The sequence below is a fragment of the Pyrgilauda ruficollis genome, unplaced genomic scaffold (assembly GCF_017590135.1).
Source record: "Pyrgilauda ruficollis isolate IOZ18807 unplaced genomic scaffold, ASM1759013v1 scaffold39, whole genome shotgun sequence".
NCBI lineage: Eukaryota > Metazoa > Chordata > Aves > Passeriformes > Passeridae > Pyrgilauda > Pyrgilauda ruficollis.
This window is the reverse complement of record NW_024525378.1, coordinates 87190-231263: the sequence shown is the minus strand read 5'-3', so window position 1 is coordinate 231263 and position 144074 is coordinate 87190. Positions and strand designations below refer to the sequence as shown.

Genomic DNA, 144074 nt, shown 5'->3' with positions numbered 1-144074 from the left:
TACCTCCATTTTCAGGCTCAAAAAATCAAAGACCCTGCTGCTGACATTTATTTGTTAGCTGAAGTAACTTTCCATGTTTTGTAAAGTAAGCCATTTAAACACAAGGAAAGCATCTGCAGTGCAGGAATAATGGCTTACATGAAATGTTGTTGGAATAAAATTATTATTTCACTCAGAACATTAGCACTGGCTATTCCAGGACATCTTTCAAGTACCATTGTCCTTAGAGACTTGAGAATGATGCCTAAGCATCCATTTCAGTCTGTCAAAGGCATGTGGCAGGTCAGGATAGGAAATAAAAGAATCAGTGGGAAGCCCAGTGTAATAATGAAGGCTTCCTTGAAAGCAGAGAACAAATGGAACATAACTCCATGTTTGAGTGGTGCTTCTGCTCCTGGTTCCTGTGGTGCTGCTTTTGAAGGGCTGAGTCCTGATCTGGGTGAAGGCTCTCAGCTTGAGCATTCAAGGCAGGACTACTCCCTATTTTGCAGAGTCTGCTTTGAGTAGGGTCTCATTTTATATGTTTGGACTATGGAGTAGAGTCCTGGATAAAGTACAATGTCAAGAGTGACTGTGCTCTCCAACATAATATTAAGGTCAAAAACAGAGGTGCCACTGTGGGGTATGATCAAGTCAGAGGGAGCTCTGAGGAGCACAGGCTGGAATTTGGATGTGCAAAATGGACATTAATAATATTTTTGCCACCTAACTCCATTTAAGGCCTAAACTTAGTCTTCCCAGGCTACTCATTCAAAGGCTTTTTTCTGGATTCCCAGCTGGAAGTTCTGTAGAATTTTAGCTGATATGAATATGCAGTGCATATAGATGTTAAATGTGTTAAGTTGCTTTTTCATAGCACACAGAATTAAAACTCACAAGACTATAATTTTCTGCCCCCAAAAAGAAAGCCACCAGTACAACTTTGTGATTTGTTTCATCTGTAATGCAGGGATGATGGTATCTTGCTCTTGGCAGGTGCAAATAATAAAATCCAAATGAGACACATACAACCTAATCCTTAAAAAGGATGACATAAGAAAATGTTATATTAATTACCTGTTATCTTCTTTTTGACGTGGGTTATAAAACTTCTGGGTCAATCACTTCCCAGTCTTTTCCTGGCTACAGTAAATTTTGCTAGTAGAAGACTGATAAGTTAAAGGAAGTGATTCCTCCCTATGTTACACGCTCATGAGTACAAGTACTCATCTCTACATTTGAAAGACAGATAAAGACCATGCAATTAGTAATATATATTCTAAAAAGAGCTCTAGAAGTTCTTGAGAAGCATTAGTATTTATTTCTGAGCAAAAGTGATTGGTTATACAATTAGAGATTGACTAGACACATAGCTAAATAAAGTTAGAAGGTAAAATTCCTTGGATATCAGAGAAGTGTTCCTACAATCCTCTGATTTTGTAAGTTAGCAACACCTTTTTAGCTACTTATAGCCTAATGGTAGGGTTTTAATAATGAGGGATGTGAAGAAGGTGAAGCATCTCCTTGGAGGTGCATAGATAAAGGACAACAACAGACATAATTTGCAGAATTCTGGCTAGATACACAGGGGAAAAAATATCACTGTATGGGTGGTCAAATAATGGACCAAGTTCCACAGAGAAGAAGTGGAATCACCATCCGTGGAGATACTTAGAACTCAACCAAGTGTGTTTCAGCAAATAACAGGATAATTCCCTGGCTGGACTGGATGATCTCCAGAGCTTCCTTCCAGCCTAAATTTCTGTATGATTCAATGATTACGACTACATGAAGACCTCTTTCACGTTCACATGAATCAAGTGATGTCAATGCATGAGCTCGTATCAGCCCCTTGATATCATAATATCAGTCTTTTGGGGTTCTTTTCTGTTATTATTTTACACTGTGTCAATCCTCACAGACACTGGGAATTTTTAAATCACATAATTGTGTTTGCTGACCTACCCTAAACATGGCGATGTTCATATGTTAAATGTGATTTCAGTAACTGGTTTTTTTGTGAGACCTTACCTAATAAGAATTGATAGCCAAGATTGTCAATTTTTTCATAGCAAATGTGCCTTTATAACTAATGAAACTAGTGCTACCTGTATTGTGAAGAGTTTTGCTATTTTTGGCCTATCTAGATGGCCTCTTATTCTGGTGGAGATACTTTGGAAGTGTCTTGGAATATCTGTATCAGTTATAGGCAGCTTGCATGTATTTCTTCTTGGGTGAAATGAAAAATTTAATTATACGAAAAAAATGCAAATTGCTGCCAACTGTGTTAACTGTGAGAGAGTTGCATTATCTTCTAACATAAATTGTCAGTGAATTGAAGAAAAGACGTTTTGGAAGCCGATCTGATTACTGTCAGGGAAAGTGCTCAAACTCAATTGTTGGCAAATGTCCAGTACCCATCACTGAACGATCATCACCTCATCATTCAGTCTTCTCAACTGACATGCAAAACAACATCCAAATATTCATTGCACATCTGTGCTGGACAGATTATGCATTAGCAATTCAAATCAATTCAATGTACAGGCAGTTTCTGTAAAGGCGTCTGTTTGGGTGAGATGCCTTGTTGTCTGGGATGGATAATAAGGCAACTCTGTCTAATCTTGGAGAACAATCAGCCCATCTTGAGAAGGTGACTGACTACGTATGCTCTTGCCCTGACAGCGCTAGAACAATGCCCCCATAATGCACTTGACTCAGCTGGTAATAAAATCTACTTTTGATTAGCAGCCATGGCTTGTGTCAATCACTGCATGATGTACCATTGTCCTCTGGTCCTGAACACAGTTTATTTACAGGGAAACAAAAGCTTTTTGGATATGGCTGCTGCCCAGAGATTGCAAAATAGATTGAGCTGTCAGCCTCACACACTAGATGAAGATTAATGAGTTGTGCAGACAATAAATATGAAGCAATGACCATAAATATGCTAATAGGTATTATCCATATACACTATAATTGCTACAAAAATTAAAAAGTAGTGTAAAGGAAATAGGTCAGAGGGTGACAGATAGATAATCTTGGATGCTGAAGATCTTTGGTTCAGTCAGATTCTCTACAGGTTTATTTCCTTCAATTAGACCCTTCAAAAGATTAATTGTTTAAAAGCTGTTTGAATAATCTCTTTTGAAACAGAGGTTTATGGGAAAATGTTTATGAAAAAGTGACTTCAATGAACATGTTATTGAAATAAAAAAGGTGACTACCAAACGCAGAGATTAATGCCTCCGATCAGCTGCCCAGCTTCACTGTGAGGTAAATATTTCCAAGTGTCACCCTAGTGGGGACTGCAAGGAAAACATACCAAAGAGACATGTCAGTTTATATCCACAAACACAGGAGATTAAGGTGCTTCCAAGCAAAATGTAGAAGAGTTGCCTGCACATTTGATTGCATTGGTTTGTTTGATGTTTTAAGCTTAGCCTATTTTTCCTTTTTTTTTTACCTTTTTTCCCCCTTTTTAATTTAAGAAGAGAAGAATGCCCACCACTCAAATTTTCAGAGTACTTCCAATTCAGCCTCTGGCTTTCCAATTCCTTTCAAAGAGCACATAGTCTAGATTTTTGGCACCTATGGTTTTTATTTGTACTTGAAACTCGGAGTTAAACTGTTAGCTCTGTATTCAAGTTCTCCAGCACCTATGGCTACTGAAATTGTAGTGACACAGAAAATAAGGGGCAGTCATACTCTTGGTATTCATGGCTTTGACTCTCTGGTCTCTCAGGCTTAGAAGTGCCACTGGATGCTTTTCAGGTCAGCTCACACTGCCCACCTCCTCGACAATTTTTTAGTTTCTGGAATGGGGAAGCTAACTTACCCAGATATTCTCCCAGGTAAAATTTACTGTTATAATGCCAAGCTCTGTGACAAAAATAAATTGGTTTGGTTTGGTTTTTTTTTTCTTTCCATACTTTACCTAGAAGTTGCATCCATTTAGCTCTTAAAGTATCACTGCTTGGGTTTTGACAAATAGTCCACAAAGACTTACAACTGCCTGACTGCTTCCGTGCCAGTCTCCTTGAAAACACAGCTGAACATTAACTACACTTGCCTAATATCTTGTTATTTACCCTTTCTAACTATAAATGCTAGTAAAACAAAGCACAATAAATAATTAAAATAAAGGTAGGGAGCCATTTAGGAAAATGTTCACACAAAGCTGCTCAGTCAAAGGAGAAGCACACCTTTCTGGAAGAATCAATGGAGAGAGAGAACCTCTGGAAGCTGCAGGCTCAAAAACTGTGTTCCTGTTCCCAATCCTACCTCAGCAGCGACACTGTGTCTTTCTGAATTGGAGGCTGTGATGTCAATGTCACATGTTGCCAGGGCACAGCAAAGTGCTGTCCCACCAAGGGAGGTGAGCACAGCAGAGCCAGAGATGATAAGGCAGATTGAACCAAGAGTCCAAATCATCGGGCAAGTTTGTAGGGGCAAGACCAAGGCTTCCCTTGAATCCCTCCACTGGCTTTCCTTTCCTTATTACACTGAGTTTCTTCATCTTATTTTCATGAGGCTTCTAGTATTTTCTTCTTTCCTTGCTTATTTGCTGATGTCTCTGCCAGTCTGAATTGCCTTGAGACACTTTTTTTGCAATAAAATTTTCATTATATCTAGTTTTAATTATTTTTAGTTAAACAACTTTTTGTGTGTCCATCATGATTTGTGGTTTAGGACTGGGTAAACTGACACCTCATGCAGAGTCTCTGCAGCTTGTAAAGCCTTCATTTTCCTTGGCTTTGCCAGACTTTACCATCATTTCCTAGTGGGGTGTTTGCAACATTAAATAAATTATATTAACAAAACACTGAAAGTTTTTACTATTTTTGAAGGAGGGATCTGCAGCAATATGTACAAAGAAACTGATATTTTTGGGTTTTTTGTGACTTTGAAGAAGGCCTGTAGCATTCACTGTCCTCTTCTTATGTGGAATTTTTACCTGCATTTAAGCTTTAACTTTAGATATTTTATAATAATTTTATATTGTTGTATTATTTTAGTATTTTATCATAATTACAGAAGACCTAATGCAAGCAGAGTAGAAAACAATAACTGACATTATAAGTAAGGAAACTAACATACATGAATTAAAGAAAAGTTGAATGAAAGAGTAGAGTTAAAAGATCACTGCGGCTTAGGGGTACATGAGCCAGATATCCCACTGCCCGGATAAATAGCATATAAGAGGAAAGGAACAGACTTCATAGCCTTGTTTTATAACCCACCATGTACAAGATATAGATATCACACTATTGTGAAAACACTATAGTTTTATTCTGTATATTCCCTCTTTGAGAACCATTCCTGTGGTAGTGTGACTTAATCAGATATTCTTCTTTACCTAAGGGAGGTCCATGGACTTTTAATGAGCCTTATTTAAACTCCTGGCTAAGAAAGGCTGTGGAAAAAGGTGTGCGTGCCATTTGCAAAGGCCTGTTCATTAAAGGCAGAGGCTCTGCTTTAGAGGGACTAGCATGCAGAAGAACAAAGCATCTGTGTCAATCTGCTCATATGACACAAGGTCCCCTCATGTTTCCTTCCATGTAGAAATTAATTCCAACCATCCATTGTTAGCTGGGTTCTGATTTCCAGCTCTGTGTGAACCAGTGTTTTCAGGGGTAGCTGTACCACAGCTGAACTCTGGGTGTGGTAACCAACCCTCCTGAAGTCTCTGCATGCCACCACTTTACTGCCTTTTTGTCTCTTGTCTTTACTCAGAGTTGTAGGAATTCTTAAAACAGTGCAGTACCTTCTACAGATGCAATTCAGTGCAATAGGGTGCAATGCAAAAGAGTTAAGCTTTCAGCTGCATCAGTTGCCAAGCAATGACTCCTGCACCAGTAATTTGTTTTAGCATCAGAAGAGAAAATTACTTGTTTTGCCTAAATTCCATCCTGGCAACAGCAACAAAAAGACCTATTGATAAAGTCCAGTCTCGTTTCCTGGCTGAGAATAAGTTTCAGTTTCTATTCTTCCTTATCATGGCAGCAGTTTCGTTTCCTCACTGTCAGCTGGAGAGTGTATAAAAAGATGGGCTGAGCAGCCTCTGAGTGCTTCCCTGGAATTCTCACCAGCAGAAAGCAGCATGTCTGACCAGAACGTCCGCAACGCTGGCTTCACTCCCTCTGGGATCACAGGAGGATCCCTTGCCTCATCAATGATGTCCAAAGAAGCCAGAGCCTCTGGGGGAGGTGTGCCTTCTGGAGGCCCCACTTCTACTCTCCAGGAAATGGGTATGAGCAATTCTGTGTGTGACTCTGTGTGTGGTTTTGTGGTTCAGTGCATAGGATCAAACAGCTGTTTCTCCTTGAAAATAAGCTTGACAAATAATCTCTTCCTTCCTACATTTCTGTATGGCACTGAAGAAAGAAGATTCCTCTATTTAACTGTGTGCTATGAGCAGGATATTATTGAGGGTGTTTTCTGTGGGTGCACATACCATGCATGAAAGAACACACACATATTATTCATGAGGTTTTGGACAGTGTTTATTTGAAGTTTGTGCTATCTCTCCATTCTGCCAGGAATCATCAAAAATATGAAGAGTCGTGGTAGCAACAAGCAATGATGCACTTATGCAAGAACATGATCTGTGTAGCTATATTTCATATAAATTACCAGATTTCCCTTGCTCTTTACTCACACACATCCATACAGGGAGAACTCCTAAAACCTTATGCAAACTCTGTAGAGGAGAGAAATTAGTTGCAGTCCAAGAGACGAATTCACTAAGGGAATGTATACACATCCTTGACATCCCCTATCTAAGTGCTAAATAAGGCAAAGCTGCCCTTCACATGAGCTAACCCTGCAGGTGTTTGCTGTTCTGCTGCTGGCTGGGAGCAGTCCCTGACCAGGCGATTCTTACCAACCTGGCACTTGTTTAACCCCAGATCCCATGGGATTTGTGCACAAGGCATTCTCCTTGTCAGACCTGCCTGTGTGACCTGATTCAGCAGGCATCCTCTGAACAGGCGTGCTTCCACAGAACTGTGCCCCATGCAATCCTGCTTTACCCAGCAGCTCAGTATTAGCTTTCTGACCTTGGATAGAGGCTTCAAAACTCCTTCTGCCCTCGGGGTCTCAGACACACATGTCCATGTGTCAGAGGTATGCCAGCAAGCAGGCTGATTGTAGGTAGGCATCTCTGCCATATGGGTCTACCACTGGTCTACTACTTCCATAATCAGTAGGTAGAAATCCGAAAGATGGAGCTGAATGTGATTTCTCCAGCCATAAAATGGGTGGTTGACCAGGTAAGCTGGCCAGGGTTCAGATTCAGGGCAACTTTTAATAGCCAAAAGTATGTTAAGCTTGATTGAAAGCAAATAATTTGGATTTTTTTTTTTTTAAGATTGCCAGTATTATTCATAGAGTGAGGCCCTCTAGGCATTGAGTGAATAGGTGACATAAGGGTCATTCAGAGACATACTGCGTGTGACTCCTTGTGGCATTTTTAAATTTTCACATTGTATGATTTGAATTTAGGTTGCTGAATACAGTGTTTCTTGAATATTCGGTAGGAAAGAGCTTAAGGAATAGTTGCAGCCAAGGGCAGAATATGAGAGAAAGTCAGGAGAGGAGTGGGACAGAGATAGTGAAAAGCAGAGAGGAGAGCTGCTCTCAGGCACCACACTGCCTTAGCAGCAGAAATCCTGATATGCAGGAGATGCCAGTTGCTCACTGTAGTGATAAGTTAGTCAGCTGCACAAGCTGCCCTCTGTTACAGACCAGGGTGGTACAGCACACTCATAACCAGTGGCAAACTCTTCAGTGGAGATGCCCTATAGAGAGCATGAAGCTGCCAGTTCTAAACTAAAACACTGAAGATTTCTATCTCTCTGTTGTGCTGAGAATTTTTATAAGAAACAGAAGAAAAATAAGCATTTAACTATGCCTAGTTTTGTTCTTGCAACCTCTGTGTTAACTGTGAACTTTTATGAAAACCACCATTTTGGTGAAGAGAAGTCTGCATGACTCAAGGAAACCTTAGCCATGCCGACAGGAGATACTCCAAAAGAGCTTTTATCCATGTGGAAAATGCTAGCTCTGTAACATTGCCAAGACAGGTGTGAGCTTTGGCTCCCTGCAGCAGGAGAGCTTGCCACATATTCTTTGCCTGATTGAGAGCTAAAAGGGCCTGATTTCATTTCCGCAGGTGCTCACTGAAATCTCTCCAAACACATCTTCTTAACCTTTTCATTCAGACTGTAACCCTTCCTCCCCCCAGAACAAACATGCTCGAAGGAGCGGCTGATTCTGCAGTGGGGCATGAGTATTGTTCAGTGTCACTTTACAGAAGATGTTATAACAAGCTCATCACCAAAATATTTGAGCATCCTCCAGGAATGCTTTAAGCATTATCACTAGCATTTGTCGTCAGGAATGCTTTGCTTCTCTCCAGGAGAAGAGGAGTTTGCAAAGGAATGTTTTGCTTGGGGCTTATTTAGACTGAGACAAAGATATACATATTAATTGGCCACTGGCTACCACAACTTGTGGTACTTGAATTTTACAGGTATCTATTACAGGTTTATGTGAGGGAAAGTGAAGTGAAAGGAGCATGTTCAACACCTGGAACAGAAAGTGCAACAATTCCTAGTTTCTACAGAAGTTTGTTCCACAGTCCTCAGGCAGCTTCACAGAAAAGTGCAATTTTAGCAGAGGCAAATTGTGCTGAAAATATCTTGGAGATCCAGGTTTATAAAAAACAGTCTGTGCAAAAGCCATAGATTTTCTTTGTGTTCTGGGGGCTCCTCAACAGCACTGATAATATCCTTTCCCCAAGGTGGCAGCTAAAAAGCAGCAGACTGACAGAACACATCAAGTGATCAGCAGACACCTTGTCTTTTGATACATTTGCTAGCCTTGAATTGTTTTAAAACACAGTAGTTTGTAATTGTCCTGTAAGGTTCCTTCCTTTTTTGTCAGTAACATATCCTTTGTAACTGTTCTAGGTGCCAGAGGCACAACCCACTCATCAGGGTACACCAGCAGTGGGATCTCTGGTGGATCCAGAGCCTCCAACACAATGTCCAAGGAGGCCACAGCTCATGGAGGTGGAGTTCCCAGGGGTGGCACAACTTCCACTGTCCAGTCCGTCAGTAAGTGAGAGTCCTCTCGATAAAGATGAATTAACAAATGACTTCTGAGCAGTCAGCAATACTTCGGTTCATTTTCTGTACATTTACTAGATGAAGGGATGCAAGCAACAGGAGTGGCTGCTTTGTATTTGAAACAATATTTCTAGTACTTGTATCTTTAACCTTTGTGGGTAGATGAAACTGGGGAATTAGTGGAAATAATTATGCCACGAATTTGCAAAGGTATGAGAGGACAGCAGTCAGAAATCTGAATCACAGTGGCAGAAAAAAAAAGCCCAATGGACTTTTAGATTATGCTTTCATCAGCACCACAGTGGCAGTTCAATAGTTCTTTTTCAATTACACATTTAGGATGGGCTAAGGGCTCCACACTTGAACATGCAAAGCAGATATAGTGGGAAAAAAACAGTGAACCATGAGAATGGAGTTATCAGACTGACAGACAGGAATCATTAGTCTACTTCTTGGGGCCTTTCAGAACAGCTTAGCTTTCTTTCCTTTGAAGGAAATTCATTGGGCCAAAACCACAGGAATCTGCCTGCACTTACCAGCTCAAAGCAGAGAACAACAGAAATCTCCCTCATCACTCTGCCAGGTTAATGCAAACCAGACCAGATAGAACAAACCAAATAATGAGAGAGCCTAGTCTATACCTGAATGCATCGGTAAGGGTGATAATTGTGTTAGTAGGATCCTGTGGGGTTAGGAAGAGCCTTGGAGACAGGATTGAAGTTCTTAATTTCAAAATGTGTCTTCCAAATAGTAACAGAGACCTTTGATTTCTGACCTGGGAAGGTTAATGCTTTTATGGTCTGCATATTTTCCTGTGCTGCAACTTTGCTTTTTATTGTCCTCACAATTTCCCTGCATTTCTCCTTAGCCATGGGTGGAAAAGGAGGAAGACGCTGAATAGAAGAAAAACATCAGTCCAAACATCAGCCCAACTCTGCAAGCAGTTCATCCTTCATCATCAGCTTTGACAATTTCTCCCCTTCTATGATCTTCCTGTTATGAAAGGCAAAGCCTTCCACGTGCACAAATAAAGTTTCTGTTAAAATGATGGATTCTTGCATTAAATTAATGGGGACAGAGATGAGGGGCAGTTCTTTCCATGATTAAATATTTTCTGAAGCACAGACAAATACAAGCCAATAGAAGTTAAGGTACTTGGACCGTAAGGTTACCTTAGGAAAATCCTGGGTTTAGCAACACTAGGCTCTTCAGTTGCAAGTAGCTTGCTATGTTTATTTTACAAAAGGTAATTACAGTGCAAAAGTCACCTTCTTGTGAGAGAGAAACAGAAACACTCAGTACAGGGCAGTTCCTTCTAGAGGTACTTCTAATAGGCTATCAAATTAAATTCTACTTAATAAAATTCTACTTAAATAACATGAGCAAACAAAAACAGGTCCAGTATACAGCTCATTTGTATACCTCTAGAGCTTTTAAGGTCCCTTTCACAATAATTTCTAGTGCCAGTTTACTTGCAGCAAGGCGTTAGCTCTGTCCCAATCAGACTGAAACTTCCCCTGCAAACTTATGATAGGTGTGAACAGGTAAGGAAGAGAGCCCATTTTCTGATGCTGGTCTCACTGTTGGGACTTTTTGCTGTTCCTCACACCTGACTCCTTTCCTTCATATATGCTCATGCAATGATGTGTCACCAAATACACATAACATTGTGCATTCCGTATGCAAATTCCCACATGCAAACTACCCCACACTTTAATCTTCCTTTTGTCTTTCTGGCTCCTCATCCTCCCTGCTCTATCACCCCTCTCCCTCTGTATGTCAAACAAAACCACACAGCACAGCTTCTTCTTCCCTTTCTCCACTCCAAGATGGAGGGAGAGAATGTCACACCTTCAGGCCAGAAGTTAAGAGGTGCTGGATTTGGGGAGCTGCAGTCAGTGATCTTCTCCAATGACTCCTGTCACCCTGCTTGAGCATTCTCATCTCAGCTGCATTTCTCTACAGGTGGGAAATTTGTTTGCTCCCATGCACCTTAAGCTGTCAGATAGGGATTTCTCCCTGCTGCCTGGGCACCTTCCAGAATGCACACGAGAAGTCAGCATTTGCCTCCTCCAACACTGAAGCAAAGCTGAATTACATATTGAGTGGTGAAATGCTAGCATGGAGGAGAGACTAATGAAGAGGAGAAGAAATTTATTTTCACTTGCTGTGCTTCCCAAAGCATTAACAGGCAATTGAAAAACAAAGACTTCATTTCATAGGCTAGAGCTGCTGTCCTAACAAGGAGCTATCTTGGGCAAATGTTTAAATGTAACCAGGAACTGAATTAATAAAATTATAAAAATATTTAATTTCAAAGAGACCTTGGTGCCAGGAGAATGAGGGCAGTTCTCTAATCTAAACTTTTGTTGAGGAAGGGTTAACCTTAATGTCAGACTTCTTTGCTTAGGACTTTGTCCCATCAGATTTTGAAAATCTTCCAGAAGGATCCATCCTACACTTTCTTTCCTCGTCCAATGCAGCAGCCTGGAACTACTAAAATACATCTGTGATCTACCAACAGATCTTTTGGATCATAGATCCCTCTATGCCCTTAGCACTGGCATGATTCAAAGCCAGGAGGTCTACTCTGGGTTTTTCCCATCAGAAGTTTTTCTCCATGTGCAAATGACAAGTTATGGTCCCAGAGAACAGCAGGGTCCTTGATCCCCACAAGGTGACAGTCAAATAACTGCTTAGCACTGATGATGATGATAAATGAGTCATAAGGATGAAACAAGTGTAAGAATGACAAGAAATAATAGAAAAAGTCAAGTACATACATAACTCATCAGACAAACTGAAGCTGTATTATCTGAGAAACAATATGTGACCATTTCAGGGCAATTAAAGACCTTGTTTCTTATTCAAAGGGGGGAGATTTAAAAGTGGGTTTCAACTTTAATGTTGTCATTAGTTGACCTCAGGTATTTTTGTCTTATTAAAAAATGACTCACAATAATGAGAGCTGACAAAGAGTACTTATGCCTAGAAGAAGGAAACCAAAGCAAGGATGCTTAATCACTTATCATTTCACTTTTCAGCTTTTATGTAATTCTAGTGTAAAAGTTTGAATTATTTTGCCATCTTTAGATCTTGTGTTGAGAACTAGCTTAGACAGCTTTGCCAAAGCAGGGAGAATTCTCAGCTGCATTTAAAAATCCCTTCACTGAGTCAGCTCTAATAGGTCTGCAGGAGAACAAAGGTACAAGCATCCCCCTGGAAGCCTTCCTCGCACACTGCTTCAGCTAATTCCTCTGTACAGAACTACCAATGAACTATTTACATATTTAACAGAATATAATTGGAAAGGTCAAAAAACAACAAATATTGCAATTTGAATCCTTCATGTCTCTCAATCAATCTTTGCACAACAAATAGACGGAAAGAGAGAGAAAGCAAAAGAGGCAGCAGCGTGTGATTACCAGAGCAATAGCACTGGAGCAAGACACTGCAGAGAGCACATAGCTCTCTGCACAGAAATCGATTTCTCCCATGGGATGAGATCAATAGTTGTCTGACAGGACACTATGCAGGCAATTTAATAGCGTTTTATCTAAATGAATCTATTCCTCCCCCCAACTGGCCTCACAGTTCATAAGAAGTCTCTCTTAGTAAAATAGATTTATTTATTTTTTATAATACAACAGGCAAGGGTTTATCATTCTGAAGACACTTCCATTGTCTACTAAAAATCTATTAAAAATCATTTATCCTGGTTAGTTACTCATTACCAACAACTCTTTCCCAACATCTTTATTCTAATTAGCTAACTCATGGACACAGCCCATAAAAATTACTTTCAGTTACTCAGGAATAATTTTTCTTACCCCAAAACATTCTAAACTAAATATCAGCCTTTCAAGAAAAATATGTTCACATAGCAGGCAAACTCAGTTAACTCAAAGAAGTATTGGTATCTGAAACGACATTTTTATGCAACAAAAAAGTTTATTTATTGAGGAATTATTTACACACAGAAATTGATTGTCCAGTGGATCTATTTTAATAGTGCTTAATAAATAATAAATAATAAAGTCAATCTGATCTTATTAGTGGATATCTGTGTGAAGTAAATGATAATGAATGAGAAACTCTAATAAGCATAATTCCAAGGATGGATCTTTGTCACTCTGGGAGTTTGGTATTGTGCCCCAAAGGCTCTTGTAAATCCAGCTGCAGTTCTTGCTCATCATTTAGAAGATTAGGGGCTGATAAGCAACAGTCAAGCCTTATTAGAACAGGCTAAGGCAACAGGAAACATTAATTGGTAATTTAATGCACAAGGAGACATTAAATGCCTGCATTGTGGTTCAGATGCTGTTTCCTCTATTGATTTCTCCACGTCTTGTTCTATGAAATTCTCACAAATTCTTGGTGGAGAGGGTGTAAGACAAAGCCTAAGTTGAAAAATACCAAAATACTTTTGTTATTTCCTGGGGCTTCTCTTTATTCCTTGTGTTAATGAGGAGCCCATCAGTAGCCCTGCTTTTGCAAGCAGAAGAAAGAAGACTAGTCCCTTGTTAAAGGATTCTTTCTGCAAAGGAGGGGAGAGATCCAAGGTCTAGTAGCTCTCTGCAATGAAATGCTCTCTCACCACCTCACTTGTTCTGGTTTTCTTCACAGTGTGTGCATAGAGCAGGAGCCCTGCAAACCTGGGAGGGAGCTCAGACACTCTTCCTCTAGAAAGCTGGGAGCACTTAATAAAACCCTCTTCTCTTGCTCTGTTTGGGAGGAGATGTAGAAACAGTTGGTGGACTGATCTTCCTCTGGAAGTAAGGAAGGTGAGAGGAAGGTCTTGAAATAGCTGTTTCTTCTCTGACTAAAGCCAGAATGAATCCACTTATATGGATGGATTTGCTCTGTTCCCTCAGTGGTGGATATTGGTGGCTGGAACACCAAAATCTCTCCATTACATACTAGGTCCTGATTTGGGCCCCATTTTAAGACTTTCTTCCTAAGACATCTTTCCCACAGCTGAACAGAAATGAAAGGAGGTGATCGGACAGTGTAAAAAATTCAACATAAAAAGGGGACAGCCTATCCTTTACCTCACTGACCTAGGCACTCTTTGTTCCTCATTTTCTAGTACTGCAGCTTGGGTGATCAAGGGTGATAATTCATGGACACTTTTTTTTAAATAATTTACTTCTGCAGCAATTTAAATATTAAAATGCATTTTGAAGACATGCAGGCCTCATTAATTTCAAATAAACAGTGTACATTATGCTCTGTTTAACAGCATTCAATCCCACTCTTTGTAGCCATGGTCTCTCCCTTCCACCCAGCAGCCTGGCACTGTTCCTGCTGCCAGCAAGTTTCCCCATGTCCATGGCATGGGCTGGGAGGCCACTGTGGGCACAGCACCCCTGCTCTTCAAGATTCCTCAGGACTGTCACATTTGAAATTGGTGTCTTCTTCATACCTCCCCCTGTCTTAAGGGAGGAAACAGCCTCTCTGACTTCATTTAGCATCACTGCAGTCATGGAAGCCTTGGTAGAAGAGGCAGGGTCCACCTACAGCCCCACACATCCCCTCCAGCACTCCATTAATTGGTGCTCTAATTGCATCTCCTCAAGGATTGATCCAAACACAGTAATCCAAGACTGACCACTGGACCAGAAACCTGGAACAAGACCAACACATTCCTTTCAAACCAGTGACTGGGTGTCCAGTGGCTGGGTTTCACAGGGCAGTCCCTTTCCTCTTCAGGAGAGGAAGAGTCCCCAGTACTCCTTCTGTGGGCTCTCATTCCACTGAAATTCTAAGTGTTGTAACTGTTGTGAAAAGCAATAAAGTTGTGCTGACTGCCCAAAATGGTTTATATCCTGACAACCCCACACATTAAAGAGACACAGCTAATAATTCCCTTTTAATACTCAATAATTTTGAAAAAATCATCATTATTATGATAGTAATTAACAATAAATCATTCCCCATCCTTCTCTGTATCTCTTTGGGGTAATACTGAGCATTGAAACATAACCTGGTTTTGTGCTTATCTAATATAAGTAATATTTTATGCAAGCTATCTTCTTTTTACCCATTGTTCAGTGGGTGTAGTTTGTGGTGTTTTTTAAGGAATACCTGGATGTGAAAGTAAATAAACACACATAATTTCCTCAATGTAAAAAAATTTCATAGAAAATACTGTTGCTAAAGAAATTATGTATGCCACAATACCAGTTCTTGAAATTCAGATGTTGCTTTTTGCAGTCTTTTGCTATTGGAATTTCCACCCAGCCAAGATTTTTACTGGCCAGTTTTCAGCTACCTCTGCAATTTATGTTTATACATAAACAGCTCTGATTTTAATTGCTATCAACTTCTTGTACTTGATAGATGGTCTTAAACATTTTTTGCCTCCAGAGACTGCTTACTTTGCCAAGTATTGACACACTTTCAAGATTTATACTTCTCTGAGGAACAAAGTTTACAATAAAATGTAATGTATTCCGTGGCTGTGAATGGTAATGTTGCTAAACAGTCCAAAGATATTTCACAACTGATAGTTATTTTCCTCTCACATCCAGCACTGCCCTCCTTTAGTACTACTATAGATTAAGGCTTTTAAAGAAAAATCAGATCCCTAATTTGCCTAATTTAGTGTTTCAGAGATCCAATATGACTTAATTTATGTTTCCTTCCACTAAAACCATTACAGAACTAATGATTACACTTTCATTTTTCCCAATAATTATTTTAAGAGACTAACTCTTGTGGAAGGGATTAATTCCCTTCTGGGATTGGAATAACCCCTTTCAGAGCTCAAATATCATACTGCAGCCAGAAAAAGGAGTGGTTACAGAACTGTAGACTACAATGTCAAGCATAGGAGTAGTTACTAATTATTGGACAGACAAAACTCAGTAGATGATTGAAGTCACATCTAGATTTAAATATTTGGATTGGATCCAGTTTCCTGGTAGCAATCATGGGTCACAATGCCCGGAGAAACCCCAGAGGACAAGGAAGCGTTCTTAGAAATAATGCGTCAATTTGTACCATCTCCATGAAACTGCTGTGGCATTGCAGCAGAAGTAGCATCATCAGGCTCTAGCAGGAGCTCTTGTAAAATCAGCTGAAAAGTTCTTCAGCATTGAAACAATTCACAGATGTTACTTTAGCAACAAAGCACACCTCTCAACCTTCTAAGAGTACACTTTCAAGGGAGATTTAATTTTCTTGCTTTATTTCTTTCCCTGCCATTTAATCTCTTTAATGCAGTTTTTAATATTAATCCATTTTGCAAATAGGTTGCACAACTCCTTTGCATAGGCAAAAGAAGACATCTCTGAATTGCTCAAAGGTGAGCAAATATCCCAGCCACAAAAGGAAACAATCTCCAAGTGTTGCACCACCCATCTTCCTCACTGACCAGGGAATGGAAAGGATGCAGTCCAAGAGGATCTGTAATTTCCTTGGGATAAGTGATGATGCAGCCTGTATCAGATGAATCTGTTGTGAAGTTTTGAATTTAAACATCCCAGCCATTGGTGATACCACAATTCCACATTACTTGGCTTCTGTGCTCAAGATGAAGAAGACATTCCCTACATTTTTTATAAGAAATACTAAAAATTCTAGGAATAGTTTATTTTGCCAAAGTGACAATTTCTATAATTTCAATTTTCCTTGCCCTGGTTCTCCCCCTCCTACCCATCTTACAGAGCAAAGAATAGCTTAAACTGCAGACAGAATAAAAACTGAAGAAGGCATAAGAATAGAATTTTATAGAGAGAGAAACAAGCAGTTGCTTAAGTCTGCTAATAATCAAATATAGTAACAATGAATGATAATGATCAGAAAACAGAAGAGACAAAAAAGGAAAATATCTTTTAAGATTTCAACCCTGTAGAAGAAAGCAATAGAAACAGAGATCAAATTTAGTATATGATTCAAAAAGCATGTAAGTGCTAACTTATGCACTTACAATCTTACTTAAGCATTTATGCACAAATGCTTCAGAAGTTCTTCGTGTTCTGTCAGCAAGAAGTTAATTTTTTTTACTTTGGTACAGTAGTCTATGTTGCAAAGACTATTTTGCGAAAGCACCAGTGAATTTTCAGCAAAAATTTTATTAGGGAGTAAATTAACTCTAGAAACCTGTTTCAAGATATCTAACCAATAATTCTTCTGTAGTGCATTTTATTTACGCTTTTTAGTGCTAGGATATAAATCTGAGGGTAATTTTGCACCAGTCCAATAGAGGACTTATGAAAGACAGTGGATGAGATAATTCATTTCTGATTATTCATGATTATTTTATCTTTAGCATAAATAGATTATGAAAATAATCTTTTCCATGGCTGGTGCTTTTTTGACAAATTTTAAACTGTATGTGGAATATTCTTAAGCAGAAATATATTGAAAATATAAATTTATTGTTATTTTTACTCCTCTTGGCTCTGTGCTTAAAAATGTTATATACACAATGAGGTTAATTGCATTGTGATTTTCAGATAATCTGCTTTTAAACTACTGACTTGGAAACTGTGAGATTAATAGCACTGAGAACATCTAAAGGTAATAGGATTACAATTTAATATTAACTAAGTGTTTCTTGAGGGTCTGCTGTAGCGGTGCCTCATCTCTGGGATCCACTAGAGTAATTAGTCTGTAGTGGCATACAGTGGTGATGCTTGATAACTGCAGCTTTTCCTGACACAGTTAGGATTTTCCATTCACTGGCAAATAGTTTTTATTTGCAGTATCTCATAAACAGACACAGAGCAAGCTTGCCATGCTTTTGTCATAAATTGATGCTGATTAGGGAGAGACCAGTTCTCAAAAAATCACACCTGAAGCTCCAGTCACAGCTGATCAGGGCAGTCAAGTGAGGGGTTTGGAGGCTTTCCTCCTGTGTCTGGAGGATCAGGTTTTATCTGTAAACAGGGCAGTCAACGGTGGGCAAGCTCATTAACATTGGAGAAGGTGTTGTTTACATCAAGATCAGAAGTCTGATGCTGGAGTAAGGCTGAAGTACAGCTAGGTCAGCTGAGGACCCGCATGGAAGGATGGCAAAAAGACACTTTTTACCCGGCATCACTCTCCCTGCTCTCCCAACAGGAAGATACACTGTTATCATGGGGATGCCAAAATGAGGAAACAGAAACAATGCATAGTAAACTAATGTTTGATATTTACAGGGTCAGAGGGTTAAACAAGAAATACTCAGAAGCAAAATGCTATCTTATACTAAGTACTAATCCTTAGGAGCTCAGACAGACCCATTCAACAAAGCGCTGCGTGACAGCCAGGCCCTGCCAGCCCCTGAAGTGCAGTGACCTCATCCTCCAGGTCACACAGAGGGACCTCTGCCCACACTTGGAGGACATGTGCATCTCAATGCTGTGTGCAGACCTGAGTGAGCCACATCTAGGAGAGCTTTGTATACCGGGTAGCAAAATGAAAACATTTAAGCTGGAAAAGTAGGCTGGCAAAAAAACCCAAACCAAACCCATAATCATTTGAGGGGGGGATATTTTACTGATCTTAGTTTGCAGGATGTCCCCACAAAACATAAAACTCGAAAATTTGATGTACTTCAAGAGCAGCCTCCTGCAGAATGTTAGTAAGGTTTAAATGCTGCTACTTGTGCATTTTTGAATCTGTTTCAGATAATGAATAACTTCTGACTTTGATTACAAGGATCCATTCACCTAGAACATTCAGATCTACACAGGAGCTCATGTGCTGTTGCCTCCACATCAAAGTAGTGTTATGCTCAGTATCAATCCCTCCCACACTTTCCTTCAGTTCCACTGTTTAGATTAGATTTCCAGCTATTTCTACCAATAATTTTTAATCCTCTGCTTTCTAGGAAATGTCTTTATACCAGTAGGAAATCTGATAATTATGGAAAAAAGATAATGAAATACAAATAGTGAAAACCAATAACAAACCCATCAATGTAATACACAGAAGATAAACAATAAAAAAAGATCTAGTCACAATTTCTTTCCATTTCAAGACCACTGAATCTTGATGGATCTCATTAGATTAGGAAATAAGAGCCTCCCTTACACTCACAATGCTCCCATGCGGCAGAAAGTTTTATTTGGGAGCACCTGAGTGCATGAGAAACCTGAAGAAACTTCACAGCCATTCAGCAGAGGAGGGACCTGGGATTTATCTGGTGGCACTGACATAGAAATTTTTTCACAGAGGCTCAAAATTTAAAGTCATTTAAGTCACATCCAAGTCAATTAAAATTTCACCAAGATATTTTAAGTTGCTCACCTGATAAGAGCCACTGACTATCGCCACTGCTTGACCCTGTGCTCCCTCCCTGGTGTATCCCAGGGTCTGTAGGTGATCACTGGCAAAATCAGCTCTAACTGTGCTGCACTCATACACAGGCTTCCCTTGTTCAGAGTCCTTTGTAAGGATCTCAGTCCCATAGCATCAGAGACACCCAGAGGAAATAGAAACAAGTTGCCCATATTAGTGAAACATTCAGTAAAAATTTGTAAGCATCTGCCAAGAAACACCAGCAGAGGTGAGAGAGAAGGTAAGATGTGTATTTATGGGTGAAAAAGCAATGGCATTGGACCTTTGGACTGAAAAGAACTCCTCAGCAAGGGGCAGTCAATAAGCCTCTCCTTCTGAGAAAGTACAGCACCTGGGCACAGAGCTCTCCCTGTAACCATGTCTTAACTTGTAACTGGGCCATAGAAACGCTGGCCAGAGGGACTTCCAAAGGTCATGTCCCACACAAGGTGGAAGTAGAACATGTCAGCTTTGCCCAGCCAAGTCTTGAAAACTTCAAAGGATGGAGAGACCACAAAATATTTTCATGTCATGGCCACTTAGTTCAACAGAATTCAGAAATTTAGATGCATACAAAATCTGTGTTTGAAACAATAAGACTAAACAGTTCTTCCACTGTTGGTAAAATTAGTCACTGCTTTTTGAAGCTGTGCTAAGTCAATAGGGGCAATCTGTATTACAGGATTATCAGCATATCTTGTAGAGGCCAGCCAGCTCCTTCTGTCCTATGCCAGGCATAGAAGCTTCTGTAGGTGCATTTTGCATCTTTCTTACCCCTTGAAAGCAGCAGCAGAGCAGTGACAGGGAGCATCCATTACAGGACTAGAACATGTACCTGCAGTGCACAAAGAATTGTTTAATGGATCCCTTCTCATGATATTTGCAAAAGCAAGCAGGCAGGCATTCTTTTCATGCAGAGGGAGAGCAGCACAGCCCACCCAGGAGCTGTTTTTGACCATTGCTAGTGGTGGTTGCCTGCAGTGAGATAGCTAACGAAGGTATTAAACATTGATACATTTCAGTGTGCCAATTGACTGTGCATTTTAAACAGACTCTGGTATTCTCTCCTAGTGAAAAGATTTATTTTACTTTAAGAATATATAGGGCTGTGCATTCAGTACTTTTTCTTTGTTTAACAAGCAGTTGTCTTGCTGAAAACCCAGTAGACCACAAAACCAGTCAGGGGCTTTTATCCAGGATGTCTGACCCATCGCCTGACAATAATTAGTTCAGGTTAATTACAGCAAATCTGTAGATTTGCAGCCTGAAATCATCTCATCCCCTAAGCTGAACCCTCCAGAGGTTTCTTTTATGAGCTCTGCATCCTAAGGGTGGACTTAAAGTAATGAATTTGTCTCTAATAAGATTCATAGGTTTGTTCCCTAAGCAATGGTGTCAATTATAGAATCTAACTCTGATGGCTTATTTTGCTGAAAATAGAGATATTGAGAGTTTTTAATGAAGCATACAGGATTGTTAACGCTTTTGTTTAACTCTTTGCATTGTTGGAAAGCATAAAAATACAATTATGCAAAATATCATACCACTTTCTAAGTATTTCTGTGTGTGCCAATAGCTAATTTCCTTCTGCTCTATAATGGAAAAGGTTAATGTAATGACTCTGAGATTTCATTTGGAAATGTTCCAGAAGAGTGTCTGAGTATTTGCTGCACTTAATGGCAGGAAGTAATAAGTGAGGTTATGTATTGGTGGAAAATATTTCATGTACCGAGAAGATTAATACTGGAGAGAGGCACATGGGGCACAAGCCTGAGGCTTCCTCCTCAATTCTGGCACAATATAATATGTCCATACTTGATACGTGCCCTTCTGTAGTTAGCTCTTAATCATTAACAAAGCAGACAGTGAATCTCTGGGGGACGTGGTATCGGGAGAAGAGAGGGAACCAGATGTAGGATTCTCCGCTCTCCTGCAAATGAGTGGCAGACACCTCCACCTGGGAATGCCGGACCAGATGGTACTGGTACCAGCAAGGTGTCTGCATGGCAAGATAATGCTGTAAGAACCTTAAAGGTTTTGACTCTACCCTGACTATTCCAATATCCACACTAATTTTTGGGCATAGTCATTGTACTTAGGAATATGAACCACCATGTCACAGCTTCATTTCAGCAATTTATTTCATATGAAACTGCTTACTTATGAAAAATTTAACATCATTGCATATGAAAGATTTAGCCCTTTATTTCAAAATTTTAAAATTTACTTTTAATTGAGATCCTATTCCTGCTTTCAGAGTCAGTGCAAGTCACAAAATTAAGGTTTCAAGCTGGCAAGAAATAGCTCCAGTCATTGATTTTACTAATTCTAACAATTAAATTATTATTTTGCTTTTAATAGTGACTTTTTAAAAGGACATCTAGTGATAGGACATGGGGGAATGGCTTTAAACGAAAAGAGGGTGGGTTTAGATTAGATATAAGGGTGGTGAAATAGTGGAACAGGTTGCTCAGAGACGTTGTGGATGCCCCATCCCTGGAAGTGTTCAGGTCCAGGCTGGATGGGGCTTTGAGCAGCCTGGTCTAGTTGAATATGGCCCTGCCCATGATGGGAGATTGGAATGACATATCCCTAAGGTCCCTTCCAACCCAAGCCATTCTGTGATTCTATTCCATGATTCTATGAAAGAAGGGGCATTGTTCAAGGACCCTCTCCATCACTGGAATAACATTTTTGAGGATGGAACTGGAAGGGGTTAAACATGGCAGTAGTCATCACTGAGAGGGTGGATATGTCTAAGGCAGTAACTGTTTGCCTACAACAACTCCTAAAACTTAAAGCACAATTTATTTCAACAAGGTGAATTGCTGGAAAATTTGAGCTGACCCGCCACTGCTGGCAGACTGCCACAAGAGCTTGTTCTTCCTGGCCAGGGGTAACACCAGCAGGCCAATGCAGGCTACTTTTTCAGAAAGGCTTTTAGATCTGCTGTGGTTTCTCTGCACTTTCAGCTGAGTCGATGAACTGAGAGGCTGTTGGGTCAGACTGGACAGGCTGCCATGGTCTGGCTGACACAGGGAGTGGGGACTGAGGACTCTGTCCCTCCTCACCTTCCCCATGTCCACGAGTCTGCTGAATTCTCCCATTTTGCTGACTGCTATGCATAATCTTTCACTGATCTCCTCTCTGAAGGCTGCTTATCTAATGAAGTCTATTTCAGTGCACGTTTGAAGAAAAAGGAAAGGAGAAAAAAAGAAAAAAGAAAAGCACTGGAGATAGAAGATTAAAAAGAAAACTTTCTCTAGGTTAAGCACTGATCAGATGCTTCCAGGGACACACATTTTTTGGCTGGAAAAGGCTGGAGCACTGCATTGTATTTACATGTCAAGGCTCTGGATAGAATAATCTCTTCCTGTCCTTACCTTGACCTATAAGATTTTTGTCCTATTTTCCCCTCACTCCCCTTTCTCAGCAAGACCCTTGGTGAGGAGGGGGAGTGAAAGAATAGCTTGGTGGGCACCTGATATCCAGCCAAACTCAATCCAGTGCAAGCACCAAGATCTTAACTTTTAATGGAAAAATTATTTATCCCATCTTTTCCCAGTAAGGTCTGGGATTGTGTTTCTGGAGAAGGAAACTCTGAGAGCCCAAAAGGATTGATTGCTTGTCTCAAATGGCAATGCTTCAACATCAGCTTCTGTTCTCTGTTTCAGGGCAGGCATCTGAACCTAAAAATTCAGTGTTTTACATGGGTGTCCACTCTCCTGGAGGGAAGGGAGGGTCCACATCAGCCTATCTGTAAATGATGCTGCTCTCTTATTCAGGCAAATAAATAAAGACAAACTATTGAAGGCTGTACCTGCAGCCTGGTGATTCCAACATTTGTCTTAAACAAAACTTGATCCTGGAACACATTACTGGGGGGATGTCAGAGTAGGAGGATCATATCAGGAAATTTTCTTCTGATATTGAATGAAATAAAAGTTCTGCAAATGCTCACAACTGTCATAGAGCACAAAAGTTGTTTTTCAGGTGGCCCTGTGGATTGACAAGTGGTATTAATTACATAGAAGGCTGCTTTGGCCATCTCTGAAAACATTTCCATTACAAAGTTATCAAGTAGTGGTTTAGGTAGAGGAGACACACAGTGTGCTCTCTTCTGTTAAACCTGTTAACTCAACATTGCAACATATTTTGCCACACAACAACTCTTTCCCGTGGAAAGACCACAGGAAAGCTCAGGTGTGCAGACTAGCCATTGTTCAATCCTGTCTTGCAGTCGGAACTCTCCTCACTTGGAACCTGTAACCTGTTAATTGCCTTACCCTCATTTATATGATAAGTGGTTCATTTCCTTTATTGTGATTGAATCCCCTCCCTATATTACAAGAAAACTGGAGCTGCAGAGAGTGCTTGATTGGATTTCATTGCTGTAGGCCATTTCTTAAACAGGTTACAGGTTGACAAACATAGAAGGGGGATCAATATCCATCCTTTGCCTCATTGACAAGCTAATCTTTTCAGTAAACATTTCATCAGTACCTGCCATTTGTATACACACCTGCCTCGTGAGGATGGAGAAAGCTCTGCTTTATAAGGTTTAGGTAACTAATAAATGAAAAGACAAGAATATAAATTGGGCAAATCGTTAAGATAGCATTTTTAGGAAAATGGCCTTTCATTGCCTGCAGAGTATAACCAAACACATTTCCAACCACTCTTAATTTTAATTAGGTTGCATTACACTCAGACCTGGTGTCAGGTCCTGTTTCTTTAACTCTCTAACTGTACTGCTCTCTCCGAAAGGTCTGTCCCTCAGTCCAAAATCTCACACTTGCCAGAGCTGAAGATATTAAATGAGCTCAGGGGAACTAAACTGTCTCTTTTTCAGGCATGTGGCCTGCCTGCTTTTTTCCTGCTTTTTCATTCCAGTGCAGATAAGAAGGGCTGCCACACTCAGTAAAGTGACATCCTCCTCTCTTATCAGAGGTAACAGGGCTCTATTTTGAGTTGGGATTGAAGTTGGGGCTCTACTAATCATTTAAAACCCATGAGTCATACTCCAAAAGAAAGCAAGAGCGTTGTGTTAAATGTGTTGGGAGACATTTTTTTGTTTGCTTTTGTGTCACATGTTGAAGCCTCCTTCCCCCACAATGATGTGGGCTAGAAACTGGCATTGTCTCTGACATAAATAAGGGCCAAGAGAATCACTGTATTTAGGATCCTCTTACAGTCCTGCGTATTAGAATTGCATGTCTGGATGACAAATGCTGCCAAAATTGGTGATGCTGGGTTTCAGTCTAACCTAAGATGGAGCGTGAGCGCATTCCCTGGAAGGTCTGGGGTGAAAGAAAATGAACTGCAAATATGAAACTTTGCGTTGACAAGAAAATTAAGTAATTCTGATGTGGACACTTTTGTAATAAGTTTATTACTACCATACTATCTTTATTATTAACCAAAAAGTATATCTTATTGATGTGAACAGGCTCTGCAGCATGGCAAGTAATTTAATTCTTTTACTAGCCCTTCCTCTGCTGCCATGATCCAAAACTACTACTAGCTGTGCTAGAGGACTGCACTATTTCCTCTTGCACTTCTGAAATACCACCAGCAGAAGGATGTACGCATGAAAAATACTCATTTCCAGGTAGAAAAGCCTCCCTTTAGTTCTCACCAAGGCTAACAAAAGTCGGTCTGCTGGGGCAGCCTGGCCATTGGTGCATGTGCTGCTTTAGCTGAGCTGCTTCTGATCACAGCTACAGGACCTGATGTTACTCCAGCTTTAGGCAACGTTGAGGGCTCTAGACCATCTGCATAGAGAACTGCCAGTGGAGGCTAGGATGGGAGGTACTGGTCCTCTGCAGTCATAGCAATACAGGTAGGATACTGCACCAGCTCTGCTTATGGTGTGTTTGTTTCTTTGCACATCTTTAACCTGCCACGTCACAAAATCATGCAAACCAGGAAAAGTCCCCTGCAACCATTTCGGAGGCGAACTCTTTCTTCAATTTCTCACTAACTTTCCTGTTTCTTTTCTTCTGTGACATAAAGAAACTCTGCAAAGTCACACAGTAACACCTTCCAGTCAAATACATTTTGCAGAGTAGAATATATTAGAGGGGGAGAGTTCCCCAGGTGTAACTTCACTGGCACCACTGAAGTAATACTAGAAATATTTTGGTGCTGCATCTCTCTTGTGAAAAAGGAGGGGATGCCACTATTCAGTGGCATCATTGAGAGTAAAGGTCAGGGGAACACACACACAGCTCCTTTTCTCCCCAAGGGAGTATTCCAATCAGTATTATTTTAAAATCCAAAGTAAGTAAAAGCAACACATCTCAGATGTCAGTTCTATCATCTATATAATAATAGGGAGAACAAGTAGAAAGCAAGAGATCAGGTAATGTTCAGCAACCTGAGGAAGTATTTAATGTAACACTTTCCCAGCATATTGGATGCCCTCTTTTCTTTTATCAAGCTGGTCCATATGGGCCTGAGAACTTTTGTTTTCTAGACTCTTCAATTAGCAAAAGCAGTGTTAGGATACATCTTTTATTTGATGTGCAGACTAGAACAGAAATGTAATAGCAAAAAAAAAAAAATCCCATACTCATAGGTTAATTGCTAGCAAATGTTGCTCAAGTGGTCCTGGGTATGTTGATTAATGGCCTCACTGAGCAGCTGAAAAATAGCTGGGCTGCTGGAAAGATCATTAACAATTTTAACTCCTCAGCTATTGTGATGGCCATAGAGAAACAATTGCTAACATATATAATGTATTTTTCTGAGTACAGAGGCACACTGAAACCTGTTATAGCAAGAGAGAAACAATCACTGAGTTTTTCTTGAATTTAATTTTATAGAACTTTACAGGACAGCAAAAGAAAATAATTTTTTTTCTTGTTTTTCCAAAGCTTTTGGACACCTCCTTGATAAATGCATGGGAGGTTTTATACATAAACACAAATACTCAGCTCTGCTCATTAAATCCTATTATTTGAAGGAGGAGAGGGACAAAGATGCTGTGTGAAAGGTACTATGCCAGCAAGCAGACCCTGTTTTTACTTGTAAAGGCACAGCAATATTAAGCAGAGCCTTGTGACAGCACTAAGCTGGCAGTCCAGGGGCTGAGGAAAAAGAATGATGATCTTTCAAGCTGCCTCTGATCTTTGAAAGCTCTGAATACCACTGCCTCCAGGAGATCGTGATCCTTTTGGGAATTCATGACAATACCTCTCCTTACTCAGAGTGGCTGCAGACCCTGGGGGTGCCACAGTGCCAGCTGAAGTTTTGGGGAGGAAATTTCTCAGCAATCAGAAGAGGGGAATTCTAAGCTCTTACAGACCACTCCTGGCTATTTACACCACATAAAACCAGGGCAAGAATCCCAACATCCTCCTTTGGACAGATGCCCAGCTTCACAAATACAGTCATAAATTGCCTCTTTGTACCTAAGTCCCCAGAAAAGAAGGAAACACCACCTTCAGGCTGACTCTTCCTAGTGAGGCTTCTGCAGGCTAGAGCATGGCCCCACAAAGACCTGAAGCACTGCACACAGGAGGCTGGGAAAGCAGGCAGCTGAGAAGAAAGCTCCATAGAAACATGCCTGGATACATGGCAGTGAATGCTGCTTTGTTCAGGAACAAAGCAGCCTGCAGAAATTATGACCAGTTCCTTGAAATGGTGTACCTTTCAGCTGATTGTGTGGTAGGCAGGGTGTACTGGTACACAGGTCAGTCAAAACCAGCTCTGTGCTGCTGAATGGTGTTTCCAGTCCTAGGAGTCCTCAACTCACTTCAGGCACAGCTGGGGCATCTCCTCCGTCTGCTCCACTGCATGAACCTGACGTGCACAGAGCAATCCTTGGAAGTCCTGCTGACATTTCTGCCAATCCTCCCATATTCTTTGAGCCACCTGCTCTTCCTTCAGCCCTTCACAACGACCTCTGCCCACCAGATCATGTCCATACTGGAGAGTAGCATAAGGGTGATAGACTCTCATGAGCAGTCATCGCTGTCTCCTGGACTGTCCTTTGGTAAGCCCTGGTCTAAGATATAGGCACTGTATAAACCCTTTATGAAGCATCCCTACTGCTCAGAGCCCTCTCTTCCTGACATTTTTCTGTGCTAACCCAGACAAACTTGTGACACCTACTGTCAGAGACTCCATGATCCATATTAACACTCAAATCCCAGGAGAGGCAAATAAAACAATCCTGAAAGACAAGAGAAAAAGGGTGGCAAGAAGCTGAAGGCTATAACTGGCTGATAATTAGACAAGTTCAATTGTAGCAGGCTCCTGGAAAGCTCATCAGGAACAATCCCTCACATGGTTTCAGAAAATATGCAACAGGAAATTACAGCCTGAAGGCACTGTGTTCACTAGCAATTCCCAACCAAGGAAAAGAGAGACGACACAAACCAAAATAATTGCATAAGACTCTCTGAGCTTTCTATGCAAGCTCTGCACTTGTCAAGGGAAGTGGGCAAGCAGCCAAAAGGGACACAATATCTCACTAATTATCAAATATAGGAGAGAAAAAAAAGCAGGCTTGTTTGAGAAACAATTTATAGAAACAGATGAAAATAATATCTTTTATGATGGAAAAAACCTTTAAGACTATCAAATCCAGCCATGAGTCCAGCACTGCTAATTCCAGCACTAAACCATGCCCCTAAACTCTAAATCTTTAAAACATCTCTAGGGATGGTGATTCAACACATTTCCCACAATTTAGCTCTGTCTGGAGCAAGGCATTTGGTAAGGTATCCATGGTGGAAGACCAGGGGGAAATCCCTTCATGCTCCTTACACTTGGCATAACTTTTGTCTTGAGGCTTCTAAGAGGAGAGTCAGCCGGTGCATGGCACAGACACAAAGCATGCCAGGCACTCTAAGCAGCTTTGGGTAAGAAATGGACAGGATAGGTAATTTTGCACAGGAGTTTGTCACTGTCATAAGGCAAATGAACCATTCTTGGCAATCCCACAAAAAAGCCAGGTCTCTGTTGCAGGGGGTTTCTTCTCTATTTTGCAGAAAGCCTAACTAAATAGGGGGGAATGAAGAAAAGTGGAGGTAGGAGGAGTGAAGAAGCCTTCTACATCCCCTATTGCAGCCTGGAAGGACACTGCTTTCCCTCAGATGGGAGAAAGTACTACAGGTCCAGCCAAGCAGTGCTCCAGGTAGTGATTCCCTCCGTGTTCTGCCACTCCCAGTGCATCGACAGACACCCACCAGTACACGTACAGACATCCAGCACCACCTTCTCCCCGTGCCTAAGGCCAGACAGGGCGTTTAGCCATTGAATCAGGACTACAAAACAGCACTGAGAACTGTGTCAGCCGGGACACTTCAATAAACGCAAGCTTTTTGTGAATTTCTATATTATTGCTTTGTTTTCTGGCAGCTTAATGTGAATTTTGGATGCAGGTGTGGGTGGACCTGCAGCCCCCGAGCTATAGCTACAGGTGCAGACACTGGGCTCACCAAAACCAGCACAGAATATAAATCCACTCCCAGTTCCCAACACTTTATCTCACTGTATATCTGGGTGGGCTCAGTTAAACCCCTTCCAAATCGCATCTGCAGTCAAATTCGTGCAGCAGAGCCCCAGACCCCAGCCTGAGCTATTCCACCGGCTGCCGCGGGATTAGGAGTACACTGCCGAGGCCGGAGGCCGGCGGGAGCGCCGGCGGGAGCGGGGGCCGGGCGGGGCCGGGCGGGATGCGCGGGGCTCGGCTTCCCCCTGCGGGCCGCGCCGGGAACGGCGGCCACGGCCTGCCGGGAAAGGGCCGGGACACCGGGCACGGCTGGAGTTCCAGCGGGAAAGGTAAGCGGTTAAAAGCGGCAAACTATGCGCTGGACTACGGGGATATCTGATCATGGAATCACAGAACGGTTCGGGCTGGGAGGAAATCTTAGAGATATCTATCTATCTCCTCGCCTGCCCCATCCGGCCTGGCTTGGAACACTTCCAAGGATGGGGGTACCCACAGTTTCCCTGGACAGCCTGTTGCAGTGCCTCACCATCCCCAGAGTGAAGAATCTCTTCCTAATATCTAATAGAAACCCACCTTCTGTCAGTTTAAAGCCATCACTACGTGCCCTCGTAGAAAGCCCTTCTCCAGCTCTCTGCAGGTCCCTTTTGCACACTGGAAGAATGCTGCAAAGCCTTCCAGGAACCTTCTCTTTTTCAGGCTGATCAGCCCCATTTCTCTCAGCCTCTCTTCACAGGAGAGGTGCTCCAGCCCCCTGACCATCTTCATGGCCTCCTCTGAGCTCAGTCCAACAGGCCCACATCCTTTCTACACCAGATGCTCCAGGGATGGAGGCATCCGAACATCTGGGAGCAGGCAGAGGGTCTCCCCAGAGCAGAGCAGAATCCCCTCCCTCACCCTGCTGCCACACTGCTTTGGATGCAGCCCAGGACAGCGTTGGCTTGCTGGATTGAGAGTGCCCATTGTCATGTCGTGATGAACTCCTGGTCAACCAACAGCCTCGAGTCTCCTGAGGAAGAGATTTTGTCCATTTGGGAAGGTCAAGGAGGGAGGCTGGTAATTGAAAATGCTTGGTGCAGACTTCCTTTTTCAGCACCTTTTAAAGACCAATCCCAGTACTTCCCCAAATGCTCTATTATGATTTAACCCAGAAGACTAGAAATTAAGCCTCAGACCAACAAGTATTCCTCCTCTTCTTCCTCCTCTTTCTCCTCCTCCTTCTGCAAAAAAAACCTTAGAAATCATCTGCAGGCTTCTAAAAATAGGTATTTTTCTCAGCTTAGCCTATTCTTTGTTCCCAGGGCAAATGTTACTTCTACCTCTAAAACTGTCTGAGGAACATCTTGTTTTGCTCTAACCTGACAGGAGATAACCTTTCTTCGCCATCTCCCAACCTCCACAACTCTCCAAGATATGCCAGAGAGTGAGGCAATACACCAACACAGATTCCTTTTAATACTGATGGCTGGCAAGTCAAGGTTCAGTGTACAACTCCCAAAAATCATGTGGCTTCTGGATGTGTCACATCAGCAACATTACCTTTCCCTTTGCATTTGGACTCCTACATGCACCATTGGTTTGGTGCACAGCCAGAGTTCGTTTGCAGAAGGTATCAGCATCACAATCTTGGGTCAAGAAGAAATAAATTAACAGTTTGGGGTTTTTTAATTGTTACAGTCATACTTACATGGACTCTTTGTGGAATGCATGCAGCAAGCACTGAGGCAATCTGAGTGGCTTTGTGCTCCTTCCATGTCCAGCTTCTTCTGATGCCCCCTCAAAATGGTCTGTCTAAAAATCTCCACAAGTTCATGTGCCGTTATAATTTTAAATAAAGATAAGTAAAGTTTTGGGTTTGTTTTGTTTTCTCTCTTTACCTACTTTCCCAGTTCTCTCTGAACTTAAAATAAAACCTAGGTGGCAGCAGAGAAAGATTCTGACTTGACTCACTCAACTACAATATGTACAGTTTTGCATCAATCTTTCAAGGAATTATAGGGCCAATAGCATGAAAGTCATTGGGAAAAAAACAGAGTATTTAATACTGCCAATTTCTTTAACATCAGCTTTTAACTTTACGTCAGTTGCAGCAAGCCTGTTATTTTTTATAGAAAGTTCTGTTTTCATTCCCATCTTTCTTGTCAGCTGAGGGCTGAGGGGAGGAAGGCCCCAAGGCAGCAGTTCCTGAAACACACACACGCACACCTGAGTGGGAGTCAAGTGGGTTTTCTTTAATGACAACACGTCAGCTGAGAGAAACAAGGTGCAAAGCAGGAGCTCGGGAGAGAAAGAGGTGTGGCTCTTCAGCCTCAACCCTTCACTCAGCCTTTGTGTGAAGTGAGGACTTATGATCTGCTGCATGATTTAGCTTCTCTTAGAAGGTCTCTTCTTTCTTTCCTAGACTAGAATAGTTGGTGCTTTTATTCCCCCCGTGTGTTACAAAAGTAATAATATCATATGTTAATGTCCCGAAAATAAAATTGAATGATTATTTGACAAAGAATCAAGTAACAGCAAAGGCTTGAGTAGTTCATATTCAAAAATATTTATTTTTCAGTTGTTCGTGATATGTGTCAAATTCTTGGTTACAGCAAAAAAATTGTAACAAACAGCATCACAGTGACATATAATCAAGCCATAAGAGTGCAGTTTATTATAACTGTGTAAACAAAAACAAGTATTTCTGTAACGGCACTGTCCATGAACCAGATTATGGCATATAGAATCCCAGCAAAAGTCTAGAGAAACTTTTACAAAGAAAACAAACCCCCAAATTGAAGCAGAGTATATGAACCTGGCCAAAATGGCCCAACCCACAATTAATCAGAGAAAAAAGTGTCCCCAGAATTTTTGCTTGGCTTGTTCTTAAGGAAATTATATCTTTATTGTTTTCAAGGCATCAATCCAGCACATGAAATAGTACTATTATTGAATAATATGAATAAAGAGCGTACATCCTTAATTATGACCTTTGTGAATACCCCTACTCTTACATTATTAAAGATGAGATGATTTGAGAATGTTATTGCCTGTATAGCATGACACCTTTAAAAGATATTCCTTAAAAATAAGTTACTGAGAAATAAAATTCAAAGTACACCATCAAAGAAACTTTTTTGTGCATAAATATCAAAAAAGTAGAATCTTATTTTTATGCAATGGAAGTAAACAATTTGATTATAATACAAGGTACATACTGTAAACTGTAGGATGCACTTTGAACTTTATATATACTAATCTCAAACATATTTTACATATCAGCATCTAAAATGGGATTAAAAAATTATAGGGTTTTTTAGATCATGCATTAGTTACAGCTTGCTTGATGGCCATAATTTTGCCAGCAGCTTTTTAGTGTTCTGAGAGATCCATCCTCTTAATAAAAACACACAGGTCTGAATTCCACTACATTTTACACATGTACCTTTCATACGGGAAGTTTTGCGTGTGTTCCATCTGCAGAGAGTAGGTCCCACAACAGCAGGAGGTAAAGACAGAGCAACTAAGGTACAGTTATTAAAAAGGATTGGACAGCTGGGAGCATATAATATAATTACAAGCTGGTATATTCAGTTTACAGAAAGCTATAAATTTGTTTGCTCAAAAAAAAATAGACATCCAACATGTGCTTACTCACATGCTGACACAGAGTTCATGCAAACAATTTAAAAAAATCTTACCCATTTTATCCTTCAGAAATGCTGCTTATAGTTCATCCTCAAATAAACTGAGGTCCCCCCAGAAACAGCAGGGGCCTGATGTGCAGATTGACTCAAGCAAAATGTAATTGGTTTCTCCACACTGAGATGTGAACAGAAGTATCAAACAGATTTCATTGAACTGGGCTTCATTTCAACACTGTTAGGTCCAAATCCAGGTTCACTTGTCATTAAGCAATAAGACTACCTTAAAAAAAATAAAGTTATTTTCTTGGAGGAAGAACATTTTCTTCATAATAGCCTGGATTTACTACATTTCCAGCTGGATCATATCTAGCCACCACAAATGTTGAGCCATCACTAGCAGATGCCTTTCCAACTCCCATCTTTTTTGTGTTCTTCCAAACCATTGCTGTAAAGTGACCTGAAGAAAGAGAGAGAAACATTCCCTTTAGATACTAAATCTGTAACATTTCCTTTAACGTGTGAGGTGCTGGGGGAAAGAAGAACAATACACAGCTGCTCTTTTGTCTAACATGAGAACAAGCTAAGGACGTGAAAAGGAACCCTACCACTAGCATTTTGTCTTGAAAATCCCTAACCTGATATGTTTTCATACTACTATTCCCATTTCCATGTTCTGTATCCAAATAAGAACATGTAGCAGGAGAATTGTGAAAGAAGTAGTTGGATAAGTATCTGATGCAAAATTTGTCAAAGACATCACAGTCTGTACTCCCTGCAGTGTGAACAGCAGTTCTGGGAGTGACTATTATTCACTTGCTTTAACTGCCTCATACTCCCCCATGTGTTTGCATGTGCAACTCTTCAAAAATCCCACTATTTTTGTTGCTTCTTCTGCCTAGTTTAATAGCCACCCCCACATTGTTGTTCCCACTATCCATAGGCAAATCCCAAAATCAGGGAGAAAAGCGTGATTTTCTTGATTTGAAACAAGGTCAGGTACCTCTCTTGCTTGGGCACTATTTGAGCAACAACATTCTGAAATCCATTTTGATTGTTAATGTGCAGCCAACAACCTGTTCCCAGTCTCCAAATTTTAGCTGAAATTATCTCTGAGTGGAGTGATACAATTCAGCAGAAACCATGTGTCAATGTAAACAACACAAGACATTTAGTAAGACTCCTATATGATTCCAAGTTAACATTTCTTACAAATTAATTTGCCATAAAAATAAGTCGCCTGTTCAAAACTTTGAAGTCAGAGGAAAAATGCAGTACTAAAAAAACCCTAAAAATTTTGCTTATTTTCTAATTTCTCAGGGGTTTTTATATTTTGTCAGTTTTTAGAATAACAGTAGAAGTTTCTTTTTTGAAGAGACAGTTCCCAGTCTGAACTTACCTGTCCTAGAAGAAAACCCTGGGTTTTGAAAGCTGTAATTTTTTATTTCACTGTACCATCTGTCAGCCACATCTTTTCCTGAAAGACAAAAGAAATGTGCTGTAGAATCATGACATAAACACAAAAGTGTAGCTCACTTACAGCCTGGCCAGTAAGATCTTCTGTAACTTTCAGCTTGGAAGGTAATGAAGATGCATCTCCCTCATCTTGGATAAGTGCTCCTGTCATCAGGCTTACACATACAGCTTGCACCAGCTTCTTCCTCTTGAAATGTGTTTGAAAATGCCTAAGTGTGCCAGATTTTCTAAGCAAAAGGCCACACCTGTGAATGTTTACCCCTTCCAGCTCCAGGTAACAAACAGAAAAATTAAACTTCTGATGTATTTTTAGTTTCCCATGTTCTCACCAGCATTAAATATTTCTGATTTTTGAATGCATTTCTTTTTAGTGGTTTCTACCTAGCACTAAAGCCATTGTGAAGGCCCATTTTGAGGCCCTATAGTCTGCGGTACTACAGAAACCCCAAATATTCATACTTAGGAGCTGTTTCTGTATGGAAGTCTGTGTGTCCAGCATTGTCTCATCCCACCCAAGGCTCTCCCTGACAACAGCTGTATATGGACTATGACTATGGCCAGGGATGTAGCTCAGACCAGAATCTCCAGATGCAATGCAGACAAATGTCAAATGTTTCTTGTTTTCCATTACTGGTTGTTAGGAAATTCTTGTGCCAAACACTGGGGGGATGAGAGGGGTCAGGTTTTTCCCTGAGTAAACTTGATAATTCAATTTCTGCTTAGCATTCCAGGATGTATCATCCACACAAGGCCAGGAGATTTCAAAGCAAGCTGCCAAAGCTGTTAAGCCTGCCATCATGAAGAATGCTGATCCCTGGTGGACTGTTGGCTGCAGAAGAGCAATGACTCATGCTTTGCTATTTTACAGCAAAAAGTCTTAAACTTGTGCACTTCTAGAAGTCAGACACTACATCAACTCCTTTAAACTTCAGTTTATTATGACTGAAGTCAGCTAAAAGGATGATGCTGTTAGCCTGGCAAGCTGGTTGTCAGAGCCATGGCTGATAAGCAAATACTCAATGAAATTCTATCTCTAGAGAGGCTTATGAACTTGAAGTACTATGAACTTATATGCCACACTGGTCATTAGGAATAGTGCTGATAGAGTAAATAATTTTTTCTACATAAAAAGGTAACAAAACATCTCTTGCCTCCCAAAGTAAAAGTTTCAGGAATAACAATTGTTTTCTTCTTTTCCTTCTCTCTTTGCATGGGAAAAGCAAACCCAGTAGACCTGTATTATGGTTGAAGTATGTAACACATACTTATTTGTTAATTTCTTATTCACACTGAAGTTAAAATGAAGACAAAAAAAAGAGAAAGTACAAATAGTGACCTTTATGCAATACAAGGGGAAAAGAAAAAGCACACAGTAAAAACACCACACAAGAAACCAATCAGATCATGCTGTCCCACTCTAGATTTCATAGCTATGAAGGATTTAAATGGGTTTATGGTAAGCTGGGTGTAACAGAACTACAGAAGGTGACTGCTGACAGATCAGGCCTTATGAAGCCCATGTATTCTATGTGTACTAGTGCTGAAGTGACTATACTACATAAGCAAGATTTTAGAAGATGTAGGACTGCATTCTCACTGCTGCCAGCTTTTTGTTCCCTCTGTTAATGTATCAGTGTGGTATAGTATAAACAGTATTTAAAGAGAAAGTCACCCCCACTCTGCTTACTGTAGCTCTGAGAAGTGTGCCTAGGCTGCATGTGACAGAACTTAAAATCTCCATAATGCAAGCATTGCAGGGCACATGGAAGTTTTGGAAAACACAATATCTCTTCATAATTAATTTGTTTTTAATTTAAAGAATACTATCATTTGAAAAATTGCTTGCTTTTTAATTCAAGGGAGATAGCAATGGCATCAGGTAAGACTGCCTCAATCCTGTACCTGAAAGACAATGAACATAGTTGGGCAGCACAGTCTATCATGTGTTATTTCCCAGATTTCAAGGATGAAAGCTTTCAACTGACTGAGGCCAGGCAGTTAAAGCAGAGAAGCTGATCACTATTCTCCATTTTTCACATGCAAAAGCAAGTTTTCATTATATGGCATTGCTGTCATCATCCTTGAATTAAAAGAGTTGTGGCCTCATAAACTGTGGGAAAATAAAGACTGACTTTTTTCCAGCAAAAGAGAAGGTCACCAAAGGACTAGGCAACTTTTGACAAACTCTGTCTTGAAAACATTTTAGAGAAGTGTCCTGTAAGTGAAGGGAATGAGTGGTATCTGTCACATGGCACAGGAAGTGAAGGGGAATCCAATGTGGAAGCTATTACCAACTGAGAAGACACATAGGTACCTAGTGATTAAACAGTCTCTCTCTCCTCTGAAATACTTTTCTTCTGATTCTTTGCCCTTTGTGGAGCAGTAAACAGTGCCCTGGTGGGACACAAGCCAAACCAGTGTTGAAAATGACAGCTGGCACACAGGGGACTAAGGAAAATCCCTGTTTTGAACCCAGTGACCTCCAGGCTTCCAGAGAGAAAACAGCACAAGGGTCAGGAGTGCACTGAGCCTACCTGCTTTAGCAGCAACTTACATCCTCAGACTTACTGGTCCAGAAATGTGACCACAATATTTCCATTTAAATGTGTTATGGAATAAATTATGCAGTCATATTTAGAGTCTGTTTTGATTGCTTTTCAATGTTTTGTTGAAAACTGCTCCCCCTGCTCCCAAAGTTCCCCCTAAACAAAGGAAGTTGGCTGCTGTTCAAAATGCTTTTTAGTCAGAAGGAAAAAAAAAGAGAAAAGAAATTGCTCCCATTCCTCATTCTTGATCAGAGCAAAAATGATAACGTTTATTCCTCTCAAGAAGCACATGGATCTGCCCTGCAGTGAGAGCTGCAGCTTCTCTTCTGTTGCTCTGCTTGTGGGCTGATTAATAAATATTCTGCTGGGCTTTTTTATCACCCTTCCTCTTTGCACTGCTGTAAGCTACACTCAGAGTTTCAACACTTTCACTGTGGAAACACAGTTTGACTCCACCCTTCTCCCAGTGAGGGAGAGCTCACTGATGACCTGCTCAGCTAGGCTTACTAGATGTTCATTTCAGAACAGGCTGAATCTCATTCTAATGAATTTCAGTCATGATGGACAATCTTCCTCAGGTGAAAACTTGCTGCAACAATCCTTGAACTGATGTCCAAGTATAGTTTTGCCCAAGACTAGGACCAGAACAAGAACAGTGATTTGATTTTACTTACACAAGCAGCATGCTTGCAACGTGGCCACACTGACTGTGCCTCAAGCTTCCTCAGAGGGTCAGAGGAGTGACCATGAGGGCTCAGTCCATATGTAGGACTAACAGTCTAAGTAATGTCCCCCTTATTATCAAGGGGCCACTGCATGTAGGCAGTGGCCTGGCCATGCCCTGCATCTCATCAGCTGTGTGGTTGTTTCATTAAGTGTCATTGTCCTGGGAGAGGAGCTCCATTCTGTGTGGATGTCAAGGGTGTGAGTGCCAACAACTTGTACCAGACCAAGGGTTGCAGGGACCTCTGTGTGGTGCCAGCTACTGGAGCACCAGCAAAGCACAGGAGGGACCAGCTGGTGAGCAGGTGAAGGGCTCTGGGGGGAGCTGCAGAAGTACATGGCCATTGCAGGGTGGTTCTGGTCAGCAGCCAGGGGCCTCTGTGTGTGTGAGATGCACTGTGTGTGCTGGTGACTGGAGGGGAACTGCAGCCTTAGGAATTGGTATGTCCACGTGCAAGCTAGTGGTGAGATTGGGATCCAGGGACAGCTACTGGGCAGACTGAGTGTCTGAGCTCAGCTACTGCTGGGATCCACACTGGAATTCTATCTCTATTATATACATATATATATATATAAACATATGTAATTTAATACCATACAACATACATTATATCCATTTTGAAATCATTTACTGAGAAATAGATACTTGTATTTTTACATACTATATTAATTTGCTTATATACACTCCAGTAACATATATTGGAATCAGCTGGAAAAGGAAAGAGGAAGAGGCCACTGGTACTGCTCATTTTAGCAAATAGACTGCATCTGTTTTTGCTATTTGTGCTGTTTGTGCTGCTCTGCACACAGACATAGCATGTCTATGCTACATGTGTGTTTGTGTGTGTAAGGCTGGAAACACATTCCCAGCCTGCGCAAGACTGGACACACATTCCCAGCCTCACCATTGGGAACACAATGCTGTGGCAGCCCTGTTCCTGTATTCAGCTCACCTCAACTGGGCCCAGTTAATTTCTCTGGGCCCAGCCTTACTGTTTCTGCTCATACCAAAGAATGCTTAAATCCTCAAGTAATCCCACTAAGTTGCTAAAATCATCCTAACAGAATCACATAGACCATATTTCTCTGCAAATGGGCAGCACCTTGGTGATCTACTTAAAAACTATGTTTTCACAACATCTCTTCCACCAGTCTGAGGGGAAAGAGGGTAGATTTAACATTGCCTTTGAAATAAAATATCTACCTAGACTAAAGTCATACCAATGGTTTTTGGAAGTAATTCTCTGCTTTCAAAATCCTTCATGCAGGTCCTTACTTTTACTTTATTTAACACTATTGTATGAGCCTGGTGTTAGACAGCAAGAGATACATCAAGGCAGGCCTTCAGTCAGAGCACACTCCTGCAGGGCTTGGACAGACAGTGCTTGTGCTGTTCTGCACACTAGTCCCAACCTTAGGAGACCCAGATTCCTCCTGTGACAGATCTGGGTGATAGCTGACTGGATTTCTCTTACGAACTCTCTAGAGTTCATAAACCACAGTGCTTCCACCAGCAACAGGGCAGGTTCTTCTCAGCCACACCATCCATCCTAAACAGAATTCAGACATTCAATGCTTGCCTTCAGCCCCCCAACACAGGAGAAACGAGATGAGGCATCCTGAGAAGCCTGACATAGCACAGCTGCCAAGGCAGGCTGCGGTCTCTTGCATTAGTGGCAAATGACAGCTCACTTATTTGAGCACAGACAAAGAAAAGTCTGCCACAGAGCAGTTCCTGCAGGACTGGAGGGAGGAAACAGCTGTCAACTCTTTCTTGGATTACAGGGATAAACATATTTCTAGCAACAGCTTTAGGCTATGTAACTCTAAAATCCTGAATAGAATTCAAGGTATTCTTGTACCAGGAGAGGAGTCATATTAGAAGGCTTTATAGTTGAAAGCTTAAGCCTTCCCTGAAACAAGAAATGCATCTTCTGGCATTATTACAGAACTCAGCAAGAGCCAAAATAAACAACAGCATCACTTTTTGAGAGAGAATACAAAGTATTCTAGAAGTTTATTGAGTCTTGCTTTATCTGGGAAAGAAACCAGAAGACACTGCCTGCCTTTGTTAAGCCTCTGAATGGATGTCTTAATCCAAATTTCTGCCTCATTGAGCAGGGTACAAATTAACTATCCAGAGGGAACTATATGAGAAAAAGAGGAAGAATGAACCAACTCCACAGAGGTGAAGACTAAGCCTAGATGAGAAAATAACTTCCTTTGAAAAACTAGCTTTCTCATTCTGGTATTTTGAGTGATCCTGTTGCATTGGAAATGTAGAAATGTTTCACAGAACAAAAGAGGATGTAGCTTAATTTGCTCAACATGGTATTTAATCCAGTGGATAAAAACCAGCACAACTTCTCAAAACTGTAAAGTTATGTATGGAAACTGTGCATTGAAGAAAACAGACCAGATCCGGTGAAAAGACAGACATTCTGTAGAAGGATTTATGTGCTATGTTTCCAGCTCTCTAAAAGGGAATTCTGTGGCTTTAACCTCAAGGGAAGGAGCACAGGCCAGTAACACAAACAAGAAAGAGCTAAGCTCAGTCAGTGAGTCATAGCCACTCTGCAAACTCTGCTGTACATCTGTGTTTTCCCATGCTGCTCCGAATCCTTTCCTCACACCCTTGCAAAGGACAGAATGCCAAATATGAGCAGATCAAATTGTATTTTTCCACCATGGGATTCTTTTTCAACAGGAAAATTGGGACTAGAGTTTGCACTTGAAGCGGAACCAAACAGCATCCCTGGGACTAAAACTCACTAAAATTTCCAGGTCCTTCAAACAGAGCCTCCAGCCTACAGAAACGAGCTTCTGTTTCTTTGGGGCTGTGCTGGAAATTCCAGGGGTAGATTGGAATAAAGAAAGCAAGTGGTCACTTTTAATACATCCCACCTGCTGTCCCAGCAGGCTGAGGCATGAGCCCTAGGCACTGAAAGGAGGTAGGAGGGAAGAGCCTACTGAATCTCTCTCCAGCTGAGGGCTTAAAACAGGCTGTCAGCCTGACCAAAATTCAGCTCCTGGGGCAACCAAACCAAAGGCTCCCAGTTACAAATTACATTTACCATCAGAAAATACATGGAGTAAAATAGTCTTCAAAAATGTAATAATGATAAAGGGCTTAAAGCTGTTTGCTGACAGAGTGGAAGATATTAGTGAAAGGATATTAGCCACTGTCACTTTGGTGTCCAGTCCCCTGCTTTTTCCCCCACAAACAGGAACTGCTGTACAGTGTGTAAGAGACATTTTTCCACGCCCCTCACCACAGCTGGGCTGTGGGCAGACCTCTCCTTGGCTGGGACAAACTAAGGATAAAGGTGAAATAGGGGGCATTGTTGACTTCCTTCTCTCCTACATGGACACACAAGTACCTCTAAAGACAGCTCCAGAGCAGGGACACAGGGAGCAGTGTAGCTGCCAACTCCTGCTTCCAAAGGGACATAACACACCACCAGTAAGGAGTCCCTTACTCCCTCTGTGCCCACATATGCTTCTTGCTCTCAGGACACATAGGTGACTGCAACCACCAGCCTCTCCCCAGGGAGCCTGGGCTGGGCTATGCTGGATACATTTTTGAAGTAGAGGAAACTCCAGCAATCTTGCTACCAGATGCAACCCAAAGTACTTGAGATAAGGCATTTATCAGGTGTCCGTGAGACAACAAGAGAAGAAAGCTCACCTGATTGGTCATAGGATGCCCATGCCAGGTTTTCTCCACAATTCCCATTAGCAGACTCAGAGCTGTGCTTGAGGACCCTCGTGGCAGCCAGTTCTTCTGCATACCTAGCAAAGGAATCCACACATTGGGTCAGGGACCACAGCTGCAATGAGCAGAAAGGAGGAAGAACAGGAGGAAGAGAAGGATATGCAAGCAAGAAATTGTGCTGGAAGATGACGGGTTTAAGTCAAGTTGCAAAGCCCTGAAGCCAGAGATGCTTCAAGCTTACATAGATCAATGAGTTAGGCAAAGGAAAAGCACATTTTTCCTGTCTTTCATGAGCATCTGCATAAATTCTGAGAAGGACCTAGAAGAAATCAAAGGGAAGATCCCTTTGCACCACATTTTAACCAGCACCTGGAAATCCAACAGCCATCCTTAGCCACAGCTGGTGGTGGAAAGGGAAGTACCTACAGCAATTGCTACAGCTGCCACCTCCTGGCATTTCTAGGTCCCGCACAGGAGTAAATTAAATGTTCTCAATGAGACTTGAAAAAAAAAACACAAGTGGGAATTCAGTCAAAGCAAGTGTAAACTCCCTACATTTACAAATGAAAAAAAAGTCAAATGTAAAAAAAGGGCAATGTACCAGGCAATAAGATGGAAGAGAAGGGGATCACATGGAGACTCTGAGGCAACAACTGTGCAAACCAACACAAGGATAAGCAGCACTGTTTCTATAGAATTTGACATGTGTGCAAATGTAGGATGTATTTTATTTTCCTAGAACAATAGGGTTAAGAAGAACATCATGGGTAAAGCAATTACTCTCTTTATTCAACATTGGAAAGGCTTCAGTACAGAGACAGGGAAATTGGAAAGACCATTTGTTATTTCTTATAGTGGCAACACAGAGAGTCATCAGGTCACAGATTTAAAATTCAAGTGAGACAAAGCTCTTCTTCCACACTGTGCAGCAGAAGTCATTTCCACAGGACAATGGAGGCATCAAATCACATATGAGTTTGAAAAAGAGAGAGGCAAATTCACAGTGTATGGATGTGGGGAGGAATCTTCACAGCATATTAAACAACAGCAACAAATAAATGAGGATACAACTTACTGCTTAGGAAAATGGTAATTTCCAGGATAAATCTGTAATTTCCAGAAGAAAATAATGGAGGAAGGATCACATTTGTTTTGTCCTCCTACTCCTTCCCTAATCACGAATTACTGGCATCTGCCAGAGACGTGAATTTTGTCCAGCTGAACACTTTGACCCAAGCTAGTACTTCAGTCATCAGGTTCTAATTTCCTTCTGCCCTAATCGTCCCACCAAAACAAAAAGAAGAGTAATTAGCTACATCCATTAATTTAGAAATAATGAAAACTTGTCAGTTGTCAGTTTGCTAGATCCTGGACCAGAGGATCTTTAGATGCTGTCTCTACAGTCCTGTAATTTTTCTCAGGATCCTCATATCCCAAGTAAGAGGCAGGACTGAGACTAAGTACACATTGCAGATGGATGAAGCTGCCAGGGATTTGAGACAAAAGGTGATTAATCCACTCCAGCTCAGGCAGTTGAAAGCATGAGATTTTCATCTGAGATCATCACCCTGTGCTTCACTACAGTCAGAGATAAACAGACACCTGCTGAGGCTGACTCATCTCATGTTAAAGCAGGGATTCAATAGTCAGTTCACCTGTCACAATAACTGGACCTGAAAATAGTAGGAAACGTACAATTTTCAACACAGGTAGAGGAGCACAGAAAAGCACCCAGAGAGAAAAGCACCCAAATACATACCAACAAAGGTGTATATATATAGGATATACCCAAAGAAAAGGTGAAATTCTTATTTTAATTTAAGAATATAAAAAATCTGTCTTGAAAAATATGAGATTTCTTAAATTTCATATCTTTTATTCAGACCAAAACATTTCTTGTTCTTGCTATCAACCAGTTTTATCAGTCTCTGAACAGGTCTTTTAATTCTTACAAGTTACAGACCTCAACCAAAGAGAGGTTTCCTATTGTTGTTCATTGCAGCAGGGCCTCAGCTGAGACCAAAGACGGCTGTGAAAATTTTCTGAAGGATCTAAAAATACCCAGCAAGGGCAGCAGCACACTCAGAGATAAATGTGGAGCAATGCATATTTGATAGAATAATCTGAACTATTCATACAAGCCGACTTGTTCAAACTGAGTGTTGCACTTCTGAGACCCAACAAGTGCTATTGACAAGTCAATGAAATCTCTTCCTCACTGTGAGCATGAAAAACAGAAACAAAAAAAAAGCCCTTAGAAGAACAGAAGGAAAGTCCCAGCAGATTACAAGGTTGATGAATGAGTCACTAGCATTCTACATTTTAGGAATACTGTATCCAGTTATAATGGTGAAAAAAAAAAAAAAAAAAAATTGAAAAAAAAAAAAAAAAAAAAAAAAAAGAAAAAAGAAAAAAAAGTGAAAACACCCAAGATTTTTCTTGCTGACAGAGGTCATGTCCACATGCCATTTACATGGTGTGTTATACAGCACAACACCTGGGAGAAATCTAGGAGTCAGGAGCCAGTTCATCTGTGTCCCATCATGCTGGGACAAATAAATCAGGTTCTGGAAAGACTACAGCATCTCTCTCTCCCGATCACCCAGCACAGAGGAATCTGTATGGTTATGGTAGAAAGCTAATGGGAGGAGATCTTATGGCTAGAGTAGGGATCAAACTGCCCACCACTTAGTATAATTTATCTTCTGAATAGTTTAATCAGCATTTACTCCTTCAGTTATCTCCTTTGTACTGTGAGAATCAGCATGAAAAATAATTGAAGATTTTTAAATCTACTTTTTGAAAAAGATTGCTGTAAAGAGAAGGGAATTAATCTGGTTATTGTAACTACAGTAAAGAGGACAAGCAGTACTGGACTCCAATTTCTGTAAGGAAGACTCAAGTCAGAGAGCAGGAAAATGGATTCACTGCATGTTGGACTGAGAAGAAGTTGTGCAGTCTTCAACACTGGAGTAGAGGCAAGATGTTTCCTTCCTGACAGAACAGAACACGCATAATACTTTTGTGGCTGGGAGATAGATAAAATAATCAGAAATTACTTCATCCTTATTCCACTGATCTTAGACCAGTCACCGCTTCTTACCACGAAGAAGTCGTTTTCCCACTGTTTCAGCAGGAGTAGGTCTTCTCCTGCAGATGACAATCCCTCATTAGACAGAAGTGGTGGTGAAGCATGTTTTAGACAACTGCCCTCTGCAGAGGACACCTACCAGTGCAGACAGATGTAGTCCACATCTGAAAAAGGCTCCATTTGTACAGTTGTGATGGTCACATGTGTCCATGTGATCAACTACTTTTATATGATGGAAAAAGAGGGGGTGAAAGAGTAGAGTCCCTCACTTTCTACTCAGCAAGTCTTCACTGGTTATCAGCATGTCAAAAGGCAAATATCTTTGCAGTAAACACAGTCAAACCTAACCGATAAAAGTATCACAAATTTCATTAGAGAAAAGAAAGGACTGAACTCACTGCTGGGCTCCTCTGTTTAACTTCTTGCAGAGTTTTAATGGGGGGACTCCATGTTTCTTCCTGTAGTCATTGTGTACTTTCAAGACTTCTTCAGCAAATTGTTTGGAAGCTGAAATCACATTAAAAAAATTGAAAGGTCTGTCAAATACAGATATTAGTGAAAACAGAAAAAGTATACACTGAAGCCAAGCCCTGGTGCAGGCTGGACAGTAGAACTTAAGGGTACCACCCTCATTACCTGGCAGCAGGATGAAATGAAACACTGACTTCCATCCAGAAACAAATTCTAACAGACAGTCCCATTGGGAAGCTACAGACTCACCAAAGGTTGAAGAAAACTGTGATCCTTACTGCTTTCCTCAATAGCAAGGTGATTTAAGGTTAGTCAATCAGTTTGTCAATTTAAAACCAAAATCAGTTAGACTGACTTTTATTTTAAGCTATCAGTGCAGTGCATCATCATTCCAATCTCAGAGTAAGCAACAAATATGTCTTTTGAGGAGATGCATTAAAAATGCAAATGATTGCCCCTCTATGCAAGAATTGTCTGTATTAGTCAGGGCACCACCTAAACATGTTTAGAGCTCTGCAAGTACTTGGAAACATGCACCATTCTTCTAACTAATTTTATAGTACAAATTCATAGAAATCTCAAAATGCACCTTTATTTGGGTCAAGACAAATATTCACAAACAGCAAGTGGTAAGGAAAGAAACAACTACTGTGGCATGGGTTTTTATATTTATTAATGATTCATCAGCTTCATTTCTGAATATCTCAGCATGACTACCATAATTCTCCTCGTAAGACACTTGGGAAACCCAAACAGCTCCTATGACTAGAAAGCATTTCCTGTTATTAACCTTAGATTTCTCAACTTCCTCTCACTACTTGATCCTGACAACTAAAATCAATCATTCTCTGCTGTATTAGCATTATTCTCTTCTGCTGTTTGTAATGATGCACTTTCCCCAAAATAGAGCTGTCAGTTTGCGCACGCTGCTCTCAGAATTTTTTCCTAAGCTCACCCTCATGCTTTAGGCTGCTCTTGGAGTTCTCTCCAGTTTCTTCAATAGCACTGGGATAATACAGCAGCCTAAAAGAATCTCAGTATCCAATGCACACAAGAAAGCCGTTACGGTTTCATGCAGTACCTGAAGTCTTTTGAACACAGTCTGAAGTTGGGTTGACTCTTGCCTGATCAAAGTGTCATTGTGGACATATATCTAACATATTCTCCATAACATGCTTTCAGGCTCACTCTTTTGGTATTGGTTTGTTGGTATAACACAGCAGCCCTGTTAAACAAAATTACATTTGCCCACCACCTTCCTCCTCTTCAGTTCTCCCTCAGTTTTATGTTGCACATCACAAGTTGCACATCATCAGGAAAACAAGCACCTCCACTCTGATATTCAAGCACACAAACTCCTCTTTGCTAATGAGCCTGTCCCATCACTCTTGTTGCCATTGCTCACAGCTCACTGATTCTATCAGGCCAGAGTCCTAAACCTCTCATCTGCTCTGTTGCAGAGGTAGCCAATTTCTACAGCATCTATCAGAAGTCACTGAGGAAAGCAAGCCTACATCCAGTTCATGCCCTTCCCTGATGCAGGGGGTCCAAGCTTCCAGCAAGGAAATGTTAAGACAACCTACAAATAAAGACATTGAAAAACACAGCTTTGAAAGTCGCATCACATACTCCAGACTACTTTTTTTCTCTTGAGACCATGCTAAACTTGTGCCAGTTATCACCTAGACTTAATATCTCACCCACTCAGCACTGAAATTGTAGATAAACAATCTGACCTGCAAATATGGAAGTTTCTATCCAAATAATTTGCTCTCAATGACAACATCAAATTGAAATTCTAATTAAAAAAAAAAAAAGGTAAACGGAAATACAGATTTCATCAGTGCCCAGTCCATACATTAACAGAAATACTGCATAATGTAGCTCTGTACTAACTTCTTGGCTTACAAATAGTAACAAGTCATGGACAAAACTGAGTTGCTTCTAGCTGCAACTGCTATGCAACAGACACTGCTATGCTGTCCCTGGAGAACCTCCATCATCCCTTTCCCTCAAAGGTGGCTGCTATAGAAATGCTTATCTTCTGTGACTCAAGCTCATGTGCTAACCACCTCCCTCTGCACAGCTTTTCCCGTGCCTGATGATGTGTGGAGAGGGACGCCCAAGTGCCAGATATATTTCAGATTTGTTTCAGAATGCATGTTAAGTTTTTCCATTTTACCGGTGTTCCATACACTGAGAAGCCAGGCATTAAAAGTGCAAGTTAGTGGGCGTTTTCAGGCTCCCACCCAAATGGGAACAGTTTCCCAAACAGCTGTGGAGACGTACTTCTTTCCCTTCATGTAAGCTGCTTAAGCTGCTAGAAAAAAAAATATTTTCTACTGCCAGAGAGTTAAGCTTGGTCATGAACCATTACACACCTTAATAAGTAAAACAACTGAAGGTATTAGATACAGTTGCTTGCTCCTCAATATTCAATTATTTGCCTCCATTTCTTATTCTTCTGCAACATTGGCTAAGATAATGGCAGCATGTGACAATGAATTTCTAGGCTATGATGTGGTACAGAGCATACCTTACAGCTGTTATGCTCTTGGACTCCACGTTCATTGATCAGCTTTCTGTGATAGGCAAAAATAGGCAGAGGAATATAGACTGCCTTTTTCCATCACATTTGTTTTTCAGAGAATTCTATTTCTCTATTCTACTGTCTCTAAACAGAGCCAATCTACTCAGTCTTTCTTGCATGAAGAGCTCTCCATGTCTGAATCCATATAGCCTCTTGTTAGAGCTGTCTTCTCCTGCCATTTCTACTTTTCTACCAAAACAGAGGTGAGTTACCGGAACATCTGTTCCACAACATGAGCTGCCCTGCATCACCTTTGCAGCTGTCAACTGCACCTCCTCCACTGCTCCCGTGGAGCCGCAAGGTGATAACAGTGAATTGTTCCACAAAGCACCAAATCCCTACACAGCAGAAATGCTGTGGGTAGCCTTTACCTCAGCACTCAGGACACACAACATTATAGCAGGCACACACATGACTAGCAAAACAAGCATATGTTTTTATGCCTAAGTATCCACCCTGGTGACTCCAAAATGAGCCTTGTATCAACCTCTAGAGGTATTGTTTCTTAGTGCTTTTTGTCCTATTGTTTCTGGATTAACTTTCACTGGTCATGTTTTACTTTCCATAAATACTAAATTTTTCTATTTAGCCTTCAAATAGTTAATATATAATGCTATCAACAAGAGAGAGTTTGGACTGTTCAGTCTAGAGAAGACAAAGTTTTGGGGAGACCTTATTGTGGCCTCTGCTTAAAGGGGACTTATACGAAAGACAAAAGGCAGACAATTTATTAGGGCCTGTAGTGATAGGACAAGTCATAATAGGTTTACAATAAAAGAAAGCCAATTCAGGCTAGATGTATGGAACAATTATTTTATTATAAAGGTGGTGAAACACTGGCACAGGCTGCCCAGAGAGGTGGTGAATAACCCATCCCTGGAAACATTCAAGGTCAGGTTGGATGGGACTGAGCAACCTAATGTAGTTCAAGATCTGCCTGCTCTGGGCGGTGTATTAGAGGACCTTCAACATTCTCTTCCAACCCAGATTGCCCTATGTTACTATGAGAAAAACCTCATTCAGAATCCTACAGAGAAAGGTACCATTACGTCTGTCTCAATCTCTCTTTGAACCATGACAGAGGCCTCAAATTCTTCACCCAATGTGTGCATTAGAGGTAAATTGAGATAATGACCCCACCTTTCAATCTTCCCCCAAAAATAAATACCTAGAAATTTGCTCTTATATTAACAGGATGTTACTTCCATGTTACTCTTTCGGGCCCAGAACCAGGCAGAAAGAAACAGTCCTGCTTCCAACCAGACCAGGGCTAACTTTTGCAATAGCCAGGAGGGACCACAGCTAGGACCTGGAGATTATTCTATACCACCTCTCATCATTTTCCAGGAATGGGGGAAGGGGTCTCTTCCATGTCAAGGTAGTGTGGCATGATCAACTATTTTAGTCTCCGAGTGGTAGTGAGTATTTGCATATGAATCACTCACCTGTCCTGTACATTTTTCTATAAATATTGTTGCTGTTACTCTTTGTTTTTCTTCCTGTTTCCAGTTAATTGTTTCTCATTGCTGTTTCCAGTAAATTGTTCTTGTCTCAACAATTTTTTACTTTTTGTTTCTCCAATTCTCCTCTCCAGGCACCCATGGGAAGGGAGAGAGGAGAATGAGTGAGCAGTGCATCATTTAGGGAGGTTTCAGTAGGAACACTAAATTGGAGAAAACCATTCCTAAACTAGAACAGAAGCCAAGTGCCAGAACACATGGAGAGGACAGATGCAAAGTAGATAGAAAACACATAAAAGGTAATTAAGTAATTGCTTAAACACTGAGTTTAAAACCAAAATCCCTTCAGTTTCCCTGGATTCTGCAGAATTGCTCTACTCTATCCTGGAAGCAGAAGTGGTTATGGAATAAGAATGCAGCAAATACAGCTTTTAGCATGCCCAATGGGTTTGTGGAAAAAAATAATTAGAATGTTTAGGGAACTGTAAAGTAATTACATCAAAAAGTCCTTTGTTACTGTCCCAGGTAACTGATACTTTTATTGTGACAAACTTCTCAAAGTATATTCAGTGACTGGAAACAAGCAAAATTCTCAAGTAAAGGAGATCCCAGCTTCTAAAGACCACATTTGCATCTAGACTTTTCTAAGAGAGCTGACATTTATTATTAATCTTTATCCACCCTTGAAATGTAACTCTCTGGAAACCATCCCTAGCTGAATCTTTCCCACTGTGAGAATAGCATTCCTTCAATGGAGAAGTGATGGATGTCTAACTGATATGAGAAATGTTAAGAAGACAGTCATGTTCCACTGCACTTTGACTCAGCACTTTGGTTTGAAGCCACAAAAGCTTCAGGGTGGTCTCATGCTGGCTGGTGTCTGCAGCAACACAAGGAGTGAATGTTCCATGCTTCTTTCTCCACGTATTTAACTGCACTCTCTTGCCCCCCGTTTGGGGTTTCCAAGACTGGCCCTTAATGCTCCATGTCATTTGGGAAAATGGATCTGACACTCCAATTCATGAATCATTTCCAGCCATAAAAACTGATCTCCCTGAGTGTTAAATTCCCCTTTTCTCTAACATAACTGGCTGATTGCTTGGAAGTTTACAGAAGAAATGAAACCATGTATAAATCCTGGAGGAAAGAAAAGATTAAATCATACTATGTTTAGAAAGTATTGTATCCTGGGTGGGGTTTCCTTGTCTCCTTTTACACAATCAAGAATTCAGTAAAGGAGCAAGGTCTCCATCCTATACAATAGGCATTTATGAGAGATATCATAATTGTTGGTAATGATTTCCCTTCCAACCTGAATTATCCTGTAACCTTACTAAAAGTTAGAAGAGAAAGTACTGCTGATGGAAGTGAAAGAAATTGGGAGTTATAATTAGATACTAGTTTAAATGGGAGTAGTTTCCTGGAACGTTCCTATGTTTGCTGCTCAAAATAGTTTTCTCTTCAGCTCAGGAGATCCTTCTTCAGGAAGGAGTTTCTGTGATGTTTCTCAGTACCCCGTTTTGCCTGAATTTGCTCACACACTTGCTTATCACTGGGATGAACTTCAGGACAACAGTGAGATGTCTGAGTTAACTGCATCTGATGGACAAGAACCCCACTCATTTTAATATCTGGGCTTGCTCTACAGCAAACTGCAAATTAATAACCTTGCATTATCTGTGCCACACAATGTAACACACTCTTTTCCTCCATACCCAATCTGGGGCATGTGGCCTGAGAATATGAAGCTGCCAATGCAATAATGTTTCAATGACATTAGTCATGTCACTACTTGATTGCAAATCCTATTCTTGCTGTAATAGACAGTGCTGATTACTTCCTCACTTAAGGCCTTTTATAAACAGTAAGGCAATTGACTGCCCTGATTAAAAAGGAACACCTGGTAAACTGGAGGCTGCACAGCTCTGAGAGGCAGCAGAGCCTTCCGTGATACAGGCATTTACAAAACAAGCAGCACTAATCAGCAGTCTTGGGGTCTTGAGGACTGACAGAACCAAGTTTTCACTTTACTGGAGGCAAGGGTGTGAGCAGAAATCCTTGGATTGTAGCCTGTCTCCTCCAAACTGACCAACAATCAGAACAACAAGCAGTCACTTCCATGGAGCATTCATCTTACATAAGGTTGGAACTGATTGCTCATCATCTCCAGAGCAGCCAGTCCTGGCTTTGCATGAAAGTCAATCAAAAGTGTTCTTTTTACTACTATTCTGCCAGGAAGGACACCTGAATATTGCAATCATGTGACACAGACAACATTTGTAGGCAGCTAATGTGCATGCTGCTATCCCTTTTAAAAAGACTAAGGAGACTCCCATCAGAAAGACCTCCTATTCTTAAACCCAACTGCCACAGAATTCCTAGGGCACATGCACTTCCAAACACAAATCCATAAGTGACCTGCATGTATTAAAATCACACTCTGCAGGAGAAGTAATTAATGTAATCTTCTCCATCTTCTTTCCCCAATGCTGTATATGCTTTGAGTTTATAATTACAGAAATTTATTGAAGAATATAAGGCACAACTATATTTATTAATGAGTAACAACAGAAATCAGTTGTTTTGAGTAATTGAAAAGAAGTAATTGAATTCAAATGGAATCTTTTTTTCTATTCATATTTTGGATGCTGCTTGTTCTTATGCTCTGTACGTGGACAGCAACGGACATAACTTTGTTTTCACCCAGTGCCAAGCTCATTTTACATAGCACTGCTGGCTGTGTGGTGCCAACAAAAGTCTTTGGAAAGTGAAGAATTTTGCAAGCAAGAATCAAACAGAGATAGAACTATCCCATGTCTCCTGGCATATACTCCTGCATTTTACACTTCTACCATTCATGTTCTATCATGGTTTGGGGTGAGCATACCTGAACTAGTTTTAATCTCATCAGCTCCAATACCCTCCCACCTTGTTTTTCTGCCAAGGACATCCAAGATAGCTGGGCAATGTTTAAAGTATGTTTATTTATGCACCTCCCTGAGGCATGGAAATATGGCCACGCACATTTCTTCTGATCACTGATGTGTGTGAACTCTCCTATCCAGTAACCAAAGTCAGGAAGGGAGGCACAGAAATGTTTCTTTACTCACATTTACAATCAATTACACCACCTGTTTTTCATCCCTCTGCTCAACAGGTTAAACTCCAGTTCTCAAAATTCAAAATCTTTTTTAAAAGGTATTTATTTCATAGAATCACAGAATAATAGAACCGTTTGGATTGAGAGGGACCTTTGAAGATCATTTAGTCCAATCCTCCTGCAATGAGCAGGGACACCTTCAATTACACCCTGTTGCTCAGAGCTTCATCTGACCTGACCTTGAACATTTCCAGGGATACATTGAATGTCTACAGTGACCTAAACAGGCCCATATTGTCTTCCTACACAACACCCCAGACTCCTACCACCTCCTCACATCTACTTGCACAGGAGCCAGTTCTGCACCAGGGAGATTGGGCACCCACACAGCCTCACCTCATCCCCCTGTGCAGGGCCACCCAGCCCAGTTCTGGCTGCTGTTCAGACCTTCACAGACTGGGCAGAACTTGCCTACATCTGCCTGTAAAAACAGAACAGAGATAGGCTCCAACTTATCTTTCAGAGAACAGCACAGCCTCTACAGAAAGAGAGATCTGACATACCTTTCTGGTCTGCTGAGATAAATAATAAACAACAAAACAGTTAAAATCAAAATACTTGTTTTCTCATACTTTTTTGTTCCTGCACATAGAGCAGCAACAGAAGCAAATTCAAACCCAGGCAAGACAGACACTACCAACGGTACAGATAGAAAATGCAGAGTTTGCATGGGATTTCTTTGGTTTGTGGTTTGGTTTTTTTTGTGGGTTTGTTTTGGTTTTTTTTTTTGTTTTTTAATTTTGATACAGGACAATAGCACAGGAAACCTTGGTAGGTATCTCAGTTACTACAGACCATCATATTCTATCTTATTCTTCCTGAGCCCTTCCCACTTGTTTCAGTATTTATCTGCCCTGAACACAAGGAGCTAAGGGTATAATCTAACAGCTGACAGGAGCAACCACTGTTGCATGGGGTGGCTGCTGCATTCTTCTCCCCCACCAAAACCTTGATGGTCCAACAGACAGGTAAAAATTGGACCCAGAATACTGCCAAAGCCTGACATATTCCTGGAAGACTTTTTTTTCTCTGCTACTTATTGAACTTGAACCCAGCAATCAATGTCTTCTGCATACAACTGGAGATGCAGGACTAAGAATTAAATTAACTTTGAAAAGTCATTTTCCCACCACATCTCCAGTTCAGTTCTGGTGTAAAGAAAAAGACAGTAACTTGTGTTGGCAAGTCCTGCAAATGTCCTAATGTTACCAAATGCAAAAGCTCAGTTTCTAGCAGTTCAGACAATCCATCTTCCCTATCCCCACTAGTCCTGTAAAAGCAGCCAGCACAACTCTTTCTCATTTTGGCAGCTCGGGAGTATCTGATTTCTCAGAAAGGAAACAGGTCACTTGTCCAATATGCCTGTATTTCTGTCATGACCTGCTATGGCTGTCTCTTACCAGGATGCTGAACTAAAAGTCAGCATTTCAGCTGAAGACTTCGCTCGTTCTGCAGCAAACACAAGTCCTTTTTACTGTACTCTGAAGATGCTCTTAAGAGTTAAAAACCAGCACTTGCTTCTAAATGAGATTAAAATCAGCGTGGAAAACTGCATTGAGTCTTGTTCCTGTCTCTTTGCCGTTTCTTAAAATCCTTTCTCAGCCCTTCTTTGTTTTTTTGTACTGACTCAACACGCAGAGCAGTGGGTAACTCCCAGCCCTTTCTATGGAGTCCCGCCCACATTTGCAGAAGTGGCAGAAAAAAGGAAAAACAGCAGAAAAATAAAACCAAATTCTGTAAAATGATTGCAGTATTTACTGAGTCTGACCTTGACACCATCTGCATACACTTGCCAGAATAAAGAGAGCTATTCCCCTGTAGGGAGCAAGTGGGACAAGCTCCCTTCCCCCACGACGTTGAACCCGGGGGAAAGTGGGAGAAATAAGACTTTTAGCAGCCTTTCCTACCACCATCCCAGCCTATTCAGAGACTCCCACTGCTCAGCAGAGATCCATGTGCTCCAGAGCGGAGGAGCAGAGCTCGCAGCCAGCTGCTTTCCTGAGCATCGCCTGCAGCTGCTGGGATGGATGGATGGATGGATGGATGGATGGATGGATGGATGGATGGATGGACGGATGGATAATCCTCCGTGGGGCGAGGGCTGCCTGCAGGACCCCGCCTCCGGCCGCGATGGATGGATGGATGGATGGATGGATGGATGGATAATCCCCCGTGGGGCGAGGGCTGCCTGTAGGACCCCGCCTCCGGCCGTGCACAGCCGCAGCGGGGCCAGAGCCCTGCCAGCACAGCACTCTCAGCAACAGGGCAGCCAAGAGCTGCCAGCTCCCCATCCCCTCCTTTCCTGCAGAAATATTATCCCTGTCTTCTTGGTTAGAGCTATCTGGGATCTTTGGGGACGTCTGCCTGCACTCCCCACTAATCCAAATGGTGTCTGAAAAGGGAAGACCTAGGGGAGGGCAGAGGGCGTCTCCGTGTTTGGCTTAAGTGTCTGCAGGAGTTATGACCACGGGAGACATTTTCTAACCCTGACAAGGAAGTTTCAGTATGGATTTGGTTTCATCAGCCTGTAGCTTTCAGGGAAGAAAGCTGAGTCAGAGGCACCGAAGGTTTCAACACTCAGCTCTATCCAATGAAACACAGCAATGCCAAGTCTCTAGCTCTGACACTTGGAATGAACATTGCTTCAAATATAATCTAATATCTAGTAATACAACATTATTGGAGAGTTTTTACCAAAGAACTGAGATTTCCAATAGCAGGTTTTCTTTGCATGGGGATACTTAGACCTCAAGACAGATTTACCAAAACCAAGAGATTAAAGAAACTGCTCATTTCTATTAAAGTAATGGCCCCACTTGTCATGAATTAGAGCATCCTTAAATTAAACTTTCAGGAAATCTCTGCCTCAACCTTTCTGACCGAGGAGAGGAGCAAGGAATCTGTTCTGAGGTCAAACAGATCTGTCATGCAACCTGTTACATGTTCATGAACTCTAGCACACAGAAATTTGTCTGAATCATACCTTAAGAGTACTAGAGCAGGAACACATTTTGTATTTCACACAAAACACAGAGGAAGCAGTACTCTGTACAACAGCTGCTCTCTCCATTCAAAGGCAAACCACACTGAATGATCTCAGACAGGAATTTGAAGACTTCAGTGAACTAGAAAGGGCAGATGGGATTTAGTCAATACACCAATTGTCAGGACAGGATCTGTTTTATAATTCATCTAAAAATATTACACACAGCTCAAAGACAATAACCTAGACCTAGTTTAACATTGGTTTGAAAAGCATGCCACAAATAGTTAGAAAACATTCCTAACATGTACCTAGATCTCAAGCTCCATTTGTATAACCACTTAAGGATGCGAACATTACCCATGCCTTGGCAAAGGGAGTTTCTGGTCTGCCATTGTTCCTAAGTTTGTAAAAATTGACTAATGCAGCAATAAATGTGCATGGGAAAAAAAAATGAAGATGGTAATTGCCTTATGACTGTTCTAGCAATTTTCATGCATTAAAACAAAGGAGATTTTCATTCCTTTGGGGATTGTGAGATGCACAGTGGAGTATATCTACTGCTTTTGCCCAATGTGCTTTGCTAATGTAATGTACAGGCACTAACTACATAGATTTGGTATTTGTACTTAGCACGGGAAGTGCCGAGCTTGATACTTCACAGCAACTATGCTTATTTGAATTGCTATAGGGTTATTTATCCCAGTCTAGCTGTCAGGTTATGAGGACAAACCCACCCACTGGCAGCTGGACTTGACCACAAAAAAGCAGGTGGTTTGCCTGGACTGGGTGTCATACCAGTAAACCCTCTATAGTCACATTTGCAGACAGCTCTGATCTCATCTAGCAAGATGACCTTTAAAAATAAAGAAAAATGAAAAAAAAGAAAAAGAAAAAGAAAAAAAAAAACTAAAAAAAGCCCACACCAATACACCCATGCTGAGGCCCTTTAAAGTGTTACTCACACAAAGATTTTCCCTAAGTTTCTCTGAAGAGGTTTATTTGAGTTAATAAAGTACTAAGTTTTGCTGAGCATGTCCCTATATGTGCTGTTCACACACAGGACAGACAGACAACATGCCACCAGGCTCTGATTTGTCAAAGAAACAATGCCCTAAGAACAAGAACAAAAAGTCCCATCCAGTTTCACAGCTGTTTCAGAAATTCAGGACAGTTTTTTACTCATGTTTTTTAACAGAGCAACAGTGGAGAAACCCCCTTCTGAAGGTCCCTGGCTCCTTGGAAGCTTTGGAGAAGTCTCTCCAGCCCAAACTGAGCAGGGCACACAGCCAGCCAGCAGCAGTGGGAAAAGGACCAACAGCACAGGCAGCAGCAGCAGCAGGGAAAGGCTTAAAGAATATGTGCACAGCTGGGGAGAGACTTAAGAGCTGAGCAAGTAGTCTGTCCGCAGTTAAATAGTAACCAGATCTTACATCTAAATCCTTCCGACAGGAAAGGTGATAAAGCTTACCCCCCTCGAAGCATCCTGCTGCTTATCTGCAAGGCTAATAAGTTTGGTCAGACAGCAAGACACAAAATAACTTTAAAGCTACAGGATTCAAAGTCATTTTTTACAGCAAAGCAAAAATACTTTAGGTTACAAAATACAAACTTTACAAAGTTGTATATGAAATACAACTACCTCTACACCGTGCAGGCTGAGGAGGGGGGTCGCTTTTCTTTGCGTTTTTTAAAATCCAGCCCTTTGTCAGAGAGAAAGCTCCTCCCAGACTGTACCATGCACAAATGAAAGCAGCCTGCTCCGAGGAAAGCCCCTGAACGCTTTAGCGACGCTTTCCAAGCATAAAACCAGGCACGGACTTTGTGCGAACACACAGCCAACTGCACGAAGGCATTTGCTCACCTGATTTCCCCATGACCAAGTGGGTTTCTTTTTTTATTTTTTTTAATTTTTTTTTTAATTTCACCTGCTTCCTCCTCTCTTGACAGAGTTTTGCCGCTCAGTGCCGGGATGAAGTGTTCGCAGTTTCAGCTCAACTTCTTCATTCGCCTGCGACCGCTGCTGGAAAAAAAAAAAAACTTCGCTACCGCCCCTTCTTGAGCGCTGGAATAAGCCTGCCCATGCCTTTATAAGGCACAGGGACACCGCTCTTTTTTCATGAAAAGTTCCTGGTTAGGGTCAGGAGCTATTTATCCACCACAGTAACCAAGCAGCTCCAAAACACCATATGTTTTCACATACCATTTTAGCTTAGTAATCGCATCTGTCTTCTGATAAGAGTAGGCTGTGAGAAAAAATTCTGCTGACAAATAGATCTGCTACCACAGTGGGCATAGCCCGTGGGGCTCATTCATACAGCTAAATGCTGTTGAAGTTTTACCCAACTTGCTGTGCGTAAAGTTGAAACAGAAAAGTGATAAAGCACTTTGAAGTATAACTACATTTGTATGTCTAAAATGAATCACTTCCTGCACTGTTACAACATAATCTGTAGAAGGTATTAGTAAAATAAGATTTTGCAGGTTAAAGAGGAGCCGTGCTGATGGTGTGTTTCTATGAAAAGCATTGGATGTGAGTATGTCTCATTTCATCTGTGTAAGCACGCTGTGCCACTGTTATCTACACGCCACATCGAAATGCCTCAAGCTAATCTGGCAAATATTAACTACTTTAACTGCAGTGAACATGATACTTTGATTTAACTTCAGAAGTGCTGCATATCTACAAACAGTAATTCAGTTACGTGTTTCCAACTTTCATCTTCTCATCATCAAAAAAATCATCTGAGGTTAATGCTTCCCAATTTTTTACAATGCCTTTCAATATTTCAAGGTTTTTCTTGGTTTTGTGCCAAGTCTGCTGGCTCATCAGGATTTAGTAATCCTTTGTCCACCTCTGTAGGCTTGGCTCTATGGTAAGTAAAAGAAAAAAAAAAAAAAAGATGCAAGGGTTGGGTGTTTTCCTTTTTATGCAAGTAGCAGCAGCAGGTGGGGAAGGCAACATCCCTTCACCAGCACACTGCTCCTCCTGTGGTGGTTCCACTGGCAGGACTGAAACACAGGTTTCAGGGAGGGAGTGTCACTGACAGCTGATGGGTTCACAGAGAAAAGGCATGAGGACAACTGATCACCACCCAGAAGAGGAAACCGCAGGGTGTGAGACCACATTCATTTTCACAGCTGCATGATATTTTCCTTTGCTGGCAGCAAGGCAGGCAGCAGAACAGAGAAGGTGCAGAAGGAAATCTCTTCCCAGTCTCTCTGCTGCAAGTGGCAGTAGTTGGCTGAGGACAAGGGTGGAGAGCTGGAGTTGGTGCTATCAGAGCCCTATCAGGAAAAGCCGCTGTTTTACTTTACTGCAGGAGTGATCAAACCATGGACCAGTCTGAATGAACCAGATCCCTAACCTCTGAAAATGCTCTGCCAAACTTAAAATACTGGGCTGTACTACTCCTAGGACACACATCAATGCTGAGCAATAGCCAGTGCCACCCTATGGCCGTGACAAGGAATAAAAGGGATTTTATATTTGTATAGTTGGGAGTCTCTGGTATATGAAATGTTCGTTTATATTCTCATACTTGATTGCTATATTTTATACTGTTTATGTTTTAGATCTTTATAATATTCAGCTGAATTATAAAGCAACATCACTTCAGGACCTGGACTACTAGTAGGAAACAGCACCAAGCATTTTCAAAAGTGACCAGATACACCAGCATACCATATCCTGTGAAATCATAGAAAAGAGGGTTTCTCTGATCTGATAAAAATCCACTGATACCTGCAGGGGAAAAAAATTGTGCTATTTATGATCAGAAAACAAGGAAACCAAAATCAGTGCTCCAGTCTGAAATGTAAAATATCAGTACAAAGTAAATGCAATGACTCATCAAAGACAGGAAAGCAGGGTAAGCTGAGACATACAAAAGCAAAGAGGAAGGAGGGAGCTGGGCTCTTTTATTACTTTAACATCATCTGAAAGTTCCACACTAAAGAATATTACTGAAGAATATTATCAGATGGAAATTTAGAGGAGGTATGTACACTAATAATTAAGAATGCAAACAAGCCTTTGAAAATAATAGGAGTGATTAAATAAAAGCCACTGCTAGTGACAATTTTCAAGCTGTAAGCCATTAATATCCTTTTACCAGTTTCAGGCAGTATCAAACAAATGTGAATATGAACAAACAGGATTTTCCATTTACTTTATGATGTGCCAAAGAACCTTCAAATCATGATTCCTTTACACAGAGAAAATATTAGGATGACATGGGTATTATCTAATAGTGGACATAGGAAACTACATTACAGCTACAGAAATGCCCTGTGCAGTCAGAGGAGTTCATATGACCACATCTACTAAATGTTTCTGGAAAAGGAGCAAGAAAAGGTACAGTGTGGACTGACTAATTTTTAATTGTTTCATCTTCCTGTTAAAAGGAAAGCAGAACAGAAACAACTGGCTAAGAAAAGTAACACTTACCTAGTAAAGACTGGTGTAAAAAATATTCTTTCTGGAAATAGGCTACAGAGCACATGAGAAGGAAAAATGAATTTGAAATGTGCATGAATCATTACAATCAGGAAGTTAGTGATAACTCATCTGCAGTAGAGCAATTTCATCTGCATCCTGAAAATCTGTGGCTAAAATTTTAGACTGACTGGGCCATTCACATGACAAAACATTCCTCATTCTATTCTATCTTCCCTTTTCTCCTAACAAAGCAAATCCATTTCACCTGCCCACATCAGCCACTTCTCTTTACCTTGATGTGACTGACCCTAATGCACACAGTCTCATAACCTCCTCTGGTGCCTCCAGATACTTCCCTTCTTTGCTTTCCTGTCTCTTCTGGAAGCTTCCTGCACCTCTTTTTCTTTCTGCTGCGCCCCATGTGACCTGCTGCTTGCATTGTGACTAGCCCTGGGTAGCCACAGGCACTCCTATGGTGCCCCACAGGCTGCCCCAGGACTGTGGACCTGGCAAGGCCAGTGTTGGAAGTGGCAGTGTGGATTTCTGGGCTCAGCTGGGATTGTGTTGCTGCTGCTGCTGCCTGCTGTCTCATCCAGCTTGGTATTCACAGCCGTGTGCTGACAGCCTTCAATATTCCTCCAGGACACTCCACCAGCCAACCATATATGGCTAAATCTGTAGAAATTCAGGATTAAACAGATGTCTTTTTGATAGAGCAAGGAGCCCCAGGCAGATCCCGTGTTACCTGTTGTGTTCCCAGAGGTCTGCCTGCACACAGCTGAATATCCCATTCCATCTGGCAAGGGCACCCCCTAAGCAGGGCTCCACAGCAGCTGTGTGCCTGTTGCGAGTGCCCCAGTAGCATCATGGATTTCAGCCTGCACATTTCTGCTCCAGCAGCAGCACAAGTGAGGAAGTAGCAGCCAGCCAGCTGCTGCCTGTGCAGATCCCCAACTGCTGGCAGGCAGGTTCAGACACATATAAGGAGGCCTGAGATGAACCATCCCACATGTGCATGCTCTGATGGGTCCAGTTGATATAAATGTCTGTCATCATCAATGTTTTGAGTCATCATCCATTTATAGTTGGCATCTATCAGGTACAATTAGTTGTCCATGCACACAGACATTTGACAACACTGTCACGCACAGGCCCTGCCAGTAAGGTGTGGATGCATCCCATCTTGCTTTTAAATACAACACTGAGCAGTTTCTCCACAAGTCAAACCATGCAGACAAAAAGTTTGTGAGAAATTCTAAATGTAACAAATTTGTTTTTCCCAGATATCCTTAACAAGCAACACTAAGGTCCAACAGTATTTATATGACTATAAAAACATCACACAAGAATAACATCATGTATAGTTACAAGAACCACGAGTAAACTGAAAAATTATGCACAAAGCCATCAGGCAACAAGAAAACTGCTGATTTTTAGAAATGTAAATGGGAAATGGGGCAAAAAATGATGATAGAATATTTGATAATATTCTTCCTCTTGCACTTATGCCAGGCTTTGCTTCTGGGCTCTATATTGGTATTGCCATTTCACCTGTGAATTAAGCAATGTTGTGCAGCAGATCAAAAAAAAGGCAACTTGAACACAGCTGGAGATGTTAATTTTTCTTGCAAGACAAGATACTGCTTTTTAGTTTGACCATAATGCTCAGTTGCTGAAGAAAATGTTACTAACTGAGCTGGAAAGGCGAAGAGTGCAAAAGTAAGGCTATACCTCTTTTCTAAGCACTATGCTGTTATTAGATGGCCACATCCACAAAACTCTTACACAGAAAACAGCAGACTGTGATTGCAGAATAGTCACTCACTTCAACTTCTTCCTACACACTGTGAGATAAAAGTAGCGCGTGATTAATCATCATCATAGAATTACAAAATGGTTTGGGTTGGAAGGGACCTTAAAGATCACCTAGTTCCAATCCCCCTGCCACAGTAGGGGCTGGAATCAACAACAGTCTCAAGGGCTGGGTTCCAAGCAAAGGTTTGGGGAACTAAATGTGTGAGTATTGTTGCCCAAAGGAGTGTAGCACAAGCCCTGCCGCTCTCTCGAGAGGCCCAGCTGAGATTTTCCAGGATCATCCAAATGTCTGAGAGTAACAGTACACTGATCTCACCACAGCAGGGCACTGAAATGCCTGCTTCGGACTTGGGATGCTCCTCAACAAGGCTCGATCTACAATGGTTCTCACTTCACAAAAGAATCAGCATGGTTGCTCTCAACTAGCTCAAAGCAGGAGCCTCCATAGGAAATCCCACTTCCCACCTGTCCAGGTGCTCAGAGTGCTTCCCCTCCACCCTACCAGGGAGAAAAGGGGCTCCGTAAGAGGCAGTTCAGTCTCAGGATACAGAGGAGTTAAAGGAAAGAGGGGGAGAAGAAGGTACCCTGGACAGACTTGACGCAAAGAAGGATTTGGGAGCACTGAAAAGAAAGAGAGTTTCTGCCATTTCCTCGAAGTGTTACTTCTCTCCTTCAAGGCTTCAGTGGGCTGAATAGTATCTGGAGCATGCTTCATGGGCTCTCTGCTTCAGCACAGCACCTCAGGTTGAGTTTAAACACTATTTTACCAAGACTACTGCTCTGTAGCTGTGATAAGAAAAGGTAAATGACAGTCCAGGTGAGCACAAATACACAAAAGGGTCAGGCAACTAGGCCAGTTGCTGACCTCCAGTAGTGGTGCAGCCACAGAAACACACTGACCGATGCAGTACCTCTATTTTGCTTTCTTGTGCATTGCCCCACAATCTACTACTTTTTATATCTGATCCACATAACCTTTGTTTTAGCAAAACCTCATCCTACTGATTGGAAGTAGCTCCTGCTTAACAGCCACAGATTTAGCTATTACATTAAAATATCCTTGTACATGAACCACATTATGAGTCAGAAAGTAAATTTGAGCAGTTACTCATAAATGAGATCACACAATTCTGCTAGGTCCTGGAAACCATCAGTTTAAACATTCAGAACAAGATAAGAAAGCACATCTGACATAGGGACATAAGTAGAGAAGAAACAAGAAAAAGGCAGGTTGTGGTACTGTTTAAACCTCTGATTTGCTTCTGCCTAAATTACATGGGTAGTCCTACTTTTCTGATCTCAAATACGATATAGCATTAGTGGGAAAGGATCAGAAAAAAAACAGGAAGGACATAGAAGCTTCATACACAAAATAAGAGGGCTTTAGCAATCTGCTCCTGAGGAAAGCATCCCTGCCCATGGTGAGGAGTGGAACCAGATGATCTTTAAGGTCCCTTCAAATCCAGGCCATTCTGTGATTCCTCAGCCAACGGAAGAAATCATGGAAAAGGAAATAACACATTACTACAAGAGGATGAGCAAAACAGATGGCTCATGACTGTTGATTGTGTCCTCCAGTACAAGAATTAGAGGATATTAAAAGAAGCTTGTGGGAACAGGGTTCAAAAATATTAATGTGGGATGCAACAGAGAAGGTGCTTTGGCAAGGAGATTTTATTTTGGCGCACACTGCCTATTGTCCTACCAGTGGACAATGCTGAGAATTGCTTCTCTCCCTCTCCTCCACTCCCTACCTTCAGTTATTTATACAAATTAATGAGATTACCCCTGAGTCTTCTTCAGGATCAACCATCCCAGTTCTCTCAGACACTCCTCACAGGAGATGTTCCAGTCCCTTAATTGTCTTTGTGGACCTGAACTGAATCAACTCCAGCTAGAAGGTCTATGTCTACCTCTCCATCATCTCTGCTCCAGCAGCTTTCTTACCTGACATTTACATCAGGCTTTTCACAATCCCCACAATATCCATATTCAAGCACCATCACATCTGCATTCATCCCAGAGCTTTGGTTCAGTCTTTTTACCCCTGCAGAGTGGTGTTTTGCACCCTGGGGCTATGACTGAGCTAGCAAGTACTTCAGCACAGTAGTTCAGGTTGATTTGTAGCTTAATGTTTCATTGAGTTTCATCTTGGCCTAAAATGAGTGCAGGGCCAGCAGCATGGAATGAATACCCAACAGAAGTTGCAGCAAGTCAGCTAAATTCCTGAGCAAGTCTCTGGCTGTATTAGTCCTAAAAGAATCCATTTTACACCCAGAGGTAGTCCCATAGTGCAAACTAATCAGAGACAGAACGCTATTCAAGATGGGCACTGGTTCTCCTATAACCCTGCTTTTGCTGACCTCTTTCTGTTATTGAGTTTGTCCTCATAATTTCATCCAACTCACTTAGCAGAATCTTGACTTCTCTCAGATACATGTAATGAGTTTGCAATGGCACTGCTCATCTATCTTGTTAGCTAACAATATCATACTTGATTTTTCTTAGACAAGATTCCTCTGTCATTACTGCTTTGTGTTGTCCTTCAACTACAGAAACACAATTAAATTCAGGAGAAGTCAAGCTAATAAATCCAGAAATAAAATACAATTTTTGTTCAATTATATTGTTTAGTATTTTTCCTCCCAAATATTTTTTTGCTTAATAATACACTGGATTTTAGATGCAACAAGCACACTTCCACAAAAGTTCCCAGCAATCTCTGACACCAAAAATAAGGGCACTGTGTATCACTAGCAGATGAACCATCACATTTTAGTTGATAAAATATTGCTGGAAGCAGGCATCTGAGCAGGACACACAGACATCTCTGTAATGACAACAACGTTATTCCCAATACCTTATTTCTTTCCTGTTCTTCTTTCCCTCTGTGTTTCCATACAAATTGCAAAGCCTTCCGTGTAGAAAAAAGGGCTAATCAAAGACACATGAAGGAAACAGATGTTAATTCCACAGCAGGCATCTCCTGGCTCTACATGGGGACACACTGCCAGAGTAAGTGCTTTGCTTGCCTTCTCAGGGGGATGGCTGGGAGTAGAGGAGTGTCACCCCTCACCCTTGTGCCAGGACATCAGTGCTGGGGCTGGACTGTTTGGCTCGGCAGGACTGATTTTTAGCCAGAACAGTCCAATGACCTAGCTAGCTACCTGCAAGTCCTACTGCTTTTGAGAAAGAGGCAGTAATCAGAGGCAGTAACAGGAGCCTAGTCCAGACAAACACACTAGAGCTGGTCCACAGTTATAGCTCCTCCTAAAAATATGTACTTGGGAAAAGTGCACACTGGAGGGGGGAAAAAAAGCTCCTAAACTGTGAAAAAATAACATCACATATATACGTCATGTCTGTTGCGGATCTCCATTCTTACGCTCCCAGTTCGGAGATCTTGCCCTCATCTGTTGATGCTGCTCACAGCTCTGTCACCACAATTTCACACTTTGGCACATGCCCTGGCTTATCTCCTGGCTATGCTATTTTATGCCTCTTCCATTCCTGCATAAGGCTCTTACCATTCCTTTTTTCCTTTTCTGTAATTTTATTTTTATGAATCAATCAGAACCAGCTTTATTGCCAGTCTGCAGTTCTCAGGTGCTTCTGTCATATTTATCTGCCAGCCCTCAGTTTTAATGACCTAGGATTGTGGAAATTTCTGCTTTTGTTTTTTCTTAAAGGTTGCTTTGTTTGTAAAGAAACTCCTGACAGTGTCACCTATAAGGAACAGAGAGCAATTAATTTATTTTTAAATGATGTAGGCTATTCTCATGAAACCTACAGCTTCTGAAACAGTGGGAGGTGAGAAATTGAATTGGATATTTATCCTTCTTTTCTCAGTGAGTGCACTTCCCCCCATGAATTCTGTCCCTTTGTCTTTTCACTCTGAGCCCTCTGATGAAATCCTTGCTAACATTCAGTTCACTTTCTTAGGTCTGTCAGCACATTCATATATCTGTATTTCCAATATACTTTTAAAATATACTATTTAAGATCTCATACAGATAGCACATTGGAATGATTATTAATGCAATTTTAATGTATTTTTATCACTTTAATAATCCTCTAAAGAATCTACAGCCAATATTAAAGCTGGCAAAAATGAAATATCATTTTGAGTCTTCCATGTGAGTTTTAGACAGGATATTTTGGTTTCCCTACCATATCCTTCAGTCTGACATAATTCCAAAGACATTATTTCAATTTTTCCTTTTCACAGTCTGTCTATAGGTGATTGCATTCTGTCTGCCTGGCATTGTACTGTATGAGCAACATCTTCTGTCCCCCTTTTTTCTGTTTTGCTTGTTCCTTAGCACTTTTAAGACATTGTGTACCATTCACATATCCCTTACAGTTTTTCAAAATCATAAAAAATCACCAGCATTAAAAGTTTGTGAGTAGATAACATCAAGCAAGAAAGTCAAGAAAACTCCCAAAATCCCTGAGATCAGCTGGAGTCTGTACTACCATCTTTAGGTTGTACTACCACCCATCGGCATGAAGCAGAATCAACAGAAGCAGCTGAGTGGACAAAGCCTCTGCTCTGCCGCTGCAGCACAGCCTGCCACAGCAGCTCAGATCCTACAGAGATGGAAATCCCGGCAGCTGGAAACTCCTCATCCTGATGGATTTAGCTGCAGTGGCTAGAAAGACACCAATTCCTGTTATGGTCCTCTTTGACCATAGCTGTATCTGACAGGGATTTTGGCTTTTCAAGGATTTTCTTGGTAGCTGGTCCAAGACCAATTTCTTTTCTATGAAAAGTGAGGTAGTTTAAAAAGTAATCGCTTAAAAAACATTTTCCTTTTTTTTTTTTTTTTTTTTAAGGGAGCATTATTTACCAATTCCAAATATAAAGTTCTTTTCACAGACGAAGGTGCAAGCTATCATCCTCTCCCTTCTCATTCTGCTAGGTCTTTCACTTAGGATCACTCTTCACAGCTTTAGCTTGTTACTTAATGCTTAGTGTTGTAGGTAAAACTACTTAACCCTGAAGGTTATTGTCAGCAGAAGTAATGAAATGCCACAGGTCTTTATGTCAATGCAATCCAGTGCATCTTTAAGTAATTTATCTTATTTGATCAGATAAATAATCAAACCTGCTTGTTTTCATTTCAGTCATCTGCATTCTTCTGTAATTTCTTTGGGCTTTGCTGCAGTTGCAGCACTGCTTGATTGGAACAAAATCTGCTGGTCCAAAAATAATTAAATGCAAATATCAAACTTTATGTGCTGACTTCAGACACAGTTTATCATATAATTAAATATGTATGTAAGACAGATGATGCTGATTTTTGTCCAGGAGCTATGTAAAGTGTAGAGCTCTAACATTCAGTCCAACCCGACTATGATATAACCTCACTGCGAATATCTTTTGAATGCAGCTTCTGTGACATATTGACACACATTGTATAGCAAACAGATAATTTTTAGAAAGCTGCATTAGTTTCAATTAGCATTAGGCTAATGCTAATTAACATTGGCCTAAAAGGTACATAACTATAGGAATATAAAAACTTTCAGCATTACTTTTGCTGGGATTGCTTTAATATGTTTGCTTAATGACAGAGAGGAAAAGTAAGATGTGTATGTAGACTCCTTTGTTGATATTAAACATTAGCTCATTTCATGTGCCTGATACCCAACCTATAGCAGCACAACACAACCACATCTTGCTTAACACCAGTTCTATATGAAGAGTTCTCATGTTAAAAACGGGTGATGCAGCCCCTTAGTTACTGGCTTGTATCTTGGAACTCAGGCAAGAGGATAAACACGGTGTAGGGAAAGATGCAAGCAGAGCCTTCTGGGGCTGTGAATATTGGTATCAGTGGATTTTGAGATTCAGGTTTTGTTTACAGCTGGCAAACCCAATAAATACTGAACCTAATTCACAATGTAGTTATTACTGGTTTTACACTAATACAAGGTAACAGCAGACAGAATAAAGGAATGTTCTATTTCTTTACTGAGTGTGAACACTTGAGATGTTTTTTACACTATTTTTGTGAGGTGAGACTGACCATGAATAAGGAGTCAGCCCACAGCAGAATGCATTTTATCAGTATTATGAGAATGCCTTAATTTCATAATCATGACCTTAATTTCATAACAGATGAACAGTGGCCTTGGTATTTTGTACCATGTATTTTTAAAAGCCACAATTTATTTATTTATTGTCTTTTATAGCATTTCCTTAACAAATTTCCCATGTACGGCCCATTATTTTCAGTAATAAAAATATTTTGGAGAATTTCCAACATAGAAATATACTAATTATAGGAACTGTCTGATTTTTGTGGTGTGCCTTGAAGATACAGCTCTTTTTTTTTACATACAACAGTTCAACAAAAATACCCACTTCAGGATATATGAACTTTCAGTCTTATTAATATGACAGTATTGTGTGAAAATATTCAGCTGTATAAACTTGCTGAAAACTTTATTAATATTTCAAACATCGTCTGTTTAAAAGGAATTGCATTTTAGCTCCACACAGCAGGGGACAATGTTATTTGAGAAGGTGATTCATTTAATTACAAAGTTGCTCTAAAGATAACTTTTTTTTTTTAATATACCAGTGTTAGTATGTTTAAGAATACTTGACTGTAGCCTTCTGTTGCTACACTGTGTTATTTTATTAGATATTTATGCATACACTGAAAGGCACCACGCCTTTTAAAAATGCAACTGTTGCTCCAGTGGAACATCTGAATAATGAATTATTTATGAAAACAAGGAGGATGGGAGGGGAGCCCTGCTTCAAAGTCACGTCTGTTTCTTTCTGCATGTTTATGTGATTATTTTCTTATGTTAAAATTCAGGTAAGTTTTACATTAGAACTACTTTTGGAGCCAACTAACTTTGACTTGAAAATCTTTGTTTTAAATTTTAATAAATGTTGCTTCAGATACTGAAGATGTTTAGAACTCAATCCCGGCTGGTCTTTGGAGACAGGATCTATTAATACATAATCTCTGCTTCGCAACTTCATACCTGTTTTGTGCATGCAACATGAAATCTAGAGAAATATTGTTTCTCTAAAGCATTCCTCCCAGACTTGAATTTTGAGTATTCTAGTGAGTTACACTGGCAACAGAGCAGCAGAGGTAAAACTTGTTCAGAGGAATACATCAATTTATGATTAACATCTGCTAGGTTGGTAAATACTGGTCTGGTGAAATGCAAGACCACAACAGGTGTTAGCCAGCTATTAGTTTATTGATAATATAAATTGCAATCAGCATGGGAAGCCTCAGTATCCACAGAGAGTTGTGAAGGAAAAGCAATCTGGTCAGGTGCCTGACTGAGGTTCAGTCCAGGGTCATCCCTCTCCAGCTTAGATTCTTGTTCTTTTTGACAGCAGGTTTTATACATCTATATCTCTCCCTCTATATATACAAATTTATTTCATGCCCACCTGGTTACACATCAAACAACACAATGATGCAATAATTAAAAGATTGGGTCACTGTGATCTGAGGATCATCAGGGGCAGGATGTTTGCTTTGTGAACTGGGACTACATCACAGAGATTGAGCCATGTCCTTGATTTCTTGATGATCTTCTATGTCCTGCCCCTGCAACAAGTACACCCCAATGTGGTACATTTCTCTGTACAAACTGCAGGGACCAGGCTTAAAACCTTGGAATAGATGTGAAACCTTATGCATAGTTTTTCTTTCACCTCAATCAGCACATTATGAAAAAAGACAAATAAACCCTCATCCTTGTGGTATAGCTATTTTACACTTGCAGCAGCACAGATATTTATGTGTTAAAAAACTTATATACAATTGTATGTTTCCTATTATTTCCATTATTAAAAAAAAAAATGTAATGCAAAAATATTCTTAAATTCCTTCCCTAAAATAATCTGAAAATTTACATGGTGTTTTAGGAAGGCTTTTGAAATAATGTGCACAAAGAAACATTACCTGAAAATATTGCCTGAAGGAAGACAATGACAATCAGAATGGCAATATGCCATCAATAGTGCTTATAAAATGCAGCTGTTCTGAGGATGGCATTCCTTTTGTTCACTTGGCTCACTCTATTCTGGCTGATTCATATCAAACCCAAAGCAAAAATCATCAATAAGGTGCTTCATTAAGACATGGAAAATAGTCTTCAGTCTTGAAGAGGACTGGAGGTTCATAGAGTGTCTGCTGCTGTCGTGAGGAAGACGATTTCTGCAAATTAGAGAAGTTTATTTTTCGCCTTTTTCATAAAGCATTCTAAAACAAAGCCTGCAGAGCTAAAATACAGAAGAAACACCTTAAAACTTATCTCCTTAGTTGAATGAATTCTTAATCATAGCTCAGATGAGTCCGGCATGTTCCTAATGTTAGTGAAGAGACACAGCCATTGACCTTTGCCATTCCAGCACCTAAACAGGACCCAGTCCTGGAACACATACAATATGCCAGCACTGCATGAGCCAAACTATACCATCCAGCTGATGGGAGAGTCATTGTAACCTTCATCCTTTCCAAGCCGTACACCTTTACCTTTTTTGCTCCAGCCTTCAAATTCTCCTCAGCCGCTTTATTGAGTCAACTCTGGGCCTAGGTTCTCATTTAGTTACTCAAAAAGTCTTCCTACAGGAACACACCTAGCAAATTATCCTTTCAAGAAGGTTGCTGCTCCTGCTGAGCTTCTTCATAAGACACAATGTTAAAAATAATCTGGTAGTGGACCAGAAAAGAGCTGTTAAACTGTTTTTCAGGGAAGGTGTACATGTTTCTTTTAAATATTAAGTGTACAATGTTTTGCTGTATCGAATGGCTCATTGAAAGAGACAACATCAAGGACCACTAGTGACTACTGTGTCAGCCTTGCTACGTGTGCATAATGCTGCAACACAGCGCAGACACAGGGTGTTTTTAATGCCTGACATTAAATAGAATGCTTGAAATCAATATTTCACTCATTAAAAGTTCTTTTCAACTAATAAAAAGATTTTTATGAACTATTTGGTAGAGCCCTGTCAGTCTGGAATAAGGAAATTAACCTTCACCAATAATAAAAGTTAAAAGTACACCAAATATCATTGTTTGATAGTCTTGGAGTTTATAACGGTCTTACAACCTCAAAATGAAGATGTAAGTAACCATACCTACAAGACAAAGTGGAAATTTCTCAATATTCAGTTGAGCTGTATACTTGTACTCCATACGAAGTAAGTACATATTCTCCTGCTATATACAAAATTGCTGATATATTAAATTATGTCTTTAACATTACAATGCCATTGATTTCTGTAAGTTTGTTTTGCCATTCAAGTTCCAATGAAATTAAAAAATATAAACAAAGATCTGATCTATAAACACTGTATATTATCAGTGTTTCCATATCACAAAATTTGTCAAATGTAAAAGACCCCTTCAAAATCAAAGTTCTGATTTTTAAAATAATTTCCTGGCCTGTACTGTCCCATCAGATAACAACCTGCAAGCAAGGTTACAGGTTTTCTGTAACTCTTGATGTGGATTTAAGGTGCTGTATTTGCCTCTGTGCAAGAAGGGGGCAATTTCAATCCAGTGAGGAAATTTTATAGGCAGGCACAGCAGCCACAATTGCCTAAGTACACATTTATGATCAGTTATTTTTGCAGCTGCTTAGCAGATGTTTTTACCTTTTGAGAGTCTACATTCTTAGCGATATTAAAAGCCTTATATTACTGTTCTTTACACTGCCTGGTATTCACAAGGGAAGAACTTTGGGCAAAATCTGAAAGGGAGATTATAAATACACATCTTGAGAAAGAGAAAATACAGCCTTTGTGTAAAAAAACAGATACATTTAATTGGGAAGAGAATGAGGGTACCTGAGTAAATTAAAACTAGCAGTAAAATGTGAACTACAGCTACAGTGAAAATCATGACATCAGAATAACCTTCTTTTCCAAACACGTATTTTACCACTGATGTATTGAGCCAGTTAAATATCAAGCAAGTGGAGAAATCTCTATAGGCATTTTCATTCACACATGCTTGTGTTTACTGCTGGAAGTAGGTATTTTACTGTGCAATACCCAGAACCATCGAGGAACAGTAGCCTGCCTTTTAGTGAATCAAATAATGCCAGTAAGTTCTGAGTGTTATTTTATTGCTATCCATAATCAAACTAAAAAACCACCGGAGATGCCAGGTTCCCCCTCCTGACACTTTCAAAGATTTTCTACCTTTTAAATTGTGGAAAAAGTGCTAATTTGACAAAGTGTTCCCATACAACACTAAAAAGCTTTGAACTAGCAAAACTTTCTTTGAACTAGCAAACTTTTCAAGTGAAGACTGTAATTCCTTGGTTAATAACTGTTTATAGAAAAAAAATGGAAAATACTGTTGAATATTCTTCAAGGCAACTTGTGCAGGTTTTTTGTTTTGTAACTGGCCCATAAAGTGCAACTTTGTGTTGTTGTTTTTAGGGGTTTTTTAAAATAAAAACTGACAGAACTCTAAACTTAAACACCAAGGAAAATGAAGGAATGAGATGAGAAATTAACTAACTTAAAGACTGCACAGTAAACAGCAGTGAAGAACAAGTAACTTGAACTGAGCCTTAAAAAGACAACACATGTTCTTTTGATATATATATATATATTTTTCTCTGCTGCCGTATATGCTTGGACGATGTAGGAACAAAAATACCTCGAAAAGCCACAACCTTCTTCCTCTCCCCTACTATAAAGCTATTTTTTTCATCATTCTTACCAGAACACAGAAAACTGAGTAAATACAGAATGAATATACTAAAAGATAAAACAATCTTTGAGTTGACAAGATGCAAAAGAGTAGAACTTACAAATGGTGTACTACTAGGTGATGTCAAGAAGCATCAGGAATTCAAGTGATTTTTTTTTTTAACCAAAAGATTATTTTGAATCCCAGGTACAATGCCAGTTTGGTGTTAGGTAAGGCATCTCTGAAATATACCAGAGAGAGTGCTTCAAGCCTTTTGTAAAGGAACAGTCCACAAGGAAAGATGGAGAAAACTGCATCCTTAGAAAGCTTACCAAGGTGGTAACACGATTATCCAACTGTGTGGACTGAATACAAATATAACCTTCATTTTAAAAATACTGTGCAGATTAGCTTTAATTTTCTTTTTTGGTAACATTTGTGTGGTGATGCTATCAATGCAGAAGGATCCTTTAGCACTGTTACCTGTACTGGCTCTTCCTACTTGCTTTGCATACCACCAGAGATACAGGGGTACTTCAGTATAAAGGCTTGTTCATTATGTGCTTGTTTGTGTCCTTCACATTCATTTCTTTGTGTGTTCAGCCCTATTTTGCAATGTTACACAAATCCTTATAAGAAATTAAATTTTTAAGTTTGTTTTTTTTTTCCTTTTTTTTTTTAAAGAAGCCTGAGAACTCTGTAAAAAACCTAATAAAGTATATTAAAAATGTACAGCTACATTCATATACATGTGCAGCAAACTTATTATTATTTTAATCATCTGGTCTAGTAAGCAGAGCAACTAAGCTGGTCACATGGCAGCAAAAGTTTACTTACATTAAGGAAGGATGGCATGCTGATTGTGTGCAAGATTTTCTTGAACGTGCTTGGAAAAGCTCCAAGGTCTGTTTCTGCCTTTATGACCCGTTCTTCCAGTCCAGCTACACTATTCCCAATCATTTTCACAAAAGCCTGGTGTAAAAAAAAAAAACAAAACAACAAACCCAAAATAAATATGACACTTTCCCTAACAAAATAAAACAGGACTGTGTATTGCAAAACAGTGGTGAAAGATCCATGGCTTAAATGAGGAGTGAAAAACTTCATGCTCAATTTCCCTTCTGCCTACAAGTCCATTTTAATGCTAGAAATTACTTGAGATACTTAAAAGGCTGAAAACCAGATAAAATATAATAAAATAATCTTCCTTTTTCAACTTACCTTTCAAATAACTAACTCGGATTTTTCAGAATCTGCCTTTCTACTACCTACCTTTCTACTACCAAAAGAAACACCAAGGATCTGAACCACAGGCTTGAAGTTTTATTAGGGATCAAGAGATCTCTCATTTTATTCGTTTCTGAAACTTTGAAAGCTAACACAAAAAAACTGCCTTGCTTCAAACAGTCAATGAACAATTTCTTTTTTTTTTTTTTTTAAATATGTTACAAAAATATCTAAAACATATCTGGAATTCCCACAGTCCCCAGAAATTCTTCATAAATGTAGTCCTCTTTATTAACCCTGAAGTACTGAACCCAGCATGGACATGGAGAGCACAACTCACCTGAGTTCACTCCACATGTGTACACATACACACACAAATATGCAGACACTGATTTTTTTCCCTCTGTTAGGAAACAAAATGCATCTAGAAGACAGCAAATACATACCTCCAGTTTGTCAATCTTCCTATATATCTGCCTCATCTCTGTAGCTTTTGTGTAAATTTGAGGTATACTTTCATTGACAACTTGAGAGGAATCACTTCGAATCTAAAGACAATGCAAAGAAATAATACAAAAATCAATTAATGAAACAAAATGTTTAGCAGATTTTATTCTGGAAACTAGAACTGTCCTCCAATGAACAGCCTAAAATTTAGAGTTTAAAAATACCTGAATAAATTAGTATAAAAACACTAGATTAAAATCAATACACTATAGCTTTTTTGTATAGTTTCTAAGTAACTTTGAAGTAAATGTATTTTGCAGGGACTAATATTTACTTTTATACTTATATTAAAGGTAGGCTAATACAACCTCTTCTGAAGTGATATACAACATTTTCTAAGACACACTAAATAAATATATTAAGCTAAAAAATTTGTCTTAAGTTTTACTACCTGTACTTTTCCTCACGTTTGTTAAAAAAGTCAGGCCACAAAGATCTTAGTTTACTGGTACTAAAAAAAATCCCAAACCTACAACACAGTTGTGCAGGAGAACCATATGTGCTACACTTTAAAAGACAGCCTATCTACCAGTACAGCTTACAGGAACTTTCCATTCAGTTCCCTCATCTAACCCTATGAGAAAACTGAAAACAAAGCTGCCTTTCTGAAAAGAGGGTCCCCTAAAGACAAATCTAGCTTTGGTGGTTTGGCAACTCAGATTAGATAGTTTCATTATGAAACCAACAAAGGATGTCTTTATATATTTTCAAGAATAAGCAGAATATAAAACTGTTCTTTTAAACAAGAATACAAATACAACTACACAAATAGGCAGTTAGAAAATATTTCTTCACTGAAAGGGTTGTCAAGCATTTAAGCAGGCTGCCCAGGGAAGTGGTGAAGATATTTAGAAGATGTGGCACTTTGAGACATGGTTTAGGGATGATTATGGCAATGCTGGGTTAATGGTTGGATTTGATGATTTTAGAGGTCTTTTCCAACCTGAGTTCTATATGATTCTATGATTATATAGCTATATGGACAGATTTTGGTCTGACATGAAAGCTTGGTAGTTTTCATCCATGAGTTACCTGATTACCAAAAAAAGTCATCTAATTATCAAACGTGTTTTCATACTGGAACACGCCTAGACTAAAGGCTTCTTTCTCTCTGTGTCTTATTTACAAACCCCAATTAAACTGTGTTTAATCTGACTTCAAAAACAACCACATTCAAGTTATACGTACCATATCCAGCATCCCTACGAATTCATCCACCCTGGTCAGTAAGTCTTCTAGACTCTTGTCTAAGCTTTCTATCTGCAAAACAGAGGTCTCTTAAAGTGCTTGAAAACACACACACACATTCACAAAACCCCGGCCAGTCTCACAAACAAGACCACCGAGTACTCACAAACAAGACACCGCTCAGCCTACAGCCAGTCCCACAGAAATCCCACAGGCTTTTCCCTCTCTCGGCTTCGTTCGGCGCAAGGGACGCGACCCCCGGCAGGTCCTGTCCTGCACAGCCCCAGCGCAGGAGCGTGTCCAGCTCCAGAGGGCTGCGCTCCCATGGCAGCCCTTCCCTGTTCCCGGGAGCTGTGCGGGACCCCCGGCCCGGTCCCTCGCCCACCTGCTCGCTGAAGAGGCTGCGGTCGGCGAGCAGGTACGCGGAGTAGGCGGCGGCGGTGGCGCTGAGCGACGCCTCCGAGGCATCTTCGTCCTCCGCCTCCCCGAGGCCGGAGGCTCTGCTTTGGCTCTGGGACACGTTCCCGCTGTCCGCGCCGGGGCAGGCGTCCGACAGCTCGGCTCCAGCCCGGTCACCAGCGCCGGCAATCGCCGCCATCCCACCTCCCGCTCCCACCGGGATGCGCCGCCCCTCACATGACCGGGCGGGCCGGCGCAGCCGCGCTGCCGGCAGGCGGGGCGGGAGCGGCCCGGCCCCGGCACTGCGAGCGGGCGGAGCTCACGCATCGCCGGTGCCCGGGCAGGGAATCGCGCTTGGCTGGAGGAAACTCAGGCTCCGCCGCCTCCGAGCCGCCCCTGCCCTGGCGCCGGGACAGGAACGGGGCTCCGTCTGCGGGAGCGTTTGTGGAGAATGTAGCCTTTAGCGAGGGCTGGCGTGCCGCTGCTCCCTCAGCCACACACCCTCAGACCCCGCTCGGCAATTTAATCCCGCTCCCGAAGGGACCCCGGCCCGCGAAACGGGAGCGGCTCAGCCGCGTTTCCAGGCGGATTCCTCCCGTTACGGCGTGAGGGGGGAAGGGAGCTCACGGCGAGTGTACAACATAGCTCCACCTGCGGTTACGGGGCTCTCAAAATAGAAGCTGGGTTGTGTGTGTGTGTTTACTTTCCCCACCAAGATGCTGCACAAAATGTTTGCAGGCCTTAAAAGTTATTTCACAAAGTGTTGGATCCAAGGCCGACACATCAACAGCTGGCTGTTGTCAGTTTGTAATTTGTACATGTGTGTGAAACAACTTACGCTTCCTCCCTCCTGCGATGAATGGGGTGGAAAGTTTGGACAGATTGTACCAGAACGCTTTCTATGGGCAGTGACAGCCAGCAGGCTGCGGGCAGAGGGGCACAGAGTGGCCATCAGAGGTATCCTGGCCTCTTTCCATGGAGCCAGAATTACCCCTCAAAGCCCAGAGGTCTGCAGCAGGCCGTGCTGTGAGGAGGGTAGGAAGCTACTTGGTTCCCATGGAAATGAGAGTAACAGGAATCTTTAGTAAAAGCAGCACTGAGAAAAGATACCGCACTGAAATAGTTGCATGGTTGAAGAGGCACCCAAACTGGATAGCTTGTTTTCATAGGGAGGGGAGATAATTCCATATAAAATGCTTGAGGCACGGGGAGAAAATACCGAGTAGAAGTAAGACAGCGAACATTTTATTGCAGACAAGGTCACATTTTCATCAGTTAACTAAGGTAAAATGAGTAACTTCAGCCAGACAAATCCACTTATTCATAAAAGTAGTCTTATTTAAGGTGTAACAAGTTTTTCTGGATAAGATGGTCTGATTGACTGAAGCATATCCAGCTATTCATTTTACTGCACCAATAATCAGATTTATTTTTTTTTTAATGAAAACCTTTGGTCAAGTACAAACACAGTTTTAAGACGAACAGTATCAATGTTCTATTCTTACTGTGCTGGGAAAAATAAGTACAGCTCTATAGCTGCTTTGATACCTAGAAAAGTTTTAATTAGAGTAAGTGAAAGACTTTTAAAATAAACTCTTAAAGCAAATCTAAAAGAAATAAACTAAGTTCAATGTCCCAAAGATATTTAACCATGAGCAGAAGACTGGTTGTTCCACAGGTATTCTAAATTAGTGACAATTAATTAGTCCACACATCCTTTTTCCAGCCATTACAGATTCCAAAATGGAATGTAATTTTTCCAAACCAAGACTCCTGAATTTTCATATTCATAAAATATTTAAGAAATGTCTATTCCACCATATAAAAAAAAAGCTTTAATGTACTACAAAGTTAAAAACAAAGAGCAAATGACACAAGCTAAAAGTAGAAAAATACATTTTAAAACATTTATATTTTGTTCCTTACACTGATCAAGATATAACAAAATATTTTAGATTAGACCACTTTCATAAACTCATGGTGTTTCCAGAAGCAGACAGGTACTGCCTCAACAGTCACTGGTCACGCACTAGATACCTGGCCACCCAGCAACGGTGTCTGACCTTCACAAATATCCAGAATATTTTAACTTTGTAAAAGTCCTGTGTAGACATTAAGCTTTATTACTGGAGGAGTCAAAAAATAACAGAACTAAGTTAGGCTTGAGAGTCAGTCAGCAGCCCTCCCCTCCGCAGGGCAATCTCTTGTCAAGGAAAGACCTTGTGGATTCGGGTTGCCCCAAAGGTACAGCAAGGACCTGTGTCAGCACTGAGGCTTGCACACCTAAAAACTCACATGAACCATGATTTTGAAAAAACAGAGATGATGCGGGAAGGGTGAAAAAAAAAACCCAAACAAACCAAAAAAAGGAGGTATCATCTAATAAATACGGTAGGAGAATACAGGAAGGCAGCGGCGCTGCCCCCGCTGCCGTGCCCCCGCCGGCCGGCAGGTGGCGCCCATGGCCAGGCAGCCGCGGCCACGGCCCGCGCCGCTCGCGGGAAACACGCGGGTTTGCATGGATATGGATTTCTATCGTTTCCTTTGGAAAATGTGTCTGCAGCGTCTCCCGAACGCTGTTACCACCGGAATAAGAAACGGCTGCTTTTACAGAGCTCGTCTGGGTTAGACATAACGCTGAAAAGACAGTGTAAACAAGTCGGCAGAAGGGCTGTATGTAACAGAAGAAGATGGGATAGCTATTAAGAAGCACTCTCTCCTTAGCTGGTATTAGAAGAAAACCAGATTCCACTTCAAATAGACATGTCTGTTACTATTAAAATCTAATTAATATATATGCATGTATAAATATGTCTACCCATGCTTCCAAACCCAAGTATATAACACTGCCATGGGTAGCCTGTAAGACTGCTTAGGTTTATACCAACTAAAACAAATTTGTGTTCTCACTTCAGGGCTGGGACATAAACCAGGTTTTGCACTCTGGCTTTCTCCTGACAAATTTTGCAGTGCATGATAGTTTTATGTCTAACTCCAGATGTCACATTTCCTAGAAAGCAACAATTTTCTGCACCCATGAGGTCTGTGAGAATGTCAGCTCCCTGTTTCGTGCACGTGTTGCACAAGTCGATTGTCCCAATTGGCACTTAAGACTGTAAGGAGAATTGCAGAAATTGCTACTAAAGTGTAATGACTGTTCCGTCCTCCTCGATACCTCCTCTGGGGATAACCAGACTGTGTCGGGGATCAGTTTTTAAGGAACTGAGTAATTTGTGGATGTTGCCATTGCTTTCTCGGCCAGAGCTGCTGTTGAGCATCAGGTCCCTTTGAAGTCTGTGGCTAAGGCTGCTGCCATTGATTCGAGAGAGGCTACTGGAAGTAAGGCTGTGCAGTTTAGGAATGTGTTGTGGCTCCAGACCACCCTCGATGACAATGTCAGCCTCTTCGTCACTCTCCATTTCATCAGGGTGGAAGTTCTGCAGCACGTGGGGTGTAGGCAAGCTATGGTGACTCGCAGTGCTGTCTGTAGACTGGCCAGAGCTACCAGACATCCTACTGCTCCGAATAATATTGTTCCTCTGGTTTGCGGGCTTGACCGTGATAATGAGATTATGGCTGTTGGCAATCATCATGTCTGTGACTTGGTCAAGAGTCTTTCCTGCTACTTCAATGCCATTGACTTCCAGGACTTCGTCATTCACAGCCAGCAAGCCTGTGCTCTCTGCCAAGCCACCAGGAACCATACGGGAGATGAAGATACCGGGAACTTTTTCCAGTCCGTGAGGAGTCACCCTTACACTGGTGCCATCGCGAATGTAAAACCCCAAGGGTTTCTCACAGCCGTGTCGATACAGCCTCACTCTCCTGTGTGTTTCGGGGAGAATGTCCACATCAATTATGGAAGACACTGGTCTAAAATCATGAGGCATACTAATGTTGATGTGGGGACGCCGGCGGAGGTTGTCATTGCGCAGTGTCACCAGAGCCTTCTTCTTCCTCGACAGCGTATTGGTCCCGAAATTGCTGTAGTCCACTTCATCTGAAAGAGAAACAGTACCAATGTATCAAACAGAATAATTCAATCTGCAGGCGATTTTCCTCCTCCAACTGGTTCAGTGAAGGCACTAATAGCAATATGGAAATAATAATAATATTTAAAAAATAATACTAATATGGGAAAAAATCAAATTGATTCTTTCATTTACTCCAATCTTTGTATCACTTTATGTCCATCAGCACAACACTCAGAATGAATTAATTGTTTAAAATGACTCCCCATACCTCTTCCATGTTTTGGAGAAAAGACTTCCAGCACAACACTCAGAATGAATTAATTGTTTAAATTGACCCCCCATACTTCTTCCACGTATTGGAGAAAAGAGACTTCTGATTATTAACTCTTGTCAGCTGTGCAGAAGGCAATTTCTTGCTGAAGCCTGATACACCATCTTAGACATGAGATCGTATTTTCAGAGCTGGATTGTAATCTTACACACACCTCCCAAGTGGGCAAGAAGCATATATGCATTCCTAACCTAAAAGTCTGAATTGGGGAGTGTTTTAATACCCGATAGACTGCCTTAACCTTAGGTACAAACAGGAAAGCACGAGTGCAAGAGGCATAGTTAGATATGTTTTCAGCCTAGGCTTTTCTGGTAAGGGAGTTTTGTTAGTGTGTAAGCATGCAGCCTGGCAGAAATAGAAGCAGGTAGAAGGAAACTCCTCTGCTTAGTCTGTATGCTAAGGATCACAGAATGGACACAGATTCACACCCATACTCCTGCCTTGAGAGCAAGATTCACAGGAAAATGCCTTTCTGGGGTCTCATTTTAAGGGATTGTTTAAATATTTCAGTCTCTGTGGCAGTTATCTCAAGGGCACGTGAAAAGTGAGCACCTTTAATTCACCCAAGTGAACTAAGTTATTCCACATAGGAAGTTCATGTTGTGCTTTGCACAAAAAATACTTAAGTCATGAAGTTGTTAGTGTACAAATTGCATCACTGCATCTCACAATAAAAATACTGTGCATATTTGAGACGTGAACAATGCACTAGCTGGAAAGTTATTTCACCAGGAGTTTAAGCATACTTTTCAGATAAACTAACGGACTTTCAGTTTATTCTCCTGTTGAAGATGAGCAGTACCATAAAAAGTACAATTACAGAACTGCCCCTAAGAAAATTGCTTCTGTGACAAATTAACCTTGCATAGCAATGTTTGAAAGAGTAAGACAAGACCTGATAAAGGCTGGAGGAGGGAAAAGGGTGTTAGTAAAAACAAGCTTATAATTGCATTTTTATGTCTTGCAAGGTTTCATTTTCAAGTCCTCTTTCAAGATGTATTATTGACAGACTCCAATTAAGTGACATTAAGTTACACTAATTAAAGGACACTTAAAAAAAAAGTAGTCAGTAGCAACCTGACCTAACTGAGCCTCCTCAGAGCAGGGTGTTAGATTAGCTGGGCTCCAGAGGTGGTCCCTTCCAGTCTGAGTTATACAGTGATCCTACATAGTCCTTTGGGATGGAAAAAAATAATTTAAAGACTTCAGAAATATTATTTCTGCATTCTCCTATGACTTATTTACACTGGCTGTAGTAAGCCTGAGGACATAAGGCATCTGGAAGAAGGTCATCCTGAAGAAAAAGTTTCTGTGAAATGAAGATGTTCCTTTGACAAATCTGTTAACTTCACATTCACCTCTTCTCTCTCTTCCCAGGATGTTCAGAGCTGTACCAGCCTCACAGGCCCTATTGTGTTATTTAGACCAGTGAGGCAGAGGATTGGAAGTCCTTAAAATCACCCAAACCCATCTGGTTTTTGGAAGGGTATTCACAGCCAAAACAGTGACTGTGGAGAGATGGCACCTTCTCAAGTCCACCTGGTGAACAGTCAGTGCAGTGACTACTCTTTTGAGTAAAGTAGCCAATTAGTGCAGCCAAAGCCCGGTCATTACTCCTCTTCTTCCATCAACTAGATCACCATATACTCATATATATTCAACTATTTCTGATGGATGATTCCAAAGGTTCACAACAAATATATTTCCTTGTAAAGTATGGGTGTACAAGAGTTATCTTTCATCACCACAGTCTCCAGCAGTGTACCCAGCTCACCCCCACAATTCACTGATAAATTTCTGTGACAGTCCTATGAACACAGCTTGAGGCTTCTAGAATCCAAATTCTTCCTTACTTGAAATACAGTGCTGTAGAACAGTACTGCTGTGCCTTAAGGTCCAAAAGAACCTTTATCACAAATTTTCAGTTCAAGATGACAATTAAAATTACACATGGGTTTGTGCATTTAAGACTGTCTCTAGGAGTACTGGCAAAATAAAACAAAAACAAAACAAAACCTGCATTCTTTAAAGACTCAGAAAATTAGAGAGGTCAGTACAGTTCACTGCACTGCAGGTAAAATGAAACACATGCCCTGGTTAGCCATCTATCCCCTGGAAGCAGGCAGGTAGCTGTTACCTCCCTCTCTCTCTGTAAGTATATTAATACTTAATTACTTTAAAGCAAACTTGCAAAATTTTTACCAAATAATTAGTCTGTGAATATTTGTTGACAACTGTTTGGTTGAAACTGCTTTCTTTCCCTTAAATTAACAACAACCTAGAGAGTTAATTCTCACAAGATGCAAGTTTGCGATGATAAAGTAGCAAAGTCACAGAAGTATGATGGCCCTCCTAACACATAAGTAATTACTGAAGCATCTCCCTTGAGATGAACCACCAGCAGGGCACTGGCACAAAAGAAGTGGTTGTTTTGTGCCTGTGACCTCCTCACCTGTGCTCAGCCCACTAACCAGTCTCCCCAGATGATTGCCAGCATTCCTAACCTCTGAACAGCTTCAAAACAACCACCCCCTTCAATAACAAAAAGCCCATCTCACCACAAAAATGCTAACTTTTTCCTCCAAACACAAAGTAGGCATGAGCAAGGATTACATTACAAGTGATGCAGGTTATCTTCACTGACTGTACTAGGATTTAGTATTACAGGGCTGGACCATGTTAAAAAATTAACTCCATATCCTGCTGATGACTGGAGTTTCTGTTTTTAAAACAGTGCCAAGCAGTAGTTTCCAACTCTGACTATAAATGGGGTTCTATATGAGGAAGATGAAATCTAATTATAACAAATAAAAACTCTTAAAAGCTATTACAGGTTGGAGAAATGAGGCTAATTTGAAGAGTTTTTAAGAAAAAATACTAACTTTATTTTATTGAAAAAAAATTTGAAGTTCAGAATACATGGTCTTTGACAATACAGGGATTATTACATTACTTGAATTCAAGATAACCTGCTCTCTAGTGGTTACATTCGCTTAAGACATAACTTTAAAATAAATAAAAAATAAAAAACAATAAAAGAAAACAAAACAAACCTGTAGAACAAAACAGCTACACCCTCAATATTATTTAGAACCGCTACTCTTGCTGCAGGAATAAAGCAAAGTATGTCAACTGAAATTTAACATCATTAGCTGTTGCTGTGGCAGCAGAAAGTCATCAATCCCTACCACAATGAAAATAAAACTTCCTTCTTCAGAGGGGAACTGAGAGCAGTTAGCCATCATTCAATTTTATCAACTATAGCGTGGTCACAAAAAGGTGACCAATACTAAACTGCTCAGGTCGCGCGTGTCAGGCTGAAATGGAAACTGTATCAGTGCATAATTTATGATGACACTCTTTTAATGAAGGTCAGCAACTTGTTGGGTTTTGAGTTTCTCACCATACAGGATTGCAAGCAGGAACGCCACTTCAGCTAAAGAAATGGCCTGTGCTTGATGCCAGGTTTCAGGCAAGACCAGAATGTACCATATGGAACCAGACAGAGCTCATTTTTTTCATTTGTTGCCATATCAAATTCCCCTTTTGCAGAACACAAGGGGTCTACAGAACGCTGCATGTATACCAGCATGAGAAGCGGCATCAAATGACATACCAGAACAATGCTTAAAGCACTGAATCTTACAGGGTCTCATATTTTCTTATGTCTCAAAGGAGGCCAGACTTAAATGTTACTTACATGCAGGTGACAGAGGGAGAATTAGTCTTTTAGGTCTTGAACATGTCCCTCATTTCTTCGAATACATCAGACTACATGGATCATTTTAATCTACAAGATGCAGTACTTTCAGATAAGATGTACTATGAACTGGATGGATAATCCTGGATAACCACTAAACTTTAACAGACTTGGACTGAATTTTATTTGTGCCCATAATTTGCTTGTGTCTGAAAATACTGTTCCTGTAAAAAGAGATGAGGAACATAATTTACCACAGTTGGAGAAGAATTCCTGACCTTTTCAATTCTTTCTTACTTGAATCTGCAGCCCAAAGCTACACATAAAATACCTCAAACTCCTCTGTAGGCACTGAACAGCCAAAACCTTTTCCCCAAAAGCTTCAGCTTTCAGTACATTTGAAGAAACATTTTCTTTATTAATGAGTTACACAAAGTCTGAAGTATTTTGGCGACCAAACACAGAAGTGTTTTCTGTTACTGTGTGTTTGGTCGGTGGGGTGTTTTCAGTTTTTGGTTTTTTTTTTTTAATAGCATTGTCACGACCTACTTGCCCATAGGGACCTTTCTGTTAGAGAAGATACATGTACAGATCTCTTCATGCAGAGATGGAGACCGTGCTCACTTTCTTGTCAAAAGTGATGGTGGTGGTTAAACACATACCTGTAAAACCTATAACTTTGAGGTGCTCTTCTAACAATTCTGTAGTCATCCTGTGGCTTTACAGAATACCTTACACCTTCCTAGTGGGCATCATGAATCCTATCATTAAGTCACACAGGACATACAGCAGAGCCTACTAAAGGGCTATTTATAAGGCTATGAAAACTGCTTAGAGCATTTGGTTGTAGCCAAGAGAGTATTGTATTTCTGTAATTTACATGAAACAAGAAATTATAGACCTTCTGAAAAAACCACCAGGAGCACCACTCCCACTGCTTGGACAGCTGCTTTTCATAGGAACTGCCTGCCAGATAAAATACCAAAGCTTAGCCAGATAAGATTGTATAAACAAGCTGAATTCCACAGAGAAGCAGACTGCCAGGCTCCTATAGGAACAGTTCGTTTCAGACTCTACATTTTCAGTGTACATGCACTCATGGCTTATTATTTCCTCTGGGAACTGTGGAACGTTAGTTGACAGCCCTGGAAAGTACTTCAAAGACAAAATTACTTCCACTAGGGAGAGCGGCACTTCAGGCAGCTTGGGAAGGAGGCCAATGAGTCATTAATAGTGAAGGGTAACCCCTCCATCCAACAGATCTCTATTACTGAGCATTCAAATTAGCAGCAGTCATAAAGCCACTTCAAGGGAATGTTGTCATGTTTAACCCTTCTACCTTTCTGTGTCCCGGCTACAAAACACTGTCCATGTTTGACAGAAACTGCAATCACTTTCTATTTTCTCAGAAAGATCAACACCAGAAGCATTTGTGAAAGCAATCAGACAGCAAATAAGCTGGCAGTCTCTCCTTTATGACCTGTAAGGCTGACTGCATGCAAAGAGATTTAAGAGGAAACAGATACAAAATGAACTATGACTTGGGGGAAGAACCAGTGCCAATACTGCTCATCAAGGAGTACTTAATGGCGGGAAAAAGAAGGTTATCTCAATGCTAACATTGCATTGTATGTGTTGCAGGAGTATTAAAGAAAACCCCCAGCCATACTGCTGCCAGCAACCTCTGGGTGAACCAAACAAAAAAAAATCCACACTGTAGGTAAAGAAGTTGTAGCTGCTATTCTGTCAAAAATCAATTAATGTATCCCACACATGCACAGACTCACACACAGATACTCACTCCCTCTCTCCCCTCATACAACTGTATCAGAAGAAACTGGACATGAATTCATCAACATTTAGAAGACCACCTAAATGTTATAGTTTATCATATTAACATTCAACAGGACTCTTGAAGCAGGAACTATGCCTAATAAACTGCAGTTTTGCAAAAGGCAACCTTCTTTCTCCAGTGATTCAGTCAGCACTAGAGAGATACATTTGCCTTCCTAGTTAGGAAGTGATCATTAGTAGGTTAGGATTAAAACCTGACACAGATGTATCATACAAATGTATCCCTACTTCCAACATGTTTATAAACTTGTAATATCCTATCTTCTTTCAAGAAGGTAAATGTTGTTTTGTTCTTTGGTTTAGCATGTTACAGCAGTCAAAACTAGAATTGCATTAATCTCAGTCTCTTTACAGTGTCAGACAGGTATAAAAAACGTTTTAAAGCTGGTTGCCTTGAGGATGGAGACAATCAATTCCTTGGGAATTTAGCCTGTGCTGCTGGCACGGCCTCCTGCACTTCTCACTGCTTGTCATCAGAGGTCACTGTTCCCTTGCTGAATCTCTTCCCAGCAGGAGGCCCTTGTTTTTGACTCCCAGCCCTGCTTCAATGCAGCAGAAGCACGACCTGCAAGTTTGCCCCATGAAAGAAGCGAGGCCTTTGGAAGAGATGGGTGCTACTACATCATCTAAGTAAGCATCCAGGCATGTACCTCCCAAAGTTATCCTTGTGCTCAGAAATATCAAAACCCAACTTTCCAAACCGTCCCATAAGCCAACTACAGGACTCCAAATTTTACAGTGGAAGTGCAGATAGTGATTACTAGGATTTTCAGGGTTTTCTTCCTCTAAGTTTGACATGGGACTTCTTTTCTATCCTAAAACATCCCAGAAACAACAGCTTTTCTCCCATTGTTGCTTTCCACAAACCACATTATGCCAAGATTATGTTACTGCAGCACTAGAAAATTGTGGGGTTTGAGCTTTGGCTTCATTGCCAGTTTTTTTAAAGTATTAGTTAATCTTCCCCACTTCCTGCAGGAGGTCAGTCGGAAGCTGGGAGGAGTCATGATTCTGCTGCACTTCTCAGATATCAATCATTATGTTCATGCCAGGTCACAGGTGCTGCCCCAGGGAGGTTTTCATGGTGAGCTGGCTTCCCAGGACAGCCAGCAGTGAGGACACCCAGCAGCAGTAGTGGATCGGTGCTGCATGCAGAGGGCAACAGCATCACCTGTAAACATCTCTCCTGCTGGCCTGCCAAAAGAAGCCTAGCACCGTGTATCCAACAACTCCCAGCAACCAGCAACAACTGTAGTCATTCAGCTGATGGCACCAAAATGGGACGGCTATCAATGCTATTTAAAGATGTTTGGGGGGACAAAAAAAATCACCCTCAAAACTGCCCTCCCCAACCGATAATTTCATACAATCTATTCAGCAAGTTATCATTATAAATGTTAAGATTTAAAGTTATTAAAAAGCAACCTTTAATTATTCCACTTCAACCACTCAATTTTTCACCTGCAAACACTGCAAACTACTATGTCCTATTCATTCAGATCAGGCAGTTGAGGGGAACACCATTTGCTCCCTCAAACAGGCACTAAAGGAATAATTTTTTCCAACAGAAAATGTGTATGTGTTATGCAAAACAAAATGAGAGATGAAACTACAATAACTCTTATTAGCCAGTGCAGATACAATAAAAATCTCATTAATGACACAAAAAGTGGTAAATTTTATCTAGTGAATATTGAACAATTTCCCAATTGGTACTAGAAAATATTACTTCTTGCACAAGTCTAAAGTGTAGAAGGCATGAAATGTTTACAGATTGAGCCAAAGAGCAAACTCAGGAGAATGTAATTCTATTTTTCACAGCTGCAATATTTGGAAAAAAACACAAGTAATAAAAATAAATTCACCTCAGGATCACATGAATTCAGAATACGAATTTTATACCTCTGAAAAGAAACAAAGTTTTTGTCTCATACTAGTCTCAGGAGAAGCTTCAAATGTAGCTTGAAAAGGCAGCACAATATCAGGCAGCACCACATGAAGGAGGTCTATGTACATGATGAGACTATTTACACAGGCATAGGTAAAAAGAAGTTATTTTTAAGGGCTGCAATACTGAACCTGATCAGAACCATCATCCTACGGACAAAAATATTAAAAGACAGCCTTTTTCTCTGTTCAGAGGTAACCTGATCAGCATCAAAGATCATTTCAACAGCCATCAGAGGTGAGGAAGGCAGGATCTCTGTTACCCAGCTAACACACTTGTGGCTCACCCGAGGGAACCCAAAGCCAGTGTGGTACTTCACACTCCCTTCTGCTACTGTCTGCCACTCATGCACGCCTTCTCTGCCAAGTGCTCTCCTCTCCAGTCTAGGATGATCCTCCCTCCATAGCTAAAAGCAAAACTGATAGCCATCAAGATTCTTTTATTGCCCCCGTGCTCAGCTACCTGCTAAGCATGTTTCTGTAGCATGCAAGCAGTTTTCCTTCTTGGAAAGAACAGATATCCCAGAACTGGGAGCACTTATTCAAAGGTGGCAATAGAGACACTCAAAGGCTACAAACATTAAATCTGTGACAAACAAGGATAGTACTAAAAAGACTGTTTTCTATTCTGAAGTAATTCTTTCTCACGCATTCTTTTGCTGAGTAACACCTTATTCATCCCAAGCTAGTTCAGACAGGCAAGCTAGGAAGTGCCTTTTCACTTATTCTTCAAAATTCCCAGTAAAAATAATTTTAAAAAAATCACCAAACTGTGGAGAAGTTCATATTTAATGGAAATATAAGTCTCAAAGAAATAAATATCAATCTCTTCCACACTCTTTATCCTGGAGTGTTCTGAAGTTGCTACCAGACTTTCTCAGAGAAAGATGTGGTTTTATGCAGTCAAAAATTTTTCTAAGGTTGTGTTTTCTCCCTTCATAAAAAAGGACACAATGTTTTTATAGCTTCACTGTCGTGGTGTGATAATGCCACATACATCCTGCAAAGCGGGGGGAGGGAGAGAAAAACATTCGCAGTGCTTCTCAAAGCACTTTTCTGGTTCCTGCCTCCAACCCAGCGGATTGTAAATGAAGTCCAGACTCTGCCTCTTATCATGGAATTAAAAAGGCTTCAAAACAAGCGTGGCATAAGAAATTAATTACAACACTTGTCTTTCAAGTCACGACCTCTGGGAGTCTCCCAAACTTTGCTGGCTGCAGTCAGGTTAGTCACAAGACAAACAGCGGTGGTGGCCAGCGCCGACAGCTGCGCCGCCTCACCAGCCCCGCACAGCCGCTGCCCCGGATGCCCCGGGCCCTACGGCACTGGCAGGCTCCTGCCTCCACCTGCGGCCTCCCGGATGCACCGGGATGCCCTCCTGGCTGGTGGGACTGTGGGAATCCCAGACAGCTTATCTCCTGTGTTCTGGTGGGGCAGCAGACATGTTTTCCCCTGCAGAGACACGTCTTCCAGCCCCCCGTTCCCCAGGCTGGAGCAGGCCGGGGCAGGCAGCAGCAGGCCCGCGGGCAGGAGGAGGAGGAGCAGCATGGAGCCCTGGCAGAAGCAGGTCTGAGCCAGTCATCATCCACGCCAAGGAGTCCAGCCAGCGCAACCCCGCGCGTCCCGCACGGAGATGACGGCACTGGAAGGGAGCATCAGCAAGTGAAGCAAAATCGTGGGCTCATCAGATGGTGGGGGACAAGGGAGGAGCAACCTCAAAGTGCTGCTGTGGGCAAAGCAGAAAAGCAGTTGCAGACACCTACTATATAAATATATTTAATGTTTGGTTTTCTAATGCAGAGAGAGGAGAAGCAAGGTCAAGGGCCCAGTCTATTATAATTCAAACTGCATCTGTAACACTTCCCCAAGTTGCCGGCACTCTTCCACCTCCAGAGGACATGACTGCTCACCTCACAAATAGAAATCATCTTCTTCCCGGTTATACACAAAGCAAAAGCCAGGAAGCCTTCTTTCCTGAGGACAGGTTGCAAAGCAGTAAAAGCTGCCTGCAGAGTGCAAAGTCAGAATTTTCCTGAATGATCATGAGAGCAGAAGCAAAGGAGGCTTTTCTAAAGCTCAGTCACTCTGGCAGTGGCCCAGCCTTGTGCCAGGCAGTGCAGAGCCAATCTGCTCTACAGAGAGAGAGGCTGGGAAGAGCTTCCCATTTGGGAAACAAAATGCCAACCCCATCCCCAGTGCACAACTGCCCGCAGCTGAACGCTGCTACTGGTGTGCCCTGAGCCCTGCCCACAAGCTAAGGGAAAAAAAGTCAGTCCAAGGAGGGCTGCCTGTCTCTGCCTCACAGCCTCCCTACAGAGCCGAGGACATGCTGGCCATCTTAGTGGAGGGAGAGGCTCCATAATACTTTTTTTTTTTTTTTCCCCAGTACAACAGTAGATATTTAAAGACAAAAAACTTGATCTCTCAGGCTCTCAGTGTGATATTTATCATAATCCCTGTGGTCTTCACACTCGTACACATACATGGCACATTTCTATGTGGCTCCCATAACCCCTGCTGCAATGGTGGCCCTTACCTGGGCTTCAGCAGCACATCATCTCATTTCCTTTGGTGCCTTAACACCATGAAGGAAGAGGGTTACAGCTATGTCCCCACCCCTTGTCCTCAAAACAGAAATGAAGCCTTGCCTAACATACAAGAATCATGGCTTACACTGCTTAAAACAAAATCAACTTGTTACTTTTAATGTTAGATTAGCACAAATCTTTTCCAGTCATCATCAGAAAGCAAGAGGCCCTTAACTCTCATCCCCAATTCTGTCAGTAAAGTGCAGGTTTTCCTTAGAAGCAGCTTAAAGGATCATGGTGATTCAGGCAGAAGGATCAGCTGTGTAGAGTTACTGGCTAAGTGATTTCTGTAACATTTTTATAATGCTGTATTCCTTTCTCCATCACTGGCTACAGGTCCATACCCAATTAGGTACACAAAGTAATTAAAGGCTGCAGCTTGGGCAAACTTTCCACCTGAGGAGACTCCCCAAGATCTGCTGACACTTACAGCACCTGCATACTTGAGGGGCTTATCCCACGATGACCACTGACTGGACTGTGAAGTTTCTCTTTTCCTAGAACATTAAGCACTGATCTGCAACACTGAAAAAAAAAATGGGAGAAAAAAAAAATCCCACGTACACCACCTATGTTTACACTGCTTAAAACCTGGCTTCTTCCCACTTTTGAGATGCTCCATCACTGTGTGAGTGTGGTAAGCTCGTGGCTGGTGCACTTTTTCCTTTAAAAAAGTGCTTCTTCCTATGAGCACATGATACAAACAAGGGAGTGGCAGACAGGAAGCGATTATTCAGAAATTAAAGAATTAGATCAGGTTCCACGATATCAGAACAAAACATGACACATGGCAAGTCAAGCTGACATTTACTGGCTCAAATGTAAAAAACTTTTCTTTATTTACTAAATATAATTCAGTCCTCATGCAACCATTTTGCCTCCTTAATGAGTATCAGTGTTGGCAGATGTGAGCATTCACATGTCTCATGGGAGCACCAGTTACTCCATGTATTTCACCAGCAAAGTTACACCAAACACAGAAATACAGGCATACAGCTTCTACCCAAACAAGTTTGGTTTTGTTTTTTTGTTTTTTTTTGAATGAAAGCATAACTCTGCCAGTAGCAGCAGCAAGTGATGGCACTTCTGCTCATGGTCTGACTGGCATGGCTGCCCCAGAAATGCTAAACACAGACACTACTCCAGTTCAGCCCTCATCTCTGTTGCTAACAATCTCCTGCCACAATGAACGGAGGTTCCCAATGCCACGGGTACACCCAGTATTCATGCCACTGGGAATTCCCTTAATGATCTCAGTTTTCCTGTTACACAAGAGATAACAACACTGAGTCATCACCACATTTGCCTGTTGATTGTTAGGGGGTAGGGGCAGACATCTACCTGACAGAACATACAGCCTTCATAGCCTGATCCCTGCTCTAAGTGCACAAACTATGTTAGGACATGAATTTTACTGTAGCTGTAAAATTAAATTGTGGCCAGACTACTGCTGTACAACTCTTTAGTGTGGAATTGCTCCTCCTGATTTACTACCATTTCAAGTTCCAGAAAAGACACCTTAAAGAAAAGCATCCCACATAAGAAAACTAATTACATAAAGTCCTTTTCATCTGTGAATCCTGAAATACTAAAAATAAAAGTTTACTGTTCACAGGAGGCTAAGCTCCCATTAAAATGGTTAAACTAAAAACCTGGAGAATACATCAGAGGTTATGCAAAGCCCAGCAGCTTTAAAGGAAAGAGGAGGGATTTACAGGGTTCAAAGGCAGGAAAGAACAGATGAGGTATGTTAGGACTTATTTTCATTACACTGCATAGTTTGTTTCCAAGAATGCTTTCAACAGAAGCATCCTCTCCATACAAAAGGCAAGTGCTTGCTGAGCTGACAAGCTTCGACACAAGCTGCGTCCCAGCCCACAGACAGTGAACTGCTACCAGTAACCTTGGCTCACCACTTCTTGTGTCTGCTTCTAAGACCCTTCTCCACTTTCAGTCCCTTGGGGTTTTACCCGTGAGCACCCAGATCACATCTTTGCCTCCCATATGAAACAAAAATGAATTAAAACCACCTTCTGCTTTCTTTGGACAAAAGCCTAATGTCCCTTTTCTATCTTTCCTCACCTCACTTAAATTGCTAGACAGCATCAGGAATTGGCAAGATCTTTAATAATAAGATCAGGCAGTATTACTAAAGGCATACTAAATTCCCACAACAGGAGCCAAATGGTGACCAAGACGAGAATATTTATTCAATGATGTGTTCCATCTTCAGAAGAAAAGCATTCCAAGGACATGAAAAGTGAAGACAAATAACTATATAAAACAAAACAATGGCTCAGACGTTGATGTGATTAAAATGCTTTCTTGCTAAGGTGCTCTTGGTGGGGGGATACAAACACTCAGCACTAAGTTGTGCCATATTTTAGTAACACACAAGCTAATGGAACATCTTATTTACAGTTTACCAGCTTGACAAAGTTTTGCAACTGCAGTGTAGAGATTAAGATGTAGAACATTAAGAACCAACAACTCACTCTCAGGGTTAAGGAAGTTTTCTTTGTGCTTATGTTAAGTGTTATGGACATGTTTTAAGGTGGCCAAAACCCAAAGCGCAGCGCCTTTTTGTTCTGTACAAGCATCAGTGCAGGGTACCTCCTGCAAACACCAGGAAGATCCCAGAGCTTCCTCCCATGCTGAAGGAAAGATAGAGAGCGTCAAAGAGACAGGTTAAACAAGTTCCAAAGTTAGACACCTGTCCTTAGCTTAGCAGCTAACACCACATTAATTCAGGGAGCTGCAGTGAGAAAAAATAAAATAAAACAAAACAGAGAAGTAGAATTTTTTTTTCTGGGCTCCTTTTCCTTACCCAGGCAGATTGTATTTATCTGCTCAGCTCCAGTTTTTCCTTCTGCGTGGATGCAATTTAACAACCACATCACCATGCTAAAACTGTACACAAGACAGCTCGTCTTGACGTTGTCTGTATCAACTAATTTCACACAAGTCAGGCCTTCGACCACGGCAAATCAAATGAAATGTTAGTTGAAAGGAATCCACTTGAACTCTTACTCTCCACTTTTAAGTACACAGATACAGTACTGAAAGTTTAAGAAATAAAAGGGCTGTGGCTATGAATTATCTGCTTGTCTGTAGGAAAAAAAAAAAAATCTGGACAATCCTGATACTAAGACTACCTGAAGTATAGTGAAAGAGTGGTGAGGCATTCAAGACCAGCTAGGCATCACAGAGATAAAAAAAGCCAGTCAATAGAAGGGAGAATCTCATTTGTAACACACATTTCTCCTGGGAAAGCACCACTGTCCTGTTTGGTTTTATGCCTCTCATGTCAGATCAGTCAAAGGCCAATGTAAAGTTAACATGCCAGATTTCACATCATCTGCTTGCCCAAACAGCTGGGAAAACTGTTTTAGCTGAGCTCTGCTCTTTTGCTCGCTTCAGATTGTTGTGTTAATTAAAAAGTCTTGCTCTTGTGTTACACAGCCCACAGGAAGTGAGGAGGAGATTCCTAACTTCATAATCACGTTAGCCAATAGCTCCCAGTGCTCTCCACACTGCTCCGCAGAGCATCAGCGCTGTGCTCTCGGGCTGGCAGGCTGTGGGAGGATGCTGCGTAGGAGACTCCTCACGTTGTGCAGTGTCAGCCCGAGCTCCTTCACAATGGGAGCTTTCTGCCAAAGAGCAACATAAAATCCTCCCTAAAACTACAAGCCTGACGGAGCGAATTTCCCAAACAGAAAGCCAGCCTCACAAAAATCCACTTGGTAAGCAAAGGTAGTCACTAGCTGAGGAGTTACTGGATATGAATGTATCCCCTTTGGGCTCACCCCTAGCCTAACAAGTAAAAAATATTACTTTTGTCACCTCCAAGCTTACTCTTTAGAATTTCCATCTTGGAAGCACTACAAGGAGTGAGTCACTCTATATACCTTGGCAGCAACTTGCAGGCCAACAGGGAATATCCAGAAGGAAATAATGTCACCAGTTGGTGAGGCAGCAGCTATGTTTACCAGCCTAAACAAGCTCGTGTCTCAGTACTTTCAGTTAAGTGTGGCCAACAGCAAATCTCCAATTCACAGGTCATAAAACTTCCAGCTCAGAAGTAATTTACTATTTAATACATCTGAAAATTAGAGATCTTGAAAAGTTACCCCAATCACTGAAGATGAATACTAGACATTAGAATCCCACCAAGTGATAAATTCTTTTGAATACCATATTGTCCTTGCCTGATCTCTGCAAGGCCTTTAGCAAAGTGGGAGTTTTGGACACTGGTAATGCAGCAGCTCAGAGTGGCTGCCACCTTGTCCAGTCTCTGTGAAGGAGGAGGAAGCCTTCACAGACAGGAGCCAGGCATGGTGGCACAGGGCACCCACAGGACAGAAACCACAGCGGGTCAGCACAGACAGGAGTGAGGCAGGGATATGTCAGCCTGATTGATTTTGACAGCCTGAGGAAGGTTTAGGCATTTCAGCAGCTACAGTTGACCACCATCAAGAATTTGTGAGGTGTGACCAAGCTAGTTAGGGAAAAACAAACAAAGCCCTCACCCCAATCCATTCTGTACTGGTCAAACTGAGTTTTGAGGGAAATATCAATAAACAAGGCACTGAATAATTAAGAGGACTGCTTATGCGTCAAATGAGACGGTTAACACTGTACAAGGCGGCACTTATTTACTAGCTAAGGCTAAGAATAAACTGAGGAATTAAGGGCTCTCAACAGATCAGTTTACTCAATAAGATCTAGCAATTTTCCCCCCTGCTACCTGATGAGCAGCACTAAAGACACTCAGCAGTGCACTTAAGGAAGTCTTTCTTACTTCACAGCATATACACTCTGCACATGACTTACTCAAATCTTGAGCTAAAAGTTAACTTTTATAAAGGGCTAATGGAGATGCAGCGACTGCACCTTTGAAGCAGACAGTGAGGAAGCAGCACAGAGCCAAGTTTATGGCATGGCAGAGTTAGGATGAATGTCACACCAAAGGCTGGCTAGGAAGCTGTGAGAATACCACTAAGCAGCCACTTGAGAGAAAGTGTATTAATGAAGCAAGACCCTTAAGCTGGTTTTTGTCTACTTCCAACAGATCTATTACCCTCAGAGGATTTATTCTTTCACAAGCATGCCAACTGCCTTCACTACCAGAAATGCTTTATAAAAAGCTGGACACTTGTATGAGCAAGTATCACATGCAACAATTGCATGTTTTCAAAATGGTCTGCAAAAAATGAAGATGCAAACCCCTTCCACTGCATTGATTCAGAAATCAGGAGACATATCTTGTCACTTTTGCCCCTCCCTAAGAAGTTTTAAATCTTTGTGACAATAGGCTACATATACATCCTTTCAAGCCTTTTTATTTGCATGTATTATTTTAAGTCTCTAGGATGCTTTCCTTAAGGCCACAAATGGAAGAAAGGAGCCGTAAGTAAAAACTCTCCCCTATTCATCTCTTGAATTTATAGATGGCTTAAGTAAGACTTAAAGTAAGGCACAGCAGTTTGACCAAAATGCTTAAATCCCCAGGTGTTTTTTCTCCTTCACTGTGTATACTCTATGCCCTATCAGCAGCCAACAGATTAACAGGCAGAAACAAAGGTGTCATAGGTTTTTAACACTGTAACCCCAAACCCACAAAATAAAGCCTTGCAAGAGCCTCATTTCCTTCTAATAAAATACTAAGTTTCTGCTGCCCACTTGTGAGGGGACTTCAAATATCCTTATTTTCTAAGCCAACGGAAACTGTGTCTTGGCAAACTCAAGGAAGGCAGCCTTACAAGACCTATGTTCATTTCTTCTCATGAGGAAACAGTTTTCTGAATTTCACTTTCAGGTTTCCATTTTTGAGGTGTCAGCCCATGGGGCAGCAGCACACTCGAAGTGTCCCTAACCGGCATTTGCAGTTATTGCTGTTTGAATTATTTGCTCATGCAGATATTAATTGTCAGCACACACTTATCATCAACCATGATTATTTGCAGACTCTTCAAGAGACAGTCTGTCTTTCTATAATAGTGTTCTCACTACACCCATTCAAGAAATCATTCACATTACAACGGAGGTAAACAAATTAAAGTGACTAGATTGATAGAGCATTTACAATTGGAGTAACTTGTAAAGTTTGAGAATTTGGTTTAGGCAGAATGTTTGCACGGCAAGTTCTCTTTAGATGACTAAGCTGTCACTGAAACTGGCTGAAACTCTGAACCACAATTCCTCTTATGGGGGCTTTGCCAGCTCTGCTGCCTACTGCCAGTTTTCATCAGTTCAGCGGCAGCCGGCACCACCACCTGACAAAACTGCTTCCAAACTCAACTTCTGTATCAAGCCTTGCAGTCTAGGGGCAAGGTAAGGCAGCCAAGCATGGCAAGAACATTCAGACTTCTTACACTGTGGAGCTTGACTCAGAATGAGGGATAAGGTATTTTGTTTCTAGGAATTTACACAAGATCAATACTGAAAAATTTCTCTCCATTGCTCTAGCAAGGAAAGTCAGATGAAAAAAAAGACAGACTACTGTACTAGACTTCTTCCCTCCTGCAACATTTTCATTTTCCCCCCTTCACGTGTCTAATAAGGCATGAAAGCCGTAGCTCTGCCCCCTCTGCTGTCAAGAGATTCTAGCTCTAAAATTTACAGACTGTATTATAACCTATTGGCACCTATAATATTAAAAAAAAAAAGCCAGATCACATCCTTCAAACAATTTTCATCAGAAGAAATTATGCTGTCAGTGGGGTGCAGAAAGTGGAGGAATTCCTATTTACTGTTAGACTTGAAAATTTACTGGGAAAAGGACTTCAAATCACAAGCCAATACCTGAAACACCACACCAATTTGCGTGTCATTAGCACAGATGTTTATCTAGAAGACCAACCTAAAGTTTGTGATGAAGAATCATTGCAGAAGGGTGACCAGCAACTAACATGAGAGGAATAGGACACAGAAAAACATTGCTCAATGCCTGTTAGGGTAGGAAGTGATACCAGAGGAGAGATGTGGCCCTATCCTCAGGGGACAACCGTGCAAAAGGTGTACTCTCTGTCATGCTATTGCCCTCCCAAATGTCATTGTCAGGGCTCAGACTGCTATATGGATTCTGACACTGAGCTGCCAGGCTTCAGCTTCCAGAAGCTAAGATCTGTCATTTCACTTTAGGACAGGCTTGACTTTGTGATATTTTATGCTTTAGATGCTGTATTACTTTTACAGGTCCCTTAAAAGTTAAGCCATGAGCTGTTAGATGGAGGTGGCTCGCTAAAAGGTACCTTAGACTTGAAACTCAAACATGAGCACAAAATGCAGGCAAAGAATCACTAGTATGCAAGTGTGAGAGTCAAATAAAGCTGGCAAAGCTGAGACTGCCACTGCAAGGAGATACCTACCATCCTGCAGCATGCACAAGTGGATGCCACCTGCTCCAGCCAGGGCTAAGCACAGGTCTGTCCTACTCATACTCAATTAATCACTGCAAAATGGGGACGGGGGAAGTAGACACACTGCGGGTCTTCTCATGAAACCTCCCAATCCAAATAAAAGCCAGATTCCTGCCCAGTGTTGGGAAAGAACACACCTGCACAGGATATCACCACATCTCTCCTGAGTAAGGGCAGCAAGGCCCTCAGAACACAAGCTGGCTCATTACTGAGCTGTAACACACACACAGATCTCATTTCTGAGCTGTAACACACAGACTGATCTCATTTCTGCCTATTCATGGGTGGCTGACTCGTACCAATAGTGCAGCTCTGCCAAACTCACCCAACAGGCCCAGTCTGAAACCTCCAGTGCTGCCAGATTCCCATGGACAAACCTGATCTTTGCTAACTAAACTCCACCCTCAGCTCTTTCATCCTGACAAGAGACTAGGCTGTCCAGGATGCTCTTGGCTGATAAGCAAACTCCTTTTGATTACTGCTGGTTGTACTAATACAGGCAACACTCTAGCAGCTGGTTCTACACAACAGAAAGCTTGAGGAGACAAAAACCCAATCACCACACCAATAAAGAATAGGGCCATAGACAGATGAACCACTTAAAGAAGCAAATGATTTGTCAGCCATTGGCCTGCCACACTCTGCTTGCTCATGCAGCAACTCTGTCCAGTCTCTCCTGACAGATTTCTTTCAGGGCAGGGACTGGATCCATATTTTTGGTACACTGAGTCTTCAAATTCTAAACACAATACGAAGATCATTGAACCCTGTGGAAGAGAAAATACAAGCACAGAAAGCACTGATTTGTAAACAATCTTCAATATTTTCCTGTAAAAAGAATGCAATGTTTTTCATATATATATATATATATGAAAATTATGTTCATACATACATATGAACAAGCATTTCACAATTTTCAATCACACATTTTCATTTGCTTTGGCCCACTGCTGTTTGGAAGACAGCCACACTGTATTGAACATTCCACAGTTTCCAAGTTTAGACAGAACAGGCCTGAAGACAATCTGGATTCAACCCAAAAACCAACTTTGCCTCAATTGAACTTTATTGGCAATTCTGCTTGTGAAGAGGCAACCTAAGAGAAGGGATGGCTCATGTCAGTGTTACATTCCATTTCAGTCACAGACAGATTTTGAGTGTGAAAGTTTTTCTCTGTTTACACCACGAAAAGTAAAAAAGCAATATGGAAAACAATTTGAGAGGCAGTAGGAAAGAAGAATCAATACTGTTAAGTTGTGAAGAAGGGCTATGAACAGACATGTAAGCAATGAGGACCACATCCAGCCTATTGCTAGTTTTGCAGAAAGGACAGATTCAATTCATGAGCAATTCCAGCACGCCTTCATGGTTCAAGGCTACAAGTTTAGGTCTCAGATTGAGAATTTTAAATACCCATTGTACTCAAGCTTGAATTTGGGTTGGCTTCTTGCCTACACTTCCATCTAGCTTTTGTGGCTAATCCAATTGGTCCCTGCCTCTATGTTCTCAGGCTGCCATAAGCCATGCCATGGTATGACATAATTATTTAATGCAGTTTATGTGCAAGTTTGTAGTAGAAGACTACCAATTCAGGATGAGTAAGTTACATCACACGCTGAAAACATCAGTCCTTAGAGATAAATGTTTCCTATGTTGTCTTAGCTCAAAAGCCTAAGCCTTCCCTGCTCCAAGTTTGATTTGCAGACTGCTTTGGAAAGGATTCTTTTCAAGTCAAGAGAGGCCTGGTAAATAAAGTCAAATACATATGATAGCTCTGTATCAGCTATTTCTGGACATCTTTATAGCAGTAATCAGCAACCTTATGCCTGTTATCACCTGACTATACAGACACCACCTCTAAAGCAGCTACTGAGGAAAGCAGGCAGGAAGTAAAGTCATGACTTCTGCTTTGGAGATAAGGAAAACACTTGAAGGACTATTAACAAAAACCACAAAGATAGCAAGCTGTTCTGGAACAGTAACTGGCTGTTCATCTGTCCTGGCTTCAGAATAAATCCTTGAAATTTGTCTACCAATCCCTGAGCAGCCCCAGGATCAAAAGGACAGCGAAGAACCTCTGCCCTCATCAAGCTCCTTCTGGAACAAAGACGTACACGCACATATGTGCTGGAGCACAGATGACGATAAGCTCTGCAGAGCACTCCCTGAAGCTAGGCCATGTGGTCAACATCAGAGGGGTGATAAACTCTGTGTGAATATATCTGTATAGAAAAGGCCTTTAAAGTCAGATTGCTGACCGCAGGATGTGCTGCTGCTACAGTTACTAGCGAACAACTTGCTCCAAAAGGATGCCTGCTGTCTGTATGGGCCCTCATTGCCTTGCAGTGTGAAAGAGAAGCTGACCTGTGGATTTACCACTTATGAATGTAACCTCAAGTTCCTAAACATAAGGCTGTAAACCCAGATTCTGTTCTAAACATCAGACATCCTTCAGTCCAATCTTCAGAGGACTGACAGCAAGTTCCTTCAGTATGAGCAGAGGAACCTGGAGAAGGGACAGTGCCATGGCTCACTTTGACAATCTGGTTAAATTCTGAAGGAACATCTAAAGAAAAGAAAGGTTTGCATCTATGTTGAGTGAGATTTGGAGTAAGAGCAGATAAAAACCAGGGTTGTTTGTCCTAGCAGGTTCTGACAGGATCTTAAAGCAATACTTAGGGTCTGGTCAGCATCACTAACAAAGGCCAGCAGAGCTATGGTGATATGCCAGCAGATGGAAAGCAGTGTTAAGTGCTACTGTGGAGGGAGCAAAAAGCATCTGAACATCTGCTGAGCTCACTGAAACAGTGGCTACTTAAGTGAAAAAATGAACTTCCAGAAAAACAAAAGCAAGTACAGCCTGTTCTTCAGACAGTCAACTTTATATATATATCCACTCTAAGAATCTGGATTTTACAGCAGAGGCATACAAGGCAGTAGCCCAGTATACACACAGAGAGCCAAAGGCTGTCATGACACTCAGTTACAGAGGTAATTAGAGGAGCACAATGAAGAAAGAGAAATAATAAAAATTAACAGGAACAGAGGAGAGAGGAAGAAAAGGGGGGTGTGGAGGGGATTAGTGCTGAACTAGACTGCATTACAAGGAGCATGTATCATGGAAAATAAGCACCGAGAGCATTTACAAGAGTCAAAGTCTGTATAGTCTTAGAAGGCCGGCCACAGGGAAAGACGATAAGAAAACCAGAGGGTAAGGCATCAGCTCATGAAGTTGAAAGAGCACTGTGGCCAGCACTGAGAAAAAATGAGATTCATTATTTGGGAGAGGATGAAACCAAAACCAGTTCTAAAGACTGAAAGGACTTCTGTTAATAGACTTACATACATTTCCTCAAACACCTCACTTCAGTCTGAGATATGCTCTTCTTAATGCAGATTCCAGGAGGCATATAAAGAAAAAGTTTACAATTCACCCCATCTAGATACTAAGTGCTGATTTATTTGTATCCTCCTTTCTTTCCACTGAGGACAGTATACAGGTAGAAAACCCTATTCCAAACTCACACCAAAATCTTTCATCTTCATCTCTAGAAAAAAGAAAACTGTAGCTTATATTATCAAATGATACATTAAGGATGCTGCACTGTAAGGCCTCCTTACAATGTAAGTGTCATGTATCACTATCACTCCACTGAAGTCAGTGGAGCTGCAGCTGGATCTGCTTCATGAACTTCACTGCTTAAACATCAGCCTGATGGGCTGCCCAGTTGCAGAAAAAAAATTATCTATCTTTCAGAGATTTATATATTTTCTACCAAGACAGTGAATCCTGACTTCTGTTTTTGGTCAAGTCTTCAAGGTCTGGGCCTAGTCTTGTGGAGGCCATCAAAGCCAGCATCTGCCTCAACTGCTCAGAACTTGGCACCAGCATTTGCAGCCTAACAGTGTTGAGATGTCCTCTGAAGACTTACTCCTGGCAACATGCAGATAGGTGGATTGCATTGCCCAAAGTCTACACAGGTGTTCAATGAATAGTGCTTTATAAGCTCTTTGTCTACAGGGATAGATCTATCACACCATGTCTTGGTGACTTCTCTATGAAGGTTAAGGTTAACTTGCAAGTGGGCAGGAGCCACACCATTCCACTTTGGTGCTACTGAAAGACAGAAGCATTGCTTAAAACTAGGAAAAGACATGGCATTTCCAACTCAGCAACACATTGTGCAAAATAAATTCTGATCCTACCCTAAAGTAATTTCATGCCTATTCCCCATGCTTCTCCTCTCAGCTGCTGAAGCAATCAAGTTGTACAGCTCCACTCCTAGAGCACAAAAACAGAACTAAAGGCTGAGGAGACAGGAGGTTGAGCCAGCTGCTGCACTGCAGTCAGCAGAGAATTCTTGTTCCCTGAACTGAAACATCCAGTGCAAAAACAACAACTAAATAAACTATTTAGCGCAACCAATATGAGGCCACAGAGAAAAATCTTACTCCTGTGACTCTGTTCTCTCAAGTAACGAATACTAAGTGTTGGGAGGAGGGATAAGGGTGCTGGGGGTGGTGGTAAAAGATGATCTCACACAGCTATCAAAAAAAGCAGGAGAGAGGGATAGGAAAGAAAGCACACCTGACAGACATGTTAAGAGATGTCTGAACAAGAGCAGGGCTGGCCCAAAACCACACCAGTCTCTTGGGAGTTGTGGAAGTAAAAGCAGTGCTGCAACTAAAAGCTTATCAATCACTTGTGTGCGTATGCTCTACAGAACTCCTGAGGAATAAAAGATGGGAATTGAAGGAAGACTCTAACAGGCTCTCAACAGGAAGAGAAGAGCAGATTTGGGAAAAGGGGAGAGCATAAGAAGCAGCATAAACATTTTGTTTGGGAAAATCCAAGACATACAAAATTCCCATGTGCCATATGCCTGGACCAATTCTTATCTCCACTCCTTTGAATAACCAGTGTCACATTGCTGACTTCCTTCATATTCCCACTTACATCAGACTCTCCCAAAACATCATTTCTTTCTCAGGAGTGGTGACTGCTATGCTGCAACCAAACAGCTGCTGAAGGAAGGAAGCAGTGAGTTTTCAGTCAACTTACTAGTTATGCAACTCTGTCAAAAGAGAATAATAATTCACACAACCATTCTGTGGAACAGGATGATGAGAATTATATACTGAACTATCACCATCAGTTTATTAAGCATGCTTGTCCACAACTTTAGCAATCCAGAAGAGGTGGTCAGCTTGCTTCCTAGGGAAAGAAAAAGCAAGCCTGATAACACCAGGTTACAGACTTAATCCCACAAAACATGACACTGCCTTGCGAAAACGTATTCCAGCCTAAGCTTGTTTAGGTAATTAAGACAAAAGATCTTCCACCCTACCTTTGCTATAAGGTATTCCAGTACAACTGTACCCGACATTTAGCCTGAAAACATGCCCATTCAAGTTTGGATACTGGATTCAACCCACTTAAAAATTCTTCTGCATAACTTGAAAAACTGAGCATATACTTCCTCAACAGCTGGATGATTAATCAGCCATTTCACTCCTCTCTCACTGTCGCTGTAGCCAAAGGCTGAAAGGATTCACTATAAAAGCCACTCAATTTATAAAGCTTTGTCACATGATAAATATGGTCATGATTTAAAATTATCACCAAGCCTTTCCTGAGTCAGCACCACCAGACTTACCCATCTCCTGCAGTGAGTGTCTGTACAGTGCAGCCACATTACTCCAGGAGTACGCACTCCAACTCTTATTTCTGGCAAAATTGGTCTATCCTCACCAGAGCAGGTTTTAACAGGGATTTTAAGTCCAACATGATGCAGCTATAGCTGTATGTCAGTATTCAGTGCTGCTGGATCACTGCAATGATTTGACGTTTGTCATAGCTCATTCCTGTTTGAATATACAGGTCTCTTACAACTCTCCAGAGCAGCACAGCACACTCAGTAGCAGCACAAGCCTCCCTCATAATACAGCTCCTCCTCAACCCAGAAACAAGAGCCCTAGAAGGGCAGAGTAAGGTATCTGTAAGCTTTCAGGTTTGGAGGAATTTCACAGAGCACATGTGTCCAATCCCTCACATACACACTCAATTTCAAAGAGTGGTCTCCTGAAGCCAGTTAGATGCTTCTTATTTTGTGTCATGGGAAGACTCTCTGAAATCACATGCTCCATTGATTAGAGACCATTTGAGCTGCAGCACAGGTGTATTTCTGTCAGTTCACATGAATTTATTCTCATGCCAAAACAAGCCTTCAGCTTCTTCACCTCCTTTCCTTTCCCCAGTCTCATCAGTGCTTAATATATTGACATCCACATAACTCCTCTTTACATGACTTTCTGGCCAGGGGCAGTGACATTTGGATCAGTATCACCAGATCTTTGCCATCTAATGTGCTCCCAGTTTCTACCTTTCTAGCTCTGAAGACATCTGCCTGCAAGGGCCTGGACTGCAAGGAGAAGCATTTCAGAGCTTCTGCTCCATTATTTCACCTATGACAAAGTCAGGAGTTTACAAGAACAGAATAGGAATAGGCATGTTGGTTTTGACAAGCCAGGGCTTGAAAACAGGAGCATGAGGGCATGTCAAGTGAAAAAAAAAAAAGTATAATTTTCAGAGTTTTATGAGAAATCTACTGAGAAAACATTCATGGTTTTTGCCTATATTTAAACTTCACCCTTCACTTTCACCAGAGTTAACAGAAAATAATTAAGTAATTTGTTTATTGCATTGCTTATGTTGCCCTTTTTTGGGAGGGCGGGTGAGGGGGGTGGGATGTGTAATCCAGACTCTGGCATGTGTTTCTCTCCCCTTGGCTCCCCTGGCATTCTCTATCACACTAGACCTAGATCATGGAAGTCTCCAACAAACTGCTTGAGCATTTTCAAGTATGTCAAATCAGCACTACCACTCCTCACTCAATCTGCCCTCCCACACTCCATGTAAGGCTACTTATTGTATAAGCACCACCTGCTGAAAGAGCAGACATCAAACAACTGACATGTTTTCAGAAGGTACTGAGACATCTCCAGCCACCCATTTCCTGTGGATTCCCAGCAAGGATGGCTTGCTGGGACTCCAAGCATGAAGGAAAAAACCGAACAGAAACAAAATAACCAAGTCACAGTTTCACTTCAGCAAAACGCAATGCTGCTTCTGCAGCGAGTAGTGTGGAGAAGACATTTCCCAGTATCTGCGACTTGCCTCCTTCAGATTCCAACAATTCAAGTCTTTCTAGTCAGCAAAAGTCCATTTCTTCACAGCAGCAAGGGGAGAAGTCGTCAGCTGTGCCATACAGCCGTGGTGCTGTGAGACTGCTGTGACAGGCAGCTTGCATCTTGCCAGCACAGACATATTTGTGAAGAAATTAAAGCAGCTTTAGCAACACACTCCACAGCCACCTACGCATTCTTGTGAAGTCACAGCTTGGCCCCATGTGCTGAGGAGACCTATGGAATGCTGGCAAGCAGAAACAGTTGCCAAAACCAGCAAACCAAGTGGCATCAGTGTCGGAGGGAAACCAGTGGTTAACACCTGCTGCTCTAAGTCAGACCTGCCAGCAAGCAAGGTTCCAGAGAACAGTTTTTCAAAGCCATATACAAGATTTAACCGACTTCTGCAGCAAGGATAGAACACCATTCATCTTGGATGCTTCAAGCACAAAATCACATTAATTTCTTCTCCCCAATCAGACAGCAAAGGCATTTTGAATGAAGACAGAAATAAGATAAAACCAAAAAATGAATTCTCCCTTCATACATAGCAGGTCAGGACACAGCATTTCTCATTCAGCAGAGGCAGCTGCTGAAGGAAGGCAGAGGATGGAAGGAGCAGTATTGCCAATATCAGCAAGACAAACATGAGAACAGCTTCAGCATCTCATCCCCCGACTGCTGGCAAAGCAAATGCCCTTCTGCCAAGGCACAGGGGAAGGTCAGCCGTCGCAGAAGTAATTGAAACAGAGATGAGCACTGGGGACAGATTTCCTCGAAGAGTCTCACTAGCAGATCAACTAGAGCCTGATCTCCTCCCTCTTTACTATAAAAACATCAAAACATATTCTTTATTGAACTCCACTTGCAAGTGATTTCAGACAGACTTAAGAGAAGGGCACATTTAATAACAAAACATGACTGGAAGGGCTAGACCTGATTTAATAAGTCAATAAAGCGTGTGTTTTCATTTAAGAAACAAAACTTAACTGTGGTTTTAATAAAAATTCAACCCTTATTTGTTTTGGAGGAGGAGAAGGGAGACCCGTGTGCTGCTCCTCTTACCTCCTCAACTTTGAATCCATCTCACTGCTCATGGCAACAACAAACAAAATTTGGCTCATCCCTATGAGAGAGAGGTCTGCTTCTAAATCAAGAGGAAAACCCAGGCATGTGCTGGGTGGATAGAGGAAAACCACTTGGAGATTCTTGCATTGCTTCAAAGATTAATCTAACATTTTAATTTTAAACCAGAAGCAGCACAGCAAGATAGGGATTTTGTTTTTAAAGGGCAATTAGAGCCTTCCTCCTCCATTTGTTCTCTCTTTAGAAGAAATATCTCTATTGTCTTGACATTTTGGAAAGGAAAAGCCCCACTGTGATTGTTTCACAGCAGTTATGAAATGCAGCAGCCACACAATATGCAGCCCTAGGTTTGTGTTTTTGGTTCTCATTTAGGTGCCCAGTCGGGGTGGTGCAGGCATGAAATCATTTGCCTGACAGCTCAGCTGCTGGTCACTTATCTAAGGAGAAAATCACTGATGACTGCAAACCAAGATAAACACCCAATGTGCACAATGGAAGAACTCTGAAAAACAATATACTCTTTCAAAGAGAGCCCACACATTAATGACCCATTGCTTTTCCACCTTAGCCACTACCTCCACCAGACTCATATCTCCGTGATCAGCCTATTCAAACTCAAAGATGTAAAAATATTTGGTTTACAGAGCACACACAGACTTAAGGACAAGTTACCCTAGAAGGTATCCTGCCAAATTTATAGTCTGAAAACATCAGGACAACCATCTACTGAAATGGCATTTGAAGAGCCATCTTAAAAGTCCTTTAATCTCCTCTCTTGAGGAGACTGGCCAGTACCAAACGAATTGCAGTCATGTTGCCTGCTAGCTAAGGTCAAGAGTTCTGCAGCGTTGTGCTATATGATTTTATCAGGCATGAGAAATGCAGAACTCCTCACATATGCCAGCAGCCACCCCACAACACTTGCAGCGAGTGAATTTTCTCACTGTAAGCAGTTCCCTGGGGACATCTCAGATTCTTCAAGATTTTGCCATTTATGAGATGCTTGCTTTTCACCAAGCAAGACTGCAACTTTGTTTCAGAGTTTGAAGGAGGAAATTTTGGGAAGCTTTAGTTGAGACACAGCAGGACAGAAGCCCACCGCATAAAGACCAGGTCTTTATTTATGCCATAGAGCAGTCATCAAAAACAAAATCAAGAATTCCCAGGATTTTCTCCTCAGTTTAAGGTTGGAGGAGGTGGGGGAAGTGTCTGGTATTTGATTCCAGATTTCCCACAGTGATTAACGCATTTTTAAAAAGTTCCCCAGTAAGACACAAGAGCTGTAGTGATCCAATCGATTTCACGCCATGACACTGACAGTAAGACGCCCTCCTGCCAACAGCTGGCTCTTACTAATCCTCCCATTCAACCTGCTGGAACATGATTTTGCACCCAAGGCCACATGCAAAAGCTTCTGGCTCAGGAGCAGAAAAAGAGATGCTGTTAAGCAGGAGGAGTTCCACACCTTTCCTTTTTCTATCCCCACCAATGAACACAAACAATGTTTGATGCCAGATCCCACAGGCCCTGAGATGGAGGCTGCAGCCAGGAAATGCTTCTTTAGACATGGGGGCAGAAGCATCTGCTATAAATTAGGTACAGCCCGGTGCAGATGGCCACAAGGTTGTAATGTAATGCAAACTTAATTATAGATTGAATTAATTCTGAGTCCAGAGGTTCACATGTACATCATTGAAGTCTCTTCTACTTACTAGATAGAAGAGACCAAGCAGTCAAGAGTCTGCTGTGAACTCCTTTCATCTTACAACTGCCAACTTATATAGGAAGATCAAGGAGGTGAACAGCAGCTTCCAACACATGTGAATTCTAGCAGAGACCATTTCAAGAAGTTAACAGAAACAGGGCTGGACAGTAAAAACCCTAAACCTAAGCAGGCTCAAGGCACTCCAGCCCTTTCCTGCTATAAAATGCCACGTTTAAATGGAATTAAGTTTTTATGCCTTGATCCAGGGAGGATTTCCTTTTCTAGGACAGAGTAGCATACCATTTCCTTCCCTCATATAAAAGCAGCAAAACTAGGTCTTCTGAACTTAACTTCATCCAGCAATGCTGGCATTGAATGCTGATCAAACAACAAGGGAGAAATTATTTTTTAAAATAATTAACATAATAGTTCACTCAGAGACTGCCTTTGCACTAAGACTCAGGAAATGGATGGCAGAAGTTTTATTATAACTAGAGGGGGAACATTTTTCTTTAATAATCTCCACAACTGAAGTTACTCAGGTGTGTCTCCAGCAGACCTAGTCTGAGACACATTGCATAGTCAAAAGATGAAGTCATCATCAGGGCAAAAACCAGTCTAGCCACCAAAGACAGAGGCTTTTCTCACAGTCAGCTACTTACAGCAAACATCTGGTGCACCTGAACAGGGCAGAGCATGGCCAAAAGTCACAGCAAGCAGCAAACTCCCCAAAAAGAGGCAAGACACAGAGCACAAGCTACAAATTCAGTAATGGAGAGCCCTGTGAAAGACCAAGCTGTGGAACTGCTCCATTTTACTGATGGGGGCTTAAGAACACTGACCTGTATCTGCCTTGGAACTTCAAAACAAGACAACTGCAGAGCCTTTAATGCACCTCTCTCTCCTGTGACAAGAGCATGTCCCAACCATCCAGTCACAGGGAAATTAATGGTGGTTAATGGTTAGAATTGCTTCCTGAGCTGGCCAAATTTAAACATACAGCATAATGAGCTTATGCAAGGTGTGTGCCATTTAGGACACAGCATTCTTCATTAAGATTAGGTTTTATTTATTTACTGTTTACATCAGTCTATAATGTTCCCTCCTCTTCCATCTTAGGCAATTTCAGCTGTCAGCGGTGGAGAAGGAGAGGCAAAGAAGGAAGAAGAAGCAAAATCATAGAATCATAGAATAGCCTGGGTTGGAAGGGGACCTTTAAAGACCATCCAGCTCCAACCCCCATGCCATGGGCAGGGACACTCCACTAGACCAGGTTGTTCAGAGCTCCATCCAACTTGGCCTGAAATATTACCAGGGATGGGGCACCCCCAGCTTCTTGGGCAATCAGTTTCTGTGTTTACTATGAGGAAAGATAGTACTTCACTTCTGGTGGGTCCAATCTTTCTTATGTTAACTTTTGTAAACCTGCTCCGGGGAAAAGCATGGCTTTGCTTCCCACTCTTCATTTTTGAATTTTGTCTTATTCACTCTCCTAACCATCTTTCAATCTGGGTAAAATATGCTAAGACTGCAACAACAGCATATGCTTACAGTGAAAGACACACAGGCATCTCTAAATATCTCTGCAGGAACACACAGCAGTCAAGGAAAACTCCTACCACATACAACCTGCTTGGTGTGCAGGGACTGAGAAAGCTTCTCAAGAGACCATTTAGTGCAATTCTCTACAGCAAGACAAAAATCAGTTTTTCCCAGGAAGGGAAAATAGCAAGATGATGAAAAAAGGGCTTCTGACAACTTTCACTGACAGCAGAAAAGGCAGCTATAAAAAAACAAACAAACAAATCCCAACAAACACAAAAAACCCCACCCAAAAATGTGAATCCACTGGAAGGGGACACAAAAGCATGCCACACATTTCCATTGGAACAAGGAGATCTGCAGCCACAGCAAGTCATCATTCACCAATTCCAGCCTCCCCTCTGGGCAGTCTGTTCTTACCACCACACTAGAGCTGGCTCTGCAGTTCCAAATAGCTTGGCCCACTTGAAGCAACCCACAGAATAATGATATAGAAGGTTTCAACAGCCTGATTATTAAAGGTCTACAAGGCTTTCATTTCAGACCAGGTCTCCTGCCACTGATCAAGCACCCAGAATATCAGGTGAGCCAGCTGGGCTTTGAGAATGCAGCCTCTGCTTTTGTTTTAGGTAGAAGGAATCCAGCTTGCATCTCCTGATGCCACTCAGCAACACAGGGCAATACAGGGGGGAAGTCAAGAGGTTCACTTCACAAGTGCCTTCTTCATCCAAATCAAAATATAAAAGGCAGGCATACTAAACTTCCTATGCCTTTACCCCATGCCAGTATCAGACACTTGTTCTCCCCCCTCAGTTCATCTGCTCAGTTCAGGAAACAAGAGAAAGAAAAAAGTTTCTTAAGCCTCTTTGCCTTCTTGCTGCATGCCTCTGGACCCTTCTTTCATAAGATGAAGAGTTAAGAGTAAAAAAGGGCACATTAAATAGAAGTTTCCTTTGTCCAAATTGCTTCTCAGATGCCGGTGTGCTGATTTTATTGATTAATGCAATTTTAGCAGCATGTTTTTATGTCACGTTCCCTAGTCTGCCAGTGACAACACTGGATGAAACCACTGACTTAAAGAACAGCTTTTACAACTGCTTTTGAAGAGCTCCCCTACTGCTTGTTGCGTTGCTTATGAAACGGCTCAAGGCTGGGAGTGGTGCGGGAGGAAGAAGACACTGCACTGATGAGTCCATTGCATGGGCCAGGTGCTGGGCTGCTGCTGGAGCAGGGATGAATGGGAAACAGCAGCCAGGACAAGGCTCCTGGTCCAGCTGAAAGCACTTACTGGTGGAGTGGGAGGGGTATCAGCAGCCACTGGGAACTTGAAAGCTCCTTGGCTGAGGAACCTTCCCCAGAAAATGGCCATTACCACCAGTTGCACCAGGCATATGGGCAGTGCTGTGCAGGGCCATGGGCCAAGAAAAGATGGATGCTCTGCTAGGCTGCAGAGTCTGAAAGCATAACTTGGTCCTATGTAATAATCTTGTAATAATCTTTTTAAGATTAAAAGAATTAATTTAAGATTTAAAAAAGAATTTTAAAAAGAGACAGTCACTCATGGGAAGCTTTTGCAAAGAATATAAATTACACACAAACACACACATACACACATCCTTACATGCCTTGAAGAACTTCAAGCAATACTCAAAACACTCCCAAGACTCCAGTTACTGTCTCAGCTTAATTGCTTTATACAGGACCATACACTTTTCCCTCTTCTCACATGCATGTCTTCCCCAGGTTGCCAGAGAGCCACTGTTGCCCACATGAAGATAGACAGGGGTTACACTTCTGGCAGCTAAGGGAACAAAGCTGCATGATCTACACAGCAGATCTGCAGCAACTTCTCACAGCACAAAAGAGTGCTTCAGATAGGGAGGAGGAAAGTACAAGGGGAACAGTGTGCTTTTCTCCAGCTAGGAGATACCAAGTGGGAGTGTTTTTGTTTATTTCAAGGGAAAAAAAGAAAAAAAACAATAAATTCTTATTAGTATGCATACTATAATTCAAAGTCTTACGAGCTTCTGTGCAATAGCAATCTGAAAGACACTGGCATTTCATTTCCTCCCTCCATTGCCACAGTCACTGATGCTCTTGAGGCTGATAGCGCTTGTCTGCACCACTCTTCCAGCTGGTTCATAAAGCAACAACCAGGGTAACATGGTGCATGCAAAGGGGGATTCAAATCAACCTAGGAAATCATGTGAGTAGCAAAGCCAGACCCCTGTGCTTTCAGAAGGGTCTGCTTCTCTGCCCTCAAACAGCAGCCTCCTTCAGTCCCACTCCTTACTGAGGCCACCTTTCCTTCTAGTCCCCATTGCTGTGAGTCACTATCCAAGGACTGAGGTTAGCCTGGAAACCACCAATTTTCCTTCTTCCTGTAATGCATGGTGATAGAGACCATACAAACTTTTCAGGAAAAATTTGCCCCCTGAGGGCATGCATCTGTTTGCTGTCACTGAGTGACCCTGTACAGGTGCTTATTTCAAAGAGCACCTGTGCAGCCAAAATAATAATAATAGTTTCTTATTTTTCTTTGCTGGTAAAGAACTGTTCATACCACATGTGCTCCAAAAATTGAGGTGCAGTAGCGAAAATACCTGTTTATAGTATAGCAAATAACTGGTGTGAGCCTCACTTGTAAATTCCCCTCCTCCACTTCCTCACCCAGAAATAGGGCACAGTGCAGTGAAAATAAAACAAATATACATAGTTCTGTTAATTCACCCACAAAGAACCAAAGCCAAGGGCATTGCTTTCCTGTCCACAGAGGATGGCTGCTCTCCCAGCCCACTCCAGACACCAGGCACAGGACTATGAGCTTGGCACCACACTAACCCAGCTATGTGGCTTCTGGAGCAAAACCAGGTCATGTTCAGCCAAGAAAGCAGAGCAGCCAAAATGCAGCTGCCTGTACCACTATGCCCTTAGATACTTGCAGTGCTTGTGTTTTCAGGTCAAATTCTTTTTCCCTTGGTAACTGTGAAAAATAGACAACTTTCAGAAGTGTTTCAAAAGTTGACCACAGACTCTAGAATGCAAGGGCTTTGCAAATAGAAACATCCTGTCACAACTAAATAAAGCAGCTGAAGTTTACCTAGCTAAGAGCATGTTAACTATAACATACATTCTTGGAAGTCACTGTTTCATTCTTTGAAACGACGAGCAACAGCATGCGCTGCAGTGCTGCCTCCCCAGCCTGCACGGAGGATATACGCTGCTACTTTAATTTTCTGCTCCTTGAATTTTTCCTTGGAAGTCTCCACCCCTTACACCACATTCCCATCTAGCCACCCCCAAGCACTTGGACTAAATAAAGCCAAAAAATCAAAGCCAGCTGATTATTTATTAAACAAACAGGACACATTTTGTCTTTGGTAGAATGGAGCACTCCTGGTTAGCTGAAGACTTTAAACTTCACATTGTAGGGGGCAGACGGAAAGGAAGGAAGCAGTGTTTCACTTTAGGGGAGCACACTGAGAACTCATTATCTGACTTAAAAGCCATCTGCCCACAAATGAAACTTTACACATACATAAGACTTAACAAGCTGCAAGCAAGCATCAATAGCAACAATCATATTTCAGTGATAACAGCCAGCTTTGATCACATTCCTTTAGGATAACCCACCCCTTCAAATAATTTTCAGTTCTCTCAACTCCTGTCAAGCCCATCTCCCACATCTGCCAATTAAAGGAAGAAGCAGAAATTTAAATAAATGGGGGTGCAGGGAGCAAGCTAGTGTGCTTCGTTTGTGTGTCAAAAACTTTACCAGGATGCAGAGAGGTCCCTGACAAACAGGGACCAGCAACACGTGCAAATGAAAAAAAGCCAGTTATGTACATGGAAAGGCATTCCTAAATTTTTCCAGACAAATTCTGAATACTCTGTTTCCTGTGAGAAAATAAGCACTTGACTAGAGATCTCCTAATCAGGAAACAGACAGGTCAGGTATTTCTAGAATGCTAATGAATGTACAGAACAGAGCAGGGATTATCTGCTGCCTGCCTCAGCTGACACCAGGGACTCTCAGTATCTGAACTCCCTCCTGTTTTTATTCAAGCCACAGTTTGCTGAAAAGAAAACTTTTGCATGAAAAGAAAAACAATATATGAAGTCAGCTCCCAAATGGATACAGAGAGCTACATGTGGAGCTACAGGAAGACAGAGCTTAGAAGCCACTTGCATCAGGGACTGTTTTCTTCTTCTGGTTAGGGAAAAAAGAGAAAACATATCCAAGACAAGAATGTGCAATAAAATCAGATTAAGGAATGTTAGTCACTCCTGGCTTCCCCTCAAAACAGAAGTCAAAAAGTTTCCTCCATTTATTCACAAGATGTCTAAACAGTGAGTCTTGCTAGAAGAATAAAAAAAAAAGAAAAACAAAAAGAGGAAAAAGTGAAAGGAAAAAAAGAAGGTTGCTTTTCTCTACCTACTAATAAGCTTCTGAAGTATTCTTCCTTCATCCATGTACTAAAAGCCAGAGCAATCCCTGCAGCATCAGCAGGCACCGTGGTCAGTGCTGGGTCCCAGCCAGCCAGGAATGCAAATACAGTATTAAATGCATTCATACTTTCCCACTGAGACAAAGCCTGAATAGCCTAACAACTGCTCCATCCTCTGTGCTCCCTCTTCCCAGTTAAGCTTCTGATATTGCTCCTAAATACAGATGTCCCTTACTGTTTCCATCTATGTTTACACAAGGAAGAGGCTGAGGGTCACAGGGTGGAACAGCTGAGAAGAACAGGCACATTGCTGCAAACGTGTCCACTCTTCCTCAGATTTGGCTCTGGTACTCAATGGCTTTGCTGTTTGCTGTTCAGCATACATTTACACAAACACCAGTGTGGTTCTTGGAGAAAGGAGGATTGTAATTGAAACCACCAAAAATAACCATTGGCATAGAACACTTGTTATTTAGCACAGACCCCCTTCAGCAGTTTTCATGGTCATGATTCAGCAGACACAGTGGCAGCACTCCAAAATAAGGTCTCTTCCTCCTTCTTCTGAAAAAGAACCATGGAGCTGCACAAGCAGCCTAGGAGAGGACCTCATGCTCCAAGCTTAACCAATTTACCACCACATTGCATTCCAGCCACAAGAGAAAACACAGACTAAAAGCAGTTGCAGGCAGAGAATTGTGCTAAGCCTTCACAAAGCCTCTCCCACAGAGCCTTGTTTCCCCATGAGCAAAACGGACCTGGGCTATTCCCAGTAGCTGATGAGTCAAATAACTTCATTATGAAACGCTTGCTTAAGACCAGAGTTGTTATTTAAGGAGCAAGTATCTCACCTCCCTCTCAAAGATAATACAGGTACACACACACCCACAGCACAGCTCCTCTCTGTACCCTACAGAAGTGATGTGCTCTGAAGCAGCTTTTGACTGCTTTAAATGTGTCATGCCAGCACAGGAGTTGTTTACCCAACTTCTGCTGAGATAATAAAACTGGACATGTAACACATCCCAGCAGCTGCAGAAAGCAGTCAATGTACCAAATAAAAAACCAACCACTGTTAGGTTTGGTTGGTTGTTTTGGTTTTTTTTTTTTTTAAATAATGAAAATTCCTCATTTCAAAGAGGGCCTAGCAAAAAAAGTAACTAAATGGATATATGAAGTGATGTTTTTCTCCAATTTTTGCCATATGAAGAGCACAGGGAGTAACATATGCCCAAGACTTCTTGTAAATATATTCCAATACAAAAAAGATTGTACCACACAGTTTCAAAACAGCTGAAATAAAACTCCCTTCCTTCCTGTAAATCTGTACTTAAACTACAGGCATAACATACCATATTTAGCATTTCCAGAGGAATACACACAGAGATGACCATGAGGAAGATGGCTGTGGTTGTGTTTAAAGACTTCCCTTTAAACTCCATCTTTTGCTTTCAAAACAGACAAACACGCCACGTCTGAAGAGAAGAAGCTGTTTAACAGCTCCCAATTTACACATCTGGGCAAGACAGTTCCCACAGACAGGAGCGTTTTTGTCTTGCATTGGTCACATCAGATCCTCTGAGCTGTCAGACACAACCATCGTCATATATGAGGAGTCAGAATCTTCCAACCCAATTTGGAGGAACAGTTCTTCTCCTCGGAGTCTTTACAGGGCTTTAATTGAACCTGGCCCACCAGCTTTGAACCTCACCTTCCTCCAAAGGTCCTGGGCTGCTACCTGTTCAGATTGTTACTGGTCATTGCCCCCTTGGGAGGGTTGGGAATCAGAGTACAAATAAAGAGCAGCAGAGTGTAGCAGTGGTACCATGCTGATGTTTGGAGAGGCATAAAGAAAATTACAGACAGGAAACAACTTTTTTTTTAAATTGTGGAATTCTGCATTTGACAGTGTTTTTAATCAAAGTAAACCACTCAGAAATGTATACATGCGTTCTGAGCAGATTACTCATCATAACCATTTTAAAACTATTAGCTGGCAATTATTTCCCAGTCGATGTGGCCTCCCAGTTGAAGGTGCACTAGACAACAGACTTAAACTCCTTAGTATTTTTTCCCATCATTAAAAACATCTAAGTGGCATGGGATCTAAATGTCTTGAAAACACCTGATGATTGTTGTCCTCAACAAAATCTTATCAGACCAGTGTAAAAGCTGTTCACCCAGCTCCTGCTGGGATGAAAAAGAGGTACACAGCTTGCACATCACAAGAGCACAAAAAGAAGCATATCCACCTCCGGCTGTTGGGAAAGCAGGCTTCTGCAAGTTGCAAAAGCTCATCTGCTTTATCATGGAAATGATTACATTGCTCAGGAGTGGCTGGTGGCAGTGACTGTGCCACCACCCTGGCAGACACACCACTTGTGTGAACTGGCAGCTTGGCAATCATCAGTCTCCCAACCTCTGTTTCCAAAAGAAGCACCACTCTGAAGAGCAAAAAACAAAGCTCTCCACAGAAGCTCTACACTGCAAGCAACTTCAGGGGCTATGTTTCAGTAGCTCTACTCTTGCACACTTTACAAAAAAACTTTATTTTACTGACATTCAAGTTGCCAGAGTTGAGATTTAGATAAAAACAAGTGTAGACAAATATTACAATGACTCTGTTTCTTCCAAATGGCAGTATTTTCAGTGCCACTGGCACTGATAAAATGCTTGAACTGTATACTGTACTTTACTATCCAAATTCAACATCCAGCCTCCTTGTGATGGCCTTCCTGACAGGGTTTCTCCAAAGGCATTCTAGCCAGATTGTGGGATATCAGCTACCTAGGTCTCCCAAACTGCTCTTCAGAACAACTACTGTTTCTGCACTTGTATTTTCAAGCCAGTTGGTTGAGAATGCTAAGTGCTGTAGAGTTAAGCTGATTATTTCTTTTAAAATTATTCCTGTTTTAACTACATTAAGAAAAAGTCTTTAGGCAAATGATCTAGGAAGCAAGGTTTTGCAGATGAATTTAGAACTGAAGTGTTTCTTTTTAAAATCAGTGAGGTTTTGCCTTTTTTCTTTTTCCCCTCCAGTTTTTTCCCCCCATCTTTCCCATAGATATTTCCTGCGCATTCTCTCTTCCCCTGCACTTTGAATTTTACTAGAAATTTGTGTTTGTGGGAAGTAGATTCTGAAGGAAACCTCAGAGATATGAAGACAGCAATCTCAGAACCATCAGACCTCCTGCAAGCTAATGAAGCAGCCAAGTACACATATGCAAGTTAGGTTCCAGGCGAACCCAAAGAGACCCAGGCTGCACCTGAACAGGGACAAGACTTCCCCTTTGATCCTGAACTCTGCCCTCATGCTTTGCACCAAAGTGCACCAACCTCTGGATCAGCTCACAGATCCATGTGTGCCATAGCCAAACACCATGTTCAACAGGACAGGGTTCACTGCATGCAATAATAAGCATTCCTGATTTATTTTAGGCTGCATGAAAGCTAATAACATAAGCAAATCTTATGTTTGTCTTGAAACAGTACAAACACTAAGAGGCAGGGAACAATGTCTCAGCAAGACATCAGGAACCAAATGTGAGTAATCACAGAGGAGTTTGGGTGGGAAGGTGGCTTTAAAGGTCATCTAGTCCAACCCCCCTGCAATGAGCAGGGACAGAGACCCCATAACTGCATGGCACAGAGCTGACACAGTCCTATCACGTAGGAGGGATGCAAGGCCATGCCAGAGCCTTTGTGCACCTTACAGACACAGGACTGTAGCAAGCCACCTTTTGAGATCTTTGGATCTCAGCACAGCCCCTGAAATGCCTCCAGCAGCATTCCCTCCACAGTGATCCCTCCTGAGCAGGGATGCAACATCTGCTTGTTACTTCCAAGTGCAAGCAGCTATCCAGCAATGTATGTTACTGACACTGATGTGCCTGGTAGTGCCAGGAGGTCTCTGAGGCAAGGAGACCTGGTTTGCTGGAATTGTCCAGTTCACACCAGCTGTGAGCCGCCACAGAAAGGTACCATTCCGCGAGATGCTGGCAGGCAGCCCAGCTAACCTAGGTTACACTAGCAGGTTCTCTCACAGCTGCTGCGGATGCACATACGTAAGCATCTTCATCACAGTGATCTCTTTCAGCTCCCTTGGGACACCTACATGGAACTGAAATGGTCTGAAACAGAGGCAATAACATTTCTGAAGGCAGATGGTGCTAGGAACTCTGATTTTCCAAGATAAGCACACACCCATAAACCAGACCAACAAGACTCAGGAGTGTGCTACCCACACATTGCATGACACCCATCAAGGTAGAAAGGCACCTGGGCCACACTCTGCAGCTCCAGTACTTCCTCATGATGCAACACAGCTCTGGGATCTCAGGATGCAACTGGTGAGAGGAAGGGTGTGGGACACTGCCGCCACTTACCAGCTGAACTGGGACCGAATGAGGTACAGCGCTAAAAAAATCCACCGAGGGTAATTATTATTCCAGGCATCCAGAGGCAGGACAAACTAGCTGCAGGGATGCTCTGCACATGGTCTGGTGATCAACACTGGTGAAGACACCAGTAAGACAGGGCTTGGCACACACCTCCAACAATATCCTTTCTCCTGCTCACCACCACTGTGCACTTGCCAGAGTTGATGCAGATGACACGTACCCTTGCTCAGGGGTCATCTGAGCAAAGGAAGACAAGTTTGTTGCAGCAAGCTGTTTCCTGTGATCTGCACCCCATGAGCTGGCTCCTGTGGCCAGCTGCTTCTGGGAATGTTTCAGAGACAGGAGATGGGTTCTGAGGTACTGCCAAGCCACTCTGCCCACAGCAGAACACACTCAGTCACAACAGATATCCAGACTGCAGCTTCTCCCAGAGCTCCCCCTCTCCTCTTCTCTCCATCCCTCAGAGATGGCATGGCATGCCTGTGAGATGAGCTAAAAACCTGTCTGCACCGCAGAGTGCCCAGCAGCGCCTGTACAACAGAGAGCGGCGTACAGCAAAGAACAGCCTCTGTGACACCCACAGGGACCACCCTCAGCATGTCCCCTGCCAGGTGACTGGAAGCTGTGGCAGAGGGAAGCCTGCTATGGTATGGTAGCCAAGCATATCAAGGAAGGAGAAATAAAATCCCACTTTAAGCAAAATACAGCACAGGGAACTAGTGTTTTTCTGGGGGACAGGCTGGGACCCTCAGGACAGCCTGCAGACAGCTATTCAATTCCTCTCTTTCAGGGCAAGAAATGTTAACTCTACATGTGGATGACAAAAGCTGCCAGGTAATGCTGTCACATGTCCTTTGAAGTCAGCCAAAAAAACAGGGAAGGGAAAATTCCACAATACTATCAACAGCACCTTTGCATCCACAAGCAAAAGGTAAGAGACTTCAACAGAAGTTAAATAAAGTTAATTTAAATAAAGTTAAATAAAAACATTTCCTGTTTTTCAGAGTCACAGCGCATTACAAGCACAGATACCTTGATGAGGTCAGAAAGGCACCAGCCACACAACTACTGAGACCAACTAAAAAAAAGTAATCTGATGTGCCTCTGGGCTTGGTCTATTTACACAAGAAGTGTTAGCCAGATCTAGCAAAAATCATGACCAGTATCAGCATTTTCAGTCACCCATGAACATGTTATGCTCACTAACAGACCATTGTCAGCACAGTTTGCCCTCAGTTATTGTCTGCCCAGGGCAAACATTTGGGATACTTTTGGGTACAAGCTGATAAATGGAGACATCATGTGGTTACCCATACAGAAAAGTAACTCCCTCATTAAAGAACCTCATGGATGAAGAAGCAATTTTTGAACCATAGCACTGTATGACCCAAGTTTAACACTGGAAGCAAGGATCTCACATTTTGTAAGCAGCACAGATAAATCCTGTACCAGGATGTAATGCACAAACGTTATCTCCCTACATGCTACCTTATTCTCTCTAACATGCAAGGATTTTAAAATGCAATGAGTACATTGCATTAGTGTTCAGTGCACTTTTAAGTGACTGAAGAATAATACAGGTACAGACACTCCTCCTGCTACTGATATTCTTTGTCTCAGCTAAGAATCGTTCTGAAACCAGATTTTTAATGCTTCTTGTTGCATATTGTGCTCCAAATGTCTTATACTCCCCTGCCCCCACCACAAAGGATAAGGCATGCTAAAATCATGCTGCTTCAAGGAATACAAGCTTAGGAAACTCAATTTTTAATTTTTATTAGCCACAAAGGTACTACCCCAGGAGTTATTTATGGGCTCTATTATAAAGCATTCATTTATTCACTCAGAGTCAGAAAGAATTTCTCCCAAACTGCAAGAAACTTCATGGTTTTCTGATTAACACAATGTGTTTTGTTAATGCAATGGGTTTTCCTCCCTTTACTCATGTCAGCTGCTTTTCAAACTAAACCTCAGTAAGCACACAAAAGCAAAAATGTAGAGATTACATTACTTTGTGTACAAAATCACTGCATCATACTACTAAAACTACCAAATTGCTTGGCAGAATGAACACAAAGCCATACTAAACCAGGCTAATAAAGTGAACAAACGGGTCATCACCAGCGTCCATCCCAGGCCATAACTAACAGACCTCCTCTTAGGACACCTTCGTGGCATCCAGGGATGAGGGAAAGAGCTTTAGCTGTTTTCAAATCCCAGCTGGTAACTCAGCTTTAAAGGAAGCAGTTGTGTTCACCCTCAGCAGCTGAAGAGGCAGAAAGGTTGGCTCAGAGTTCGCCACTACCAGCAGCTGGGCAGCCTTGCAGTGTCCTTGCAGACGGAACTTTTCCCCAACTCCACGGAATTCCAGCTGGTTTCTAAAGACACCAGACTGTACAGAATTTCTTATTTATATATCAATTCCAATTAAATAGTCATTCTTCTTCAAAAGTTTACAACCTCTTTCTTTTAATTCTCAAGTAATCTATTATTTCTAATGCAAAGGGATAATCAGAGAAGAAAACTAACTGGTCAAAGACTCACAGCAAAAGGCAAATTCTCCTCACTCAGTGTTACTTCCATACCTGTTCTGTCACTGCTCTCCAAGTCTTTTTCTAGTGCTGGGAGTAAAGCAACACCAGCACTTGTGTGCTTTCACCTAACACATTCTCCTGCCCAGGGAGCAACAGCGTTGCAGAGCAATTAAAAACCTGAGGCAAGGAGTAGAAAGCCAACAGCTGAGAGGAAGAGAAAAGCAAAACACAGGAAAAAAAGCAGAAGAGGAAAACTACAAGAATATTGGGGGTGGGAGGGAAGATCAGTGGTGCGGAAGTTATTCACGTGGAGCTTTTAGAGGTTACTTAATATCAGCATATGGCAGGGGCCTGAAGAGCAAGAACAACAGTCAAGTTTTCTAGGTTAATAGTTTCCTTAATATTCCCACAGGATTCGTTACTACTCTAAACATAGCGCAGAGGAAAAAATAAGATCCAAGGAGATCATCATCAGGGCCAGGTTCAAGAAAGGGTTCATTCAACCTCCCCCAGACTGCTTTCTCTCTTGGAGCTGAAAAATACCCAGAGTTCTTACGCAGTGTTAATACTGACCCATTTAAATTTGAAACACACAATCTCAACAACACAGGCAGACTGAAGACAAATGAGAAGGTTTCATTAATTTAAAAAAATAGTTTGAGTGGAATTATATTTGTTGAACTATATTTGGAGTTAATTTTTCAATGCCTACTACAAACACATAGCAGAAATATCCTTCATTGCATGCTTGTTTTCAGTGCAAGAGTCTATCAATTAAGTTGTCCTAAGACCTTTAATGTACTTAAGGGTTTAGAATACTTCAAAACTTCAGCAGAAAAGCTATTCCTATTCAGGCCTATTCCTGAAGGCCTGAATCTTGAGTTAATGTTTGTATTTGCACTGTGCTATGTACCTTTATGTGCTGTGTGAAAGATACTTCAAGCTTGTGAGGTCTTGTCAGGAAAATCCAGAGTCAAAGAAGAGACTGTCCACTCTCATTATTATCTGCACATTGTACTTGTTTCCATCACTCACAGAAGGGAAATGACAACGAGGCCCAACAGGAAAAAACCTGAGCCATGAGCAGGAAACAGAATCTCTTGTTTTGACTATTAAGGTAAGGAAAGGTAAATAGTGGAAAATTCCCCTCATACAGGGACCATAACAGAGGTGGATCATTTGACAAGTCTTCTTCACTGTTTTTACACAGCCAAGCCACCTGTCAGAGTACCTTCACTATCTTACAGAAAAAGCATCAAACCAAGGAAGGAAACAAGAAATAGCATTACTTGAGACTATGTGTGAATATACATAATTGGGAAGTTCTTGTATTTTGGTTTTATAAAGTACTTGTAAGGCAGCAATCCACAACTATGGGACAACAAACAGACGTTTGGAGGGACAGAAGAGTGTTTATTTGCTCACTCTTATGTGGGTTAGGAACTGAAGCTAGACTTGGAGCTGAGGAGAGGCTCCTATTAAAGGCTGCACGAGTTCCCACTGTTAACAAGTTTCTTTAGCCTAAATTCAGCACAGTGTCTGGTGCTGCTTGATGCAATTTTTAAGACCGTGAAAGTCTATTTTTATTCTTAATATAGTTGGTTATGTGTATTTATTATTAAGTTATTAAGCTTTGAAACTGAAAACAAATCCCATGCAGCTTTAACATGGAAGTGCAACAAATGTTTGCTGGTTTTGCCGGGCTTCTGTTCTGTGCTTACTGTACGCTGCAACTACAAATATTTATGCAGCACATATTTCTGCAACAGTTCCCACTATCAGCTATCCACTGACCCCACAAAGCTTAGCTGTAGACTATGCTATTTCCATCCCTCTTTCACTGAAATTCTTCCTTAGCAGCTGTTCTGGTTGCAATTAAAAGTAACTGGTGATGAAAATCAAATATTGTCATACTCTAGAAATGGAGTTTTCAAGGAGAAGGAAAGAAGCAGCCTCACGCTGGCTCTGCTCAGGCACCAGGTATCACTAGCCACGCAAGCAACAAAATCCAAGCCTGTTTTTTGTTTATGTCTGACAAGCCAGATTAAAAACTTTGTGTTTTTAAAGTTGCTTAATAAACCAGTAGAAAGGTAATGATTACCCAGTGTCATCATTTGCACATGAAAGGTGGAACAGAGAAGCTACAGACTTCACTGGAACAAACAGCTGCATTTTACTTATCTTCAAATATCAAAGGACTTGAGCGGGACAAAGATTACTTGGCTTGACAAGCTTTCAAAGACCCCTCCAGCTCAAAACCAGAAATGTTTCTGAAGAAAGTCATGAAAGGATTTAATATAAGCCTAGCAGCAATTCCTATACACTAGCACAAAATTTACCACCATTCTCTAATCTTGTCAAAGCTAAGACAAGATGCTTTTCCTCCTTTCCAAATGCAGTGGAATTGCACACTTCCAAAGGCTAGAAGCAGATATGTTCTTCCTCCCAGGAAGCAGAGGCTTCATGGCAGTGTTAAGTTGCTTTAAATCTGCCCATCCCATGCTAGCTCCTCACTCGAGCAACTTGTTTTCTGCTCAAGAGCTGGCTCAGGGAGCTCAGCCACCAGGTCACGTTAGTGCCAGGGCAGAGGAGACAGGGAAGCGCCTTGGGACAGTGACCAACAGCAGAGCCACATCCTCCAGTGCACCCACGAGCTACACTGAGTGTCAGCAGAGTTTCTTCTTCACCCTCCCGCCCTCCTTTGGAGCAAATAAACTGAAGACCTCAAATCACCTTCTCTGCACACTTTAATAAAATTTATTCTATTATCTCAGACTCCTAGAAGACTTTTGTGAAAATCTGTTCAGCTCAACCAAAAGGAAGAGCAGAAGGAGTTCAGTATTTTCTCTTAATATGTGCTGCAAACTGCTGTATTATTTAATATATAAAATACCTTTGACAACAGCAGTAAAATCACATTGTTCTTGCTTAGAAATACATTTTGAGAAAACAGCCAATGCCTGTGCTGCAAAACAAACAGGAGGGTCACTGAAGAACCAAAAAGATGTGAAGGAATTGAACTCAAACTTTTGTAACTGTACCCACTCTAGAAGGCTGAGCAGAGAGTTAAAAGTTTTAGGTAGCTGGAAATAGCTGCTGCCTCAAAGCCAGTTTTTGTGTTTAACACATGTGGTTAGACAGCCAACAACCATTCCTGGGGATTATCTGCTCAAAGTATGAAAGACAATAAAACAACCCACCATTGCTTTTTCAGGCAGACCTGGGCATGATTCCCATTAGCACATTCTTATTTTAAAACTGAGTGTGATTGCTCTGATTTTATAATACAAGAAAGCTAAGCACAGATGTTGGTACTTAGAGCTGCACAAAACTTTGCCAGGTAAATAACAAATTGCAGAGTTATGAACTGCTTCTGAACATGCACAAATATATTGCATGGCACAGCAGTTTAAATACATTAGTCACTGTATGCAGTTGAAGAAAAACAGCATCTTCCAATCTTTACATTAAAGCAAGCCAAATCCAAAACCCAACCAGGTAAATGCACATTTTCCCCTGTTGATTTTGGATCAAGCTTTAAGTGAGAACTGATGGTAGACAGCAGTTTTAACCACTGAAGGAGGAAAGCAATGACCGGTGTTCAGTGCTGGTTTACTGTAACAACAATGGACTATTAAAAAAAATAACTACAAAAGAAAAGACACTTATACCAAGTTTCTGAAGGTGGTACTTGATGACTTTTTACACACTATCAGTTTTCTAGACTGCAAAATGCAAGACAACACAGATATCAGAAGTCATCAGCCTTCTCTAACTTCCATCCATGTCAATTAACAGCTGCAGTTAATGTGTGGTTTTACTAATTTATGATGTAAGGCCCTGCTCCATCTTGCTGTGAAGTGTGGTTTAGTGTAATGGCTATTAGAATCTTCTTCAGCTTGTTCAGATTTTTGTTTTTGCCTTTCCTATTCCTGCAGGAAGTGTAATCCTTGACAAAGTTAACCTGAAATATAAATTTGTCACCTGCCACTTCAGTGCTTCATCCTACTTGCAGGACACATACAATGAAACCATTAAAACCTTTACAAAGCTTTAAAATTAGCTTTACTGATGGAAAGATTGTGAATTTGATCTAGAATTTGCTTTACGATTGACAAAGTCCCCCCCCCTTATTAATTTATTGTTATTTTTATAGAATCGGAACATACCTCCTGTTGTGGGCAAAACAGAAAGGCTTCTCAGTTGAGTTCATCTGACCTCAGTCTGGCATCAGGATGAGACCAGATGGGCTGTGCACGACCTCTCCCACCTCCTTCGCAACTTGAGCTACAGCAGATTTTCTGCTACTGCCCATGCAAACCCTATAAACCTGGCTGTCCCTGGTAGAAGTGAAGGTCTGGACATCAGCAGCCTTCATCAGTTCTCCCAGTTCCAAAATCATTACCCCAGATTTACAGCAGTGTGCTCAGTTAACCACTCTGTTCACTCTGCTTGCTACACTTGGTCCTAGACATCCCACTTGGAAAAAAAAGAAACCTTGGAAAAAAGCACTGCACAGGGTGATCAGCTTGTTCATTTTGCCACGCTTCCTTGAGGTTCTGAACTTACTAGATTGAACACAACCCAGTAGGTAACACAAGCAAAAGAGGAGAAATTCCCAAATTTCTTTTAGACGTCCACTTACATCCTTATACGCCCCTGCAAATTTCAAGGAGTCATCTGAGGTAGGTTTACAATTAAGAACTCATCATAATTCTGCTACTTATTCCATTCTATTTAGAATGCTCCAATACAGATCAGTTTGAACACATATAGTGCCTCTGTGAGACAGGCATTAAAGCAAGATTTGATAATAATTTAATTCCATTTAATCATAGAAGAAATAATGTAATGCATTCACAGTATGTAACACTAACTCCTTTCAGTTTTTCTGGTTTATGTTTCTGCTTGAATTCATAGGTTACACTTAAATATTTTTGCAGTATACAAGAGATTGTTTCAAGTGCTGTTGTTTAAGTCAGACACAGACCAAACAGTCTTGAAAAACATGATCAGCATCATCAGATAAGCCCTTCCTTGATGCAGGTCTTGGGTAAAATGTAAAAGTTATTATGGAGCAAGTCGAACACATCCTCAAGTTCCTGCATTGTTCTAAGGTCTTTGAGACATCTATCCCTTCCACAGCAGCAGGCACCTTCCATAGGGAGTTCTGTGCATGTCTGGTATCAGTTACAGCCGAGTGAACAAATCCTCATGCTCAAAGCATCAGCTGTAAATCACTACTGTACTAACAAAGCCAAAAGAGCCACGTCAGTTCACAACACAGGACATGACCCATACTTGCAGCCTGGGAAAGCAAGTCAAAGGAAAACTGCTTTTTCTTTTTATAGCCTGGTTCTCTAATTAGGATTTTTGTCCACACTGTAATTTGGTATTGGAGACAAAAAATAAGAGCACCATATACTTTAAGCAGACAAATCACTATGAGCTATAAAAACTTGCTACAGATGAATTTACTCAAACATAACCTGCAAATGTCCCAAATTCTTCAAGACAAAAAAACTATCAACAGCAATTGTTGCAAGCACACTGGGAACACCAATTCCAGTCCTTATTAAAATGGCTGGCTAATAAGCACTAACATCCCCTGTGTGGGACTACTGTGATCCTGAAAAATTTGGCGCTCAGGAGATTTTAACCAAAAAAAAGAAAAAAAAAAAGAAAAAAAAAAAAAAAAAAAAAAAAAAAAAAAAAAAAAAAAAAAAAAAGAAAAAAAAAAAGAGAGAGAAAGGGGAATAAACAGCCATCCTATACCTGGATACCAACCTGGTATGAAAAGTCCAAGCAATAAGCACAATGTTTGCCTCCAGGGACAAGTGAAAGAAAGCCTTTTGAACTGAAAAAGTGCAAGACTAAGGTCAGATGAAAAACATCAAACTAGGAAACTGTTGCTTGATTATTGTGCAAAGACTAAGTTACCTATTTTGCCACTCTGAGAATGTTTAAGTGTTTTAACATGACTGTGAAATTGACCTGACAAGAGAAAGGGTAACTCAGCTATAAACTGGGAAAACAGATAGGATGACTAATCATGCAGTTGATAAACAGTTTGCTTTACTAGAAAAAGAGACCTGACCTTCAACTGTTCAGTCCTCCTGTGCCTGCATACTTCTGCTCTGTTCCCTGAAACTCTCCCTACTCTACAACACAGAGAACAACCTCTGGCAGCCAGCTCCCAGGACTACTCCCACTGAAAAGCAGTGATCCCTGATCCAACAGCCTAGAGAGCCCATGCTCTGCAGTCTCCTTCAAAGTCCCAAGAGAGCACCGCTCACATATTTTACTAGCATCCCTGTCATGCTAATTTCCTGCCTCTGAAGTCAGAATTTAGGGTGCAGGCACATCACATTCCCCTGAATGGCACAATGATTTCTTGGCGCTAGTCACCTTGTTCTCTTGTGCAGGTTTCTAGCAGAAGGACCAGCACTGCTCTATCACCCCAGCAGAGCAAAGGAAAAACAGATGAAGATTTCACCTTCATTCTTGAAGGGAAAAATTTCTAAAGGCTTTGTCTAAGCAAAGGCAATGAGCACGACTGTTAGGGGCCATCCACAAGTATGAATCTCAAATGTTAGCCTCAGGAGTCCCCTATGAAAGTTAGCACCAAGCAAAGGGATGGACCAGAATTTACTGTTCCCTTCAGCTTTATAGAGGGAAAAGGTGTGTTGGGAAAGATTTCAGGCTTTACCACACATGAGGAAGAATAGGCCTGTCTTCCTTCACTTGTTTGCACAAGTCTTTCCACTGAACAACAGATAAAATAAAAGCTTTTTAAAAAGGAAATATTGCCCTTTTCCATTAAGGTTAAAAGTTAGAAACCTTAATTATCATCACACTTTTCCTAGAAGAGGGAGAATTTTTTCTGTATGTAGACAACAGTTCTCTGATTTGCCGGTTTCTGTGATCAGTATTTCGGTGGCAAACCCCCTCCAGGGCAGGGTTAGGTCAGTGGTTTCAGCAGTCTGTCCAGAGCGTAGAGACCTGTGCTCTGAACAGGACTGATCTAGAGACATGAATAAACTTAAACTGAAGTAGGCATGACAAAGTCATGCAAAGGATTGCTCATGACTTGACCCACCATGAACATTCACAAGCCCTAACAGGCATCGCAAGAAGACCTAATCAGATTTGCGATACACATTTGCACTTTCTGCACAAGAAGGAGGAGCAAGTTTTCTCCCATAGACATTTCCACTCACCTGACAGACAGATCAACTAAACAAACTGCTCTAAACCCTCTCCTCAATTGGCTCTTTGAGCATCTAAAAAACACATCTAAAAGGTGGCAGAAAATATGCTCTGAACAGACAGGAGACACACAGTCCTAGGTGTATTTGATGACACCAAATCAAACACACTCCACCAGCTCACACCAATGAGCAGGTTGGAACCTCTTGCTAAATCCTTATCAGGACGCAGCAAGAGTCCAGGCCAAAAAAAGCCACGTGACTGCTCCAAGTCTCAAATCAAGTCTTGTTTCTGAATCTGTTGCTGATGAGATTTTAATTCCAAAAGCCCTGTGCTATAAATCACTAGATGGCTGAAAAAAAAAAAAATCCACTGTGGAGGAAGTGTTAACAGAGTGTTAGATTCCCCTGGGATTTAAGGAGCTCTGTGAGAAGACACCTTATTATAAAAACCAATCCTCTTCTGAAGAGACTGCCAAGCATGGTCCTTAAGGAGAATAACACACAGGCCTTAAACCTGATGTCATCTTGACATTCAGGCAGCTCTTCCCAAGGTTTGCTTCCAAAATGGGAAGAATCAGCATTCCTTAGTATAAGGACAGAGGGGAAAAAAATCATCATTTGCCAGATTAACATAGTTAAACAAGATGTCATTTGTGACAATATTTTCTTCCTTTCAGAACTACACATCTGTGTGCATTCACACACAGGCATGAATAGCATGGATATGACACTGACAATAAAGATGGATAGATAAGATCTCTAAATGTGAGGCAGTAGTACTAAGATCCCCTCCCTCCACCAAGCAGAATGGTGCACTTGGCATGCTCAGGTGACAACAGGGTACCAGCAGCACGAGGTACATTCCCCTCAGACAGCAAAGGGGCTCACGGTGATTCTCAGTATGGTATCCTTCAAACATCTTATAGGCAGCAGTGCAGTCCCTCTCCCTGCCATGAAGCCATGCCATTCCTGCCAGCTGCAACAAAGTGCCTGTGAGGAAGAGCAAGGTGGCTCCTAGGTGCCTCTTACATGATTTTGGCCTTTAAATGGGTGCCACAAATCCATTCTTTCCCTTGCTGCAGCACACTCTGAGGCACTGAAACGAAACTGCATCTTACCTTGTCTTTGGATAAAAACCCTGAGCAGTGGATGAGCACTTGAAACAGCCTTGAAGAAGTTGTCATCATTATTAATAGGGAGAAGGTCTCCATGCACATCAGCATATCCGATCATCACTTCCAGGTTGGCTATGTGATGGATGTGAAGAATTAGTTTGTAGAAGTCTTCAAACTTTCCTGGCTTGTAGCGATCGAGAGAGAACCTTCTGAACTCTGCCCCAAACTGCAAGAGAAAGCAAACAGAGCATCAGCAGATGTGTCATCACAGGCCAATGCTCCAGTTTGGCATTTGAACGCGGTATAGATCACCTCTCTTCACAGAATGAGAGAGCCACAGGATCAATCAGGTTGGAAAAGACTTCTGAGATTGGGTCCAACTTCTACTATTCAAACCTATTCTGTGGTGAATACAGTCACGTGTTGGTGCTTGCAAGTCTACTATCGGCTTTTTAGGTCGTCCCATCAGAACATAACCATGGCTACCAAGACATCACAGGTACACTCAAGTGTTCCACATGAAAAAAAAAAAAAATCACATTTTTAAAATATTACGTTTTCATTAAATCCTCTAGAGGATAACTGCATTTGTAGGACTTAACTTTGAAGATCTATCATTCATTATCATCATCTCAGGCATCCACAGAACCATTCCTCACCAAAGCAGAAGTATTCACTCTACTGTTTTCAAAGGAAGTTACTCAGCTATTCAAACAACCTTATAAAAATTCTTTGCACATTTCCCATCAATACCACTGGGATCCCAACCACAAGACCTTTAAAGAATCATGGTTTGTGAGCACACAGCTTGTTATTAGAAAATACACTCACTCTACATGACCCCTGAATTTCCTGGCAACCCATGCAGTGAAAGGAAAGTTAGTTTTCATGGCTTTAATTTTTCTGTCACTCCACTGGTTTTTATTTTCAAAGCTTTACAGACCATTAAGTGCTTGTTAAAAAAAAAAAAAAAAGGCAAGCAGGAGTAGGAGAGTGTGATTTGGCACAAGACAATAGAAAAAGTTATAAATCCATGAAGCTGTTTTAAGTAAGTCAAAGTGACTGAGGAGATGATTTCAATGGTCCTTATTTCTGATATTAGAAACGAAGTATGCTGTTAAGAAGCAGAGATCCTGTTAAGAACAGATCCTGTTAAGAAAAGATCCTCTGTTCAAGGAAATTATGATAATGAAGACAGGCATCTAGTTAGATTAAACAGCTTAAATCACCTTTCTGGTACATTTAATTTAATATTTCAGACTGTACCATATGAGTAAACTACTGATCATCAACTGAACCTCTAAAGCCATCCTAACTCACTCGTGAACACATGGAACCACAGCCACAAATCCAAGAACAAGTAAGGCTGTAACTAGGACCTCATTTGCAAAGTCAGCCAATACCAGGGCTAGAAACCAAAGACATAAAACTAACAAGCACACACAAGAAATAAGAAGGGGGAGAATCTTCTCTAGACAAATTCTTCCTCAAAATGGAGAATGACTTGCTTAGAGGTTCTCAGCTGTTAAATCAACCATACATGCAAGCCACTCTTTTGCGGAGACTAACAAAAGTATGAATCATCACCATAATCATCTTCAAGCAAAAAGGAAAAAAAGAAGCCAACATAACCCTACTGGCTTTGGGCACAAGCATGTTCTCAAATTACTTCCGCAGTTATGAAAATCCCACTCTTGAGCATCAAAGCCTAGTTGTGATCATCTGAAAGCTTGTTTAGTCAAATTATGCTGCTTGTTTGCAATATTAACTGCTAGTTCCAGTTTGGATTTCAGAGTGCCCATCCAAATGCACAAAAGGCGAACAAACCACAGCTGGTTCCAATGGAGGAAAAAAGTCCTCCTTTGTCCTCCACCCCCTGCTCCTCTCCAGAAAAATCTGAGCAGCAACTTACTTCTGTGGACACACTTCAAACTGAAAAGAAAAAGCTGAAGTCTTTTTGTTTAAAAAGTATCCTAAAGTTTTCTTTTTCTTAGATTCAAGCTGGAAAAAGCCATCTTCAAGTGTCAAGTTTAACACCTATGTACATGATAAACCAAAGGAGAGGGAACAAGATCTTTATAAGTTTTGCTTAGAGCTGCATCTACTGTTCTGCACACCTGAACAGGATCCCGGGATTCCTTGGGATTCCCTTAGCCACAATGCCAGGGCACTCAGACACCAATCCCAGTAACCATTTGTTTACTGGACAGCTTGTTCAGGACCATCAGCACACACGGTACTGTGGAGGAAGCAGCTGCTGTGCAGTCTTACCCAGGCAGTACAACACCCACCCCACACAGCCCCCGGGACCCATGGTCTGCTGGGGGAACCCATTCTGCTCTGCCCAACACAGCTGAGGCAGAGCTCAGGATACTGCACCCGGCAGGAAAGTGACATGGAAAAGGACAGAGGAGAGAACTAAGGATGGTTACTTGCACTTGGCTGGTATGACCCAAAGCTCAGCTTAAGTTGCCACATGAGAAGACAGCTGGCAAAAGGGCCAAGCCTCCCAGCCTAGCCCCTGCAGGCACACTGGAAACTACTGATCAGTGGAGCCTGACATGTGGGAATGCCCTTGCAGGCTTGGGGCACTGAGGTCTGACAGGAATGTTGTCCAGTCAAATTGACTTGTTCACATGTTCAGCCTTGGGAAAGCCCAAGAGTCGATTTCATTTGCCTGGGAATAGCACAATAAGAAACAAATGCAAAAGATTTCACTTGTGCTTTCTGCATGACCCAGCTTTTTAAAGCAAAGGGAGCTAGAAAGTGGTTCTGTAGAGAAGGGAAGAGACAAGAGATTTAAACAGATAATGAGAATGACTTTCTTTTTGTTTAAAGGTCAGTATTACTGTAGTAATAGTTTAGCTGATTTATTCACCCTGTGCATACACACAGGCAGTAACCATTGTCAGCAGGTCTTTTCAGAAGAGGGGGAAAACTGCTTCAGCTCATTCATCATCCCTAATGAGGCTGATAGAGAGTATCACAGTAATAGTGGAGTTTACAGTGCCACTCAGCTTGGAGACTGGGTGCTCTGCATTGTATTCAGCCAGGATTTCAAGATAACATCCACCGTGTATCTTACAGAAACTACAAATTCTGATAGCCAAAAGGACTGATCTGCTTCGCTAAGCCATGAAGTTCATCTTATCATATCCCTTCACAGAAAGATACACAAGGACTGATGTCTGCCAGGAAAGTCTCTGCCAGAACAATACTGTATTTCACTGTTTGATAAACTAACAGTTTTAACAAGCAGATTAGTTTTCCATAATGAAGTAAATTAGGCCTATTTAACTAATGCAAATACTGCATCCAGTATTGCAGAAGTCAGACAGGAGGAACACAGGGAAGTTAAAAAGAATTTAGTCTGACAGCTTATTATGACTGAAAAAAACAACTCAGAAGCAACGGTACATTTTGTTTCACAAAAATAACCTCCGCCCCAAGTTCCTCAAAGTATCAGCCAATCGCCGTATTTGTTATCAATTTGATGCAGTTTGATGACAAAAAGCACACAACAAATTGCATCAGGCAGGAACCCCGAACAAAAACAGATGCCCAGAAAAATGTTCCGATAAAAGTTGTGTTAAAGAAAAAGGAAGACACAGCTAGCTGATCAAAACTTACACAGGCTGATCAAGAGCAATCAACTGCTTTCTTTGGCTTTTTTTCTGGCTAAAGGGTACAAGAGGTCAGAGGAGATGAGGGAGCAGGATTTTGAGGTTTGTTTACTTAGAGAGCTGTTGTTTTGTGAAATGAAGGCGTTATTTGCAAGCAAAGAGGGCAACTATTTTCTTTTTTTTTCCTTTAAATTTTAAGTTTCAAGATGTTTACAGAGCCAAAAATGAAGCCCTATGTTTATGAGGTGCCATCCCTCTAGTTTATTGCTGACTTTGAAATCAGGCTATTGTAATAAGAAGACATCAAAGAGCAACATTTAGCAATAAACACGAGTTACATTAGCCACCTACTTCTCCCATGAAGTAAAAAAATCAAGAACAGAAAGAAAACTAAACACTTTCATCCTTGCATAGACTGTAATTTCTGCTTACATGTGAGATTTTCAGAACTGGGAAGACCTAATCAGGCATGCTTTATCAGTGAGAATGAGCAGAGGGCAAGAAAGAGGAGGAGGGAAAAAGTAAATGGTTTTGTGCTTGCTGACTTCATCTGGAACTTCAGAACTCTGCTGTCACATTCATGTCTCTGTTTCTTTGTTTCCTTTTTCTCCCCCAGTTACACCTTTCCTAGCTCACACAGCATTCTCTGGCTCTGCTCCCAGCCTCAGAGTGGCTGTCACTAGTGGCAAGAAGCCACCAAGCAGGCAGATGTTCTCTGCAACAAGTTCTCTCTTCAATGGCTTGCTCCGGAGCAACTCTGCTTCACTAAAATGATCAAGCTAGTGGAAAGTGTGAGATTTCATGTTCTGCTTAGATCTTGCTATTTCTCTCAAGAGAGAGTCACAAGAGCAAGACAGCTTCTCTTCTGTCTGCCCTTCATAGAAATCCCATCAGGGACACAATTTCACTAGCTTCAGCCCCAAACTTTTTCCCTGATTGACGACATGCCATACTTCCTTCTATTCCCTCCTTTTACTCTTCCAGAGAAACACAGCCATGCTTTAGTATCTTAAATGCTTAGTATAGTTTCTCTTACCAAAGAAAATGAGTGGTTCCCCTTCTTTTTCCTGCTTCTCTGACACAACATTTCACATTTCTGTTGGTTTAAAGAACAACCTTTGTAACTCCTTCAACCCTCTCCAGGGGTCTGCAAGGCTCAGCTAAGGAACACTTTTCTCTCTTCTGCATCTACTTGGAAAAGAAATTCTTCTCTCTCTGTTCCCATCACCGTCAGACCACTTTCTGCTCCTGAGATGCACCTCACAATCACTCTCACAGATACTTGGCTGTCAGCTCAAGGGCAACTTAAAGCCAAAGTTACCCTTTCCCCTGCCTCACTTGCCTTATTTCACAACTTTTGAGAACTAGAGCACTGCACTGCTTATTTTGCCTCACCGCCGCATGGCAGTCTGTGGAAATAATTATCCACAAAACCAATTTTGTCAGCCGGTTTGTTTGGAACCATCATCCCTTTCTTTGCCAGCCCTGCTCCAGTAGTTCCTCTCCTATCAGGTCACCCACGTAGCTGCTTTCTCCCTACCACCTCTGTCAGCGCTGCCTGCAAGCAGCGCACTGCCAGCCTTCCTCACTGCCTCACCTCCCGATATTGAAACCTCCAGTGCCACTCTCCTTCAAGAAACAATTGTTTGCAGGAAAGCAAAGCCTTTAAAAGAAATCTGTGATTTAAGTGCCCAGCCTACCTTTCCAAAAGCAAGTGTCCTCCTTTTTTATTCCAGTCCCCTGCATCTCTGGGAGCAAACCAAAAAGTCTGTTTGCAAATGATGCAGACTGAGATGGTCCTGAGCAACACACACTCTGTCACACCATGGAGCTTAAGCACAAACACAGCACAGGATGCATACATCCATGGCATGTTACCATCAGCATGAGGGAGAAAAAGAAGATTTAGCACCTTGCCACCCAGAGGGACAAAGCAATCTGGTTTGGTCAACAGCGAAGCTTCCTGCAGAAAGGCAGCCCTGCCCTACTCCAGGTCTCCAGCGAGAGCAAAACCACTTTCGGAACATTTACTGAGAGGTATCTACATGGATACAGGAAACCTGCAACCAGTAAGGGTCTGGCTGATTGCAAACTTATTTAAGAGCCTTTTAGCTGCCGCCAGAGGCTTCCCCATGAGCTCGGTGCCAGCAACAGCTGCAGAGAAGTAATTTGATGCAGATGCACGCACAGCCCTGGCCAGACCTGAAGGGGGACTGGGAACAGCTGTGCAGGACAGAAGCAGGAGGGATGGCACAAGGCTGGGTGGCCCTGGGGCTAGTGCACCTCACCAGCCATTTCTGCTTGAATGAACTTCAGGCATTTCCAATGGGAATACCTCTGTAAAGGGAGATTCTGACTTCACTTAGAGGAAGGCAACGTCTCCCAAGGTACATTTCATCTTTTAACTCATGGCCTGCCATTGCAAAGGTAATTAGAGGCAAGCACTGAATCCTTGGAAAACCTTTCTTGGTTCCTAAAAGCTCAGATTAAGTGCACACAAAGTCTCTCAGAAAGCGAATGATAAGGGACTACAGAGGAAGGCACTATTAATTGCACCTCTGAAGCACTCCTTGGAGGTGGCTAGTCCTGGAGCCTGTTAGACAGAGCTCCACAGGTATGTTAACCTCACACAGGAGACATTCCTTTCTGACTTGGCTGTAAACAACATTTAATTTTCTGAGGTGCTCTTTAAAGTTGAAAGGTCCATTGTTCAGTGTCCTTTAGGACTGTTTCAGTGTGGCGAGACTAAATTTGAGAAGACTACTCACATAAGACAGACTGGCTGGACGAAGTTTTAAGCAGATCAGAAATTCCCAAGTTACTAGACTAAAAAGTATTACAAACAGGAGAGAAGCTGGAGGGAGGATCAAGAATGGGAAAGCATGGGAATACTGGAACACAAGATGGCAGCTTTCTGGTCAGTGCCATCCATCCAGTTAGCACAGCTGGTACCCCAGCCCATACCAGTATACTTGCTTCAGGAACATTGTTGGAGGAACTACCATCCTTCTGTGACAAGACAGACCTGAAACAATATCAGACCTGAGCACCAGAGCATATCCTCCACCACACCATGCTCTGTGACGCCACGTAGCTCAAAGCAGTGTTCCAGCCTTCCCTGCATGTCCTAAAGGCACTACTGCTCCCACAGCGCCAGAGAACAGATCAGAGAAGTGAGTTACACTGCGCTGGAGCTTACTGCAGCTGTCACCTGAACAGAACTATCCCAAGATGTCTTGTTTGTGCCACACTTTTCAGCTGAAAGGTTTGGCCTCTCATCTCTGAAGGGCAGCAAGCATGCACAGGACCCGCTGTTGCGGCTCAGCTGAAAGCTGTGGTCACTTTCTCTCATGGCACTTGCAGACAGACTCAGGGTTACTAGCTATAACCACTTCAGAAAGCTATCCTACTATGAAGAACAAATATCTGTTTGTAATGAGAGAGGAACCAGGAGTTGAGTAGGTGCTATTTAGCACATCAGAATAAGCACAATACCTGCTGTGAAAAGCCCAGCAAACTGGGAGGGAAAGGAACAGAGGCAACACTTCTTAAGAGATTGATGTTTACAGTCTCTTTCTCTTGACACGTTTTGCAACAATCCAGACTGTCTCAAGTTGCTATTACTGTGGCACGCTGTCTTCATTTGAGAGGGGGAAGCACTGCGGTTTTCTGAGTCCGTGCCACATTTGGTTTGCATATAATCAAATATGTTTTCAAGCTCAAAAACAGAAGTTAAATCAGATGGTTACAGGGCTTTTTACTGCACTTATTTTAGTTTTATGCCAGGTATGACAAGTATGACCTTAACTTGGAAGAATTTAAAGTACTGCTTAAAAACTTTAAGCAGACTTAAACTCTGTTTCAACATTCTGTAGAATTTTAAAAGAGTGCTGCTTTTTGATCTATTTTGAAGTGTGCTACGCATGGAAAACTTTTCTTGAAACTTCAGAAGGCCTGTACAGCTTCAGGGTTAGAGTGAAATCAAAGTACACAAGTCTGGAAAACACTATTTGTAGACCTCTGTCAGTTAACACCAGACAGTGCAGAACCAGACCTTTAAAATCTCTTTAGGGGGGGCTATTAAAAGTAAGCTTGCTCTTACTGCTATTGCTGCAGTTTTAACAGTGCTTGATGTTCCACTTTATACATTTCAAATACACAATGTACTTTATACATTTCAAATACACTGCCATAGCTGAACAGTCATGTTCAGCAAGTCATGCAATACCAGCAACTTTGGCAGGGAGGAAGATGCAAAAGGTTTAAACCATCGATCTTTATGTAACAGCACAAGCACACTTCTTTTAAGAAGGGGGGACAACACGTGAGCAGGACAAAGCACCCACAAGCTGTTTGAATGCTACATCTCTCTGCCAGCTGGGCAGGCTTGCTGAAGCACTGACTGCTACACGTGCTTCAGACCAAAACAGTCTTTCAGCTGCTAGTGACTTCGTAAGAGCAGGGAGCACAGCTGATCCCAAACATGCTTTTTGTCTTTGAACACCATAACAGTATCACGTCTACTCAGGACACATCAGAAAATGATTGAAAAATTATTAACAATCCATTTGCGGCATCCATCTAAACACCAACATTTAATGAGAGTCAAAACAGGATAGGAAAAGAGAGTATTAAAAAAGATGGTTACAATTAACTGGTTCTATTTATCTTAATGGGTTTGTTTATAGTAGTAGGATGTTAGTCACGTTATTGTTAATTTGTAAATCAGTTTGCAATGCAAGAAAACATGACAGTATTAATAAGGCAGAAATGTGACAGTCAGCACGTGAGTCAGGTAGCTGTGCTTTTACAATCCTCAGCCACTATCAGAAGTTCCATTGTCCGAGAGGGTTCATCAACAACAAAGGGTTCTTCTGCAAAGCACTTCTATCAGGGAATGACAAGTACATTTAGCCAACTTTGAAATCATGAAAATTAGTTCGTACTAGTACATACAGTTCACAGGAATTCATATAGTAGTAACAGAAAAACAGTACTCTGCTGCTTTTAAGCCAGAAACATGGACCTGTCAGTTTCAAAGTAAAAAAAAACAAAACCCAAACACACTTTCACAAACAATTCAAAATGCTATCATTTAAAGGCCCGAGGCAATCTTCTACTATTCCAAAATTTCTAAGAGATTGGAAAAGAAATACACATTTGGGCTGATAGTTACCCTCCCATTTGAAAAACTGCATGTAGTATTCAAGGGAAGAAAAAAACAAAATCTCCTTTCACTCAGAGCAAGACAAAAGAAGATTGGCTACATGGAGTTATAATTCAAAAGAAGTTCCACCACTAACGTAGGAATTCCTATTTTAAAAGCATTTGTTCTTCTGTAGGCTTATATTCACAAGCGAAGAAGCCTGTAACCTCTCTGTAAAGCTAAGGACAGAAAATGAAAAATAGGTTAAGAACTCTGCCTGTGGCCACAAGATCCCAAACAAAACAAACACAAAAAGCCCCACACATTGCAGGCACTGGAGCTCTTGGTAAAGGGAAAAAAGGGGAGAGAAAGGGTCATCTGGAAACCTTTTTCAGAGATTAGAGGCAGTTTCTTGAGAGGGGACAGATACTTCACTTGTCACCCGACAGAGAAAAGGAGCCAGTGAGTACTAGACACATGAGAATACAGTTGTTCTAAGCCAGCAAGCTAATGTGTTTTCAGATCCTGTCTAAAAGGGCTGAAACATTAATCCTGAGCTACAGAGACAACACCTAGATAAGAACGGAGCTTCTAATTTATTTTGTCATGAAAGATGGGATAGAAGGGCTAAGGTATAATTACAATTCAATTAATATTTTCTTATGACATGTGCCAACTTCTAAGCAGGTTTTTCTTTACCCTTCCTCTTTTCTATCTAGCAATAAGCTTTTAAGTGTTTTGGTTTTAGGCCAGCTCTCTGAGGATGAGGGTGACAAGAGAAAAAGCAGGGAGCTGGACAGAAGGGGACTTCTTAAAGAAGACAACTGCAGCAATTTCCACCACTGCCACGTCTGAAACAGAGGTGTGCACAGATGGCAGAGGATTTTCCCCTTCAGTATTTGCTGCAGCACAGAGACCCATTAAGCTTTTGTAGCACCTGCCAGTAACCCAGAGAAAAGTGACCTGGCATACAGCAGAAAGTACAAGACAGTGCCACAAAGCTCATCCTTCTGCAATGACAGAGCCAGAGAATATATCACTGCCAGTGTCTCCCCTACATAGTGACAGACATGAAAAGTCCACAGACACAAGAATCGTGGGCTGAAGCATGCTTTGGGCCACGTTCCCAGCAGGGGTGATGGGTCAGGATAGGTTCAGCAGAGCTGCAGGCTGGTTCAGACCCGCAGAAATCCAATCATCCACAAACCTCACAGGCCTACTGGACTAAAAAAGAGGAATACCGCCTGCAGGTTTTGGCCCAATGGCACAAGAAGGATGTTGAAAACTGGAATGAGTTCAGCCATCAAGATGCTCCCTCCTTCTCCTCCTCCTTCCCCTCCCCTCCCCTTCCAACACACAGATACACACACTCTGTTTTTAACAACCCTCTGGCACACATCAAGAACCTTATAACTTAAGGATACTTGGGGATTTCTTACCCAGCATAGTACTTAGCACTGACAAACTCTCCCCTTTCAATAATCAAGGGCACAAACTGACTTTCAATAACTTGTTTTTTGGAGAAAATGAAAGAAATTCAGAAAATCCAGAAAAATCAGATTTCACAGGAGCCATTTTTGAATTGTGACTAATGCAAGACACCAGCAGGATGCTGGTTTATCCTTAAGGAAGGAACCACCTGGTTATCACAACAGAGGCAGGGATATCAAAACCCCAGCATCTGCAAACTATCTCCCATCCAACACCCCACAACCATTTTTTCCCAGAGCTCCTCCTGATCAAACTCAATCTTCAGAGGAGAAAAGCTATTTCACACCATTGTGTAAAAGCAGCACTCTCTCACACTCAGCTCCTCTGCTAAAAGGGATTCCACCTGCCCACGGACTGCCACTTCCCCAGCCTTTGAAAAGCCACCAAGAATCCCTTGATCCCCAGCCAGCAGCATGCCCTGGCGCAGAGGCTGAGCTGCACCCACCTCCGCTCACCTGGCAGCCTGTGCTCTCAGGCGATAGCTGCAAAATCATGAGTTCTCAGACTCAACTTTCAAGTTCTCAGGCAAGCCCAGGCAGGCCTCATACTTACAAAACACAAGCAACTAAGTGTTTAAAAGGTTGACTACGTAGGGCTACCAAAAGTAGCATTACTGAACCTTTTTGTTCCCCCAGCCTCAGATAGTCCATGCAGACAAAAAAATCTCAACGCTCTGTATTTCTAGATGATTACAGCACAGCAACTCAGTGATCCACAGGGACAAGGCTGCCAGCATCACAACCCATCCTACAAGAGCACCATGTCTTTGTGAGAGTTACAAGGTTTTTATACAGCACCTCGCCAGGTACCATTAGCCAGAGCTTTTCACCGGAGTTCCTTCAGATCACTGAAGAGTAACTCTGTGAGAGGGAGCCTATGAGCTTTACAAGCAAAATAAAACTATCTTGTAATGTCAGCACTGACAGCCTGCTACATCAACAGCTTAGCTGTTATTGTGCCCAAGTCATGCTAACAGTAAAACTCACCAGCACCAGGAAATTCAACAGCACAGCTTCCACTGACACATGCTGCAGGTTCACAGATCATCGCTGGGTGTAGGCCCTCAACAGGGTATTTTCAATTTAGCTTCTATTTTAAGTTTTCTTCCAATGCAGTAGGGATCTCCATACTAATTTCTGGGCCATCAGCAGTGACAACCCTGAGCTACAGGAGGCCTTCAGTCCCACCCATACAAGCTAATTTTCCTTCCCAAAAATCTGCAATCATTCTTAGGCTTACAATCTCCCTATACATCACTCTGTGTCTATAGAACCAGGTAGGATTCACTTACAGAATTCCTGCAGCTGTAAGGGAAGCTATGAGCCCTTTATTACAAGGTTGCTTTCCAGTTGTTACTAGAACAAACTCAAGCTATGGCAACATTGAAGTAGAAGAGAGAGGATGAACTTAAAAATTCTCATATGTGGTCAAGGCTTTAGTTTAACACTCATAGAATGTAAGGGGTATAATTCAGAAGACAGGATCTGGAGCGTTTGGGAGCCACAAGGAATGTTGTGGGTGGGTTACATCTTAGAACCAGTAGTAGCCGAACCAACACTTTCCAGCTATGGAAGCAGAATGGAACTTTCTAGGTCAGTTGAGCCCTTTCAAGTGGCAGCAGCAGGTTAGGAAATAAGGGCCTGAACCCACATATCAGGTGCCATGTTTAGAAATTATTGGAGGCTCCCTTGGATACAAGGTACTTCTCCCACTGAACCCATCTCTGCTCTATGTATTGCTCAAGGCCATTTGATCCAAACACAAGTTTTAACAGCAAAAATGAGCAGCACCAAGCAGAGAGTCCCCAAAGACATCACCTCCAACACCATCTCAGCAGGTGATCAGGGACTCTGGGAAAGGTTAACGTTATCCATACTCTATTTATGCATTGCTTACACCTTGCCTGTTACATGTGTATAAAACACGGACTTTTGGGGAGATTTCTCAGTTTTGCTTGAATGCAAAATTCTTGCTCTAAGAGGCACAGGCAAGATTTTGATGTGCTGGTTCAACAGAGAGCGACCAAAGTCTGTCGACGGGAGCTGAGCACGACCAATGTCACGCACGGCCACCCGACACCATGCTATGCGGCGGCCAGCTCCGGCAGCCCTGCCGATCTCGGCTCCTGCCCCAGCACCACCAGCGTGCACAAGCTGACGCCGGTGCCGGCATCCCGAGACAGCCGCCGCAGGAGGGGGAAGCTTCCCGCAGGTCTCCCTCTGGCTCCTGCGGCTCGCACCTACGGCAGCACCGGCGGGGGGACCCGGCCCTTCTCCCTCCCGCTCCTCCGCTCCTCTCCTCAGAACGCGTCGGGGCACCCATCCCGCCCACCGGGAGCCGGTCGGAGCACCGGGGGCTGAAACGCCCCGGGGCGGGGCGGGAGCGGCACCGCCGCCGCTCCTCCCGGTGCCCCCGGGCCGAGCCCCAGCCCGCCCGCCAGGCGAGGCCAGCGGCGCTTCCCGAGCCGCCCCACGAAGTTACCGCCGGAGTCCCCGCGGCGGAACAAAAGATGGAGCGGGAGCGGCGGGCGCCGCGCCGGGAGCGGGCGGGGAAGGGTCGCGCCGCCGCCTCGGCCGGGCAGGGGCGGCCGGCCGGGAGCTGCGCCCGGAGCGCTGGTCCCGCCTCTCCGCCGGCCGCCGCCAGCCCGTCCCCGCTCTGCGGGATAAGCTGGGACTCGGCTCCGGCCGCACCGGGCGGGGAGGGGAGACACGGGGGAAGGGGGCGGGGGGCTCCATTCATTTTCGGGAGCACCACCGGGAAGGGGCGCTCCCGGCCGAGGCCGCGCCGCGGTCTGCTCACCTTACTCTTCACTTCCACCGCGCTGCACTCCAGATACCGCAGAGTCTGAGATTTGTTGAAACTCCGGTTCATCTTCCCGGCCCCGCTGCCTCCCCTTCCCGCGCCGCCGCCGCCGCCCGCACGAGCCGCCGGCCCCGCTCGCGCCGCGCTCCGCTCCCGCGGCCACTTTGTTCCCGGCGCGCGCGCGCCAACGGCAGCGGCGGCGGCCGGCCCCCCCCGCCGGTGGCTCCCCGGGTGCCCCCCCCCCAGCGCTCGGAGGTGCCCGCTGTGCGCCACAAAAGAGACCCGCACAAACTTTTCCAGACGGCGCTGATTGTTCTTGAAAGAGGGTTGGGATGTGAAAAGTGCTGCGAGTCATTAATTTGAGACCACAGAGCACCAGGTTTGGGAGGAGAGTTTCCACCACGCCCTTCTTGAAATAAATCGGTGGACTGCCTCCCTCTGCTAGCAGCTCTCACTAATTAGGTAGGTTATTAATTTGAGAATCTCGAAGGAACTTAGCTTCTTTACGTCTTCTGCCGAGGATCTTTTTAATTTTAACAGACCTTTTTCCTTCAGTCAGCATCTTTTAGTCAGTGGGAGCCTTTGAAAGGGGTATTTTTTTCCTACACAATCCTGCCCAAAACATCAAGTCGTGATGTACAGAAGCTCAGGACACGGCACAGACCTGTGCAACCAGTTTCTGCTGCTCGACATCTCCTAGGATCGTCTGCCCGTCTAAGCAAGGAGCACAAAGTCCTGACAGACATTAAAAGCCACCCATCTCTTCTCCAGGCTTGCTGGGCAGGTGTCAGTGGCAGTGATGGGAATAACCACGAATTTAGGGGCAAAAACCAACCACTGAGTTGACTTTTCATGTGACTCCAAGTAGGAGGATCAAAGCACATGCCCCAAATACAAACCAGCTCCATCTTATTGGAAAATGGACCTGAAATGAACGTTTGCCACATGTTCTGGGCTTGCACTGTGTTTGGAAGGCTTGCTGTAAGTTAAACTGCAAAAATAAAGTCTAGAGAGCTGAGAAAGGAAATGTTTGTATGAACTTGCTCTTTCCTCTTTTCATCTTAGCACGAGCAATGCAGCAGCTTTGCTTGCCTGCTGTGATGGCCAAGGCCAAGCTGTGGAGATAACAGCATCCCCGGGGTGCTCAGAGGCTGAACAGCCCTTTTGGCATGTTTCGATGTAAAGATGGATCTTGAAATCCAGCAGCTGGATCTGTATGATTTAGTGCTTCAACATCTGGAGCAACAAGGCCAGTTCACTGGCATGAAGTTAATCAGTGGCTGGAGGACTGGTCTTCAGTCCAATTTTTTGAAATTTTTTTGTTTCAATTTCTTTGGTCTGTTTTTGGGTTTGGTTTTTTTGGGATTTTTTTTTTTTTGTTAGTTTTTTTGAAGAAAAAAAAGTTCTCAATAGGAAGAAACCAGCAAGCAATTTTAGTCTTAATTTTAAATTCTGTGCTTGTTGCATTTGTGATGCCCATTTGAGAAGTACACATTAAACTTACTTGACTTTTATTTTATGCTTACTTCAATGTTTCATTACCATCTATTTTATATTAATAAAGACTCTTCAAACTAACAATGCTACTGAGTTGTGTGTAACCAGAATGAGAATTCAATGAAAATGAATTATATATATATATATATTTGGGTGAGATAAAAGCTGGTAATCCATACTGAATTAATAAAGAATGAAGATGCATGTTTCAAAGCACAAAACAGGGGTTTATTTACCAGCAGAGCTAAAGGGATTTCCACTCTCCCTTCCCCAGCCTTTGCAGATCCTGTTCATATTTCCACCACCACATGAACAGACAATTTTCTTCTTCTCATCTACCCTGTCTTTGAAGCTAAGAGGTATATTGAGGACAAAAATTACTTTATTTGAGGAGTGGAGCTAATATTTTTTCTGTTCTATCCTACAAGAATTTAGAAATGGTAGATTACTGCTTCTCCTTTTTGGCCTTGCACTAAACACTTATTCTAGAAACAAGGTGAATACACTAATATGAAGAACTATGCCTTTATATCTCCAAAAAGGCGATTGGTAGCAAAAATTCCTTTCAAATTACTTCAAGAAAATCTGATTTCTGCTGGTTTTTTCTCAATCTGAGTTAAATAACCATAATTTTGTAGGTCAGTGTAGACACCTTTAAACTGCTCTGATCTGAGAAATTAACAGCTTCTGGATAGCTTATTAATTAGGCAAAAATTGGGGGTCATGTGTGAGAAACTGGCTGTATTATTTTGTTAGTAGAAAAATAGAATATTATGCAAGTATTTATAAATCCGGTATGATTTATCAATATTATTTCTTAATAGCATTTAATAATTTATTAAAAGTGAATGCTTCTCAGTCAAACCTCCCTGAAATCCAACTCAGTCCATTCTTGTAAATTCTCTAAGATACACTTCCCTTTTCGCTATTTCCAAATTAGTTGCAGCTTTAGTCTATTTCCTCCGGAGCAGAGCTGAGGCACGACTGGGACAGCTTGACAAAATTCCTTTTTCTCCTGCCTCCCCTCTCCATGCCCGTGCTGTGCTGTATGGAGCAGTGACCTGGGCTCCGCGCACCAGCAGGAGCCAAAGCACCAAGGCTGCTCCCAGGATACCCCAGCCAGGGCTGAACGAGGAGCTGCAGCCCCTGCCAGCTGTTTTCCTCCTCAGACTGGGTCACAAAGATGGTTTTCATTTAACTGCTTTTGCTCAGCCACCTTTCAGGGTTTGTTTTTTGGTTTTTTTAGTTTGGTTTTTTTTCTCATCGCTTGCCAAGGGCACAGCATTCCTTTGACAATTTCTATAAATCTTCATCTGTTTTAGTAATCTGTGGTTACTTTACCCTGTTTCTGACCTGAAGAGCTTTTAAATCACCGTTTCTTCCCATGTGCCTGTCTCTCATCCCTTTCTTGAAGCTTTGTTCCCAGATGCATGTGGAAGGTGGGGGGCACATTTGCTGTCACCCAGCCCCTTCCTGCATGCAGCACTTCACCAAATACTCTTGTTTCTTGCCCCAAACTGGGC

General features: G+C 41.8%; 4 protein-coding genes across 4 annotated transcripts; 1 reads left to right on the top strand and 3 right to left on the bottom strand.

The window, feature by feature from the left end:
* Positions 1 to 5957: 5957 nt before the first annotated feature.
* LOC121358428 (interferon alpha-inducible protein 27-like protein 2B) lies at positions 5958 to 10161 on the top strand. The gene is made up of 3 exons (XM_041476608.1): positions 5958 to 6230; positions 8955 to 9101; positions 9982 to 10161. Exons 1-3 carry the CDS (start codon positions 6083 to 6085, stop codon positions 10008 to 10010), a joined length of 324 nt encoding a protein of 107 aa, XP_041332542.1. The 5' UTR covers positions 5958 to 6082; the 3' UTR covers positions 10011 to 10161.
* A 21218-nt stretch (positions 10162 to 31379) lies between these two features.
* On the bottom strand, positions 31380 to 56926 carry GLIPR2 (GLI pathogenesis related 2). The gene is made up of 6 exons (XM_041476714.1): positions 56887 to 56926; positions 56548 to 56703; positions 44418 to 44526; positions 40902 to 41005; positions 33868 to 33945; positions 31380 to 32928 (listed from the first exon to the last, which is right to left on the bottom strand). Exons 2-6 carry the CDS (start codon positions 56558 to 56560, stop codon positions 32768 to 32770), a joined length of 465 nt encoding a protein of 154 aa, XP_041332648.1. The 5' UTR covers positions 56561 to 56703; positions 56887 to 56926; the 3' UTR covers positions 31380 to 32767.
* Positions 56927 to 68154: 11228 nt separating this feature from the next.
* On the bottom strand, positions 68155 to 75196 carry BLOC1S4 (biogenesis of lysosomal organelles complex 1 subunit 4). The gene is made up of 5 exons (XM_041476711.1): positions 74941 to 75196; positions 74556 to 74627; positions 73307 to 73408; positions 72471 to 72605; positions 68155 to 69140 (listed from the first exon to the last, which is right to left on the bottom strand). Exons 1-5 carry the CDS (start codon positions 75151 to 75153, stop codon positions 69042 to 69044), a joined length of 621 nt encoding a protein of 206 aa, XP_041332645.1. The 5' UTR covers positions 75154 to 75196; the 3' UTR covers positions 68155 to 69041.
* Positions 75197 to 76177: 981 nt separating this feature from the next.
* PARD6G (par-6 family cell polarity regulator gamma) lies at positions 76178 to 141252 on the bottom strand. Its single transcript, XM_041476706.1, has 3 exons — positions 141052 to 141252; positions 127996 to 128218; positions 76178 to 78954 (listed from the first exon to the last, which is right to left on the bottom strand). The coding sequence occupies exons 1-3, from the start codon at positions 141121 to 141123 to the stop codon at positions 78095 to 78097; spliced, it is 1155 nt and encodes a 384-aa protein (XP_041332640.1). The 5' UTR covers positions 141124 to 141252; the 3' UTR covers positions 76178 to 78094.
* Positions 141253 to 144074: the final 2822 nt, after the last annotated feature.

Bases quoted from the DNA above. Each gene is read 5' to 3' on its own strand.
- LOC121358428 (XM_041476608.1), top strand. From the start codon at position 6,083: ATGTCTGACCAGAACGTCCGCAACGCTGGCTTCACTCCCTCTGGGATC. The intron at 6,231-8,954 runs GTATGAGCAATT...TAACTGTTCTAG, and splicing joins TTCTACTCTCCAGGAAATGG to GTGCCAGAGGCACAACCCAC. The intron at 9,102-9,981 runs GTAAGTGAGAGT...ATTTCTCCTTAG, and splicing joins TTCCACTGTCCAGTCCGTCA to CCATGGGTGGAAAAGGAGGA.
- GLIPR2 (XM_041476714.1), bottom strand. The intron at 41,006-44,417 runs GTGAGTTCAGTC...TTCCTTTGCTAG, and splicing joins TTAAACAGAGGAGCCCAGCA to GTATGCAGAAGAACTGGCTG. The intron at 33,946-40,901 runs GTGAGCTTTCTT...TTTGTCTTTCAG, and splicing joins GGCATCCTATGACCAATCAG to GAAAAGATGTGGCTGACAGA.
- BLOC1S4 (XM_041476711.1), bottom strand. From the start codon at position 75,153: ATGGCGGCGATTGCCGGCGCTGGTGACCGGGCTGGAGCCGAGCTGTCG. The intron at 74,628-74,940 runs GTGGGCGAGGGA...TCTGTTTTGCAG, and splicing joins GCAGCCTCTTCAGCGAGCAG to ATAGAAAGCTTAGACAAGAG. The intron at 72,606-73,306 runs GTATGTATTTGC...TTTTTACACCAG, and splicing joins GGAAGATTGACAAACTGGAG to GCTTTTGTGAAAATGATTGG.
- PARD6G (XM_041476706.1), bottom strand. From the start codon at position 141,123: ATGAACCGGAGTTTCAACAAATCTCAGACTCTGCGGTATCTGGAGTGC. The intron at 128,219-141,051 runs GTGAGCAGACCG...TTTCTCTTGCAG, and splicing joins CGGTGGAAGTGAAGAGTAAG to TTTGGGGCAGAGTTCAGAAG. The intron at 78,955-127,995 runs GTAAGATGCAGT...TTTCTCTTTCAG, and splicing joins GGTTTTTATCCAAAGACAAG to ATGAAGTGGACTACAGCAAT.